We start from the raw sequence: 143060 nt of genomic DNA on the forward strand, positions 1-143060 counted from the left end.
AAGTCAAAGTGTGCGTTTCAAGTTTCTGGTTTAGTTATTGATAGCGTTTCGTAGTAGCTGGTATCATAACAAAAATCTTTTTGTCCAGGTTCTAGGAGCCAACATATGAGGATTGTCTCGACCTGATTGCTCGTGTTCCTGTTGTAGCTGTGTATGTTTATCGGAGGTTAGTGAAGAATATATATTTTTGTAATCTTTTTCATGTTTCTTGTAGCTTCTGAGTTTTCGGTACTGAAAGTGTACTTTTACTTCTATTTTTGTATCTAACTTTCCACTCAATCATTGCAGGATGTACAAGAATGGTGATTCCATCCCCTCAGATACATCTTTGGATTATGGTGCAAACAATTCCTCTACCTGTACATGACTGATGAAAGTTTCAAACAAATTGAGCATGCGAAAATGATTTAAAATCTTGTTATGTGTCCTCATTTTAATAACGTCAAAGTTTGGTCTACCAGTCTCATAGCTTCTAGTAACTAACACCGCCTTAAGAGATTTTTTTTTTCCCTTCTTCTAGTTAATGTTGTAATGTTACGAGTCTACTAAATATCTCTATTGACCTCATCATGATTTGTCTGCAGGTTGTTCTAGGATATGGACACCATCTTCTGCGCAAAACTGATCCAAGGGCAAAAGAGAGTTTGCCTTGAAGCATTTACCTGATGACGCTCTTTTCCCAGCTGGTACTTTCCTTTTTCCTTCTATTCTGCTCTGCTCTCAAAATTTGATCAATGTCCAGTGGCTTACAAATCTTTCCTACTCTGTAGGTGTCAAAGCTTTACGAAGTTGTGCCACCCTGTTCTCACCGAGCTTGGAAAGGTAGTATCTCTATCATTTCTAGTATAACAGGGGGATCGTTTCATGTAATGTATTACGTTGAAAGTATGACAAGGCTTGAGAACTCCTTTGCCGATCATTTCGAAGTTATATACAAATGCTATGATGGCTTGTTTTAGGTGAAGAACCCGTGACCAAGTGTTGATGCTCACAGTGGGGTCTTGCTGGACTACTATGGTCGAACCGAAGTAAGGTAAGAAGCATATATCTCTTTTAAAGTAACATTTCACATGAATATACTACTCACAAATACCTAATGTTGCGCGTTTTGTAGGTACTACACCGTTCTCTTTCGTGTTTGAAGGAGTCGTGGCATCTGCTCTCAGGTATATCTATATATTTTACACAATGAGTAAATTAAGAAGAAAAAAAGAAATCATCAGAAGGCATTGAACGACAAATAATTTAACTGTCCAACTAACAAATAGTATCAAACCGGTTATTCGATCAAAAGCTTTTGCTTTTAACGAATTAGCCAGAAAATTGGAATTCGAATGAAGAGAAACCAAAGTGTATCATTTCATCCCCATTGTCTAATTTGGCTCCTTCACTGTATCCACCTGAAACACACAGAACCTCAGATTTACGCTACAGTGTGCATCAGATTAGATTTATGAATAGAGGAAACAAACCTCATTGAGGTGTTGAGCAGACTTGGAGGTTATATAAGCGATACGTGTGTATCACTTCTAATGTTTTTATGATTAGTGGATTTAAAAAAAAAACCGTCTTTCCGTCCTAAAGAACAAATAAAAAAGAACTAATGCCCTTTCATCAAAGTGTATAGTTCCAACCAGAAAGGCTCTTCACTTGGTTACAATTAGTTCCAACCAGAAAGAGCGAGACAGACAGCGAGTGAGCGAGAGGGTATGATTATAATGGTAATCAAATTGGTCTTTTGTCTTTCCCTTGGCCGCTTTTATAGAGTGAGTCGAGTTTTTGTTCTTTAATGGGTTTGTTTCTTTCTTTTTGGTGAAACAAAACAGGTCTGTGTTCGTGTTCTAACCAGGACGATGATGTATTTGACTCAGTAACTAACAACATTAAACTGATTAGAAGGTATTTATATGTCTTTGTCTTCCCTTGTCCGCTTCCTCCAATTTGGTTGGTTGTTTTACTACATACTCACTAATAACCAAAAGTTAACAACATCAAACTGATTCAGAACCAAAAAAGGTAAGCTTATGGGTTTGAAGAGTGAAGAAAATTCAGAACCAAAAAAGGTAACAACATCAAACTGTATAGGTGTCTTTGACTTAATACGTCTTCCTTACTCCTTCACTTTAATTTGCCAATCTTTCAAGTCAGCAACTTGCTTTTGATCGCAGATTATGGCCTATGAAGAGAGCCAAATGGAGTCACGGCCTGTGAAGAGAGGTAGTCAAGAAGCAGGTACAATTGTGTTTTATTTTCTTCTGTTTATTTTTATCAATAGTGTAACAAGAATCTCAGGTTTATGTTTCGTTTTGCAGGTATGCATAAATTGGATGGGTTTGTTGTTTCTTTCTTTTGGCCTTTGGGTGGTGAAACGAGGAAACAGGTTTGTGTCTGTTCCAAACAGGACGATGAATCATATTTTTTCAAGGACGTACGAAAGCATGAAGGTTTAGCACTGAAAGGAGTATGTTTTCAGGACGGTAATGTGTGGTTTGGTTGAGCTGTCATGATGTGTCTATGGAGATCTAGCACTTTGAGCCCAATTGATCTTTATATATCCTCGTCTTCTTAGCTTCTATCACCTGATGATTTTGTTTGCTATCTCTCTCATAGGTTCTGAGCCAGCCAAGCAATGACCCCTATCTTGAAGGAGATTTCTCCCACGATCCAAGGTTGGTTTGTTTGTTCTCTTGTCCTTCTTTGTTAAGATTTACTTTCCTTAGAGAACTCTTCACTTTCATCACTCTAACCTCTGCTCGGTTGTTACCTTTGGTCGTGTCGTGACTCGTTAATGATGAAGAAGATAATCGTTCTGGCTTGAAACGACAGTGTTCTGAAAATTCTAGGAATTGTGCTTTCGGTGTTAGTTGGCAGCCCATATTCTTCTCCTTCCTTCCCCTTTGTCTGAAATCAAAACGGAACAAAGGAGTCAGGACTGAGCTTTGGTATTGATTAGAAGTACCTCCTCATTCCTTCTTCTTCTAAATCTCCATGATTCTTTTTTTTGTTACTGAGTTGTGGTGTGTGATTTGAAATTTCTTGTCTTCTGATTCTCAGAACTTTGAAGCATTATAATGGCGACGAGAGAGCAAACAAGTCAGAGAAAGGTATGTATCTTTTTTTTTTGTGTATTGGTTCTTCTATCTTATCCTCTCATGCAAAAGGCTGGACAAATTCAGGTATTCATTCCGTTTTCCCTCCCAAATCTGTTGCAATCAGTCCTGAGATTTGGACTGTGCCATTCGGGAGTCTTACAACATTATTTTGCTATGTTATTTAAATTTCCAGTTAGCAGTAATGTCGCTGATCTTCCTAGTGATGTTGGCCTGCATGTTTTAACTTTTAAGCCTAAGACCCTATATTTTGGTGGAGGAGGATGCTTTGATCGGCTGGTGATGGTTTTGATGGATCGTTTTTGTCTTCTCTGCGCTACATCTTCAGGTAGTCTTCTTCCTCTTAACTGATTTTTTTTTAGGGTTTGGTTTCCAAATTGCATAGGTAGCTTTATGTATGTTCATGCTAATTACTTGTTGTTATGTTGTTTCAGGTTTCGGATGATGCTTTTATCGATGAGAGTGATGGCTTTGATGGACACGTTTCTTCTCTGTGCTACTTCTTCAAATGGTTTTGTTCTTCCTCTTAACACGTCTTTAACTTCTTTTTTTTGTTTTGTTTGTTCCTTACGTTTCTTTTTTGGAAGCAAACCATGATCCAATCATCACGTTTCTAATCAATGTTATTGTCTTCAAGCGTTCTCATTGGTTCCTTGCTCTAAACTCATCTCTATTTGCTTCTTTATTGTCACTTTGGTTCGGTGGTTTGTCTTATTTCTAGTTACATAATGTCGTTTTTGTTTTGTTGGTTTAGATTTGTGGACGATGATCCTGCGATTGATCGGTGATGGCTTTGACTGATCGTTGTCACTCTCTTACTCATGTTGCTCTTCTAGAGTTTGGTTTCTAAATTGATCATTCAAGGCTTTTTTATTATGTTCATGCGATTTTTAATTCTGTTAATTTTCAGTTAACAGTAATGTCGCTGATCTTCCTAGTGATGTTGGCCTGCATGTTTTAACTTTTAAGCCTAAGACCCTATATTTTAGTGGAGGAGGATGCTTTGATCGGTTGGTGACTGTTTTGATGGCTTGTATTTGTCCTCTCTGCGGTACATCTTCAGGTAGTCTTCTTCCACTGAACCGATTTTTTCTGTTTCTTTCTATATAAAGTGAAAAGAACATCTCTGTCTCTCTTTGATGCAGATCATGAGGAACTAGGATTACTGTGAGGGAGGTTCAAAGAGAAAAAACAAAGATTGTGAGAGCGTTTAATTTATGAGTTTAACTTTCAGGTTGCCTCGCATCTTTACACCTTTTTACACCTTATGATCTGTTGTTGCTCCATGTTACCTCTTTCACGGTCTCTTCTTTCTCTTTGTTATATCCCAGGCTGAAACCTCTATATACATGTTCATGCTATTTACTTGTTATTATGTTGTTTCAGTTTGTGGATGATACTTTTATCGATGAGAGTGATGGCTTTGATGGACACGCTTCTTCTCTGTGCTACATCTTTAAAGGGTTTTCTTCTTCCTCTTCACACGTCTTTTACTTATATTTTTGTTTTGTTTTGTTCCTTACGTTTCTTTCTTCGTTTTGCAGGTCTTTTGGAAGCAAATCATGATCCAATCATCACGTATTCTATAATCCATGTTATTGTCTTCAAGCGTTCTCATGGGTTCCTTGCTCTAAATCCATCTGTATTTGATTTTGTATTGTCTCTTTCGTTCGGTGTTTTTTTCTAATTACATGTTATTAACTTTTCGTTTTTTTCTTTGGTGATGGCTTTGACTGATCGTTGTCACTATCTTACTCATGTTGCTCTTCTAGGGTTTGGTTTCTAAATTGAGTCATTCAAGGCTTTGTTTATTATGTTCATGCGATTTTTAACTCTTCTTGGCTCTGTAGGGACCTGAGACGAAGTGGAGTTGACAAGTGGGGAACATCACTGTTGATATGGTATGTATTCTAATGATTTTTTTTATCCTCTCTTTTTTGATTATGAAGGCTTTCTGTTATTATATATTCTAGTCCCTTTATATTACAGGGAATACGCTTTAGGGAAATGTCGATTCCTGAATGCCAAAAAACTTTTACCTTCTGCTCAATCTAGAGTAGAGCCCTTACCTGAGTGTCCTCTGTGGCTGCCGTTAACTGCAAAGGTTGGATCATCTTTTTAACATTCTCATACATTTTTTGTTTCCCTTATTATATGATCCTAAGGTATAGTTCTGTCTCTTTTCATACAATTTTTGTTTCCCTTATTATATGATCCTAAGGTATCTTTTTGTTTTCAATATAGGTGCCAAGCAAAGAGCAAGTTCAGGCGCAGTTAAAAGAGTTGGCTCATCGTGCGGGTGTTCCAGGTTAGTAGTTCATTTCTCTGCTCTGTGTTTTTTTTGACCTCTAGTTTCATGAGTCATGACTCATCAAAGCATGGCAAAATATGCCGATGGTAATTATAAACTGAGTGTTCTGATTGTTGCAAATATAACTCTAGTTTACACCTAATTTTACATTGCAGAGAGTTGTAATGGTGGCGATGAGAGAAGAGAGCAGACATAAACCTCAACAGGTGAGTGTTACACTGGGGTTTTGTTACAATGTCCTATTTTTCGGTAAGGGTTTGTTCTCAGAACTTCTCTTCTCCACCTGATGATCTTATTCGCTCTCTCGCTCTCCCTCAGGTTCCGCGCCAGCCAACACTAGCCAAGCAATTTATGGCCAAGACGAAGTGGAATTGATAATGGTGCTGGTTGTTCGTGTTCTCGTAGTGTCACCACGTTGATATATGTATGTCTGATTTAGCCTTATTTATGATGTCAAACTATTTTTCTATGTGAATTCATTATCTTCATAAAATTGGTACCTTGATGTGTGTGTTTTGATTGCATGTCCACAGGCTGACATCCTTATTCGTGGTTATGCTGGTTGGAATTCTAGGTTTGCCTTGAAGGTCTTAGACCAAGTCTTCCCAAAGGTACACTCTGGTAGTCTTCTCTTGATCAATTGATGATGGTTCTATATGATGGATCTTTTTGGTCTGCTCTTGGCTACAGCTTCAGGTAATAGTATTCTTCCTCTTAACCGATTTTTGTTTTTTATTTCTTTCTACATCTTCAGAAAAAACATCTCTGTTACCTCGTTGGTGGTTTCTTCTCTTTTCCTTGGAGGTATGGTCATTTTTTCTTCCCCTTTACTCTTTTTCTCTGTCTGATTTCTTTTCTCTCTCTATGTGAATTTGAATGATGCAAGTAGAAGTTCTGCTTAGACTTTTTTGCCTAAATCCCCTTCAAGTCTACAAGTTGTCTCAACATGGCTGAACTTGGGGCTTCCATCTTTTTGGGTTTATTCGTCTTGACGCCTTTGTCTATCTGTAATTTTCTTCTGATTGTTATGTGTTTATTGGGTATTTTTAAGCTTTGATTTCCTCATTGGTTGCCGCAAGGAATGATCTAATTGGTATGTTTCATTTTTGTTATTATTTCTCTTCTGTGTGTCTTCCAGCTGGATATCTTCATCCATCACTTGATTCTGATCCTTTGCAGTTTATTAGCAGGCAGATGAAAGATGATCATAAGTTCTTTTTTTTTTATATGGGTTTGTACTTCTTTTTTGTCCTTTTCAATATGGATATGTCTACTAATGTAGTTTTTGTATTGAATATATTGGTGTCTTTTAGGATTGTTCTAGTATGAGCTCATCTTATTATGCAGAAAGCTAGACATATTCTTGTTACATAGGTTAACAGTAAGATATGGACAGTGCCATTGGGGAGTCTTCAACATTATTTCGCCTTGTTATATGCTTGTGATTGTGGTTTTTTTTGTTTTAATCCTACGGTCATATGCTTTTGATGGTGGTTTAAATGCTTGTGTTTGGGATGGTGTTTTCTCTTTCTGTGTGAATTCATTATCTTCGTATAAGAATTTGAGTGATGCAAGTAGAACTTCTGTTTGGACTTGTTTGCCTAGATTCCTTTAAATTCTATAGTTTGTCTCAAACTTGGGGCTTCCATCTTTGGTTGATTCAAGTGTAATGAGCTTCTTTTTCCTGGCTTTGATTGATTGGTTGTGTCACACGTTTTTCTCTTTTGCGGGTGTCCTTTTCCCCAAATTCAATTCCTAAGCAGATTGTTTGTTTTCTGTATGAACGATACAGATTGTGGAGGCAATGGGATTTTTATGTTGAGTTGAATCTATCTTCTCGCCTATCATCTTTTTTTTTCCCGAATAACACAACTTCCTGTTATATTAACAATTACCTCTGTAATATTCTGTCTCAGTTGATCTTTGATCTCTCGGTGTTCCATGTTACCTCTTTGCCGGTTTCTTATTTCTCTCTGTTTCCTTATTAGGGTTTGTGAAAATTTTGATTTAGATCTTAAATTTCCTTCAAAACGAGTTTTTTTATTATACTTTGTACTTTGTTAGTAATTTTGTATTGAATGTTTATATGTCTTGTAGGGTCTGCTTAAGGCTAGACCTGTGGTTTAAGATCACCTTTCATTTGAATGTCAGATTACTAACTGGTTTCTTTCCCCTTTATCTCTGGTTGTCTTAGCTCTCGTCATGCTACAGCTCTGTTTAGTGTTTGATCATACTCTCATTTGCTTGTGACGTGGGTTTTTTCTTATGTGAAATACTCCCGTCCTTTATAGGTATATTGAGGATGCATGGGAGGCTAGTTTTGGTCTGTCTCATGACCGCTGTTAACAACTAGTGAGGTTGCTTCTCTATGTTTGTATTTTATCTTACTCTCATATGCTGGATTTTTCATCTTTGGTTGATTTAGGTTTCATGAGCTGCTTTTTCCTGGGGTTTGATTCTAGGTTATTTTTTTTAGTTATAGTTCACTGGTATTTAGGAGAAGTAAGCTTTGTGTTCCTCACTAGTTTCCTCAAGGATTGTTCTCAATTGGTATTGTTTCCTTTTTGTTATTATTTCTCCTCTGTATGTCTTATTGTATTTTCCATGAATCACTCTTTACTCTCATCCTTTGCAGTCTACTCACAGTCAAATGAGAGATGATCATAACTTCCTTTTAAAATGGGTTGGCACTGTATTTTCTGTCTTATTTATGATGGATGTGTCTACTAAAGTAGTTTTTGCATTGATCATTTTAAGTCTGAGATTCTCTGATGCAGAAATCTAGACATGTATTGTTATTCAGATTTTCATTCCTCTTTCCTTTGTGGATCTTCTGCAATCTGTTGATTTATATTGCCTGCATTAAGAGAAGAGAATGAATCTTCTATAGTAGCTGGCCCAATCGGCCAATCCGTTTGTGTCGTCTCTCTACAGCTTTTGTGTGAGATCCTTCTTTAAAAACAAACAGAGGAGGCAGACAGAGAGAATCATATGGGTAGACTCTGAAGAATTTACAAACAGGTTTCAGAACTGAGCAAAGGCAGTGTCAAAATTACAAATCATTAATGTGTTGACCAAAGTTGAACTCCATAATCACTTTTTTTTTTCAACTGGAGTTTATTATTTAACATCAAAAAGTCAGAGTACAGACTAGAGACTAAACCAAGCCGAATAGAAGTTACAACAGCTTCACCAAACAGCAAGTCAAAAGTTACAACAACATAAACAAACAACCTGACAGTAAAAACAAACTTTTAACGAAAGATCTAAGGTAGCAAACTGAATTCAAAACAGGTCACCAAAAAGAGAACCCCATGATCTGTTTCAAATTGCAGGCTCCAAAAAGTCTCGACAGAAGTTGATAAGAGTGTAACTAACACTTTATTAGGAGGCTTATGAAACACTCCTACTGTGCCATCTTGAACTTTTTGTTTCTGTTTCCTATCTGATTCCTTCATGATAGGTTTCAAACTTTTGCGCTTTAGGATTCACCAATCTCAAAGCATCTTGGTACTACTGAATAGAAATCATCTTCATAGCTTGGAGTGATATTAGAACCAACCGAAGTATGTCTCCTTCAAACAGTAGTTTGAGGAATTGGAACGTTTAAATTTAGAGCTTCTGCAACTCTTGAACTAGAGAAGTAAGGAGTGTCTCCGTAATTTCTTCTGAATTAAGGTAAGCTTTTCTCAGAGTCAAAGAGTTCTTTGAGCCAGTAAGGAAACCCTTGAGCAACATAGGATTGGAAACGGTTACCTTGGATAACACTTTGGGCTATAAGAAAAGCTCCTTTATTTGAAACTCTGTTTTCACTCTGAATTTGCCAATCTTGAATACCATCCAAACCATTTTTAATTTCTGCAACAGCAAACTGAAAGGAAGGCCATGCTTGAGGTCTATTGAAAGCCCTTACCATTTGCAAAGCTTCTGAAGCAAATACCACCTTATTAATTTTGTGACTCTTCATGCTTTCTATAGCCCACAAAATGCTCGTTAGGTTAGCTTCCTCTAAAGTTGGAATGCTTGAGAATGATCTTCTGCTATGCATCATTACCATTCCATTCTCATCTCTCAAAACCCAAGAAAACCCACCAACCTTGTTCTTCTTTGACCAACACATACCAATATTGCATTTAAGCCAGGTTAAAGGAGGACTAATCCATTCCTTTACTTGTTTTCCTCTGTCAAAGATTTTTGAACTGTCTATCCTTTTGCCTATAGTTTGAGCTTTAAACCATTCTGAGGCTTCTTCTTCTATCTTCATGACCAGATCCGTTGTAGCAATTCTTTGTCCTTCAAATAGAAAACCATTTCTATTTTTCCACAAAAACCAAAGTATCCAAGGAAATTTCAGTCTAATATTCTTTGAAATTACTTGATTCTTTTCCAAAGAAAACAAGTAATGAATATTAGAGTAAATTGAGTCAGGAGAAAAACCACCATCAGGAGTAGGATAATCTGATAAAGCTCAAACTTGTCTGGCAATAGAGCAGGAGAAAAGAGCATGATTGATCGATTCTTTCTCCAGACCGCAAAACTGACATCTCAAATCCTTACTCAAGCCTCTTGATTCTAGTTTCTCTGCAACTGCTAATGCTCCACTTAAAGCTCTCCATAAAAAGATTTTGATCTTCGGAGAAGTTTGAAGAGACCAAACCTGAGACTTAAGTTCATTTAAAGAAGGCTTCATGTCCACTTCTTGAAAAAGCTCATGGTTGTTTACCTGATTTATAAGCCAATAACCTGATTTAACCGTGTAATCTCCATTCCTATTATGCATCCAACACCAGTAGTCATCTTTAGAAACCACAGGCTTGTTGACCAAAATGAGACGAACATCTTTCGGATAGAAAAGTTCCTTTAATTTGACCATGTTCCAGTCTCTCTTTTGAAAGTCAATCAAGTTGTCCACTTTAAGATCCAAATTGACAAATATATTCTTCATCAAAGGAGCTCGTTGTCGTAGACCTTCATCATAAATCCAGGGATCACACCAAACACTAGTAGACTTTCCATCGCCAATCATTTTACGAAGACCTTTGATAAGCAAATCACGCCCATGAAGAAGACTTCTCCAAACATAAGAAGGATATGAACCCAACTTTGCTGTTAAAATATCAGTTTCTTCAAAGTATCTGCTCTTCATCACTTTAGCAAAGAGACAATCCGGATATTGCAGAATTCTCCAAGATTGCTTTGCCAATAAAGCTTGATTAAAACTCTGAATATCTTTGAAGCCTAATCCTCCTTTTTCCTTTGATAAACACAATTTGTCCCAGCTTAACCAATGAATCTTCTTGTGATGCTCAAGAGAACTCCACCAAAAGTTAGACATTACGCTTGTTAATTTTGTACAAGTTGTTTTTGGCAATTTAAAGCAAGTCATAGCATAAACTGGAAGAGCTAATGCAACTGCTTTCAGAAGAACCTCTTTTCCACCCAAAGAAAGAGTGCGGTCAAACCAACCAGATAATCTAGACTTTAACTTATCAAAGATATAGTCTAGTAGTTGAATTTTGGAACCACTGAAACATTCTGGAAGACCCAAATAAGTACCTGCTCCTCCTTCATTTTGGATTCCAGTCAACTTTTTGATAGAAACTTGAACTTCTTTATTAACTTTTGAACCGAAAGTGATTGAAGACTTATCTAGATTGATCCTCTGACCTGTTGCTTCGCCATAAACATTCAAAATCTGTTGAAGAGTACTTGCCTGAACAACTGAAGCTTTGCAGGTAAAAAGGCTATCATCAGCAAAAAGAAGATGATGAACTGATGGTCCTGAAGGAGAAAACTGAATTCCTTGAATAGTGCCTGCTAATTCTGCTTTGTTTAACATGTGGGATAAACCTTCAGTACAGAGAACGAATAGAAATGGAGATAGTGGATCTCCTTGTCTCAAACCTCTTTCCGGCGATATCATCCCATAAGGCTTATCATTGACTAAGACTGAATAAGTGACAGAGGATACACAAAACATGATCCATTCAATCCATTTACTATGAAAACCCAAAGCAAGAAGCAAACTTCGAAGATAACTCCATTCTAATCTATCAAAGGCTTTAGACATATATTTAATTGCCATGAACTCTTGAGATATAGTTGAGTGAGTTCTAAGAGCATGAACCAATTCATGAGCAATTGATATGTTATCTGAAATCAATCTTTCTGAAACAAAAGCTGACTGAGATGGAGAAACAAGCTGTGGCAAAATAGGTTGCAATCTTGAAGCCAAAATTTTAGAGATGATCTTGTATAGGACTGAACACAGACTGATAGGGCGAAGGTCAGTCATTAAAGTAGGGTTTGTTACCTTCGGGATTAAGCATAGGTGTGTATAATTCCAATCTGATGGAAATGAGCCGTTGGTGAAGAAATTCTTAACCTCTTGTGAGACTTGAACACCAATAACATCCCAATATTTTTGAAAAAAGAGGCCAGTCATCCCATCAGAGCCTGGAGCTTTTGAAGGATTAATTGAAAAAAACAGCTCTTCTAATCTCATCATTAGTGACAGGTTTTATCAGGGAATCATTCATAATCTGAGTAACCTTAGGCTGAAAATCAGCAAAAAACCCATCAAAGCTCCCTGGATGAGTGGATTTGAATAAGTTGATGAAGTAAGAAGTAGCCACCTCTCCTTTAGAAGCTTCTGATTTCTGGGCAACTCCGTTTTGATTTAATAAACTTTCAATTCTTTTCCTTGATCGATTAGCCTTGACTGAAGTGTGGAAATTTTTTGTATTATTGTCCCCTTCATTTAACCAAGTCTCTCGGCTTCTTTGACTCCAGAATGTTTCTTCTTCCTTATAAGCCTTCAATAATTGAAACTTGATTGTGTTAACTTGTTTAAAACAAGGAAGAACTGATGACTGTTCCAACTCTAAAGCTGCTTGGAGATGATTGATCTTGTCCAAAGAATTTAAACTGTTCTCCTTTTTCCATTTACTTAGAGCTTTACGACATCCTCTGATCTTGTCAGAAACTGAAGATGCATTAGATTGATAGACATTTGACCAAGCTCTTGAAATGGCTTCTTTCACCTTAGGTTTATTTAAAAACCTTTTGTCAAACCGAAACACACCTCTGTAAGATTCACTAGATGACAAAAAATTAACCAAAACCGGCCTATGATCCGATCCTCTCTTATCCAAGAAATTCTGATTTGAAACAGGAAACAGACTGAACCATGCTTTATTCCCAAAACATCTATCCAGTTTACTCTGAATCCATAATTGTTGCCTCATTCCTCCCCAAGTAAAACTGTTACCAATAGAAGGCAATTCATCCATTCCACAAGCGCTGATCATATTGGCAAAAGGAAGAAAAGAAGATTCACTTCTTCTTGGACCACCCAGTTTCTCCCCATTATGGAGAATTTCATTAAAATCCCCTATCATACACCAACTATCTTTCCTTTCAACACCAATTCTCATAAGTTTCTCCCAAACCAAAGGTCTAGATTTGTAAAAAGGGTCACCATATACACAAGAGACAAAGAAACTAACTGCCCCAATATGAACATGAAAATCAAGCAAGTTTTTATCCACAAACTTAAAATCTACTACCACGCTGCTTTTCCAAAAGAGAGCTAATCCACCACTTTTACCTATAGGGTTAATAGTGAACACTCTATCATAACCCAACCATTCTTGCAAATCTACCAAAACATTCCTATTATGCATAGTCTCCATTAAAAACAACATGTCAGGGAAGAGGGTTTTCCGAATTTCCCTGAGTCGAGGAATTGTCAAGTCTTGAGGCCGCCCCAATCCTTGACAATTCCAACTCATAAGGCTCATTAAGTATTGGACAGTCCCTCATTTGGGACCGCCTCTGAAATTGAGAGCCTAGGAGATTTAGCTAATATATCTGAAGCCGTAGAACCCTTCCTCTTATTCATCACCCCTTTCCCTTTATCTAAACCTTTATCTACTTTATCTACCCCAGAAAGCTTGTGAGGGGAATTAGTACCTGAAGAAGACTTTCTAGGTTTATATGGCTTTCTTCGTTGATAAGACTTCTGTCTAGTAGACCCCGAAGAACTTGCTTCCAAAAAACCAGTCCCCAAAGCTGAGGAAGCTTCTTTAGAAATCAAACTAACTTCAGCAAAATTGATATCAGCCTCATCTAGCTGCATAAGGGAACTCGGGGATAATCCTACTTGAGAAGCCGATAAAAGTAGTTTGTTATCCTTGATCATCTTCTCATCTTCTTTCTGAGCATCATTAAGCTCTAAAGCCATTATCAAACCTTTTTCGTTAATGGTACCAGTTGGAAGATTTGAGATGAGCCCAGGTCTGAAAACGGGAAGTTGAGCAGAAGGTTTCTGACCCAAAACGCTACAAAAACTTTTGACTTTATCTTCTCTTATCTTACGTTCAGAGTCCGATGATAGCAAAAGAAATTGCCGCAAACCATCAATAACTTCAAGAGATATTCTTTTTTTACCTGTGATTGGATCCACGCCAACTTGATCTTCTGATAAGACACCAAAAAGTGGATCTGAGACTTTGAGAAGAGGTGACGTAGGTATCTTTCCTTGTTCAGATGAGTTATTTATTTTTTCTTCTAAACCTTGTTTTTTCCGAAGGAACAGAGGACAATTATCTTGTTCATGAGTAAGTCTTTGACAAGAGAAGCACCGTTTCTGAACCCTTTCATAATCATAGAGAATAGAGACTACTTCTCCATCAGGTAAGTTTACCACTTTAGAACGACGAAGTGGCTTTGAGACATCAAAATTAACCTTTACCCGAACATAGTCTTTATTTTGAGGCTTTGTAGGATCAAAGTCAACTTCTATAACCTTTCCTGCAAATTCTCCAAGAGACGTTATCGCTTCCAACGTATAATGATTTACAGGAATATTCCTCAGCTGCACCCAAATCTGAATGAATTGAAGATAATCCGGAGGAGGAGTTTCAATCCATCTATCTATTGCTAGAGCCCACTGATTGTAAGTAAACACCCCTTTCTTAAGTACTTCTTCTAGATCATGTTCATATTTAAATATGAACTGAAATCTCTCTTTCGTAAGAGCAACACCTCTAACCCGATCATATATTTGCCACTTCCTTGGCATATTGAAAACTACATCAGACACTTTCTGACAGTCCGGATTCAGGATCCTACCAATCAAACTGTGAGAATTGGCTTGGCATGAACTGAATTGTGGCAGATCCGGAAGATTATACAGTTCATCCTCTTCTTCTAAAGATAGCTCCATGAGAATTTTGTCTATTGAGGAAGACATAGGTAGAAACCCAGAAGAAGCTAACTGAGCACCAAAGCTTGAAGATAGAAAACAGTAAAAAACCAGAAGATTTTCGAAAAGTTCTTGAGAAGGAAGAAGAAACACAAAGTAACTCTCGCGATTTCTCAAAAAACAAAGCAAAGGATAAGATAACGATGGAAATTTTGCAAAAGGGAAAGTGTTTTCCAGTCAAAGCTCTTTATCTGAGAAAGTCAAAGACTCTAAAAGAGAAAGAGAGTTCTGAGCCCAAAAAAGGGAAGCCTTTTGTTGATTTTAATCTAACTCCATAATCACTTAGTTTCCTAATAAATTCAACAAATATATATAAGATTGTATGTGGTCACATGTTGAATTTGTTTGTCGAATCAAATGCCAAGTATCCAGTTAAGTAAACTTTGATTTGAAGGTGCCGTTCTTTTTTTTTTTTGTCTAGAGTGGTATATTATATAAGGGCAATTGACAAAACAGCACAAATTTAAGTTTTTAGTCCAATATTAGCACACATATTTAAAAGTTCCAAAAGTAGCACAAATTTATATATCATTAAAATAAAATATAATTATATTAAGACAAAATCGTGACATTGCTATCTCTCTCACTCTTTCTTCTTCGAGGATTCCAAACCAAGATCCGAAGAGCGATTAACACCGTGAAGGCCATTAGATCTGAAATTAGATTCCAAACCAACCTCAACCTTTGAAACCATTAGATATGAAATTAGTGAAGGCCTGAGGTTTTGTGATGGCGGAGAGAATCGTATTGTGATTTACACGACATCGTTGTGCGGCGGACGATGGAGGCATGTAACACCGTGAGAGCTGCGATTGAGAATTTTGGTGTGGTGGTTGTGAGAGAGATAGGTCGATGGATGGGGATTCAAAGAAGAGCTTCAAAATCTAATGGCCGGAGAAAGAGACAATGGTGGTGATGTTTCAGCGGCAGCAGAGGTGTTGTGGTCGAGGGTTTTTGTGAAAGAGAAATACATTGGTGGAGGAGAGGAAGTGATGAGTTTTGTGGAAGAAAGTTTCTTCCCAGAAAACCAATTGTTGCAGTTTGACATTGTTGTTGGTATAAATTTGGTTTTTAGACTATGAAAGACAATCCTCTTCTAGGTGCTTCTTCTTTGATGTGGATAACTATAATGATCTCATCTTTTCCTATTCCCAGAAAGATTCCAAATTGAAATTATTCAAATTTCTGATGGGTTCTTTTGAACAAATCTACTTTTTTCTAATTCTTTGAGGATGAGTTAAAAGTTTATAAGTGTGTGTGTGTTTTTTTAATACAAGATTGGAGAAGATGTGGGCTTTAGATATATCAATGGTGGTTCATAAACACCATGTGTGGCGTTTGTTTACTTGTGATGTTGTAGTGGTCAAGATGGGGACTTTAGATGTATCAAATGATGTTTTCATATGGTGTTTGTTTTCATTGAGATTTTGGATAATAAAGCTAATTTGGATGGTTTTCACCATAAAACTTATTTTAAAACATACTCAAGAAGGTTTTGTATTCAATATTTGGATTGGTAGCTATACTTTCATCGGTAAGCATATAAAAATGTTCTCAATCAAACATTCAGGAAGAATTACAAGAAATTTAGAAAGGATGTCTTAAATTTAAGGAAGGCTTTCATTAAAAGGAAAAAAACAAAAAAAAAGGAGCATACACGCTACCATATTGAGTTTTGTTGATAGCTCGCATAATCCCTTCTCATGTTCTCGTAACTTGAAAAATCAGCACCCAACATCCATCGTCCAACACTTCTCGGAAATTTAGGAAGGAATCCACGAAATTCAGGAAATATTTCTTGAACTTCAGGATGATCTTCATAAAAAGTTTGGATTTCATGATGAACTTAAGGTTGACCTTCATAAAAAGCTTAGATATTGGGAAACACCCAAATATTCACAAAAATGATATCATTACCCCTCACTGATGGAATATTCTTTCACATATTGAGGTGTGTGTTGACAATTTGTAGGATTGTGTTCCTTGATTCAATTTTATTTTCTATATTTTTATACATGTATGATGCTTGTAAAACATTTTAGGTTGTTTTCGTACTTGTATGATGTTTCTGCATCATATGTTTATGTTAACATTTTATTTTAATTGTGATTGAATTTCAGAAAAGATTATATGAAATTTGGGAAGGATTTTATACAATTCAGGAACACTTGTTTGAATCGGACTAAACAATTTGATTCACCTGGATCAATATGAATACATCGATCTATGTGAATTCAATATCCATCAAATCATGAACAGTGGCCTAATTTCATGAAACATCATGCTAGTTATTACTATTTATCGCTAATGGAATAGTATGTGATACAATAAGACAAAACACATATAAAGAGATTTAAAAACACATTTAAGAAAAAAAATAGGAAGGATTTCATAGGTTTTAGGAAGGCATTCTTGAATTTTAGGAAAGCATTCTTGAATTTTAGGAAGGCCTTCCATAATGACATGAACTCAAGCTTCCACTCAAGAGCCCATTTTTCCATCTTCATCATCAACTCTCTGCTTTGTTCTTAAAATATTTGCCATCATATATATCATCAATCATTTGAGTTTAAAGCTGAAAACCTTATTCAACAGCATGATCAGTTCATGAATTCAATTTTAACAACTCAGGACTTTTAGATTCATACCTACCTTGAATCTGAACTCTAACTGAAGAATCACCCAGAACATGAACAATTATTAGAACACCAAGTTCATTATCACAAGACGTTAACACTAACACCGTAGCCACCATGATTTGCCCTTTTGCAAATGAACTCTCCTTTAAAAACTTTTAACATTTGAGCAACACAACCTTCATCTGTAATAATCATCTTACTTCAATAATTATCACAGCAAGAGAACCAAGCTAATACATCACATTAATTCTATCAACTAATTTCTCTATTTGAATTGAAACAATTAAAGACCAAAAAAGAATGTAAAATTGGATCATTCATAGCTATTAGATGAAGCAAAATCACAACTTCTTCACTATCAAAATCAAACACACTTTGAATCTTTTTCACATCACATCATAAACTTGCTAAGAAGAATTAGAGACGAATAGAACAAACGTTCTAAGCATTTGAAAAAACAGATCTACATGTTAACTGACCTCGCCACACTCTGTTTTAAATGATTCATCTTCATCCATCGCCATATGGATTCGCTCCGTCGTAACCGCCGTACCAGTCTACCAGATCTCTTCAATCGATACACCTCTTCTTCCTCCGCCGTTATCGTAACTGTCTCCGACGAGAAAGTGGTGGAAGATGATGGTGATTCGAACAAGCAAATCGTTCCGGCAGTGTAGGTTGAAGAGGTGGTTACGATGAAGAAGGAGATACTTCGGCCGGTGATGGAATCGACAAAAGCGGTGGAGTACAACGGTGAATCGAACATGGGGCTTCTCTGAAACATTGTTGAAGATGAAGCATACGGTAGAATATAATAATAATTATATAAATAACAATAATTTCAGAAATGCTAGATTAGGAATATTTAAACATGTGTGCTACATTTGGAAGAAAAACTTAAAGTACTGCTATTCTAGGGTATTTCTCATTATATAATATATTACAGCATCATATTTTGAAAATATAATATAATATTTTTTGGGAAAATTAGAAATAAAGAATATTTTTTAAGAAAAATGTCCAAATATACTTTATTTTCACAAGTTTGGCCATACAGGTTTTATAATAATCAAAACCCAGTTTTATCCTCAATTTTATATAAATTTAAATAATAAAAATATAAATTCTTAATTTTTAAAAAATAATAATAATAATTTCCTAAATATCATGACGACTGAGTAGAGATGTCAATTGGGCTCTAAAACCATGGGCTGTCCAGTCCAAATTAATTTGGACTGGTTTTGGTTATTACCAAATTTAAAACGGTCAAATGGGCCTAAAACCAATTTAGTCCAGTGATATATGGTCCAAGCTAGTTTGGACATGGGCCGTCCAATAACCCTAAAAAATTAGGGTTTTTACAATTTGGAGGAAACTTTTTTTTTTCATTTCGCCTCTTTCTCTCTCAGCCTCTCAGGCGATATTCGATTTCGGATCTACTTGAAATCATCTCGATCTACTTCAAATCATTTCGATTTCTCCTCTGCGGCTCTGCTTCTCGTGAATTATGAGATTATGAGATTATGAGGTTATGAGTTTATAAACCTTTAGCTTTATATAATTATGAGTTTATAAACCTCTAACTTTATAATTATGAGTTTATGAGATTATGAATTTATAAACCTTTAGCTTTATAATTATGAGTTTATAAACCTCTAACTTTATAATTATGAGTCGGACTGAGTCATAATTCGACTCGAACCCTAACCCAGAACCCCTTGTGAATCTAAGCTACATGAAGACGGATACGACTAATTCTGCTGCAACTTTCACGATTAACCCTCTGAGCGACGGCAACGACGGCAACGACGATCTAGATGAGACAAAGCTCGCGTTTTCTCCTCCTCTGTCGCGTCCTCGCCGGCCGGAGACGTCTTCTTGAAACTATTTTGACACTTGTGACGATTTTGATAGCTTAAGATTTCTAAGGCTAAGTGAACAAACGGAGATCGATTGTGATGTACCAGTTACAGGATTAGAGAAGTGAGTCAAGGGAATGTAGCAAAATGAGGCTCAAAGACTTTGCAAGACTCGTCGAGTTTTAAAGCAGAGCAGAGGAAACAGAGTTATGATGATGAAGCTGGAAACGGTGAAAGAGAAGATCTATCGGAGTTTATCACACATTCACACATTGAGCTAAAGACTTTGTCTCACCATGAAAGATAAAAAGCATAAGTTCTTCAGAGCTTCTGAATCTGGCAAAAAATTTCAAGAATGCTTGAAGCTAACAAGATCAGAGTCAGATTTGCTTTAATGACAGGTCTGAGGTCTGTTTGCTTTGTGTAAATAGGTGTTGATCTGAAAACTGAAATTGAAGCTTGATTCGTGAGTGCTTATTTTGTTAAACCAGGAAAGGGGAATTCAATTGCGTTTATTGCAGCTTTGAAGCGAGCTTGTTATAGAGGGAAGAGTTCTTCACCAGTTTCTCAAGGTCTAGTTTTTTTTGGGTTTGATTTATCTTCTGTCTTTGTTTTATGAGTTGTAGTGTCTAAATTAAGCCTTTTAATGTAAAGCCATTGAGTCATCAAGTAACTAAAGTCATAGTGTTGAAGAGACCATTGTCTTCAAGATCCTCGACTTCTAGACATCCGTTGATCCAGACGTCAAAAGAAGATCATGATGATGAAAGTGGAAGTGATATCATCGAAGTGATTTTCTTGGCAATTTGTATTATTACATTCCATTATAATAATAATCTTGGAAATTTGTGGTTAATCTACTCTGTACTTCTTGATATAATCATAATCAAAATCAGAAGCAATCAAGTTAAGAACCGCATGACATTAAAAATTTGCCAATTGATCATATATATATATTGATAATTTTTTTTACTTATGCTTACCAGTTTTGTTTAGTGATCCTTTATTTCTAATTTTCCCTGATTAATATTTAGTTTCCTTTTTTAAAGATTCACTTCCTATATTTAGTGAATTCTAAAATTTTCAGAGTATACATTCTATATTTTTGTAGTATATATCTACTAATTTTCTTAGAGATAGAGTAAAATGAATAAAACATATTCTAACAATTTTAGAGCATAGAGTAAATCGTAGAAAGAGTATACTAAAATGTTTAGAACATAGAGTAAATCGTAGAATATAATTTCTGAATTTTGTAGAATTCTGAATTTCGGGCCTCTAAACTATTTAGAACATAAACTATTCCTGAATTTAGTATAACATGTACAAAATGTTAGAACACATCATCTTAAATTTTCAGAATAGCAGAAAACGTTTTCTAAATTTTTTATATCAAATTTTATCCATAAAAAAAACAACTTATACATTATTTTTTTGTAAAAAATTATATTACCTCTATTATTGTATATCTACTTATTCTCCTATATTTCACATTTTAAAACTTGTTAAATTTGGGGTTTTCAAATTCTATGGGTATTTTATGTAAAAATGACCATTTTCAAAAAAGGTCCAGATGAACAATTTTTTTTAGTGATCCTTTATTTCCAATTTTCCCATATTTTTTATAAAGATGAGCTCTAGGAGAAAATTATTATTATTTTTTAAAAATTATACATTAATATACCAACTCATATATATATATATATATATATATATACTAGAAAGTTACCCACGCGATGCGTGGGTTATAAAAATCAAATATATGTATGTAAAATAAAATTTTATTAAATTATATATGAAATGTACATGATATTATTTATATATGCATTGAAAAGAATTTTACATACATTTATAAGTTTATAATTATGAAGTGTAAAGGACAATTTTCACATATTGCATAAAAATAAGTTTTGGTTTTAAATTTAGCAAATTATTTTTAAAATTCTAAAAATACTAAAATAGCATCATGCTTTTGATCTTATACTCTAAATACTAAACCATATCTTATCAAAATTATACTCTAAATGTAAAATATAAAATTCAAACCAAAAAAAATATAGATAACCACTGGAAATGGTGTAAGCATTTTTGGCATAATGACGGATGGAGTAAGGGTTACAGGAAAAAGACATGAGGTTAATCTACTTGTTAATTTAAACAATGTGTATATGCATTGATAATTCAAAAATACCAATGTGATATAAAAGTAGTTTTGCTTTTGTACAGGTTAATCTACTTGTTAGTTTATACCACTTTTAACGATTGACATATGTCTATGATGAAAGTATTGAGGTTACAATATGTGTATATATATATATATTAAATATTTACAATAATCTCTGTAATATGTAATGTTTTTCCGTGTAATGCGAAAGGATGTTGTAAAGTTTGGGAAGTGATTCAAAAGAGGCATAAAGAAGTACCTGATCTTTTGACCATGTGTATATGCATTGTAAAATTAGGCTCAATCTTTTTATTAATATGCAAAGTAAAATATTTTTTTTTTGTAGTGGCGATAAAGAACTTTTAAAAATGAAAAACAAAGCAAATTTACAAAACATAAACTTAGAAATATATTGTAGTTGAAGATCAGAGGACTTAAGAGGAGAAATCTAAGGGACTTACAACTACAATATTATGAGTGAATGTTCAAAGCCAAAGAGATTATGCTTTAGGAGTCAAGCACTAGGCTCATCTTCATCACTTAAGACTTCCAACTACAGTTTGAAGTTAAAAAAAAAAACATATTACAAAACAATGCAAAACTTTAAATCATGACTATCATAAAAAATAATCATTTGAAAGAGGTTAATAAATATTGACAAGACTCTGATACTAAATTTTTTTTTGACATGGCTTTGTAAACGATTTCTTCAAATAGTCATAGAGTAATTAATATATACTGCAAGACATCATATTTTTTTTAAAAAACTTCATAAGAAAAAATAAAAATAAAAATACCATGGGAAATGATGGGAAAAGAAAGAAATACAATGAGTAATCGTTTAGTTCATTATTAGTCATGTGAGCATTAGATCTTATATAATACACTAAACATTGTTTGAAGTTTGAAAGGAATTCCATTGACACATTATTCTAAGTAATCACATTTATGGTAATAAAAACAGTTATGAAGTATATTAATTGTAATTAATTTGGTCATATGCGTTATTGCAACATGAACAGTTTGAACAAAAGAAAACGTCCACCCATAATGTCATAAAGGTAACTGATTGAGAGAAGTAAATGTAATCTAAAGAAACTGAACAAATAAAATATCCCAAATTTTTAAAAATGTGTGTAGACAATTTAGTTTTAGATTAGCAATGATGTGTCTTTTTATTTCATTAAAATTGAAAAAATGACACATATTAAAAAAATATAGAGTGGTGCTATATTACAATTTCTCACAACTCTACATTATTATAGTTTAATATATAGTAAATATTGACATGTGAAACCAATAAAAATAGTTAAGTAACAAAGTTACGGTTGTGATAAAAAATAAGTGAAAATTTATAAATAGTAAAAACAAAATAGAATAAATATATTTTTGTAAAATATATTACTTTTTCTTTAACAAAAGCAAACTATAGAGATTTTACTATGAAATAATAATAAATTAAAAACACAAAATAATTAAAGATTTGGTAGACGAAGAGTGAAGTATGAAATAATAATAAATTAAAAACACAAAATAATTAAAGATTTGGTAGACGAAGAGTGAAGAAATTTAAAATAACATTACTGAGGAATTTACAAATCTTATAAATTAATTAGACGAAATATATTCTTGTAAAACGATTTTTTTTTACCAAAGTAAACTATATAGATTCTTGCTATCAAATAATATTAAAGAATACAAACCAAAAACAATTAAAGATTGGTAGTGGATCGAAGATAAAAGAAATGAATATTTTTCTAAATAAATAAATTTAAAAAATCAAACTTTAAATTAATGTAAAGTACACGTGTCGCAAAAATAGAACGCATGCAAAGTTAAAAAAAACTTTGTCATATTATATAAGATATATATATATATATATATATATATATATATATATTTATGATCAATCGATATTAGGACCATAATTTTTACATAGAGAATGAAAAAAAATTATCATCTTATCTTATGAAATTTTGTTAGTTTTTACATCTGTCCATGCCGAAACGAGAAAATCACGATTCTGTAATTTTCGATACCCAAACACAGAACTCATGATTCTGTAACTTGCTATATATTTATGCTTAAAATCACGAATAGATTTAAAATTGGCACCAAATTTGGAGATTTTCTCTTCTTATGTATAGGTCTCGCATACGTCAATAACTCACGAGAATGGAGCTGCCTACTTTATTGTGTTTTCCGTTTGTAAATCTTTCTCTCAACATGTACACATTGTATTTAATAAGATCACTCACGCCATGTTAAATGCAAGCTTTAGATAGTCATTTTACGTACTCTTGCTCTCATAAGGTAAGTATAGTTTATGGATCACTAAAAACTTTCAAACAGAAATGGGTGTCTTTACTAGGTTTGGTGGCTCGATCAATCAAAACGTTCAACAGCCTCTTAAGGTCAGTTTCATTTTCATCAATCAGATAACGACCCGAAAGTTTTTGGTCAAATCATCAAATATAAAGTGTTTTTTGGTTACTTACACATATATGTGAGATCATAACTAGCTAGGCTTGTTGTTGTATAGGCCGAGTCTAAGATACCTCGTGAGAATGTTAATTCTAGTTCAGTTTCAGAAGAAGATTCTAATATTCAGGAACCTTGGTACTGGGATCCTGATGTGGACCCTAAGTTGAAGGTAATTAACAGCAAATCAGCAAACAATATAAATAACATTCACATGTTAGATCGATGCCACTGTATGTTACCGATCACTTTACAACTCTTGTTATTTTAGGCCGAGTACAAGAAACATTCACATGTTAGATCGATGCCACTGTATGTTACCGATCCTAAATATTATGACTTAGCTGAGCTGAAGAGGCAAGTAACACTCTGGATTCCAAATAATAACAAGCATCCATGGTATGATGCTCCTGCTACGGTGAAGGTAATAGCAAATCAGCAAATACTAGAGAGGAATTGCTAGAATTAAGAAGAATATATAAATGCTAAATTAACACTTGGTTATATATATATATATATTATGTTTGAAGGTAAAAATAAAAAAGGGAGTTTGCCATTTGAAAATAGAATTCACATTGGGATGGCCTCCTCACGGAGTCTATGAGATGCTTACTAATCCAAGAAATATGAATTTCTTCAGTTTATTCGACAGGGAGTTTCGCCAACGTCTGGTTTGTTTTATCTTCATATCGTTGTATTGTATGATTCAAATTTAGTGAATTAGTTACTGTCAGTAATTAAAAGTGTTATCATTTTAATTCATACAAAAGGACAACGAATCAACAAAGGTTTTGAAGAAGGATGGACCGAGGCAGATCACGGATGTGAAAAAAACTTTGAGATGGAAGGTCCTTGGGTGCACTATAGCTATCCCGATACATCTAGTCATCGATGAAAACCATCAAAATCTTACTGTAAGAAGCTTCTCCGAATCCCCTCACATGAACACAACTGTTTTTGTGTGTTTAGGTGATTTAATGTGTTGATCTCTTGCTTAGGCAAAATATAAGAAGAAGAATATGTCGTGCATGAAAGTGTTTGAGGGTAGCTGGAAAATAAAGCCACTATACGCAGATCAGGAACGCTTATGCAAGTCTAGGTCGCGGATTAATGATGAAGAGTACAAAAAATGTAGTGGCGGAAAAGGAAGGATTGGATCAAAGGTGACAATGGAGCAGATCTTTCAGCCTTGTACTCTTCTTAATGTGCCACCGGTTTCTTGGTTCATACGTAAGATCACCATCAGAACAATCAAGAATTTGCTCGAAGATCTTAGACAATATATTATCAACATCCACAAAAGCAGGGCCGGTCCTATATTCAAATATACATGATAATTTTTGCAACTACTGGAACTCTGGAAGTGGTGCAGCTTAGTAATGTAGTAGGCAAGCGAAGAATAATTTAATCGGGATTCAAAATTGTTAATGTTGATTATGTATTTTTTGACCAGACCAATGATTTACCTTCTATTTTATTTTTCCTTGGGTCAAATAACTTTTTAGAGTTAAAAATCATTATATACCATATTAACAAAACTACAGAGGGAAACAAATTTGACTATGATTAGAACGTGTACACAAACATAAAAATAATTTGTGACTATATATGAACGTTTTATGTTATAAATAGATCATTTCATTCTCAATTAATCTACATCAAACATATCTTACATTGTTGACAAAAAAAAAAAAACTATATCTGAGAAATATACAATATTGGTTTGTTAAAAATGGGTTCCTCCAAATTGATTGTTACATGCATTTTTGTTGCTACGCTGGTTATTGCATGTGACTTTCTCTCAGGTACATGTTATTTCAAATATATATATTTAACTATAACATCTACAATTTCGTATCTTTCTTCAAGAAAACAAGATTTTTTCTTTTTTTTTCTTTTCATGATTGATAGTTGAAATGGGAATTAGGGTGCAAGCTCTACCTCCGACTTGTGGACCAGATTGTACTGGTGGATTCTTGAAAAAAGACTGCATTAAATATTGTGTAGGTTTGTCTTATAAAAATGGTACTTGCATTTTATTCCATGGACTTCCTTCACAAAATCGTTGTTGTTGTTTTTAAATTAAAAAATATAATTGTTCATACTCTTTGATCCAATATGTTTACGTTTTGATATAATAAAAAGTTTTATTTCAATGGGAATACCATACATATATATACATGCAATTTCATTATTGTTAATAGTATTTTTTATAATAATTAATACTAATTAATTCATATATATATATAATGAAATGAATATATATTATTTATCTCACGATTTTATATAATAAATATGTTCTATTTTAAACTATACGAGTGAACATTTGTAGTTAGCTAATTAGTTTATGCTTTTTAGTTTTGAAGTTATATATACTTTATACAAATTCATCTTACTAGTAGTCTAGTATAAAGAAAACGCACATTGTTGAATAAGTTTATTTCAGAAGATGATTAAATTGGAAATAATTTTGGGCATCGACCTATATATATATATAAAGTCGAGACAATGTGGTAATTGACAAGAATGGGTTGTCTTGTCTTCTAGAGAACTCTTTGATGTTGTAGTCAGTATTAGTATTTTGCTGCCCAAGAAAAAAAAAAAAATCAAAGTTATTACCAAATGTCGATAGTTCAAGTGGTAAAGATTTTTTAGTACAGTTTAGAGGTCGCCGGTTCGAGAGATGCCGCTCAAGAAGGAACCATATATACGCTGCCGCCGGTTATCGTAGTCTATATTTACGAATATGAAAGAGGTTTAACTACATGTCTAAATTTACGAATATGAAAACGCTATATTTTATGAGTTAACACAAAGCCAAACACTTGATATTGTGTGACAAGATACATTCAATGTATTAGGAAGACAGTCCACGTTTGAAATTTTTGCATTACGATCCAACTCTTTCTTGGTCAACAAAAACTAGAATATCAAATATACCCCTCTTGTTTAAAACAAATACACCTATATATGTCTATACAAGACAAAATAAAGAGAGATAAGAGGAACCAAACCACATATAATTAGAATGTGCAACTAGTTAAAGTCAATGTGTATTATTTCATCACACATGAAGAGACGTGCAACGCGTTCCGTTGACTGACTTAGCCCTCTTTTATTAACACCAAAGTCAACCCTATTATCTCTATTAACTCTAAGTTGTGTTTCTCACAAGTAACAATCTCATTTTTAAGACCAAGAAGAAGAAAAAAAACACACACACACACACATAAAGAAAATGGGAAAGCCGACGACGTCTCAAAACAATAGCTTTATAAACCACTTCAGCCACCCACACCGACTTCAGTTATCCCCGGCGACGGCATCACCACCGTGCTCAGCTTGCAAACTCGCCGGAGGTAACGGCATGGTTTACTCATGTAGGCCATGCAACTTCTCTCTACATGAGTCGTGCAGCAAGATGAAGCAGGTCATAACACATCCCTCTCACCCGTCTCATACACTTAGCCTTCTTGTTGCTCCTGTCTACGATGGTGGATACTTCAATTGTGATGGCTGTGGCGTCCATGGGACTGGTTTTAGCTACCAATGCTCTCTCTGCGACTTCGACATCCATTCTCTTTGTGCTTACAAGCCGCTCTCAATCATCCACAATTCTCATCCGCAACATAACCTTAAACTCACGTTTCACCCTCCCTATGGAGCCAATAAAGGTTTCTCATGTGATATCTGCCTTAAGATCGGGAAGGACCAGTGGCTCTATCGATGCATACCCTGTGAATTCGACGCTCATATCGGTTGCATCGCTGCTCCTAATCCTCACCTCCTTCAACATAGCGCTTCTTCACCTATTCCTCATACTCATCAAACCGGACATCCTCAGCATCAAAACTCGCTTCCTATGTCTAATCAAGGCAGTAACAGACCCAGACCCATGCCCATGACAAGGCCTATAGCTCAAAACGTTGCTGTCAATGGACCAAGAAGACATAACAACAACTTGGTTTATAATGCTCAGGTTGGACCTATTGGACCAAATGAACTTATTGGTCAGGTAAGACAGAGTTTTGGGCAAGGGTCAACGGATGGGAGTGGCTACGATGGTAGTGTAGGGAACGAAGAGTTTAACGTTGAGGTTGATGTTAGTGTCGATGTTGAATATGAAGGTGGTCTGTATGTTGAAGAGGCTAATGACGAGGGAGAAAACGTTGATGAGGCTAATGATGAGGGAGAAGACGTTGATGGTAATGGGCTTGAGGTTGTGGCTTATAGCGATGGTTTAAGTGTTGCTCGTAGTGAGAGTGATTTTGGAGGTAGTAGCGATGCTCGTAGCCAATGTAATGATTTATCCGATGCTGATCTCTATCCACTATCTTTGGATAACTCACAAGGACCAAGATCAGTTCGTATGAACCGAGGCCAAGGTGGTGGGAGGAAGAAAAATACAAACCTGAATGGTTCTGACACTCGGTCTAAGAATATGGCTCTTAATGGACCTCGTGGTGGTCTTCAAGGTTCCAAAAGTCCTATGCAAAACCTTAGAGGACCTCAAACAAGAAGGGTGCAAAATGTTCGTAACAACACAATAAGAGCTCGTGGTGGGGCTGTGAGCGTACGAGTTAATAGACCTCGTGAAACATCTGCATTTACAGCACCTCGGGGATTTAATGGGAATAGTGTTGGACCCTCTAATGCAATTGATAATGGTGGCAACAATGATAACTACAGCAAAGGTGATGGCACTGATGATGTTTATGCTGGTGAAGATAATGTTGGCTACGATGAGAGTTATGGTGAAAACTATGGTGATGGAGATGGTGATTGTGACTTTGAAGTTGGAGGTGACTTCGTAGATGATGGTTGTGATCAAGATTATGATGAGACTTATGGTGAAAACGATTTCGAAAGCTATAGCGACATCACAGGAGGAAGTAGGTCTATGTATGATGAGAGTGAATCTTATGGGACTATGGATGATTCACAATATAGTAATTTAAATGAAGAGCCCAATAGCCAGTATTTACCCATGGTTGGGGCGGTTGGTGGACCAGGATTGAATAACCAGAACCAATACGGTCAAAATGGTAGGCAGAGAAATGGACGAGGTGGTACTACAAATATGAACAGACATGGAAACGTGAACCAAGGTGCAAACAGGATTCAGCCTAGAACTAGGGGTCGACCAGTCCAATATAGGGCCAATGCAAGACCTTATAGGGCAAATGGAAGACCTAATGGTCCGAATGGAGGCCCCATTGGACCTACTGGAGTTGGCAATCCAATGTTGGTGAATACAATGGTGCAAGGTTTGTGTCAAGGCTTTGCTATGAACATGCTCATTGGTGGTGGTGGTGATGTTAACGGTGGAGCGAGTGACGGTGGTGGATCATCGATCTTAGGAGGCTTGTTTGGTGGCGAAACGGAATCACAATACTAACAGAGATGAACATGGTATTGGATACTACTAATAAACAAATGTTCTTGTTTATATTATCTGTTTTGTGAATTCATATTATTTTCAAGTTTATTTTTTTCATCTTTAATTTTCTCAATGATAATTTTGTAATCTTTTAAAATGTAAGAAAGTATTAAAAATTAAATAACTTTGGGGGTAAAAATATACTAGATCAAGATGATAATAAAGATCAAGTATAAGAGCATCTCCAACCTATTTCTCCATTTTTTTCCTTTAAAATACTTTTATTTTGGAGATGAGTTTTTCTCCAACCCTATTCCATTTGGAGTTAAAAATGAAGATTTCCAAAATTTAGTGTAAAATAGAAATGAAGATCTCCAAATATAGAGAAAAAATAGAGATCTCTATTTTAGAATAAAAATGGAGATCTCTATTTTAGAATAAAAATGGAGATATGTTGGAACAAAATTGACTACAAACTTCATTATGAAGATGGAAATGGAGATGGGTTGCAGATGGTCTAAGCCTTTTATTTTTCCTTATCCAATTTGATAAATCGATTACAATGAACAAAACATTTATATAAATAGAGGATAAAATCAAAGATTTACTATGTGTTATTGGGCTAATATGTTTCTTGTTTAACAGTCTCTTTGTAGGCTATTGTTATAAGACAATATGTAGAAGATATGTAAATCTACCATAATCATATGAATGGTTTGTAAATATTTTATAGGATCTCATTAATTAGGAAAGTAAGTTAAATGACATTCCTATATATATGCTTGTATATTGTAACACTATTCTCATGAAAGTAAATATTAATTCATAAACAATAAGGTGTTCTTCTCTCGTCAACCTTCAACAATCGTCACGTCAGTAAAACTATTTTCAGGAAAATCTACATTGTAAAGTGAGCATAACCACGCATACTTTTGAAACAACCCGACCCTTTTTTTTTCTTTTTAATAATTAAATACAATATATAATTAAGTACCCCATACTACTTAATTAAACAAACCATCCCACACACAGTAGCCAACCAATAATAAACCAACATCCAATTACATGCACAGCGGAAACATATCAATAATACAAAACCAATACAATAACATTTCTATCCATTCTATCCAGCAACCTAACATATCTCTATCCAAGGTTCCATCCTAAACAATATAACAAAGACCAACAACACACAAACGAGACCCTAGTTCATCCTCCTCCTCATCGCCATGATTCCACGTCACATACCTGCACACCACAACAACAATTGAGATGCGTAAGTATTATCATAAATACTTAGTGAGGCCGTCCTCCCATCTACTGGGTTATACACACAAGCATATGAGACCCTCAAGTTTAAGCAAAACAAACAACACACAACAATACATCAAACCAGGAAACAAGTCTCGACTGAGACCAGTGTCGACCGATGCCTCACGGTGTCGATCGATGCTACAAACAATGGTGTCGACCGATGCTAAACAGTGTCGACCGATGCCACTGCAAATGGTGTCGACCGATGCTTCCTAGTGTCGATCGATGCCTCCTCTGCGGACACGATCTGCGCGAAACCGAACATCGAACTCTCCTTCCCAATCATCTCGCATCCGTCTCAAACTCACCCAATTACCTCAGAAAATCACTGGGAATCACAAAAGCAACGAACCCAAGCAACAAAACAACACAAACAGCAAAGAAAACACACAAACAAGAGAGATCTCATGCTTAGATCAACCATGGTCAAGCACTCACCTCAAGAACAGGAAGATTGAAATGAGAAACGTGGAAAACAACACCCCCAGAAGCTCCCCCTTCGTGTCCAGCAACAGCTAACACTTCTACTGCCTCAGATCTCTCCAAAATCTCCAAGAACAAGCCCAGAAAAACTCAAGAACGTTTCTCTCTCTTTTCTCTCTTTCTTTCACTAAGCGGCGACCAAATAACTTCCCAAAAACCCTTAAACTCGTCCTTAGACGCTTATAACACGATTTAGGGATTTAATTGAACCAAACCGAACCAATTCAGCAATTAATCAAACCGACCGAACCCTGAAATTAGTGGTGTCGATCGATGCCACTAGGGTGTCGATCGACACTCCTTTCAAAATCACAAAATCCGGTTCGCGGATGTTACAATTCTCCCCCACCAATATGGATTCGTCCTCGAATCCCGCAAAACCGTCCAACTGTCAAGGACCTCCGTGCCACCGTCAACACGGCCCGCACGTCCCCGACCGGACTAAATACCGTCAGCCAAGGTTTCCCGTGCACTGTCGCAACAGCCCGCACACCTCCGACTGAACCACGAGGTCTCCCTCTAGTCAATATACTCACATCAAAGACACTATTTGCTCACAACTCAGTGCTTCCCCTGTCCGTGGTCGCAACCAACGAATCATGCCGGCTCGCTATCAGGCCAACCGCCTTAAGCTACGGCATCCAGGAAGTCACTCACACACACACTCCCCCCGCTTTCAGGTCGCAACCTTCGAGTCATACCGGCTCACTGCCAGGCCACAGCCTACAGCTACGGTATCCAGGGAGTCTCACATGCCCACTCCCCCCGCTCTCAGGTCGCAACCCTCGAGACATACCGGCTCACTGCCGAGCCACGGCTCACAGCTACGGTATCCAGGGAGTCTCAAAATCCCGCTCTAAGGTCGTCACCCTAAAGCGCGCTCACGGATCGTCATCCGAAGCAAACATACCACTCCCACTCTCTGGCCACAAAGTCCATTGAGCTATCGGTATCACATGAGTTGGGCCCACACAATCCTGAGCAAATAAGTCCGATGTCAACGAGTATCTCCCGACTAGATCTACCTCAACACTTTCCATTTCTGGAAACTTCTATTTTTAGAAACTTTCCATTTATAGCAACCTTCTATTTATGGAAACTTTCCATTTGTAGCTACCTTCTATTTATGGAAACTTTCCATTTATAGACTCCCGTGCTATTTCCTTTCCAGTGATTTTTCACAAATCCCAAAACCAAAGAACTCCAACTTTTATTAGAACCTCAAATGCAATAATCGTTTACAACTCCAAATGAAAATACATAATGAAAGAAAGAATACATAAGCTAAAACTAAGCGCCGGAATGGACACCCGGTCCTCCCTTCGGCTGCGCCGCAACCTCCATCATCTGCCTCCTCTTAGGACAGAAAGGCCTGATATGCCCTTCCTCCCCGCAATGATAACACACTCGACGGTACTCCTGCGAATCACCTCCCCTGGCCCCGCTTGCCGACACGTGATCCATGCTCCCGCTCCCATAACCTCTCTGGCCACCTTGGTTCGCCACTGTCGTCTCTTCCCGCTTCCTTTTACGCCTTTGCTCCAACTGCCTATCCTTGTTTGGAATGCTCTGCTCCAATGTCTCCTCTGAACGAACCGCTGGACTGACCACCACTAACTGTGACCTCAAGTCATCCTCTATCCCAGCTGCAACCTCAACCAGCTCCGCCCTCGTGGCATAGCTCCTCACTCTGCACCGAGTCCTCAGATCATCTCGCAAAGCCAGCAAGAACCTCCGCACCTGAGCCGACTCAGGCTCCCAAGCCCGGCCTGCATACCCCACAAGCCGACTGAACTCTGCATCCAGTTCCCGCACTGTACGGTCCCCCTGAGTCAAACCCAAGAACCGTGCCTCCATACGATCAAGAGCCTCCTGAGGAAAATACTTGGAGTTAAACTCCCCCACAAAATCTCCCCAAGACATACCCCGCTGCACCCTCCGTGCTGTCACCGACCTCCACCACACACGAGCATCTCCTGACAAGTAAAACACTGCCAGATCCACCCTGTACCGGTCGGGACACCTAAGCGAAAGGAAAATATCCTCCATCCGCTCTCTCCACTCATCCGCTACACTCGGATCGGTACTTCCTGAGAAATACCCGGCTCCCACATGCCGCAGCTGCTCCATCATCCGCACATACTGAGCATCCACTACCTCGGCCCCCGGCTGCACACCTGCCTGCAAACCCACCACAGGCTGCACCGCTGGACCCTGCCCACCACCCACTGGCAGCACTACTGGACCCTGCCCACCAACCACTGGCGGCACTACTGGATCCTGCCCACCAACCACTGGCGGCACAACTGGACCCTGCCCACCAACCACTGGCGGCACTACTGGATCCTGCCCACCAACCACTGGCGGCACACATGCTGGAAGTCGCTGCAAAACCTGAGCTAGCAAGTCCATCAAGACATCCTCCCTGCCTGGAGCACCTCCCGCTGCAACCCCCACACCCGGGGCAAAACCATGACCGACACCGGGCCCATCCGCCCTGCCGTCACCCAAACCAGCCTGGTCTCCAGACACACTAGGATGAACCTGTGACTCCGCCACCTCCTCACTGGCCATGCTCTGGGCTACACTCACACTGGCCTTAGGAACCTGACCTCGTCCCCGACCACGACCACGACCACGACCACGCCCACGACCACGACCGCGACCAACAGCACCCTCTCTAGCCATCTGCACTACCCAGAACAGAAGGCTAAGCACACAATTCAAAAACCGCACATAGAGTACACATCTTACCGTGGAATCTCATTGAAGGCTCGAAGAGGATGATACTAGGACTCCATACCGCAAACAAATTGACTAACTACTCATAATCAATTCCATCACACAACATCATGCATCAAGCAAAAAGGAAAATAATTCACCCAATTAAATTCCTAACCGCTCTAACCATCCATTTAACCATCCTAGAACCGTAAAGGCTCTGATACCAAAATGAAACAACCCGACCCATTTTTTTTCTTTTTAATAATTAAATACAATATATAATTAAGTATCCCATACTACTTAATTAAACAAACCATCCCACACACAGTAGCCAACCAATAATAAACCAACATCCAATTACATGCACAGCGGAAACATATCAATAATACAAAACCAATACAATAACATTTCTATCCATTCTATCCAGCAACCTAACATATCTCTATCCAAGGTTCCATCCTAAACAATATAACAAAGACCAACAACACACAAACGAGACCCTAGTTCATCCTCCTCCTCATCGCCATGATTCCACGTCACATACCTGCACACCACAACAACAATTGAGATGCGTAAGTATTATCATAAATACTTAGTGAGGCCGTCCTCCCATCTACTGGGTTATACACACAAACATATGAGACCCTCAAGTTTAAGCAAAACAAACAACACACAACAATACATCAAACCAGGAAACAAGTCTCGACTGAGACCAGTGTCGACCGATGCCTCACGGTGTCGATCGATGCTACAAACAATGGTGTCGACCGATGCTAAACAGTGTCGATCGATGCCACTCCAAATGGTGTCGACCGATGCTTCCTAGTGTCGATCGATGCCTCCTCTGCGGACACGATCTGCGCGAAACCGAACATCGAACTCTCCTTCCCAATCATCTCGCATCCGTCTCAAACTCACCCAATTACCTCAGAAAATCACTGGGAATCACAAAAGCAACGAACCCAAGCAACAAAACAACACAAACAACAAAGAAAACACACAAACAAGAGAGATCTCATGCTTAGATCAACCATGGTCAAGCACTCACCTCAAGAACAGGAAGATTGAAATGAGAAACGTGGAAAACAACACCCCCAGAAGCTCCCCCTTCGTGTCCAGCAACATCTAACACTTCTACTGCCTCAGATCTCTCCAAAATCTCCAAGAACAAGCCCAAAAAAACTCAAGAACGTTTCTCTCTCTTTTCTCTCTTTCTTTCACTAAGCGGCGACCAAATAACTTCCCAAAAACCCTTAAACTCGTCCTTAGACGCTTATAACACGATTTAGAGATTTAATTGAACCAAACCGAACCAATTCGGTAATTAATCAAACCGGCCGAACCCAGAAATTAGTGGTGTCGATCGATGCCACTAGGGTGTCGATCGACACTCCTTTCAAAATCACAAAATCCGGTTCGCGGATGTTACAACTTTCCCTTAACTAACTAAAATAAGTACAATATGAATATGAAGTTTTGAAAATATATTTGATCTTTTCGATTTTTGATGTCATACTTGTCTACATATACTGCACCAACCTAGCATATCTAGAACTTATCATACTTCTGATATATACTTTGATTTTTACTTATCCAATTTGTTAAATCGATTACAATGATCAAAACGTTCATATAAATTGAGATATAAAATCAAAGATTTACTATATGTGTCATTGCGCTAAAGCAAATTCGAAAGATTGGTTATTCTGATAAATGCGAGAATGCAATAATAGAATATCCCACTAGTCACCATTTCATTCAGAGTTAAAAATATAATACGATCAATTTGATAAAATGTTTTTCCCAAAAGAACTTAATCTACTACTTGGAAATAGAATCTTCTTTACATATCTTGTATACACAACTATAGCAGAAGTATTTTATTTTACATACAAAACAACGAATCAAGAAATAAACACAAAGTCTCTACCACCAAAAAAAAAAGAAACAAACACGAAGTCTAAAAAATGTGGAAAGTAATAGAAATTTGAAAAGTAGAGTAGTCGTCTCTTGCTTTCTCCACCGTCTTCAAAACGAGAGATCTCCCACAGGGCCACAATTCCAAGTTTTGTTCATCCTAAACATGACTACAGTTCTAAACTCGAAGATTCACACAAATTTTGAGTTCTATGTTGCCGATTTACTCGTGAAAAATCCCAAACGCGTAATGCACAAAAGGTGTTCGATTGAATTCCCCAATGCTCAACACTTGGGTCTCTGTTTTTTTTTTTTCTTTTTTTGTCACGTGGCTCTCACGTGATACGTTGTACCTTGCTGTTATATTCGTTGATGTTCCCGCCTCGACGACTCTGTACGTTAACACATTCAGAGAGAGAGAGAGAGAGAGAGAGAGCAAGAAAGCCGCAAGAATCTTGAGAAACCGTTGCTACCATGAAGCTTACTACTTTTCTGAAAGATGCCGAGAGAGTAAAACTCTGGAAAGATGCAAAAGAGCTCTTCGCTAATGGAGATTGCATCAAGGCCTTTGAGATCATCGAAGATATGATCGCAGTTCACAAGGAAGACAAGAACTCGTGGTTTCTTCATCTCGAACAAGGTAATATGTTCATTGATCTAGCGGAAACGATAAAGAACCCGTACGTAGATTTCGTGTACATGTTCGGTTCTGTAGGGTGTTTTTCGGAAAACGTGTTGTTATCACGACCTTGTGCACATGGACTCTACTATTTGGGTGAAGAGCTTGGGTCAGTATCGTATTACAAGAAATGTGTCAAGGTAGCAAAACAGTGTCTATCTGTTGCGTACCCGGACGACTCTGAATCGTCTGATGCTCAAGAGACTTTGCAAGGGCTAAAGGAAGATGTGAAGAAAGACATGGAGAGTTTAGTCAACGATGCAGAGTCAAATATCGCTGATTCAAAGACTGAGAGACTGGTGGGTTCACTAGAAGAAAACTGTGAGTCAGAAGTTTTGGAGTCAAAGAAAAGTGCAGAGCTGGTTAAGAATGAGTTTGAAGGATTGAGGTTGTTTTGGTTAGGTTTGGATGTTAAGGTCAAGAGGGACTTTATGAAAGTGAGCATTGCAAAGCTTATTAGTTTTGTGGAGGGAGTCCATTCCAGAAAGGGACGAGATGCTTTAAAGAAAATTCTTGAATCTGCCAAGGAAGACAGGAAATGGACATTCTGGATGTGCAGAAGTAAATGTTCGAAGAAGTTTTCTACTGCTGAAGAATGTAAGAAACATCTTGAAAAAGAACATGCTGCAGATTTTACACCTTCAGAGGAAATGGATATGGTCAAGAGGATAGGCAAAGAATGGGCTCGTAAGATATCGTTTGGAAGTTGGGAACCTGTGGATACAGTAGCTGCCGTTGAAATGATCAAAAATCAGTTTGGGGAGGTGAAATCGTTTTCATATAAGAATGGATGGTCCAATGAATGGCCTTTAGCTACGGATGAAATGCGCAGTAAGTTACTTAAGGAAATCAAATTTTTCCTTGTGATGTTTTGTGACCTTAAAATTCTCTCATGTAGCATTCGAGACTGGATGAAGCTTTATCCGGTTAGGCATCTTGGAAAACTTAACGTTTCCGAACAGATTCTTGTTGATTCTCACCTGGTGGAAACACCTCAGAGTATTTGTTTTCTGGAATGTCATGAACTCAGTCAAATCCTAAACTTTCTAAAACGCATCAAATGTGAACGGGATGATGGTACAAATATAGTTTGCAGAGCAGTGGACCGTATCTTGGATTCTACTCGAGCTAAAGAAAGTATCGACTTTGACCCGGAGTTTTCACTTCTGCTTTTAGACAGAAGGTTGCTGAAAAGTAGTAATAATGATCCACATGATGATGAAGGGACAATCAATGTTTTCGATCCCAATGTTCACTACGGCAAAGCACATGCTCAGGGAGATGATATCGTATCATGGTTAACTGACTACAATTCAGTAGAGAAGACCTTTCCCAAACCTATCAGGGAACATAATCTTTATATTTGGGTGGCTGTTCTGAGAGCTATTCAGTTCACATGTAGAAATTTGGAAACCAAATATGCAAAGAAACTGAAAGTCTTAGATTATAGTAAAGCTCTTCTTGTCGCCGAAAATTTGTGTAAGGGAGAAAATGAAAGGAGAAGAAATCTTCAGGAAGAAGAGTGGAACAGCTATGCATCTCTTCTATGCAATAGATGCGAAGAGCGTGTCCCCAGAAATTCCCTCGCCACAAATTTTTTTTTGTGTGCGGTGCAAGATGTTCTCCAAGGAGCTTCGGATCTGACACTTGATCTCCCTGATTTTGAAGGTTGCATGAATATTATACGTGAGCATAAAAATCTCAGCGATGATATAGTGGTGAAGTCCTTAAGAATTTTGAAATCAGTGGTCACCTTCAAGGTTCATTCATGGTTTTTTAATTTTTCATTAGCAACATAATGACATGAATTGCTATCTTAAAGTATCTACATGACTTACAGGTTCTCCTAATCGATTCAAGGATTCTGCTGGTTGATAATTCAAGGATTAGTTTGCTGAACGACCTCACCAGACTTTCGATTGTTGACAACCGCACTTACATCGTTCAACTGTTGAAACCGTTCTTACTGGTTAGTTTGAAGCTTCGGCTATATACAGAGAGATTTCGTATTCCGCTTTATTTGGCCTTTGAATTGTTTCTTATATGTCATTATGTCTTTTCTCGTCTAGAATGAAATTGTGAATATGGAATCCAAAGCCAAGTCAGATGCTGCAGAAGCAGAACTTTTACTCGAAGAGGAGAAGTCACGGTCAAAGAAGATGAAAAAGAATAGCAAAAAGGTCTTTGAGTTTATAATTTCTCAATTTGCTTTTCTGAATTTTTGGTTATTCGTTTGTAAGAATGAATGGTCTTCATGGTGCAACAGAGAACTTCAACGAGCATGTCTTGTCCCCTTTATAAGACTGTTAAGGAGTAAGTACCTCAAGAGTCTTTTTTGCATGTTATAAATTGTTTTCGGATTTTCTCTGAGGAAAACGTGTTCTTACATGTCTAGTAAGCCTTCTGTCAACCTTGAACCGGAGAGTACATCTCCATCACTAACAGTGAACGAAGATTCTATGGAACCAGGTAATACACTTGCAAGTGAAGGGTGTCGATTGGAAATTTCATCCAACACTGTCGATCAAGAGCAAGGTACTAGAGTTGACCAAATTGAGTAATTTGCATAAGTCTTAATTCTTATTTGAGTTAAACGTGTAAATGATACCAACCGATGAACTATTTGAGTTATATGCATAATTTTTATTTGTTTCATTCACCATCTTCAAGGTATTCGAAACTTGCCTGGAGAAGATTCACAGTCGAAACATTTGGAATCAGCACTTGGAGAAGCTGCAGCCAGATACAATTCAGCTCTTGACATGACGCTGAAGGTGAAGCAGTTACCAACCAAAACAAGATTTAATACCTAGACTCTCATCTTCTGATTTAATCTACTGCATACCTCTGTACTTTGTTACTGTCTTCGAAAAATTCACAAAAGCATGTGGTACTGCAGGCCCTCTTGAACATTAAGATTCTCAAAGAAGATTTGATGCAAGCATTTCAAGACCACCTGGAAGACCAAGATCCTTCTGCGCTACAAAATTTCTTTACTGCTTTTGTGTCAGAGGAGATAAAAAATGAAGGAGTCTACAGTTACCTCTTGAGTGACTTACTTGCTTCCCTAGAAGAAGCTATTTCCATGGTTCGTGTGGAGAAAAGGAGGTTTATTATTATTTTGTTGGTATGCTTAATTGTTATAATAATTTTTTTTCTATTTTGTTCTATATTCAGTCAAGTGGTGCTTCTGAGGTTCTTGTAGCCATCCTTGAGTTTTGGCATTGCTGGAAAAATGCTGAAATCGAAAGCTTGGTAACTCGCCTTTTTACATTGGAGGAAAATGAAAGAATGAGTTGTAGAAGCTGCAGAAAGAAACCAAATTATCCAGAGCAAAGTTCTTACGGCATTGTTATTGCTGCAGATTCAACCAGAGACTTGAATGTATGTTTCATTTACTGCCCTCTTTTTTTTTTTTTACTGAGATTGGTACTTCCCCTTATAGGACTGTTTTTTTGTGCTTACATATATGCAGTGTGCTCTTGGGAATATAAAGTTTGTGGATATCCTAAAGGTGATTCGCATGGAATATAAAATGTTATGTGACACTACAACAGGAGGATGCGGAATAACAAACTTTGTTCATCACATTATAAGTAAATGCCCACCTATCTTCACAATCGGTAAGTTTGGAGCGCCATATGATTGTGATCTTATGTACTTATTTCATCATATATTTATGCCTACTTATGATAAAGCAAAGTTGGTGTTTTATGGTTTTGCAACATTAGTGTTAGAATGGAAGAAGAGTGAAACTGGAAAAGAAATATCTGAAACAACAAAGGCTTTGGATTGGGAGATAGATATGAGCAGGATGTACGAAGGCTTAGAACCAAAAACTAAATATCGGCTTGTGTCAATGGTAGTACATCTAAAACTCGATCACAAATGTTTTTGCTATTATTACTCTGTATCTCTCTCTTACAGTCTCACAATATGAGATGTGATGCAGGTTTGTTGTGGTGAAGAAGAAGAATACTTTTGCATAGCTTATGAAAAGAACCGTTGGGTCAATCTCAGACGTGATGCTTTAGCAGGAGAGGTAAGACGAAACAGTTTCCCCCTTGTCTTCCTTGAGTTGACTATATAGTGAATTTAGATTGGCCATAATATTATTGATATATGTGTTTTGATGCCATAGGATGTTGGCAACTGGAAGAGTGTGGTTAGATTCTGTGGAGAAAGAAAGGTTCGGCCAGAAATTCTGTTTTACGAAGTTGTCCGATCAACGGGTCTAACAAGTGTTTCAAAATGAAACCTCATCATCGATGTATAAAAATAGCTACATGATTCAACTCAAAAGAAGTTTTTCAATAATATGATTTGTCTGCATGTACAGAACTCATATGTTTAATTTGACTCTTGAATCTGATGAGGTTATAACAGAGTATTGTTAGATTTATTATAAACATTAGATAAATCTTAAAAAATGGATGGCACCAAAATATAAGAAGGAAGCGAAAACATTATTTCAAAGAAAGAAAAAAAAAGTTTACATTTGTGGATTTAAACTAACTATACTTGGAACATAACCAAAGAGAAACCAATTATAAGGATTTGATTGGTCTAATGTATAATAATAAAATTTTCTGCAATCATTCTCCCCAACAATGTATATAATCTTCTGCTTGTGATCCTTGCTTCTGCCACAAGACACTATCACTTTCTTCTCTTCATCAATGAAGAAGCTCATTTTTAGAAGACTAAGATCGAAGTGAGAGTATAGATCAAATTCAAAGGATTTGCTCCAAGAAAGCGCAGTTTCAGTATCATCATCAATCGTATTACTCACCCATATCTCCATCTGTCTCGTATCAAGGTTCAGATGTAACACCGATAGTTGATCTTCTCTAACAACTGATAGAGCTACGGTATTGGAATCAGACATCCGAAGCGGTAAAATAAATGGAAAAGACAAGATTACAAATCTTTCCGTTGCGAAATCAAAACTCAATATTTCGAAGTCTTCCAAAAAACAAGAAAGCCAATAGGTGTTTCCCTTCAAAGACACGCCTCTTCCAATAACGCGTTGTTTACCTTTGAGAGGGATGTTAGGAAGAACCCTCCATGAGTTACATTTAGCACAAAGATTTCCAAAAGGCTTCGACCATCAGCTGGGAACCTCAAGATTTTGTAGCCTTCGTATGAATGTTGATTGTTGTTGTTGTCGTAACCTAGAGCATATCTATCGGACATATCGTAAACACTTCTTGGTTTGAAAGGCTGAATAATGCTCTATGTTGTATTGATCATACGATTGTACAAGTATTTATACACAATTGAGGATCCTATAATCTAGTAAAGATAAACACAAATCATATATTTGACATAATCCCCAAAATATTTAGTCCTATCCTAATACTCCCCCTCAAGATGGTGCGTGTAAGTCTTTAACGCCCATCTTGCCAAGTAGATAACGGAACGTACGATGCGGTAACGCCTTAGTTAGAATGTCAGCCAACTGGTCTTTAGTCCGAACATGAGGTGTAACAAGTGTACCATCCATGACCGCATCCCGAACGAAATGACAATCCACCTCGATGTGCTTTGTACGTTCGTGAAAAACCGGATTCGCGGCAATGTGAATCGCAGCCTCACTATCACAATGCATATACATCGGAGCCGTCTGTGCAATGCCAATGGTTTGAAGTAATTCTCGGATCCACTTCAACTCACTAAGAGTCATGGCCATTGCCCTATACTCTGCCTCTGCTGACGAACGTGAAACAACCTTCTGCTTCTTTGTCTTCCATGAGACAATCGTGTTTCCAAGCTTGACAATGTAGCCGGTAAGAGACCTACGGGTCAAAGGACACTTTGCATAATCTGAATCACAAAAAGCAGTAATCCGAAGATCACTCTGAGACCGTAACAAAATCCCTTGACCAGGCGCCCCTTTCAGATAGCGAACCAAACGTAGAGCCGCCACCCAATGCCTCTGTCGTGGAGCTTTCAAGAACTGTGCTAAGATATGAACAGCATAACTGATCTCAGGTCGAGTAACAGCCAAATAAACCAGGCGTCCAACCAAACGACGATATCGTGATGGCGTGGTGAAGAAAGGACCAGCATCTCTAGCCAAATTATGATTTTCTTCCATAGGTGTAGGTTCTGGGGCAGCACCAAGAAGACCACACTCCTCAATAATGTCAAGCGAATACTTTCTCTGGGACAAGTAGATTCCTTCCTTGCCACGGGAAACTTCAATGCCAAGAAAATAGCGTAAAACACCCAAATCCTTCATCTTAAAACACCTACTCAAGTAAGACTTGAAAGTAGAAATAAGCAGAGGGTTATCACCTCCGACAACCAAATCGTCAACATACACTAAGACAAACAGTGTAGTGCCAGCACGCAGAAGTGTGAACAGAGAATAGTCTTTGTGATTCTGTTTAAAACCAAAATCAAGTAAAGCTTTAGACAGCTTGGAGACCCAACATCGCGGCGATTGACGAAGACCGTATATAGATTTCTTGAGCCGACACACACTGTTAGGATTCGCATGAGACACTCCTGGTGGCAGGGTCATGTAGACCTCTTCGTCCAAATCGCCATGTAAGAAGGCATTTTGGACGTCCATTTGATATAACTCCCAGTTCTTTGTAGCTGCAACCTCAAGAACAATGCGAACTGTTGTCATCTTAACCACCGGAGCAAAGGTTTCTTTGTAATCCACTCCTTCCTTTTGTCGATTGCCGAGAGCCACAAGCCTAGCTTTGTACCGCTCGATTGTGCCATCAGACTTAAACTTGATCTTAAACACCCACTTGCATCCAATGACTTGTTTATCTGGAGGACGATCAGTGACATCCCAAGTGTCTGCATCTTCTAGAGCACCAACCTCAGTTTTAACAGCTCCACGCCATACCTCATGTTTAACAGCCTCCTGAAATGACTTAGGCTCGAGAGTTGCAGTAATAGATGCACCAAAAGCCCGAAGCAATGGAGATAAACGATGACAAGAAAAATAATCAGTCAAAGGATACAGACAAGTACCTGAAGAAGACTCTGATGGAGATGGTGTCGAAGAAGGAAACATGACGTGAGGGTTATCATTAACTACTTGAGCCGCATATGTGATGTATGGTTCTAACAAAACGGATCTCTTCTTTATTTTTTTCCCAACACCAAGAGATTCGGCATTATCAACAACCGGAACAGAGTCACTCGGAGAGTCAACCACCGTGGGAGAAGAAATATGCTCAACCGCGACAGAAACAGGTTGTGCTCCCCCTGAAACTTGACTATCTCCCCCTGAAGCAGGAGAATGAATAGAATCATAAACTGCCGGATGTTGTGAGGATGATTGATCAGGCAGCACATCATGACGAACAACAATAGGAGCAACAACATAAGGATAAACATCCTCATGGAAAACAACATCGCGGGAAACAAACAGCTTCTCTGTTTGCAAATCACACACAAGCCAACCCTTCTTGCCCATCGGATAGCCCAGAAAAACACACTTGGTACTACAAGGATCAAACTTATCCTTTGACCTATCAATCTTGCGAGCATAACAGAGTGTGCCAAAAACACGAAGATTATGATAGTCCGGGGGCGAGCCGTATAAGAGTTCATATGGTGTCTTATTGTCGAGGAGAAGAGATGGTGTACGGTTAATCAAGTAAGTGGCTGTCAAGATACTCTCTCCCCAAAAATTCTTTGGTAAATTGCCTTGAAACAAAAGAGCACGAGCCACATTGAGTATGTGGCGATGCTTGCGTTCCACACGCCCATTTTGTTGAGGTGTTTCCACACAGGACGTTTGATGAATAATGCCTTTATCAGCAAAGAACTTGCGCAAGCATAAAAACTCGCCACCATTGTCACTTCGAACAATCTTAACTTGTTTGTTGAATTGTCGTTCAGTAAACATGCAAAATGTTTTCAAGGCATCCGATGCTTCTTTCTTTTCCAAGAGTAAGATTGCCCAAACCGCTCTTGAACAATCATCAACAATCGTAAGAAAATAACGTGCTCCACACGTTGATGGTTCCCGATATGGTCCCCATATATCGCAATGAATTAAAGAGAAATAGTCAACTGCTTTATTGATGCTTGAAGAAAACACATCTCGAGTTTGTTTAGCTCGTAGACAAACACCACAAGATTGTTCAAAAAACCCTACACTACTAGAAAAACCTCCAATAGATCCTAAAATAGAAAGCACTCTAGATGACGGATGTCCCATACGATGATGCCATAAGTCCCGAGTCTGCAACTTTCCCATATGCCCAACATGAACCGCAACAGCACCCTCGTAATGATAAACCCCGTCACGCTCCTTCCCCGCTCCAGTCAAAGTCTTCGAATCGAGGTCCTGTATCACACAAAACTGTTTAGTGAAGAGTACAAAACTAGCAACATCACGAAGCAATTGAGCAACTGAAATAAGTGTGATTGATAAACACGGGGCAAAGAAAACGTTGGACAAAACAAGTCAACCACCAAGATTCAAACTGCCATGTTTTGTTGCCCAGGTGATCTGTCCATTAGGCAAAGCAATGGGACAAGGAGCAATAGTAGTAACCGCAGGGAGTAAGTGTAAATCCCCAGTCATATGATGAGAAGCACCCGAATCAATGATTATATCATGGCGTCTTTCTTTCCCAAAAAGAAGAAGTTTTTCTGTCTTACCTGATGACTTTGCATTAGCAGAGGAACCCTGTTTCTTTACAAACTGTTCCAAAGTAGCCCATTGATCTGTTGTGAAATTTGGTATGCCTGAGGAGTCCACCGATGAAGCGGAATCACCAAGTTGAGTATGAGAAGCACGAAAACCAGAACCACGACCTCCACGACCACGACCTTGGTTCGAAAATCCTCCTCTACCACGACCAAAACCTCCACGACCACCATTGGTTTTATCTTTTTCCCACCATTCAGGAAAACCAATCAGTTGAAAACAATTACTTGCATCATGTCCTGGTTTGCCACAATGTGAACAAACCGTCGATGGCTTAGCAAAACGAGAAGCAGACGCCTGAGCAGAGGAAACAGAAGTGTTCTGTTGTGAGGCAGCCGTCGTTGTTGTGGCAGAAAAACCGACGACGGGAGTCCGATCATCAGTTGTACGCATGGCATTGATGTGTCTTTCTTCTTGAATAACCTGAGAATAAACAGTCTCAAGGTTCAACTCTGTTTGTCGACTCAACAAATTTGATCTTGTCGTTCCAAACCGAGAGTTGTCGAGTCCCATGAGAAACTGATGCACCCGTATCTTCTCTCGCATCTTCTCATACTTCAGCATCGAATCACAGTTTGCAGTTTTGCAACAACATGTGAAACCATGCTCAAAATTTGCCAGATCATCCCACATGATCCGCAGTTTGCTAAAATAAACTTCCACCTCATCACCGTTCTGTTTGCACGCAGCAATGTCAGAATGAAGCTGATGAATTCTCGTGTCGTCACTGACAGAGAATCGTCTTTGTAGGCTTGCCCACATCGTGTTGGCGTTATCAACCAACGAGATAGATTGTCGCAACTTTGGTTCAACGCTACTATAGATCCATCCAATGATCATAGCGTTAACCATGTCCCACTTTTCTTCCTCATCTGGATTATTCGTCGGTCGCGGAAGGGTTCCATTAACAAAACCTAGTTTCCGCTTGGTACGAAGAGAATTCAACATCAACTTCGACCAACGTTCGTAATTGGCTCCATTCAATAAGATTGGAGTCTGCACCTGTCCTGTACTGTCCGCTGGATGAAGAAAGGACGGAGACATGAGAACAGCAGAGACGGTTTTGGGATCAGTCGTAGGACCAGAAGAAGCAGATTCGACTTCACTCATAGTTTGAGAAAAAAAAAAACAAGAGTTACAAAGAAATTTTAAAGGTCCAGATCTTGCTCTGATACCATGAAAGGCTGAATAATGCTCTATGTTGTATTGATCATACGATTGTACAAGTATTTATACACAATTGAGGATCCTATAATCTAGTAAAGATAAACACAAATCATATATTTGACATAATCCCCAAAATATTTAGTCCTATCCTAATATGGTTTGATCCATCTGGCTTGACCAGTTCATGGATTCACAACCACGAGCTTAGTCATATTGGACTCTTTCGTGGAACATAACAATAGGCCGTTGCACTGAACAACTTGAGTTATTTCGACTTCCTTTGATGACTAGTTTGGGTTTCTGCTAAGTTTAGTTGGACCAACCGCTACCGCAATGTTGTTGATATTGACGCTCAGCGAATAAACCCTAGAACAACTGAACAAGAGAATCGAATACGGCGGCTTTGCTGCTTTATCTGAGTGCTTCTTGATGAATTCTGGATCTTTGAATAAAGCGTTCCATCGTTTGCATGTAAATTGTAGTCCTCTCAGATATGACGGGGGAACTCTAGAGAGTATCTCCTCTTCCAAATCCCATGGAAGATTGAACCTCACCATTGTTTCTCTCGCTGATCTGTAAGAGAAATAAATTAAAACTTAGGGTTATAAGCTCACGTTTTGCCTCTTCTTATTATATAAGTTAACTGTCTTCCTTTTCCTCTTAGGATTTTCTATTTATATAACTTAAAAAAAAAAAAAAAAAACTGTGATAGAAACCCTCAAAGATATAGCTAATTAAGATCAATAAACGAATTAAAAAATTTATGAATGTTTCATTAAAAAAAGAACAAAAAAGTTCTTGAAAATGTTAAATTGGGAGTGTATTGAAAATATAGATTCCGTTTTGGAAACGTTACAATTTTTGCTATTCCAAAATTTGAAGCATTTTAAAGTTAATAATTTGCAATCATATGAATATTTTTAGTATCTTCTTGATATAAAGAATTTCAATAGTTCCTTATAGGTTTCTTCACTTCTACCAGTTTGACTTAAATTACTAGTATAAGTTAGGAGATTCTAATCTATTTTGTATAGGCAAGGTTGTTTTTGATTGAAGTTGGAACTAATAAAGTTGAGAATAAAAATAATGGTCTAAATCTTTAAACTATATTAGTAAACATGGATATCCAACCCAAATCGGCTGGAAGGATCCATATGTACTATTTATTATATTAGTCCCAAATTTTGTCAAGTCTCTATGTGGGACAATTCTAATACACTTCCCTCACGTTCAAGATCGATATCTGAAGTTAGTGGGACTGGACATCCACGAATATACCGCATAATCGAGACATTGGGTCTTAACTTTGGGCTCTGATACCATATTAGTAAACATATATATCCAATCCAAAACTGTAACATTCATGTTTCCGGAACAAAATTTGGGATATGTTGAATAAACCAAAAGAATGAATTTTAATTATTTTTTAGTTTAATTAAGTTATGGTTTAATCTAATTAAATTTTGGTTCAATATAACTAAACCGAAAGCCCTTTTTGTTAATAAGGAGAAAAAGAGAAAAAGAGAAGAAATGCTCATTCACGTGCTCATTCACGTGCTCATTCACGTGTGAGAAGGAGAGAAGGGTGAGCAAATTTGGTTTTGGTGTTTAAAGCAAAAGAAGCAGAATCGTTAGGGTTTGGGAGGAAACAGTTTCGACATATCAAATCATTGTCAAAAGTAACGAAATTTGGTACAGTTATACCCAAGTCTTTCATAGTCATTATCCTTTTTATAGAAGTGGATTTGGATTTAAACTCCATGAGTTATTGGCAGTTTCGTGGGATACGTTTTCTCAGACGCGAGTTGAGACCATCTGGGATTGTAACTGAGATCGTGGTCTCTTATGGTTTCCGATCGGCACGAGATTTTGGGAAATGCTTTGTGACGTCTAAGGCTAGCGTTTCACCGGAGGGATTTGATAGTTAACGGTTGGTTTCTATTTTAGGGTTTCATCTTTGACACTGTTCTTTTCTGATATTTCTGTCCATTTTGTTTCAAGGTTGCTTTTGGTTGTGTGACTTGTTGTAGAACGTTTCTGGAACTGTTTCAGATGCAAGTAGAGTCTCTCCTGGTTGTATTTGTTGTTAGAATCAGCTTGATAAGGTGAATGCGGGACCATGAGCTTATTTAAGCGATTGGGTTGTATGACTTGTTTTGTTTGTTGATGTGTAGGTGTGGTAAATGTATTATTGGGTGTTCTATTTAATGAATGGTTTGTTATGTCTTATTTGTGGTTGTACACTTGATTTGTTTGTGTGTATAGCTCGTAGATGGGAGAATCGCCTCAATGGTTATTTCTGGTAATACTCATACATCTCATTGTGTTTGTGGTGCAGGTAATGCATGTGTAGCATGAAATCATGGTGATGAGGAGGAGAATGATATATGGTCTCGGTTGTATTATTGGTTAAATTACTTATGTTGGAACCTGGTTTAAAAGCATGCTAGGTTGCTGGTTTATATTAGTTATGATTGGTGTTGTATTTTAATGTATTGGAGTTGGTTTAGTATGTCTTCAGCTGTGTATGTTGGGTTATTGTTGCTTTATTGGTTGGGTTGTAATTAAATATTATGAGATATTTAATTATATTATTATTATTTTTTTTAAATGGGTCGGATTGTTTCAAAAACCAATTGGCCATGAGTGTAGAGATCCATGTACTATTTATATTAGTTCCAAATTTTGCCAAGTCTCCATGTGGGACAATTCTAATAAATTATGTATTGAATTTGTGTTAGTAGTAAAATTATAATGTCATAATATGGTTTTATACTTTTATGTTTAGTGTTTTTTTCTATATATATATAAATATATATACACTAGCATGGTATGCGGATGCCTCGAGCTTAAAACTGGTTGGAATGTGATCCGAAAACATCACTTTGGAGGCACTGTACATGGCCACCAATATATGTCTCACTTTAAAGAAACTAGGTGCTTCCCCACGCAACGCGTGGGTTGCGGTGTAGTTGACACTTTCTTGTTTTTTTGGTCTATTTCTTTTTCTCTTTTGTATTATTTCGTTTTAATTAGGCATATATGAGCTTCGCAGTCACTTGTATTAATACACTATATGTTTATATCATTTCGTTTAGATGTGTACAATTGTTGCGTTTATTTTTTATGAATCATGAGGATGTTGTTTCTTGCTTTTGAAGATCCAATCTTATCATTGACTGATATTGTTCCCAATACATTTATTGTATTTTAGATTTCTGATTAACTGCTTATGTAAACCCTTCATACGTTGATGTTGCAATAATAAGTTATTTTTTAAAAGTAATTATTTTCCGTGTAAGTGATTATGTTTGTATGTCCATGTTTTGGTCTAATATCAATAAGATCGTTTATGTTTTTTCTTTAGTTGGCTTTGAAACCAATTTTGAGTTAAGCAAATAATGGGTCGAATTATGGTGTTAATAAGTAATATAGATTCTTATGTATATATATTGTATATATGTGACTATAAGTTTAGCTAACTAAAAAATTCTTTGATATTTAAATATAATATTGAACATATATATATATATATATATTATTTGTGGGAGGAATGTGTGGAATTATTGGATAGAAGTTATTTTTGACCTCTTATGCCTTTAAAGTGATTAATGCATAATTTATTTTATTTTCAGTTATAATTTTATTTTAATGTGTGAGTTAAATGTTTTGGGTTTATTGGGTCTTAAATATTGTTTAAAGAAATTAGAAAGCAAAAAAAAAAAAAAATAGAAAACATTAAATAAAAATCAACCAATAAGGAGAGACCAAAACCTTACTTTTATATATATGATATATTGCTTTAAACTTTGAAATGAGAAATATATTATAAACAATAATTTTACGTGAGAAATATATTAATTTAGCCAACCAAAATATGAATATAAGTTTAGCCAACCAAAATAATTAAAAAATATTAAAATTTAACCAAAAATAATTTCTCTTGAAAGATAATAAGTTAGTAGGAGGAATGAATTAATGTACAATTATTGGATAGGAGTTACATTTGAGTTAAATGGAGTTACATGTCTTTAATTATAAATAAATATTTTAATTTTTTTATAACATAAAATAAAAGTAATACCAAGTGGCTGAATCAAAATTCACATGATTTGGTTGTTTGTTGATATAAACTCAACACTTACACATAATAATTTAAAATAAAAATATTACTTTTTAAGTGACAAACTAAATTAGTTTTCTTATAAAGTTATATGAATTCTTCAATCTCAATAATTTTAAAAATCCCAAGGATAACTTATATTTTTTTTGGTTTTTATTCATCAATTTAATTTTATAGTGCTAGATTTCATACTAATGGTTTCATCTTTAGAGAATTTAGTGAAATGATATTTTTAAAATGATATTTTATTTTTATATTTAAATTCCAGTTGAATATGATTTGTTTTTTGGATCATTTTTTATTTTGATTAAAGACACAAAAAACTAATTGTTTAATTATGTTCTTTTTGTTTTCAAAAACCTCAAATCATAAAAAATATATATATATATATATATATATATATATATTATATTGATCTCTGCAGATTTATCAATTGGATCACAAAACAAAATAGTCTTTATAAATGGATAAATGGATAATTATATTGATCTTTAAATATTATATTGATCTTTATAAATTATTAAAAATGATACATGAATATGTGAGATAACCAAAGACATAATAAATAATTACATATGGATCATTTCAACTTTATGATCTTATTGTGTGGTGAATATTGTAAGGAAGTATGAAAATAATGACTTATAAGTGTTAATATAAAATAGAAAATGGTGATAAACATTTTAAAAGATTAAAATAAATATATAAGATATACATATCATACAAACTCTAAAACTAAGCTTTTACAATGATATTTGATTTGATTTTTTATAACCCATACAACAACAATAACAAAAAAAATACAAAACAAAACAAAACAAAACAAAACAAAAAAGAGATTTGAGAGTAGTGGAAGAAGATGAGAGAATGAAAGAGTGATAGACTAAGAGAATAAGATAATGAGTATTTATAGGAAGAGAAATGATGAAAAATTACATTTAGAAAAATGAGAGTTACAATTCTAATTTATTGTTTTGTTTTAATACAATTGATTAATTCAACTTAGTGGAGAAATAAAGTTAATGCATAATTTATAGGGGAACAATACTTGGGTTCACCCCTAGGGGTGAACCTCTCCACTCACCCCCTTATAAAATAAGAAAATAAAATCTGTATATATTATTATAAAATTAAAAATCTTAAACCGCTCTTTAATAAACCCAAACAGACATATATAAAATCTAAACCCTAACCATCTCATTTGTGAACCAAACCGATATATAATTTCGTTCTACTTGTAAAATCTAAACTCTAACCATCTCATTTGTGAATCCAAACCGACATATAATTTCGTTTGAATTGTGAAATCTAAACCCTAACATCTCATTTGTGAACCCAAACCGACATATAATTTTGTTCTACTTTTAAAATCTAAACCCTAACTATCTCATTTGTGAACCCAAACTGACATATAAGTTCGTTTGAATTGTGAAATCTAAACCCTAGCATCTCATTTGTGAACCCAAACCGACATATAATTTTGTTCTACTTGTAAAATCTAAACCATAACCATCTCATTTGTGAACCCAAACCGACATATAATTTCGTTATAATTGTAAAATCTAAACCCTAACCAGCTCATTTGTAAATCCAAACCGACATATAATTACATTTGAATTGTAAAATCTAAACTCTAACCACTTCATTTGTAAACCCAAACCGATAAATAATTTTATTCTAATTTTAAAAATCTAAACCAAACCAATATTTATCTTTCCTTAATTAAAAGTATGCAGAATTTGTTTCCTTATTTAGTTTGCTTTTTAATTTAGTTTTGATTTATTTTTTAAATAAAATATTAGATGGAAGATTCTGATTGGCTGAGAGAAAAGGGGGTCAATGGAGAAGTTCACCCCTAGGGGTGAACCTAAGTATTTTACTTTATAGGGAGAAGCTATAAAGATTTCAGTTTTATATTATGTGAGTTAAATGTGAAATTAATTGTTTTTAAATTTGTGTTTTAATATAAATTTTTTTTTTGTTAAAATTGCATTGCCAAGTGGACCAATAAGGAGAGACTGAAACTCTATAAATTATTAAAAATGATACATGAATATGTGAGATAACCAGAGACATAATAGATAATTACATATGGATCATTTCAACTTTATGATCTTATTGTGTGGTGAATATTGTAAGGAAGTATGAAAATAATGACTTATAAGATGTTAATATAAAATAGAAAATGGAGATAAACATTTTAAAAGATTAAAATAAATATATAAGATATACATATCATACAAACTCTAAAACTAAGCTTTTACAATGATATTTGATTTGATTTTTTATAACCCATACAACAACAATAACAAAAAAAAAACAAAACAAAACAAAACAAAAAAGAGATTTGAGAGTAGTGGAAGAAGATGAGAGAATGAAAGAGTGATAGACTAAGAGAATAAGATAATGAGTATTTATAGGAAGAGAAATGATGAAAAATTATATTTAGAAAAATGAGAGTTACAATTCTAATTTATTGTTTTGTTTTAATACAATTGATTAATTCAACTTAGTGGAGAAATAAAGTTAATGCATAATTTATAGGGAGAAGCTATAAAGATTTCAGTTTTATATTATATGAGTTAAATGTGAAAATTAATTGTTTTTAAATTTGTGTTTTAATATAAGTTTTTTTTGTTAAAATTGCATTGCCAAGTGGACCAATAAGGAGAGACTAAAACTCTACTTTTATATATATGATATTGCTTTAAACTTTGAAATGAGAAATATATTATAAACAATAATTTTACATGAGAAATATATTAATTTAGCCAACCAAAATATGAATATAAGTTTAGCCAACCAAAATAAATAAAAAATATTAAAATTTAACCAAAAGTAATTTCTCTTGAAAGATAATAAGTTAGTAGGAGGAATGAATTAATGTACAATTATTGGATAGGAGTTACATTTGAGTTAAATGGAGTTACATGTCTTTAATTATAAATAAATATTTTAATTTTTTATAACCTAAAATAAAAGGAATACCAAGTGGTTGAATCAAAATTCACATGATTTGGTTGTTTGTTGATATAAACTCAACACTTACACATAATATTTCAAAATCAAAAATATTACTTTTTAAGTGACAAACTAAATTAGTTTTCTTATAAAATTATATGAATTCTTCAATCTTAATAATTTTTAAAATCCCAAGGATAACTTATATTTTTTTTTGGTTTTTACTCATCAATTTAATTTATAGTGCTAGATTTCATACTAATGGTTTCATCTTTAGAGAATTTAGTGAAATGATATTTTTAAAATTATATTTTATTTTTATATTTAAGTTCTAGTTGAATATGTTTTGTTTTTTGGATCATTTTTAATTTTGATTAAAGACACAAAAAAACCAATTGTTTAATTATGTTCTTTTTGTTTTCAAAAACCTCAAATCATAAAAAAAAAAATATATATTATATTGATCTCTGCAGATTTAACAATTGGATCACAAAACAAAATAGTCTTTATAAATGGATAAATGGATAATTATATTGATCTTTAAATATTATATTGATCTTTATAAATTATTTAAAATGATACATGAATGTGTGAGATAACCAGAGACATAATAGATAATTACATATGGATCATTTCAACTTTATGATCTTATTGTGTGGTGAATATTGATGTATGAAAATAATGACTTATAAGATGTTAATATAAAATAGAAAATGGAGATAAACATTTTAAAAGATTAAAATAAATATATAAGATATACATATCATACAAACTCTAAAACTAAGCTTTTACAATGATATTTGATTTGATTTTTTATAACCCATACAACAACAATAACAAAAAAAAAATACAAAACAAAACAAAACAAAACAAAAAGAGATTTGAGAGTAGTGGAAGAAGATGAGAGAATGAAAGAGTGATAGACTAAGAGAATAAGATAATGAGTATTTATAGGAAGAGAAATGATGAAAAATTACATTTAGAAAAATGAGAGTTACAATTCTAATTTATTGTTTTGTTTTAATACAATTGATTAATACAACTTAGTGGAGAAATAAAGTTAATGCATAATTTATAGGGAGAAGCTATAAAGATTTTAGTTTTATATTATGTTAGTTAAATGTGAACATTAATTGTTTTAAATTTGTGTTTTAATATAATTTTTTTTTTGTTAAAATTGCATTGCTAAGTAGACCAATAAGGAGAGACTGAAACTCTACTTTTATATATATGATTTACCTTGGTAGAACTTCTCAGGGTCAGCTTGGTTTTTGTTGGGACTTGGGACATACAACATTTTCCTTATAAGCTTGTGAATGAGAGTGAAATATCTTTCCAACTAATAGAATGGAGCCACACAGCAAACAAAATGCTAAAATATATTTCTAGTAGTTCACCTCAACCATCAGAAGCATTTCACAAAGGGTGCCACTCCCTTTGCGTAAAATCTCATCAGGGACCATCGGGATGATAGTTGCCAGAGAGAAAATGAACGGATGATATGTTATGTATAGGTAGTGTATTCTTCGACACAAATATTTTGTTTAATGCTCAATTCTATACTTTAACTAAGAAATTTCGAAATGACTATAGTAATATAAACTTTTTTCTTTTTTTGGTAGAAGAGTGGAGACATAGCCTCCCACAATTTATATAGTAATACAGTCTTCTACAATTTATTGAGAAAAAATAATGAACTTACACTCAACCATTTTGCTGGCACGCATGCCCTCTAATATCCTTTAAAATAACCAAGTTCATCGATTCCAGTCTAGAATGAAACATATGAAAACATATCGGTAACAAAAACACATAGTTTGTCGACCTATCTGCTAGATGATAACCCTATACACATAAAAAATATGAATAATTCAGTCCTTTGATAATAAGCTATATCACAAACTACTAGGAAGGACAACGGATGAGACTCACTAATTGATACTAAGATTTTTGTATCTTCTAGTAAGTCTCAATTAACTTTATACAGTTGTAGTACAGAAGGTGTCAATCCAAATGAGATGTTGCTAGCAATCAATATGCAATCAAAGTATCACAAGTCAAAGCCAGTTCAGAGAGAGGTTTTATGTCTAACAATCCTAGAGTGATCAGAATGCAAAACAGAAATGAACTACAGAACTAGAAACAAAAATGTATGACAAGAGGTAAACGTGAGTAAAAACGAAATCGAGTCTAAACAAGAACTAAATAGCAAGATGAAAAACGGTCTCAGGAATGCAATATCAATCAAAAGATAGAAGTCCTAAGGATGTGAGTAATTGATGTCGGTGGAGTATCCTAGTCTACAGAGTGTTTAACATGCCACAAGCAAACTATCCCTAAACAATGAACATCACGACTTAGCTAATCCAATCTTTTGACAGAAACTACTCAGACTCAACCTCTTCCAAACCTAGCTCTCGCTAGAGAAACATGATCAAGCATGGCATGACAAACAAGTTCATTCACGTCAACAAACATCCTAGACAACTAATCTCTTAGGCTAGGAACGTAAGTCTCTGGCACTAGTTGGTCAGACATTTCATCAAACACCTTCTGGGCGTGGAAATGTCTAAGACCTAGTTCCAATTGATCAGAGAGAAACTAGTATTTATAACTCTAGTCCAGAAGGGAGTCATACAAATAAAAGCTTAAACACCCTACATCCTCAGATCCTCCACCTAATCTATCCCATCCTCAAGAACTCTAACACTACTTGGATCTAGAAACCATCATCAACGATACAAACTCATAAACCATTGAATCAAGCATCATTAGATAGATAAAAATGGGATGAACAACTCTGTAGAAGAAATTAAATGCAAAAACTGAATAATCTCAAAGATGTCGGATTACAAAATCTGAGAACGTTTTTGGTGGCTAGGTAAAACCTTAAGAAAAGAACAAACACAAGTTAAAAGATGTCATGGGCAAAGACTTAACAAAATGTATATATAGTCACACATGAAAAGCCCTAAAACATAAAACGACAAGGTTGGGAATCTCCTGAAGCGTGTGAGACGGAGCGTCTTCTTTCCTGACATGTGCGATCGAGTCGGTGCGTCGCGAGCGTGATGCGTCGGCGGTGGTTCAGCTGCGATGGATCGAGTGAGTATGGCTCGAGTGATGTGAGTAGGAGTGGCTCGAGCGGTGTGAGTGAGAGTGGCTCGAGCGTGGTCGGCTCGAAGGAGGTGCGGGGTGGTTGGCTCGAGCTGGGTGTATACGCATCCACTAAAACGATGATAACTCTTGAACCACACCTCCGATTGGCTTGAAATAAACGGCATTGGAAAGATGACTCAATTCTCTACAACTTTGATGAAGACGTAAAAAGCTTAATCCCTCGACTGGGTGCTCGATTGGTGGCTCGAGTGGTAGCTCGAGTGGTGGCTCGAGTGGTGATTCGAGCGTGGATGTTGGAGCGTGGTTCGAGCGTTGATGACATCCATTCCGGGTATGATGGATCGAGTGGGATGCTGGTGCTTCTTCCTGGGAGCGCGTCTAAGTTGCATGTCGGTCGAGTCACATGACGTCCATTTCAGGCATGCTTGGTCGAGCCGCATGTCTCAACCTCCATTCAGTTCCAACAGTCTGTACATCTCCTAAACACCTGAAATAACTCCAATATGCAAGATGTATGCAAGACCAATGCAAAGACTACCTAGATATGCATATTATGCAAAAGAGACTAAAAACAATACAAAACAATAAGTTAAGAGAACAAAATGAATAACAAATACATGATGAAATAGTGAAAAATATACACATATCACTAATTTATGTCTTGAAAAAACCAACCACTATCTCTGAGTCAACTTCTAACTCTATGCGTCTAACTCATTACTCGTCTCTCCATTTCTTTGACTATTTCACATTTCTTTTCTTGGTTGAACTAAATTATAAACCAAATTTAATTTTTTTTTTCTTCATAGAAAATACAATACACAAATCAGGCAATAGGCATTCATTTGGTCCCTACCTGTATTGAAATCGAAACACCTAGCAAACGATTTGGATTTTTGTCTTTAACTTGTCATCATCTAATATATATAACACGTTGTAACAAACGTTTTGGATTTTTGTCTTTAATTTGTATGTCTACATAACTACAAAGAGAGTTGGTTAAAAAAATTTTGGCTTTAATTTGTATATATACATAACTACAAAGAGTTGGTTAAAGAACTTAAAAGAAATAAAAAACATGTGATAACAAACTACACTCTTATCTGTCCCTCTTCAATCTACCCATACGCTTCTCGATTCTTCCACTGACTTTTTTGATAAAATTTCTGGTTTTATAATTTTAACTTTTCATTAATTACAAGATGCTTAGAGCGGCATCAACATTCCAGGTTGAACAATTCCGGTCAATCAGAGCATGGACTAGCATTTAGAGAATTTATAAATGCATTTAACCCATCACTCACCTTAGAGGTTTATCTTTTTAAAAACATACTTACCCAAGAGTTTATGCCATCCAAGTACAAACTAGTTCTTCTTTGATAAAGCATCCCACAAGATATGAGAAAAACGATTCATCGCCTCATATACTTGGACGGCATGCCATTGACAGCAAATTCTAAGAGCTAGCACGAACATTCACCATCCAAATCTTATAAACTAAATTATAAGAACGTACATAATAAATTTACGGTTAGCACGGACAAAATTAATATAACCAGCAAAATTAACAGGAGTCGTGAATTGTGAAAAGAACACTAAGCAGCCAAATTCAATTATTAAGAAACACAAAATTTTAAGAGTTTTTTCTTTTTGTCCCTATTAACCAAAAAAGGAAAAAAAAAAAAAAAAAAAGATGAATGTAGTTCCCGGTATTAAGGAAAGAGTATCATCATATTACCTATGATTACTCAAATCTCATATATTACTCTAATATACATTAATTATATTATTCTATGTAATCCCTTTAATTATGTCCTTTGATTATGGTTTGTGATTATATATAAGTTATATCATTCCATTTATAATACAACAACAATAATAATATAATACTATTCTCTCTAATATATGGTATCAGAGCCACAATGATCTAACGATCGGCTCCGTTCCTGTTTCTAAGCTATGTGCTTCTTTTGTTTATTTTTGTTTTAAGCCAAGTGCTTCCACATTCAAGTTCATTATGAACCTCTGAATTTAAGCCATAGAGCTTCTCTCATTCAAGTCTACCATGTTAGACCTCTGAATCTTAGCCAAGTATTTTTCTTTATAATTTTTATTCTCAAGCCAAAAGTGCTTCTATCATTCAAGCTTATCATAAGCCTCTGAATCAAGATGAATTTCTTTTGAAATAAACAAAAAAAAAAAGCAGACTCTAACCATATATTACTCAACACCTCCACATCACACAACTCACCACCGTATCGGGTCTTTAGCAAATCTTGCTCAACAACAACAACTCATCTTCTCAATTCATAAGCCGATCCCCTTCTCAACACTTGGACTTGTCAATCTCAAGCCGTTATTTTCGCATCGCTTCATCACCCCTGGAGATTGAAGGGGCGTATTAAAGAAAGAGTATCATCATATTACCTATGATTACTCAAATCCCATATATTACTCTAATATACATTAATTATATTATTCTATGTAATCCCTTTAATTATGTCCTTTGATTATGGTTTGTGATTATATATAAGTTGTATCATTCCATTTATAATACAAAAACAATAATAATATAATACTATTCTCTCTATTTACACCCGGAAGTGAAGGGTAGCAATTGAGATAAGGGTGGTCCACGCAGCATGTACAGAGTGTGTGTAGAGCATGTGATATGAAGGTATCAAACAACTTTTGTGGTTGCAAATTGCAGACCAACTAGTATTTAAGCTAGCCTTGTTTCATCTCAATTTCATAAATACAAGCTTATAACTCTCCACATACATTTTGCAATCAAACAACTAATCAATCAAAAGATGGAAGGCAAAACTTTGATTCTATGTGTGCTCCTAATGAGTCTGTTCATGGCACAAATTCAAGTTGACGCAAAGAGCTGCTGTCCATCCACCACAGCTAGAAATATTTATAACACTTGCCGCTTAGCGGGAAGTTCCAGGCCATTCTGTGCAAGTCTCAGTGGCTGCAAAAACATTGGTGGGACGAAATGTCCTCCCGGATATACTCATGACATTCTCGAAAACACAGGTAAATTGATCAATATAGTAATTTATTGCGTACATTATATGTAACATGACGGATCAAGATTTCATTTTCTGTATTAAATTTTGTCTTAAGGTGATGCTGCCAGTGAATACTGCAAAGTTGGGTGTGTGTCATCTGTGTGCGGTGCTTTAACCACTATTCAGAACTCTGGTAAAGCAAACTTCTCATACTCATATATATCATTATTATCAATTTTTTTAAATAATTCATAAGATAATACATTATATCCATTCATATTATGTCTCGATAATTATATAGATGCAAGTGAAGTCGTGAATGGAGCGGTTGAAAATTGTGCCAACGCATGTTCTACAGTCTGCACCAAGAACTCGATGAATGCAGTTGAAACTGCCTAGACAACTTTATCCATCTATGAAGATACCAAGCAGATCTGGAGGTGAAGTGTGGTCATCTTTCACAATGTTGTTTTTCATGTTTTCAATAATTGTCGTGTATGTGACAAAAATGTTAAGACTCTCATGCTCATTTGTGTATTTGCGTAGAAGGTTGTCGATCTATAGATTGTATATACCTTCTACTTCCTATCTTTTAAATAATGAAAAATGTGTTTGTATTAGTCTTCTACTCTTGACCATTTTCATTTGATTTGTTTCTTTTTTGGTATTAGCAGTATCCCACAGTTATATAAAAACCTTCCTTTCGAAAGGAATGACCTTACAAGGAGCTCATATCATGAAAACATATGCCACTTTACTAAAAATGTATGTTACGTTTGCCATCGACTTAAACTAATAATACTTAATAGAAATCTTAAAACAATAAGAAATTAAATTTCAAATAATGAAATAGTTGAAAGTACAGGCGATCTACAACTAAAATTAGAATTATCTAAAGAATATATGGCCAAGTCAGTACAAAACAAACAAAATTGTGTCAAAGAACATTGATTTGTTAGTTATCAAAGAAGAGACAAATATATATATATATATATATATATATATATAGAGTTCATAAGACATAAACATTTAGATATATATAACTAGAAAGTAGCCCACGCGATGCGTGGATTATGTATGCATTATTAATTTGCGATGTGTGGGTTATGTATGCATTATTAATTTGAAATAAAAGATGAAGTTTCTATTCAACTCTATATGAAATGTACATGTAATTGTTACTATATATATTGAAAATTAATTTTTATAATATTATGGTTTAACTACAATATTTTTATAGATATTTGTTATATGATGCTTCATAAAAGAATCATTTTGATAGAGAAAAAAAGTTAAAGTACACACAGTATTATTGAAAATATTTAAACAATATGTTACTATAATAATATGACCATTGTTTTAGTTACCGCAAAATCAATTTAATTTAGCATTTCCGTTAAGTAATTAAGATAAATTATATTTATTTACACTTTTTTTTTGGAAAAACTGATAAGTAGTCTAAAAATAAAATTGTAAGACCTTATTATATAATTACTTTGATAGATAATCTAATGTTGTTCTATATATTAATTTTATTTTTATAATCTAAAAGTAATACTTAACAACAAATAATTTTAAAAGAAATACCTCCTCTTGTAATCCATTTTAAATAATATCCTTATATATATACAAAGTAACTAAATTTTAAACCCTAAACTCCAAATACTAAACATACTAAACATTATCATACTAAACATTATCTCTCAATCACTCTTGAATTAACTTGCCTCAACTTTTTATGTTTTGTGAATGATTTCATAAATAAAACATTTAACTTTTATAGATTTTATACTATGGAGTATTGATGTACCATTTTTTCTATTGCTTGCTTTTCTTACAATTCACTTTACCTCTGTATAATAAACTTTTATTTTGCTCGGTCCAAACGTTTGAAGTCCCTTTGATATGCCTCCATCTTCATGGATAGTGATTCTCCACAATCTGGCCAATATTGTAATATGAATCAAAATCCCTTTCATCCAACAAAATGAAAATGTTGCCACAAATCATATTCCAGCCTTCTTTCCATTTATCATTGGATTTTTTTTTCAACATATAATCGACAAGGCCTGATTCATACCCAGTCCCTACTAAGAGAGATAACACGACTTAGTGGAATCGAGCTCCTGTGGGATCGGTCGCAGAGGTGGTACTGTAAGCACTTGACTAAAAACACTTCCCATCATTTAAAATTTTTAAAATTATATGGGACTGTATTAAATGGTTATATTAGACAATACTCTCTCTGTTCCAGATTTTAATCCATATTTTAGGATTTTCAAACATATTAAAAAAACATATTAAAAACCGAATTTACTTGCATTATTTTTTGTGATTAATGAATTTCAACCAATAATATTCAGTTTTTTTTTTTTGAAGTTTACAATTTGTCATTAATTACTTATTAAAAATATCTAGAAAACCTAAAAATTGTTTTTTTTGTGCAACATTTGTTTTTCTCTAGAAAATGGATTAATAAGGAATGGATGGAGTAGATTTTAGTGAGAAAAATATATTGTGACTATTATAATATACATATTATTTGATGGCTTTAAAACATAATAAAATTTGTGGTCTAAGGTTGTTTAGTCTGCTTGTCCTCCGGAACTGGTCTGGCTCCTTTTTCGATAAGATGTTAAAACAAACACATAAACCTAAAATAAAGACGTTTAACTAATTCTCAGGAAAGTTAAAATAATGTCTACATATATAAAAACCAAGAGTAAATTTTTTATTAAAAAGTAAATAAAGGAATTTAGATTAAAATTTAGTTAATCATTTTTTTTAAGATATCCATTGATTCCATTCCATGGCTTCTATATAATATAGTTTTGCTAGTTTCACTAAGCTATAAATCTACAAAAATAAAAATAATAAATAACATGTGAAATTGTAATTTGACCGTTAACAAATTTGGTTAAGAAAATGGGAAACAAAATTATTTTACAAAATGTACCTTGTCAATGCATCTATGTAACTATTCTACCAATAATAAAATGCATTTACGTAACTATAAAAGTTGGAAAAGACTTGGCCATGTTTTTCACTCTTCTTTTCATCTGTGAAACACAAAACACATGAACTATATCTTGATTATGGAGAGAAAGAGTAAATATATTTTGGTTAATTATAAGGACCCATTGCTAGACATCAAACCTTTGTTTGGATCATGAAGGGTACCATCATAATCAAGAAACATGACGATCTGTTTTCCTTTTGCAGCGTTGATGATATATGTTATAATAGGTCTAGAATTTGAGAGTAAATTTGAGTCCAAGTATTTAAGTAAATGTTTGATAGATGTTACTCTTAGATTCAAAATATTTTATTAACAGTTACAAATTTGGGAATTAGGGTATTTCATAACAGTTATATTTTCCTAACTTTACATAACACGGCGACATTTGGCAGCGTATATTTTTGACACATGTCCTCACTTCTCAATTATTAATTTATTTTTCTCAAAACTACATACATTATTTTTCATATTCACTATATTTAAATGATATTTTTGTACTAAAAAATATATTGACATTTATATATGTAATGTCCTTTTAGTCATTATATATAGATATCATTTATCAATATCTTATATGATTACCATAACATTAAAATTTTGCAAATAAAAAAGAATTAAATATTAATATTATAATTTTGGACAAAATAAATTTCCAATTATTAATGATTTAATATTAATATCATAATTTCAGAAAAATATAATGTGATGGTTATTAAACTCTTTACTAATTTCAAGCTATAATAATATTATAATATTCTTTGAGGAAAAAAAAATAATATTATAATATTATAATAATTATTTGTTGAAAAAAAAATTATAATATTTGCTTCACTTTTTTGTGCCAAAAGATCAAATCAATTTATCCTAATATAATTTAAAGATATAAAACAACATGATATTTTATTTTTCTTTAATAGTAATCATTAATACAATTTATCGCATATGAATTCTTTAAAATGTAACTCCAATGATATTTGAAAAAATATTAAAACAAATCTTTCATCATATGAATACACTTTAATGTATTAACTGTAATACAATTTGTGTTTTAATATTTGTTAATATTTTATTAACAGTTACTCTCTTTAATGCATGGTAAAAGCAATTTGTAACCCACTACATGATATTAAATATTAAATTTTAATATATTTTCCATATAAGAAATAATCAAACTTAATGATTTAATTAATACTATTTTAAATATGTCACTTACAATTTTCTAATAAAATAAATAGATAGAAAATCAAGAAAGTCAACATATATGAAAATCTTCTTATAAATATATATATATATATATATATATATATATATATTATGATTTGAACATGAGAACAATTCTGAAATGCTCTTGACAAGATCGATTTTATGTTGATATGTTTATTGATATGAAAGAAGAAGCTATTGTTGTGTAATTTATCATAATTTAATAGGATTTTAGTGGAAGTATGGAACTGACTAACTTTATTGTCTACTCAATGAAAGAAAATATTATATGATTTTAAAACGTGTGAAAATTAAGGTTTATAAAATTACATTAAGGCTTAATCATAATCATATATTTAAACAATTTCATTTCTCATCCAATATATGATTTTTATTATGATATTTTCTTTTATTATAAAATAGTGTGTGTTTTTTTACTTAAAGGATGAAGGAAAAATTAAATAAAATGTAAGAAAAATGCTTAAAGTAGATGTATCAAATATCAGTTATTTATTAGTAAATGTTATAGAATATTACATTTTTTATCATATACATAATGTGAGATTTTATTATAAAATAATCTGATTTTGTTTGACAAAAGAATTTAAGATATAAAAGTGGATTTAAAAATATATGTCAATTGTACCAACATTAGGAAGAGAACTATGACTATTTGGAATTGAAAATGATATAAATTTGTTAAACAATAAAATGGAAATAAAGGATGACATGTGACGGTAAAAGTGTGTGTTTTTTTACTTTAAGGATGAAGGACAAATTAAATAAAATGTAAGAAAAATGTTTAAAGTAGATGTATCAAATATCAGTTATTTATTAGTAAATGTTATAGAATATTACATTTTTTTCATATCATACATAATATGAGATTTTATTATAAAATAATCTGATTTTGTTTGACAAAAGAATTTAAGATATAAAAGTGGATTTAAAAATATATATCAATTGTACCAACATTAGGAAGAGAACTATGACTATATGGAATTGAAAATGATATAAATTTATTAAATAATAAAATGGAAATAAAGGATGACATGTGTTGGTAAAAGAGAATGCCAAATGTCGCAATGTGAGTAAAAGTTAGAAAAAACCTTCTCTTATTATATAATTGAAAATGATATAAATTTGTTAAACAATAAAATGGAAATAAAGGATGACATGTGTCGGTAAAAGTGTGTGTTTTTTTACTTTAAGGATGAAGGACAAATTAAATAAAATGTAAGAAAAATGTTTAAAGTAGATGTATCAAATATCAGTTATTTATTAGTAAATGTTATAGAATATTACATTTTTTTCATATCATACATAATATGAGATTTTATTATAAAATAATCTGATTTTGTTTGACAAAAGAATTTAAGATATAAAAGTGGATTTAAAAATATATATTAATTGTACCAACATTAGGAAGAGAACTATGACTATATGGAATTGAAAATGATATAAATTTGTTAAATAATAAAATGGAAATAGAGGATGACATGTGTCGGTAAAAGAGAATGTCAAATGTCGCAATGTGAGTAAAAGTTAGAAAAAACCTTCTCTTATTATATAAGATTGTTTCTAAAAGATAAAATTATTAGAACAAAAATTTTGTGATAAAAAATATACAAATAACATATAGTGAAAAGACACAACTTTACAATAAATAGACGCAACTATGTAACGAGACATAATCAAATAATTTCTTTTCAAAATATATAGAAAAAACAATTAGAAAAAGTATGATGAAAAGTCGAACTATATTTGATATTTATTCAAACTGCTATTATTATATAGATTGGTTTCCAACACGTACATGTTTCCAATTTTATTTTCTAAAAAATCATTCTCGTTTTTTCATTGTTTTTGCAAGAATGCAATAGCCTAATATTTCAAATTTCACTATTTGATAAAATATTGTTTTATAAAAAAACTTAACTTATTTGAATTTTACCAAAAAATTTAAAATAATAAAAGAAAATCCTATAATATAACTCAATTCTAAAAAAAAAAAAAAATTGTCTTAGTTAACTTTAAAAATAGGATCTAAAAACTAAAAAGTGAAACTAATTTAAAGCACACTCGATACTTCGTCACAATCTTCACTTTTTTCTACACTTGACTCGTCGAGTCTCTTTGTATCGCCTCTTACTGCAAAATCTTTCAAATTCAGAAATTTTGTTCATCCCAAAAACATGAAGACCATTCTACATTTAGCTCTTAACCCACATTCAAAGATTCACACAACTTTTGGGTTCTCTTTCGCACATAACGTGTTCGACAAAATTCCCCAAAATTCAAAATTGTTTTTTGTTTTTTTTTTGTTTCTTTCTTCCCAAGCGTTGTCACGTGTCTCTCACGTGGCTCTCACGTGATAAGCTGTTATATTCGTTAATATTCCCGCTTCAACTCTGTTTCTTCTCGCAACACACATCTCTCTGAAGCAGAGAGAGAGAGAGAGAGAAAACAAGAAAACGCAAGAACCTTGAGGATCGTTCGTAGCTATGGAGCCTACTACTACTTTTCTGAGAGATGCTGAGAGCGTAGCACTCCACGCAAAGGCTAAAGATCTCTTCGCTCGTGGAGATCACATCAAGGCTTTGGAGATAATCCAAGATATGATTCAGGTCCACAAGGAAGACATGAACATATGGTTTACGTGGTTTATCTGTTACTAACGCAAATGATGTCAGTGACAGATAAAGTCAGTGATGTATTACAAGAAATGTAAGTGATGTATGGATACTACAATTTGGATACTACAATTTGGCACGACATATATAGAGTCAGTGATGTATTACAAGAAATGTGTGAAGATAGGAAAACGTGGTTTATCTGTTACTAACGCAAATGAAGACTCGGCTTCTTTTGTTGCTCAATTGAGTTTGCAACAGAAATTACATCAGAAGAAAACGAAGAAAGACCTGGAGAATATCATCAAAGATGCTGAGTTCAAGATCTCTGTTTCCAAGACTAGAGGACTGAAGGGTTTATTGGAAGAAGAAAGTGAGTCAGAAGATTTGGTGTCAAAGAATAGTCCAGAGCCGCTTAAGAACAAGTATAAGAGATTGAGGTCGTTTTGGTTAGGTTTGGATGTTAAGGTCAAAAGGGATTTTATGAAAGTAAACATTGAAAAGCTTACAAGTTTTGTGGAGGGAGTACATGGGCAAAAAGGACGAGATGCTTTAAAGAAAATTCTTGATTCAGCGAGGGAAGACAGAAAATGGATATTCTGGATGTGCCGAACTAAATGTTCGAAGAAGTTTTATAGTGCTGAAGAATGTAAGAAACATCTTGAACAAGAACATGCTGCAGATTTTAAACCTTCAAAGGAAATGGATATGGTCAAGAGGATAGGCAAAGACTGGGTGCGTAAGATATCAGTTGGAAGTTGGGAACCAGTGGATACAGTAGCTGCAGTTGAAATGATCAAAAATCGGCTCGCAGATGTGAAAGCGTTTTCATATAATATTGGATGGTCCAATGAATGGCCTTTAGCTGTGGATGAAGAGCGGACTAAGTTACTCAAGGAAATCAAATTTTTTCTCGTGATGTTTTGTGACCTTAAAATTCCCCCTTGTAGTGTTCGAGACAGTGTGATGCAATGTCCTTTGAAGTGTCTTGCAAAACTTGAAGTTTCCAAACAGAGTCTTGTCGATTCTCACCTAGTGGAAACACCTCAGAGTATATGTTTTCTGGACTGTCATGAACTCAGTCAAATTCTGAACTTTCTAAAACGCATCAAATGTGAAAGGGAGGATGGTATAGATCTAGTTTCCAGAGCAGTGGACAGTATCTTGGGTTCTACTCGAGTAACAGAAAAGATCGACTTTGACCCTCAGTTTTCATTTCTGCTTCTGGATAAAAGACTTCTGAAAAGCAATAATGCTCCATTCGATGATGAAGGGACAATCAATCTTTTTGATCCCAGTGTTCACTACGCCAAGGCACATGCTCAGGGAGATGATATCATATCATGTTTAACTGACTACAATCCACTAGATTTGACTTTTCCCAAACCTATCTGGGAACATAATCTTGATATCTGGGTGGCTGTTCTAAGAGCTGTTCAGTTCACATGTAGGACTCTGGCAACCAAATATGCAAAGAAAATGCAGGTCTTCCATTAATATGTAGCTCTTACTGTCATCGAAGACTTGTGTATGAGTGAGGATGAAAGGAGAAGGAATATTCAGGAAGATCAGTGGAACAGCTATGCATCTCTTCTATGCGATAGACGCGAAGAGAGAGCACCTGGAAATTCCCTCACTGCAAAATTATTTGTGTGTGCAGTACGAGATGTTCTCGAAGGCGCATTGGATCTGACATTTGATTTCCCCGATTTTGAAGAATGCTTGAATCTTATACGTGAGCATAAAAGTCTCAGAGATGATGTAGTGTTGAATTCCATAGGCTCTCTGAAAGCAGTGGCCAATACCAAGGTTCTTTCATGATTTTCAAATTCATTAACAACTTATTGGCATGAGTTGCCCATCTTAAAGTATCTACATGACCTACAGGTTATGCTAATCAATTCAAAGATATTGCTGGTTGATAATTCAAGGATTAGTTTGCTGGAAAACCTCACCAGGCTTTCAGTTTTTGACAACCGCACTTATATCCTTGAACTGCTGAAAAATTTCTTGCTGGTTGGTTTGAAACTAAAGCTATATACAGAGAGATTTCAGTTTCCGTCTTATTTGGCCTTTGAACTGTTTCTAATATGTTATTATATATCTTCTCATCTAGTATGAAATTACGATAATGGAATCCAAAGCCAAGTTAGATGCAGCAGATGCAGCACAAGCAGATCTTTTACTCGAGGAAGATAAGAAGTCACAGTCAAAGAAGAAGACAAATAAAAGCAAAAAGGTCTTGGAGGTTCTAAATTCTCAATTTTCTTTTTTGAAATTTTGGTTAATCTGTTGTAAGAATGAATGGCCCCTCATATATGAAACTATGTTTCTAACATGTTATTATGTATCCTCTCATCTAGAATGAAATTATGAATATGGAATCCAAAGCCAAGTTAGATGCAGCAGATGCAGATCTTTTACTCAAGGAGGAGAAGAAGTCACAGTCAAAGAAGAAGAAAACTAAAAACAAAAAGGTCTTTGGAGGTTCTATATTCTCAAATTTCTTTCCTGAAATTTTGGTCAATCTGTTGTAAGAATGAATGGCTTCATGACGCAGGAGAGAACTTCAACGAACATATCGAGTCCTCTCTATAAGACTGGTGAACAGTAAGTACCTCAAGAGTTTTTTTTCGTATGTTAATAAATTGCTTTCAGGTTTTCTCTGAGCAAAACGTGTTCTTACATGTCTAGTAAACCTTCTGTCAACCTTGAACCGGATAGCACGTCTCCGCCATTGCAAACGGTGGTAGAAGATTCTGTGGAACCAGATTATATCCTTGCAAGTAATAGGCGTCAATCGGAAATTTCATCCCACACTATTAATCAAGAGGATGGTAAAGTTGGCTCTGTCTGTAAAAGAGCTTCTCAGTTGACGAATAATGTGAGTTATATGCATAATTCTTATTTCTTTCTTTTGCCATCTTCAAGTTATGCAAAATATACTTCGAGAAGATTCACAGTCGGAACATATAGAGTCAGCTCTTGGAGAAGCTGCAAGCAGATACAATTCAGCTCTTGACATGACACTGAAGGTAAAACACTATTGAATACCTAAGGTCCTAAACTCTCGTCTTCTGAATCAAATCATTCTCTTCGAGAAGTTCACAAAAAATGTGGTATTGCAGGCACTCTTGAACATTAAAATGCCCAAAGAAGATTTGATGCACAACAAGCAACCATTTCAAGACCACCTGGAAGAACACGCTCCTCCTGCACTACAACATTTCTTTACTGCTTTTGTGTCAGGCGAGATAAATAATGAGGGAGTCTACAGTTGCCTCTTGAGTGACTTACTTGCTTCCCTAGAAGAAGTTATTTCCATGGTTCGTTCGAAGAAGATAACCTTCTAAGCTTGGTAATATTATTATTTGTCTGTCAGCTTAATTGTTATTTTAAAGGAATTCTATGTTTCTATACCCTTTCAGTCGAGTGATGCTGCTGAGGTTCTTGTAGCCATCCTTGAGTTTTGGCATTGCTGGAAGAATACTGAAAGAGAAAGCTTAGTAACTCGCCTTTTTACGTTGGAAGAAAATGAAAGAATGAGTTGTAGAAAATGCAGAAAGAAACCAAATTATCCAGAGCAAAGTTCTTATGGCATTGTTATGGCTGCAGATTCGATCAGAGACTTGAAGGTATGTTTCATTTGTTTCCCTCTTTATGTTTCCTACAGAAACTAATACTACCCCTTAATTACAAGGTTGTTCTGTGCGTATATATATGCAGTGTGCTCTTGGGAATATAGAGTTTGTGGATATCTGTAAGGTGATCCACATGGAATATAAGATGTTATGTGACATTAAAACAGGAGGCTGTAGAATAGAAAACTTTGTACATCACATTATAAGTAAATGCCCACCTATCTTGACAATCGGTAAGTTTTGACCACCATGATTGTGATCTTATGTACTCATTTCATATATTAAGCTCATGATAAAGCAATGTTGGTGGTATGTGGCTTTGCAACATTAGTGTTAGAATGGGAGAAGAGTGAAACTAAAGAAATATCTGAAACAACAAAGGCTTTGGACTGGGAGATAGATATCAGCAGGATGTACGAAGGATTAGAACCAAACACTAACTACCGGCTTGTATCATTGGTAAAACATATGAAACAGTGTCATAGATGTTTTAGCCATTGTTCTTTTCTATTAATTTTTTTGTTACAGTTCTCAGAATATGGTATGTGATGGTGATGCAGGTTGGTTGTGGTGAAGAAGAAGAAGAATACATTTGCTTAGCTTATGTAAAGAACCGGTGGCTCAATCTCAGACATGGTGCTTTCAATGGAGAGGTAAGACGAAGATTTGATTTTGTCTTTCCATATTGTGAATGTAGAGATTGACCAAACATGATTGATGTATTTGTTGTAATGCCACAGAATGTTGGTAACTGGAAGAGTGTGGTCAAATTCTGTGGAGAAAGAAAGGTTCGACCAGAGATTCTGTTTTATGAAGCGGCCGTCAGATCGATGGCCTATTAACAAGTGACGGAATTGTATCAATATGGAGAAACCCAACATGATGTATAAAACAGACATGTTCCAATTCAAATGAAGTTTTGTTCTCTGTTCTATAATATGATTTGTCTTGTGAACTATATTTTGTTCATATACACAAAGTCCTTATCATGTACATTAACATGAGATCCTTAAGAGTATATCTTGCTCCTAAGCATGAAACTGAACCCTCTGTCACACTTGCATGACCAACGAATTTGTATCAAATCATCTGTAACACCTAAAAATTTGCACAATGTGTTGTTTCCTCTCAGTCAATTTGATTGAGATATCTGATTTTTGGCTAAGAAAGTTAGAAAGTTTCATCTCTTTATTATTAGGAGGAGAGAGAGTATAATATATACAGATGCAAATGAACGATTAGAAAACACCGACAACGTTCTATTTATCGTGAAAAGCAGATGGTGCATGGGAGTTCACAATTTTCTAGCATCCTCAACGTGTGTCCAGCTATGGGACAGGAACGCAGTTCCAAGGGTTCGGCATAAATTCAAGACTCGATAACTTGATCTCAAAGACAAGCTCGGTGGAAGTCACCTCTTACATATGCTCTGTTACAATTTGATATAGAGGAATAGTGAGACGACCGTTCTGTTTGGACGTGATGTGACAAAATACCTTCCTTAATTATTCCTCTGCCAACAGCCTCACTGTTGTCAGTTGTCACCCTCATTAACCAGAGAAATGCAAGTCTTAAACCTCAAAGGTGTAGGCAGAAGCGTCTAAAACAAAGTCACTGTTAGAGAACTCCACTAGCTCGGTAAGTAACGAATCCATCCACTTCACTACCTAAAAAAAATCCAAGAGTCAACAAATTTTCCATAGGGGGTATTAGGGTTGTTTTATACATGAGAATACTCTCAGACTTGTTTAGAAAGAAAAAGGCAAAGCATTTATAAGGAGTCGCGCGTTGAACAAATAGAAAAGATAGTCTCCTTGGTATGGTGATCCATTATTTCCGATAATAATAAAGAGATTCCACGTCGAGCTTTGAGCACTCTTTCGATCTCTGAAATCTATGACTATGAGACTTTGGCATTCCCACACCCACTAGAGGAGGAGGAGGAGGAGGAGGAGGAGGAGGAGGAGGAGGAGGAGGAGGAGGAGGAGGAGGAGAACTAGTTGAATTTTCTTTGACCTTTTTGTTTCTTCTTTTGACACATTTCACCAATTCCCGGAAATAAATGACATCTCCCACAGTATAAGAGGGGTACTCCATCAAACATGCGCATCCAATGACATTCAAGTCGTCTAGATTAGTGGCATCCTTAATCGAGCAAATGAGCTCCATCAAACTTGAGCATCCAGTGAGATCCAATCTCCGAAGCTCTCTCAAAAATCTAATAGAGTAAGGGAGCGTCGTCAGGCTTGAGCATCCAGCGAGATTCAATTCTTGGAGATTAGTGGCATCCTCAATAGAGGATGTCAGCTCCACAAGACTTGTGTTGGAGTAAGCTTGGTGCTCAAGCAAGCCTAAGAGATTAGAATTGGAAGTTTAGGAAGTTGTGTGAAATAAGGAATTGTCTTCCTAGAGAGATTAGGAAAGAGTGATTGTAAGGTTCCTTATAAATAGAGATGTCGGGTTGTGACTTCCTATTATTCAAGATTTGAGAGTTTGTGAGCTTTAGGTTTTTGAGGTATTTTTCCTAAAGAAATAAAGAAGAGATATTTTGAGATTGTGTTAATTCTTCTTCTTGAATCCTAGATTTGGTATCAGAGCCACATCTCGATCCTAGGGAGCAATGTCCGAAGGTACTATAGTTGCAGCTACGGCGAAAGAAGGAGCAGGATCTACATCTATTCAATGTCCTATGCTTAACCCTACCAACTACACCGTTTGGGCGTTAAGAATGAAGATTGCTTTAAAGGTTCACAAGGTTTGGGAGGCGATAGAACCTGACACAGCAGCAGCCGACGATGACAAGAATAACATGGCTATGGCTTTACTGTTTCAGTCCATACCCGAAGCCCTGGTTCTGCAAATTGGTGATTTGAATACGGCGAAGAAGATATGGGACTCCATTAAATCGAGACATGTTGGGGAAGAACGTGTTAAAGAAGCACGTCTACAAACACTCATGGCAGATTTTGAGAGACTTAAGATGCAAGATACAGAGAAGATTGATGAGTTTGCAGGAAAGATGTCCGAAATAGCATCAAAGTCAGCCTCTCTTGGTGTAGTAATTGAAGAAGCTAAGATGGTTAAGAAATTTCTTAACTGTCTTCCTCCCAAGAAATTCATTCACATAGTGGCATCTCTAGAGCAGGTGTTGGACCTTAACACCACTACGTTTGGTGACATCATTGGACGTCTTAAGGCTTACGAAGAGAGAATCAGTGAAGTTGGTGATATGCAAGAGGATCAATCTAAACTCATGTACGCAAAGATGGAGACGCAGAACTACAATCGTGAGTATACAAGTGACTTTCGAAACAGAGGACGAGGAGGTCGATTCTACAGAGGGAGAGGCAGAGGACGAAACAATGGACAACGAGATGCGTCTCGCACCACGTGTTTTAGATGTGACAAACAAGGTCACTTTGCCTTCGATTGTCCTGATCGTCTACTGAAATTACAAGAAGTTCAAGTTCTGGATGTCACAAATACACAAGATGCAGATGAACTCATGATGCATGAGGTGGTCTTTCTAAATGAAAAACGGTGTGTCCCTAGTAAGTTTGAAACCAACACAGGAGAGAACAACATCTGGTATCTTGACAATGGTGCTAGTAATCACATGACAGGTGATAGAAGATATTTTAAGAAATTAGATGAGTCTGTTACAGGGAAGGTAAGATTTGGTGATGATTCTCGAGTTGATATAAAAGGCAAAGGATCTATTTCACTCGTTGATATGAATGGGGAGTTAAGAGTAATGTCAGATGTGTACTATATTCCGGATTTGAAGAGTAACATAATCAGTTTGGGACAAGCAACGGAATCAGGCTGTGATATCAGGCTAAGGGGTGGATACTTGACAATGCGCGATGCTCAAGGTAAACTACTTGCAAAGGCTCCAAGGTCTAAAAACAGGCTCTACAAGATTTGCATGGACTTTCACAACAACGCCTATCTGAATCTATCATCCATTAGCGAATCAAGTCGATGGCATGCTCGTTTTGGACATATTAATTTCGAAGCTATTAAGTCTATGAAGCAGAGAGATCTCGTTCAAGGACTTCCACAAGTAGTGTTTGAAAAAGAAATCTGCAGTTCGTGTCTTCTGGGGAAGCAAACGAGACAGACATTCCCACAGGCAACCACGTATAGAGCCTCATCGGTCCTTGAATTGATCCACGGAGACCTTTGCGGACCGATAACACCAAGTACAGCTGCTGGAAATCGTTTTATCTTTGTTCTTATTGACGATCACTCGCGATATATGTGGATCACTCTGTTGAAAGATAAGAGTTCTGCTTTCGAGAAGTTCAAGATCTTCAAGAACCAAGTTGAACAAGAATCCGGAACTCGAATCAAAACCTTTAGAACTGATAGAGGTGGTGAATTCGTCTCACAAGAATTCAACGAGTACTGTGCGAACACCGGAATCCAGAGACACCTTACTGCTCCTTACACACCACAACAGAACGGTGTTGTGGAACGAAGGAACAGAACGTTGATGGAGATGACTAGAAGCATCTTAAAGCATATGAAGGTTCCAAATTACCTTTGGGGAGAAGCAGTGAGACATTCCACATACTTGCTCAACAGGGTTGCAACAAGGGCGTTAACGGATAAAACACCTTATGAAGTCTACAAGAAACAGAAACCGCGTATCAATCATTTAAGAATCTTCGGTTGCATTAGCTATGCAAAGATTGATCAACATCTTCTTAAGAAACTCGATGATCGATCTAGGATGCTAGTTCATTTGGGGATAGAACCAGGTTCTAAAGCTTATAGACTGTATGATCCACAAACAAGGAAGATTGTTGTAAGTAGAGATGTGATTTTTGATGAGAGCAAGGGTTGGAATTGGAAGAAAAATGCAGAGCAAGATGGAGACGGAAGCTTTAACATTACCCTTGGAGACTTTGGAAATCATGGTATCTCGGCTGGTGAAGCAACAACTCATGATAATCACGAATCTGGTGGTGACAATTATGGTGATAACGAAGGGGACAGAGACGGAACAGAGAACAATGATCACACACCAGAAGACGAGACTGCAGAACACGAAGTGGAAGATGATATCGCAGATAATAATCCACCCGCTTTGAGAAGAAGTCAGAGACAGAGTAACACCCCTAAGTATCTTGGAGACTATGTTTTACTTGCTGAAGAAGAAGGAGAGACACTTCTCTTGTGTTTAAACAATGAGCCGAAGAGTTTTAGTGAGGCCAGAGTTTCGCAGAAATGGATAGATGCATGCAATGAAGAGGTTAATTCAATTGAAAAACTGCACACTTGGGATTTAGTTGATCTACCTATTGGGATAAAACCAATTGGACTCAAATGGGGTTTTAAGCTGAAGAGGAATTCAGATGGTAGCATCAACAAGTACAAGGCACGACTTGTTGCTAAGGGCTATGTGCAGCAATATGGAATTGATTTTGAGGAAGTGTTTGCTCCTGTCGCACGTATCGAAACCATAAGACTTCTCATAAACATTGCAGCGGCAAATGGTTGGGAAATTCATCATTTAGATGTTAAGACGGCGTTCTTTCACGGAGAACTCAAGGAGACAGTTTATGTTACACAACCTGAAGGATTTGAGAAAATCGGGTGTGAAGATAAGGTTTACAAGTTGAATAAAGCTTTGTATGGGTTACGACAAGCTCCAAGGACATGGAACAACAAGCTAAATCAAATCCTTGAGGAACTGCACTTCAAAAAATGTTCCAAGGAACCGACTGTGTATCGAAAAACAGAGGGAGAACAAATCTTGGTTATTGCTGTTTACGTAGATGATTTATTTGTCACTGGTACAGACAAGTCAATCATTTACAAATTTAAGGAGGAGATGGCTACTAAATTTGAGATGAGTGACCTTGGATTGCTAACTTACTATCTTGGGATAGAAGTAATTCAGCATGAGAATGGTATTGTGTTAAGTCAAAAGAGATATGCTCAGAAGATTTTGGAGGAAACAAGAATGGTGGATTGTAATTCTGAGCTGATACCAATGGAGGTTGGTCTTATGTTGTCAAAAGCAGAGCATGAGAAGGAAATAGACGCTACAGCCTTCAGGAAAAAGATTGGGTGCCTACGGTATTTAATTCATACGAGACCAGACTTGTCATACTGTGTGGGCGTCTTGAGCAGATATATGCACAGTCCTAGAGTGTCACATGGAGCTGCGATGAAACAATGTTTGAGGTACCTTAAAGGAACAACATCACTCGGTTTAACCTTTGGGAGAAACTCGAAGATACCAAGGTTAGTCGGTTACAGTGATAGTAGCCTTAGTATTGATCCGGATGACGGTCGTAGCACAACCGGTCATATTTTCTACTTAGGAGATGGTCCCATCTCGTGGTGTTCACAGAAACAAGACGTAGTGGCTCTATCTTCGTGTGAAGCAGAGTTTATGGCCGGGACTGAAGCGACTAAACAAGCTATTTGGTTGCGTGATTTGCTCAGTGAGGTTACTGGTGTTGAAGCTAAGAAAGCTATCATTAGGATTGATAATAAATCTGCAATAGCTCTCACAAAAAATCCAGTGTTCCACGGCCGAAGTAAACACATTCAGAGGCGCTTTCACTTTATAAGAGAATGTGTGGAGAAAGAAGAGGTTGTGGTTGAGCATGTTCCAGGAATCATACAAAAGGCAGACATACTTACTAAAGCATTGGGTAATATGAGGTTTAAAGAGATGAGAGAGCTCATGGGAGTTCAAGACTTGGAGAAAATGCATTACAAGCTTAAGGAGGAGAATGTTGGAGTAAGCTTGGTGCTCAAGCAAGCCTAAGAGATTAGAATTGGAAGTTTAGGAAGTTGTGTGAAATAAGGAATTGTCTTCCTAGAGAGATTAGGAAAGAGTGATTGTAAGGTTCCTTATAAATAGAGATGTTGGGTTGTGACTTCCTATTATTCAAGATTTGAGAGTTTGTGAGCTTTAGGTTTTTGAGGTATTTTTCCTAAAGAAATAAAGAAGATATATTTTGAGATTGTGTTAATTCTTCTTCTTGAATCCTAGACTTGAGCAGTTGCTGAGATTTAGTTTCTTGAGATTAGTAACATTACCAATAGAGGAAGAGAATCCCACCGAAGATGTTTGATTTTGCTCATGAAGATAAGTGACATCAACTACAGAGGAGGAGAGTCCCACCGAAGATAAGTATCTATAAAGATATGGGTTTCTCTCTATGAAATTAGGCTTTCGCTCATGGAGATTAGTGGCTGCATTAACTATAGAAGGGAGCCTCCTTAGACTTGAGCATCCACTGAGATCCAAATCTTGGAAATTCTTAGCATTCCACATCAAAGGGTCCTGGTAAGAACTAGAGAAATTGTCGAGATTAAATGTGTTGAGACTAGTGATATTCCAAATACAAGAAGGGAGTTGCACCAGACTTGAGCATTCAACAAGAAATATCTTGAGATTAGGGATACTTTCGATAGAGTTTGGGATAGTCAGCAAGCTTGTGCAATGTTCGATATTCAAAATCAAGAGGTTCATTGCGTTTCCAATTGAAGATGGTAGCTCTATCAACCTTGAGCAGTGACTGATATCTAAACTCAAGAGATTAGTGGCCGTTGAGAGATCAGGAAGCTTCTTCAGGTTTTTGGAATAACTCAAATCCACCCACTTGAGATTTTGTAGAGGCTGTCCAGACATGTAAAGACAACATACACGTCAATTATTATGTGCTTTACTAATTATTATTAGTAAACAAATAAAAATATACTGAAACAAAAGAAACATACTTATATGCCATCTAAATTTTAATTAAGTTTAAAATTAAAGACAAAAGAGTTTTATAATCATTTTTCTTAAGATTCAAAAGTTGTATTTTAAAATAAAATAAAAAGCTAATTATACGAAGGAAATAATATTTACTCACTTGAACTCCTTCCCACAGCTTCTTAAGCATGCTGTAACGCATGTTTAGCTCGACAAGGAACGATGTATTGATGCCAGAAGGCAAACATGTCATAGGAAAATATTCCCAATGTAGTAATCGAAGCTTCGGAGATAGATATTTCAGACTTTGTTGAGAGTGCAATCTACAACCATTATAACCTTCAACTTTTCCATGGAATCTTAAGAATTGGAGATTCCAAATTCTTTCGAAGCATCTTTCGCTAATATCAAAATCACCGTTGATTTCAGATAAGTCGAGATCCATACCTACTGTACTTTTACTACCCTGGAAATAATAAATAATAGTGAAGGTTAGTTATCATTTGAATGTAGTTTGGAGGGAACAAGGCAATGAATGAGTAATGTGAAAACTTACCGATTCCTTAGTGAGTACTTCACATATCTCTCTAGCATCAACCAAAAATTTGCGTTGTCCAGGTTCTTGAACAAATTGGTTACGAACAATTTCTCTACCTAGTTGTACTAACAGACTAGGCATCTTTATAAATCCACATTCCCGAGATATGAGAGACTTTTCAGCTAATATTTTAAGCCCTTGACTCAAGTCCAAGAACGTATCCGCAAGATAATCTTCAAGTGTCTGAATACTTTTATGGCTGAAAAAGCAAGCTATATAAAGAAATAAATCTTTATCTTCATCGCATAAGGCGTCGTAACTGAATCTTAAAACACTTTGAATATCTTGGTGAAGCCTAGTTCTTAACCTTGGTAGTGCATCGATCCACTCTTGCTTGGACATTCCTCGGAAATAAGAGCCCATTACACTTAATCCCAAGGGGAGTTTCCCGGAAAGTTTTGTAACTTCCCATGCAAGCTCCTCGAAACCATCTCTAATGGACTTTTGCCCAAAAGCATTCAAGCAGAAGATTTGCAGCGCCTCTTCATCAATAGGATAATCCACCTTGTAAATATTATTGATACCATGTGCCTTTAAGAGGTTGTGGTCTTGTGTTGTTATGATAATCCGACTTCCATTACCAAACCATTTAGGTTCTTTCGCCATAGCATCTAACTGTACTAACCGATCAACATCATCAAGAACGACAAGCACTTTCTTATCTTTCAACCTTTCCCGTGCCACACCTAAGTGACGTATCTTCAAATCCTTTTGATTTAAGGTTTGAGATAAAAGTTGTTCTTGTAATTGCAACATGAGTGCAAAGTTGTCGCGGTTCTGTACTGTATAGACTCCTTTTATACTCACCATAAATGCAGTATGAGTGAAGTTACTACAAAGTGTTTCATATAAGGCTCTAACGATGGTCGTCTTACCAATACCCGCAGGACCCAAAACCCCTACCATTCTCACTTCATCACATTCTAGGCATAACAAAGACATCATCTTTTCCATGTGAGCTTCAATCCCAACTAAGTCTTCAAAGCAGTTTGATGGGATAGAATTATTTAGTGCATTTGAAACGTTTGTCGCAATTTGTTCGATCATGTCCGCTTCATTACACCTAACAAGCAACAGATTAATGTAAAACCATTTAAGAAAAAAAGAGACATATATATACAGATGTATGTGTCAATTATATATTATACTAGTAGTCACTCCGTGCTACGCACGGATTTAGTTTAAGTTGTTTTTATATATTATACTAGTAGTCACTCCGTGCTACGCACGGATTTAGTTTAAGTTGTTTTTGGATATTTTTTTGTAATTTTTTTTTATCATCAACATTTTTTTTTTTTACTTCAAAACATCATATCTTATTAAGCCGGTTCAATTAGGATAGCCTCGTGAGCTAACCATTCCGGAACCTGCGGATTTACATAGGAAAAGAAAGATCCTCGTGCTCGACCCGCTTTTGCAAGATGGACGACACAGACATTGTTCAATCTAGGTATACATCCAATACAAAACATAGAAAACCTTTTTTGATAAGACTGAAAAGAATCTAATTTCGAAGCTAACACTGGCAAGTCTTTTGACTCATCTATGACACTTAAAATCTCTTGACAATCTGTCTCAAAATGAACTATATAATATCCCAGAGAGAGAGCACTTTCCATGGCCCAGCATAAAGAAATTTTCATTGAAAACTTAAAATGACAACTATATTAAAACAGAGGGAGTATTTCATTATTATAGGAGTCACATAAACATTATGAGAGTTATAGATATGAAATCATTACATATTAATATATTTTCTTATATATGTAATATTTCTATAAATACTATTATTAATCATTCATTGTATTAATATGAATATTATGAAAGTTACGAAAATGAGAGTTAATTAGTACAACATATGAGATTGATGAGACATAATCGAAAAGTTAACAAAAAATGTCTCAGGTGTATAAAAATGCATTATTTTGAATTAATAACTAAAATTGTCTACTTTTTAAAATATATATTCAAAAATTATATATTATAAATATAGATCTTTGAACGGGCATCTTAGCTAATCAAATCATAAATTTAAATATATATTCACTTCTCTCTTTATACAGAAATATGTACAGTTATCTCTTTATCAAAAAAATATATTCAATTCTCATTTAGTTATTTAGATATTATATATTAAAATATACTTTAGTTTAGTTTGAATGGATTGAAAATAAAATAAATAATGTAATATCAAGATCATGTGAATTATTTATATTAATGCCTGGAAATAAAATAGCCAATTATTACTCGACATTATCCTATACAACCCAAATATATATATTATAATCTTATATCCTTAAACAATTTAATCATCAAATTATTTGTTAAGCGAAAATTTTATTATGTAAATTCAATTTAATAAATTTGTTACACTAAAAATTAAAAGAAACAAAATGATACTTGTGAAAGAAGAGAACATCAAATGACAATCTTTTGAAGCTTTCCAAAAGAAAACTTTATTTTATTATTAGATGATATAATATAGTAAGATTTCTATCAACTCTTACTCTAAGAATCTGGCGTCCAACATCATTATATATTAAAATTCTTTAAAATCAAATACACATGACATTATTTATTTATTTTATAAATATTTTTAAATAATTGCATAAATCAGCAAAAAATGAACAATAGAAAAAATAATTTACATTTTTGGAAAAAATATTCAAGACTTAGTAAGACAATATGTCTTCTAAAGTTAAGAACTTTCCAAAAACGGATGATCCGAAGAACGATACTATTGTTACTGGTGTTTTGTTGTTCGCTGGAGATTGAATCGAGGATATAATAGAAAGTAAATGTTTTTGTTTTCACAATAGTCTGAAAGAGGATGTGTTTGTATGGTAATAGGTTGTTTTTAGAAAACTAAACTTTATAAAATGTTTGAGCCTTTAAGAAGGAGAAGGGATTGAAATCCAATATTAATGACCATAAATTCGCAAGTGTTTCAAAATAATAAGTTAAAAATGAGAAGTAATATAAACAAAAATGAAAATTGAGGAAAATAGTAGGTATAAGGCAATGCATAAAATGATGGTATTATTTCAAATCAAAACATAACTGATTATGTTCATAATTAATTCTGAAATTCCTATTATGAAAAACTTCTTAATTTTATGTAATTCAAAAATAACATAACGTTTGAAATAATAAGTGCGAATCGAACAAAATAATTATAGAATTAGATCAAAACTATCTCATAATCTTACATAATTTTCTAGAAAGTAAGCTCAAAATTTTAATTTTATATAAACAATGTTTAAAAAATTTAAACTAATTTACTTAAATAATACCTACCCACCATCTTACTTAAATTTGATTATGTTTGTGCCTGTAAAAATTATATAAGATTCAAACACAGAAATTAAACCCAAGAATTCAAACCTATAAATTTAATTAAATGTTAGTATATAGTTCCAAGATGAAACCAACCACAGACTGATATAAGGGTGGTTTTAGATTCTTAGAGCAAGGCCAACGCACATCTCAATACGAGTGTCTCTTAATAAAAAATAATAATTAAAAATTAAAAAGTTGAGCAAAAAGATAGACACGAGGTCTCGGAGCAGACCCAGCCAGACACTCTTCTAACCCTCTCTAGCTTAGGTGTCATGTTCTGATTGATTTGATTTAAAAACACAAATAACTAATAAAATTAAATAATACAATTGTATTAAAATATTATTAAAATAAATTTGAGATCCCACTTTTAAAGGATCACCCGATGGGTTTGCTCTTAGGGGTTGCATATGTTTCTGATTAAAGAAGAAATAAAATACATATGGTTTTTTTGTTTTGTTTTATGGGCATGTAGTTAATTAGGTCTAAACTATAGTTAATTAAGTCCAAACAAAAAAATAGAGGTGTCAGAAATATAGGAAGCTAAGTGTCATCCCCTTAGCAAAAGTTGAGAAAAACCTTCTGATATTATATAAGATTAGTAAATAATTAGTCATTTAACCGGTTGCAATAATCTAACTATCTAGAAGGAAAACAAAAAAAGTCAAAGTGGAGATCAAAAAGGCTAACCAGTTGCTTGAATGGTAACCAGCAATTATTGCCACTTCGGCTAAAGCATGTCTCCATCTCCTAATGTTCTCTTTTGTTTTACCCTTGCAAGTTTTTCTGAAGACTTGTCCAAAATTTCCGGTTTGCTTCTTTACATCAGTTGGATGCACTTTATAGAAAATGGTCATCACCGTTTGACCCAACTCTTTGCTACAATTCATAATCTCCACCAATTCATTAAGGCACCATGTCGAAGAAGCGTAATTTTCCGAGAGCAAGACGATCAGGATTCTTGATCCTCTAATAGCTTTTTCGAGTTCTGGACGGATCGATTTGCTTCTCTCAATATCATTATCATTGAATATGTCGATTCCCTTTGCTTTGAACTCCTTGATAACGTGACTGAGAAAGTCTTTGCGAACATCTGCTCCGTGGAAGCTCGGGAAGACATCGTGTACCCAACTACGAGACGAAGGATCAAGAGCCATGTCATGAATATGATCTTTAAGTCTTTTTAGAAACCAATCTGCATAATGAAATTAGAGAAGGAGATAGCAATGTCAATGTGAGACGCCTAACAACGTTGTGGGGGTGAAGTCAACCAAAGAAAAAGTCTTTTAGACAACAACAATAAAACTCTATTACTAAATTAGAGAGTGGTTGATCCATCAATTAAGTACTTTTTCGGTTTTATTTTATAGGATGTTTTAAACATTTTATTTTGTTTCATAATAATACAAACATTTATAAATCGCTTTACGCTAATCTAGACTTGGTCAATAAGGTATTTAATGGAAGTCCAACATAAAAATGGTTAAGCAATGAGGAATTCACCTCTATTATTTTGTTTTGTTTTTGTAACACTAAATAACATTATTGAAAACCGAAATATTTTAACAAACCAATACTAATCAGAATACACAAAACCAAAATATCATACAAACCAAAACTAATATGAAAACACAAAACCGGTATCAGAGAAATGGAAGAAACACAACTAAAGGAAACCTAATCAAATTTTCATATTTTCCTGTTTTCACTTGGTGGTACTAAGTACTAAGACTATCCTCATTGGTGGTAATAACCCCTAATCTAACATATATTTTTTTAAGGATTCTAAACTTCAAAAGAAAAGGCTAATCTAAAAATAATACAACATTCAATTTGAAATTGGAAGATATTTATTTATAATGAAAATTTAAATTAATGAACGAAAACAAAATTCATACTTTACCACATATTACATTTACATATACTAGATTTTTTTTATTTTTCTTTACTTTGAATACTGTTAATTAATCTTATTATATAAAGTTGGGTTTTGAAAGTTAGCCATTAACAAGATTTTGACATGCGTTAAATTATCAATTTCAGATATTGACATGTGTAAAAGTTAATATTTAATAGAAGAACTATGATTACAATAAAAATAAATTATTTTGTTTTAAAAAATATTAATAATGTAAAAAGATAATTATCAAAAATTACAGATTTTATATAAAAAAATACAAAAGTTTTTAAATAATAATAAGGAGATTATATATATATATATATATATATATATATATTTCATAAAATTCGAAATTACAATATTATTTATTTATTTTAATTTTAAATTATTAATTATACAAAAAAGATTAAGGATAATATACAGTTAATTATTAATTCTAAAATTTTGTAAATACTCACTTTTATATAAACATATATCGTCTCATAATTAAATAATTTACTCAAAAACACTGCTTTCAACTTTATTTAATTAGAAATTGTTTTGAATGTGAAAGTAATTTTTTCTTATTCTTTTAAACAAAAATTTGCTCCTACTTTCTCTTTTTTCAGTTGTGAATCGGTAAGATTAATATGTTAACCCAAGAAAAATATTAATAAATGCATCTTCTTTTCCTAATACTATATTTTAAAATTTATTGTAGTATTTTTAGATTTTTTTATTTAGTTTATATTTTCATCTTTGAATTATTTAAGATTCATATATTTGTTGTAAGATTCATAGATTTATTTTGTTTTGATTTCTCAACCTTGATTGGTTGGTCATAAACCTTTTTTTTTGCAAACATAATTGTTACCATTATTCATTCAATCCCAAAGGGAGATAACGAGTAGAAGCTCCTCAACCTAATGGATGGATAAAATAGGCTAATCAAACACAAACTTATAACAAACATAGATAGATAGATTGGAAAAAACATAAATCGTTGTTGATAGATTCATATGAGCTCAAAGACTGTGACATCCTGATTTGCGGAAAAGGTATAAAAGAATTGATTTGGCCACATATTTCACCAAAATGCACTTATTTTTTTGGTCAAGGATCCTGAGAGAATTTTATGATTGGTGACCTTCCTGGAAGTGATTATCGGAACTGTGCGAGTGAGGACAAAACACAGGAAAAGGTCATTTGTAGATTTGTAGGGTCGGTAAACAAGTTTTTAAAGCCTCTTAGACGTAACAAACCGGCCATCAAATATGGGTGGGTCCATGGGCCGAGAAAGATATAGGGCCCACTTAGGAAGGTGGGCCTATGGACTGAGAGTGGACACGGGCTCACTAAGCAAGGTGGCGGTTGAGGCGTTACAGAGACAGAGCTACATCATGGTGTGTCAAAGACACTTCCACAAATATATTGGGAAATTTAACATTAGTTACTATCAAAAGATTTTGTGACGTTAAATTTTTTTTTTTTTCATTAGTTGTCGGAGCAAGCCATTTTGAGATAGCAAAAAAACGTGAACATTTTCTCTCTACAGAGGAGGAGGGCAGAGCCAAGGTTCTTTTTATAGTGGAGAAGGTTGCAAACAAGGTTATCTTCCCTAGGGAAGAAGGTGGAGGAGGTTGGACGCTATGTTATCTCTCCAAAGGAGGAAGGTGGAGCCAAGGTTTTCTCTATGGTGGAGGAGGTTAGACGCAAGGTTCTCTCTATAAGGCGGAGCTGAGGTTTTCTCTATAGTGGTCATAAATTATTGTGATAATACATAACTGATTAGTATATTATGTAATATATTTTTTATTCAAAATATTTTTGGAGCCAACAATTTTTGTAATTAAAAAACTATGTAGAACTGAAAGTAAAATAGTTGGCTTAATGTTTTCATATATAGGTGGTGATAAAGAATATATTAGTAACATAGAATATATTTAGGTTTTTAAAAGTACACTTTTAATAGTACACATACATAAAATATTTGTAAATGGATATAAATCCGTGTATTATAACAAAAATAAAATTTATAAATAACTTACAACAAATTTTAATATATTTTTGTTAAATTTAATTTAATTTATAAAACTTTAAATCAGGTCCTCATCTAGTTTATTATAAACCAAAAAAAAAAAAAAATCCTGAAAATCAAACCGAAACAGACCATGAATTAAACACTATTAACAATGTCTAACCAACAAAATATCATTTTCATAATTTTATTTGATACTCAACAAAGAGTTGTTTGTTGAACCGCAAATGAATAATTCGAAAACACAAAAAATTTTGTTCGTTATCTTGAAAAGCAAATGCAATTCGCAACGACAATACGGAGACCTCAATCTCTGGAAATATTCAAACCCAATCATCGTATTTATTGCTTTAGCGCTTCTTCATCATCCTCTCGTTTACATAGTGCACGCAATGTGTTCGACAAAAGTCCTGACCGAGATCGGGAGAGTTATACGAGTTTGCTTTTTGGGTTTTCTCGCGACGGGCGAACTCAGGAAGCAACTAAACTCTTTTTGAATATTCATCGTTTGGGAATGGAGATGGACTGCTCAACCTTTTCCTCTGTTATAAAAGTTTCTGCTACTCTGTGTGATGAGCTTTTTGGTAGACAGTTGCATTGTCAGTGTGTAAAGTTTGGGTTTTTAGATGATGTGAGCGTGGGAACATCGCTGGTTGATACATATATGAAAGGAAGTAACTTTAAAGATGGAAGGAATGTTTTTTATGAAATGAAAGAGAGAAATGTTGTTACTTGGACTACATTGATAAGTGGGTATGCTCGGAACTCGATGAGTGAGGAAGTTTTGACATTGTTTATGAGAATGCAAGGCGAAGGAACTCAGCCGAACTCGTTTACTTACGCAGCTGCTCTTGGAGTTTTGGCTGAGGAAGGAGTGGGTGGGAGGGGAACTCAGGTACACACAGTTGTTGTAAAGAATGGTTTAGATAAAACGATTCCGGTGTCTAATTCTCTGATTAATCTGTATCTCAAGTGTGGGAATGTTAGAAAAGCTAGAGTTTTGTTTGATAAAACAGAAGTTAAGAGTGTGGTTACTTGGAATAGTATGATTTCAGGATATGCATCAAATGGGCTTGATTTAGAAGCGTTGGGAATGTTTTACTCTATGAGGCTTAATCATGTGCGGTTATCTGAATCTAGCTTTGCTTCCATTGTTAAGCTGTGTGCTAACTTAAAAGAACTGAAATTCACAGAGCAGCTCCATTGCAGTGTTGTAAAATACGGGTTTGTGTTTGATCAAAATATAAGGACGGCTCTAATGGTGGCTTATAGTAAATGTATGGCGATGGTTGATGCTCTTAGGCTGTTCAAAGAGACAGGATCCCTCGGGAATGTTGTTTCATGGACAGCGATGATTAGTGGTTTCTTGCAGAATGATGGGAAAGAGGAAGCTGTGGATTTATTTTCGGAAATGAAGAGGAAAGGTGTTAGGCCGAACGAATTCACTTATTCTGTCATTCTCACAGCTCTTCCTGTAATTTCTCCATCAGAGGTCCACGCACAAGTTGTAAAGACTAACTACGAGAGGTCTTCAACCGTTGGAACCGCTCTTTTAGATGCTTATGTGAAGTTAGGTAAAGTAGATGAGGCTGCAAAAGTTTTTAGTGGTATTGATGATAAAGACATTGTGGCTTGGTCAGCGATGCTTGCAGGATATGCTCAGACCGGAGAGACGGAGGCAGCTATTAAGATGTTTAGTAAGCTCACAAAGGGAGGGGTGAAACCGAATGAGTTTACATTCTCTAGCATCCTTAACGTGTGTGCGGCTACTACCGCGTCTATGGGACAGGGAAAGCAGTTCCACGGGTTTGCTATAAAATCAAGACTCGATAGCTCTCTGTGTGTTAGTAGTGCTCTTTTAACCATGTATGCAAAGAAAGGCAACATTGAGAGTGCGGAAGAAGTTTTTAAGAGGCAGAGAGAGAGAGATCTAGTATCATGGAATTCGATGATCTCTGGGTATGCACAACACGGGCAAGCTATGAAGGCTCTCGAAGTTTTCAAGGAAATGAAGAAGAGAAAGGTGAAAATGGATAGCGTGACATTCGTCGGAGTATTTACCGCTTGTACACATGCGGGGTTAGTAGAAGAAGGCGAAAAGTATTACGATATAATGGTGAGAGACTGCAAGATTGCACCTACAAAAGAGCATAATAGTTGTATGGTGGATTTATATAGCCGAGCCGGGCAACTCGAAAAGGCTATGAAGGTTATAGACAACATGCCAAACCCGGCTAGTTCCACCATTTGGAGAACGATTCTAGCTGCATGCCGTGTGCACAAGAAAACAGAGCTTGGGAGATTAGCTGCAGAGAAGATCATTGCAATGAAACCAGAGGATTCAGCTGCATATGTGCTGTTGTCTAATATGTATGCAGAGGCAGGAGACTGGCAAGAGAGAGCCAAAGTAAGGAAGCTCATGAACGAGAGAAACGTGAAGAAAGAACCTGGTTACAGTTGGATTGAGGTCAAGAACAAGACTCACGCATTCTTGGCGGGTGATCGGTCTCATCCTCGTAAAGATCAGATCTATATGAAGCTAGAAGATTTAAGTACACGGCTGAAGGATTTAGGGTATGAGCCGGATAAAAGTTATGTGCTTCAAGACATTGATGATGAGCACAAAGAAGCTGTTCTTGCTCAGCATAGTGAGAGATTAGCTATTGCTTTTGGGTTAATAGCTACGCCAAAGGGAAGCCCTCTTTTGATCATTAAGAACCTTAGGGTTTGTGGAGATTGTCATGCAGTCATCAAATTGATTGCAAAGATTGAAAAAAGAGAGATTGTAGTTAGAGATTCAAACCGGTTTCATCACTTTGGCAGTGATGGAGTTTGCTCATGTGGGGACTTTTGGTGAAATAATAAAAAGAAAACATTGTTCATAACATTTTTTACACGTTTCGAGAAATAAAGCAAATTCAATGTTTTTGGGATGAAATCAAACATGGGTTTGAGATTTGTTTTGCTTCTCAGTACATACATAAGCAGAAAGTCAAAGAGGCTAATATGATTATGAGAGGTATTTGATGGAACTTCAAATCTATTAACCCTCTTCTCCAAACTCCTGCGTGAATTTCTCATGGACTTCAAGGTCAGACTTGCTCACTGTTGGCCTTTGTCTTGCAAGTACCTTCTCGAAATCTGTTCGGGTGATAGGTGGTGGAATAATCTGTCACATAAAATACACAAATCCGTTTTTAGTTTACAGCATCGAAGACTTATGACTACAAAAACTATGTATCTCAGTATCATACGACCACAATAACTTTTTGGAATGAATATTTTTAAGACCGATAGCATAGCATAGCATTATTTATGCTTCAAATTTTATGTGTCTTCCAGCAGATACTCAAATGATTTAAAACTAAGAGAAGTTTGAAACACAAAACCTCAAATGATACATTTAAAGCTTTTTATGTGTACCTTTTCTGCGAGCCCTTTTGCTGCTAGATCTTGCATTGTAGTCTGGATGGCATCGGGGTGCCTAGGCCCACATGGCATCCATGTACCATCAGGAGACTTGAAAAAGAACATGGCGTCTTGCGTTTTACGAACAGGCTCAAACAGAACATCTTTTACCTGCAAGAATCAAAAAGATTCTCAATACAAAGGCTTATCTATCGATAACAACATTCAGGACAATAAGAAATAACTCAAGGACAAGTCACATACACAAACAGACACATCTGAACCAGAAAACCCTTCTGTCTTTTGGCCTAAATATTCGAAATCAGGTTCAGTTAAATTATGAGGCGTGTCTCCCAAATGGACCTGCATTTACAAAACATATCTCATTAGTAAACTGTTTGGGTCTCCCTTGAATGGTTTTTACTTAAGGAACTCGAAGCAAATGACTATACTTTGAACATGTGCTGCCGAGCCTTGGCCTCTGGGAGAGGAATATAAATACGCTTGTCAAAACGTCGTCGGATAGCCTGAAATCAACAAGGCGTTACCAAGATATCATTTAACTGGCAACGAAAATATGGAACCAATCTGCTTTTATGACTTTTTTCACCTGATCAAGAGCATAGGGTGTATTGGTTGCTGCAAGCACAAGTACTTTCTCATCATTGTGTCCAACACCCTAGAATAAAAAGAGATAAATAATGAAAAGAAATGTTCCTGCTAAGATTGAATGACAGAAAGTTCAGTTCAGATAAGCTTTGCACCTGCATCTGCACTAGAAGCTCCGTTTTGATACGTCTTGAAGCTTCACTCTCATTTCCTTCTCCACGAGTACCACACAAAGAATCTATCTCATCAACAAAAATAATCGATGGAGCACTTTCGCGGGCCATCTCGAAAAGGTTCGATACCAGCTTCTCACTTTCACCCATCCACTTTGAGACCAGGTCTGATGAAGACACGCTGATGGTTGGGAAGTAAAAAGGAAACAACTATTCTTAAGCTATAACATGTTTCCAAGTATAAACACTGTAAACACAAGATAAGATAGAAAAACAACCAACATGAAGCACCTAGCTAGACATAATTCACAACCCAAGACCCTAGAACATGATGCTAGCTAAAGAAGTTTTCATCTTTTTGATCAAGCATCTCGTGCAATCACCATTAAACAAGAATTCGTGGCAACCTTAAACCCAAGCATCTACATGTTTGCCTAATTAATACCACATTCGTCGGTTTTCTAATATGCCATATAGATTCAACCAGAGACTATACGCTATTAAATCTGGCTGTATATTGCTTGTTTATAACATGCACAGATAGCAGAATCTAGTAAATCGATTGCAAGTTGCAACATATAGTAGACTCTGGATATAAGTTCCAGAGAAAATCAAACCTTTCTGACAATTATCTGAACCGATTTCCTTAATACTACTATCTAAATTTGAAGAAAACACTTAGGAATCAAACGCAAACAACATCAAAGAACCTCGAAACAACCTTGAGGGTTAATTCAAGACCACCGCCTCCTCAAACTAATCCTAAAATACTCCAAACACGCCTACATCCCTAACCAAATATTCAAATCCAGGAGCTATAATCAAAGAGCTAAGACACTGCAATAAACTCATGGAGCTTGAAACACATTTAGACATATGTTACCTGAAAAAGGTAGAGTCTGCTTCAGTAGCAACAGCCTTAGCCAAATACGATTTTCCTGTTCCTGGTGGTCCATATAACAGGAAAGCTCTCCATGGCCGCCTCTTTCCTAAATAAGTAAACAAACCAAGTTTAATCAATAATACACAGATAAAGCTCACAAATTTATAAGAATCTTCAATAAATCGCTCGCTCAAACTACCTGTGAAGAATTGTGGGAACTTAACAGGCAAAATCACAGCTTCCTGCAAAGCTTGTTTAGCACTTTCAAGCCCAGCAACATCTGACCACTTAATGTTAGGCTTCTCCCTAACAATCGCAGAGTTCAACCCAGCTCGAAGCTTCGATTGCTCAGGATCTTCACCATCTTTACCACCGCCTTCTCCGTCCTTCGGCTTAGTCTTCGGCCTCGTCGCAACCGCCGCGTCGCCGTTAGATCCCGGACCCGATCCACCTTCATCGAGAACAGCACGGATCTCCTCTGCACGGCGGAGATACTCGGTAAATTTCTGGGTAATAGCTTCTCTGATCTTAGGGTTCTTCTCATACTTGAGATGAGTTTTGAAGTACTCAAGCGCGTTCATGTATAAAGGGAACGCCTTGTTGTAATTCCCAGCATTGTCTTCGTGAACCGCTTGCTTCACGTACTCGATCGCTTGTTCCTTGAAATTGCTGTACATAACTTAGGGTTTTACCAGAAAAAAAAAAAATTTCGAAAAATTGTGTACTCCTGATTAATTGAATCGGTGATGATGATCAAGGATCGAGAAGGAGCCTTGAAATCGTAATAAGGAGATTCCGAATTTGGAGAATGAGAGAGGGGAAAAGGGATGGAGAGGAGAGAAGAAGAAGGAATGGATTAAGCAAATCGATGAAGAAAAGCCAGATTTGTTGACGACGAAGACGAAAAGGTCTTGCAAACAGCGGAGCGTAGGTTTGTAAAAGAATGAAACGTTGAAGCGTTTTTGGAAGTTGTGAAGATTTGGCTCACCGTTTTGATGAATGATAAAGAAAACACTTGCCGTTTTTTTCTAAATTGTACATTTGTTATTTCTATCAACCAATAAGAACAAAAATTGTAAATTTTCTTTTTTAAAACTAATTTGTTCTCTTTAATTGTCCCAAAAATCTGATTATTTAGTTCACACAACTCACAAATAAAATTTATCAAACTAGGCTACGTCATGGGTATTTTTCGTTAATTTTCAAACTAAGCAAGTTTTTAATGATTCAGTTTCTAACACTAAAATTTTTAGCTTATATAGTATAGATGCACGGTCCCAAATGTAGATTTCCAGTTGGAAAATAAAGGATACAAAAATTTGGATAGATAATATCTTATACCAAATGTAACACCAAAAATTGGAACATCGCTTAATACCCATATTAGAAATTGGAACATCGCTTAAAAACAATTATGCAGTTGACTCAATGTATATTCATTTCCCAGCGTCCATGAATATGGAACCTTAACTGGATGGTATAACAACACTTCTACATTATTTTGTGATTATTTTTCAATAACAATATGTTTAGCTAAAGAGTTGTTCTAGAAAGATAATCTCTAAAGACTTCTACAAACATTATAACACTTTTAGATTAAAAGATAATTGTTACACTTTCTTTTTCTTATCGTGATGTTCATGATCGAGAGCAAACCCATTTGATAGGTTTTGTGGATATATTGATTTTCTTAGGGGATTTTTGTCTTTGAATAACTAGTAACATTTTTTGTGATAAATATTATAAATCCATAAGACATATAGCAAAAAAAATTATTATAAATTCCATTGTATGTAATAATATTTTATTTACAAATATTTATATCATCTTGTTGGGTTCATAAAACATGTCAAATAAAAATATTTATGTATGTATTTGTCACCGATTATAGCAATTCTATCATCCAGGTTTATGTCTACTCTTTCTTCAAAGTCATTGTATTTTGCATTATAGGTTGAAGATGTCATTGCCAATACAGTTTCTGGTTTGTAAAACTGAAATCTGGTACTAGAAAATAATACTGGTGTGTTTACATTTGTGTAGTTTAGAAGCACATTATTGTTTATTAGGTTTACATCTTATTCAAATTGACAAAACAAGTGACCGTTTGATTTATTTGACTGGGTGTATAGTTCAAGTTAGGTAATAATACATATCTGAGTTTTGTATACCCTATCTTCAGTTGTTCTCCAAATGTATATTAGTATTTTTCCCTGTTTTAAAATCGCTAGGCGCTAGTCGGATGATTGGGGTGAGTCTAATTAACGAGAAAATCGAAGATTAATCGGGGACTAGTTTTAGATTTATTTTATTAAATTAATAATAAAATAAAAAATATATAGTACTAAATATATGTATAATTCTATTTATGTTAAAAGAAAAAACATCAAATAAAATATAAAACTATAGTATTGTCTTTAAAATTATGGTAAACACATTAAAACATAATTTTAAAATAAAATTTTACAATTTTTAATTAAAAGTTTGTACATTAGTTATTATAAAATATCACAAACTCTTAATTTAAATGTTTAAATAACAAAAAAGAAATATTGATTTATATTTGGCTTCAAAAATAATTTGTGTACAAAAATTAAACTGGAAGTAATCGGAGTAGACGGGTTATAATCAAATTAGACAGATATAATTAAATAATTGATGCTAAGCATAAATTAGTCATTAATTGAGACATAAAAGGTGTATCTGGTAATATTACGGGGCATAATCAGTGCTAGACGGAGATTTTTAAAATAAGAATATTTTTATGATTTTTCATTTTATGATATATATCTCACTTATAAGGTCATAAGACTAATAACAGGATCAAAAGAACGCTACATATACCAAGAACAAAATGAAAATGAATTTATATAATTTGGTTACTATGGGTGGATATTTCATTTTTGATTTTTCACACTTTAATTAGTTTGTTCCCGTACTTGGTGTAGGTCTAATTCTAGTGAGTTATAAAGAGATCGCACAAGTAATTAAAACATTGATATATCAAATATACTAATAGAATCAAGGAAATTAATCATTTTATATCATTTTGAGTAAAAATAGAATGGATACAACTTACCTAAAATTAAAATATATATATATATATATATATATCTTTTTGTAGTTTTTTTTCCTTTTTTATTGCTTATTCATCTTGACATTCAAGTGTGGTAATTTTTTTTAAAAGAGAAATCAATTTTCAACATAAAAAAAATGTATGGAGTTGGTATCTTGAAAAAAAAAGACGTTTTCTAAAGTTTTTTTTCCTTAGGGTTTTAGTTTTTTTTTTGTTGTATTTAAAGATTAGTAAAATAATGATAATAAATTTATTTTTTAATTTACGGTAAATTTGTTGAAAAAAATTAACAAAATCTTTCAAAATCTAAAATTTTTTATTTTTTAGGGAAACTACATTTATCATAATTTCTTTCTTTTTTAATTATTAACTAAAATGGCTAATAGAATGATATTTGAAAAATCAAAAACCATTTAAAATCTGCATCAATTCAATTTAAAATTGATTTATAGTATATGCGGTTCTGCGCCTAAACCAAACCTCAACCGCCAAATCGGTAGACGCAACGCACGAGCATAGGGCCTACGTGGCAGCGTTTAGGGAGGGGACTTTCGTCAACTCAACACCCTCATATGAAAAAAGGTCAACGCTTTTCTCACTTCCGCCTCGACTCCTCTCTGTATCGATACTGTAACTGGACCTTTGAACGAAGAAGACAATGGGGAAACGAGAGAAAAAACCCAACCGACGTCGCCACAAAGGTGAATTTTCTAATACCAATTCGGAAGAAGATTTCTACGATCAACACCCGCCGGTTGCTGCCTCCGTCGACGACGAAGAAGATGAAGAAGAAGAAAACTCTGAGGAAGAAGGAAACGAATCATCTGATTTGCCTTCAAAGTTCCTTCTTTACCAACAATCCGTACAGGTAATTTTGCAACTCTCTGTGTTTTTGCCCTTTTAGGTTCCATTGAGTGGTTCTTGCATCTCTTACAGAGAAAGAAGTACTAAGCTTTTCAAGACATTGTGTTCTGTTTTTTTTTTTTTTTTGGTGTAGTCACCAAAAGGAGACATAAGCTACTTGCAGAAGTTCTTTTTGATGTATATTGGTGGAAGGCAGCCACTCCATTTCCAAGAAGATTTCTGTGGCACTGCTCTTTTAAGGTGAATTCAAATGTGTCACTGAGTTATATTGTTTAAAGTAGCAAAAGAAATGTTTTAGATGCTTAATGATTTGATTGTTTGATTTTAGTGCGGAGTGGCTAAAGACTGACACAAGACGGACTGCTATAGGGCTAGATTTTGACCTTGAGGCGTTAGAATGGTGTATGGATAACAACATTAGTAAACTTGGTGCTGATGTGTATTCAAGGATGTCGCTTTTACATGGGAATGTTTTGAGTCCTCTTGAGGCTAAGCAAGTGAGATCTAAATCTCATGAGCTGATACAAAATATTAGTTTGGATGATGGTGATAATGAAGATTTGGTTGATACTAGTGTTGCTGAGTCCTTAGAGAAAGATGAACCTGATTCGTTTCCGAAGAGGGATATTGTGTGTGCTTTCAATTTTAGTTGTTGTTGTCTCCACAAACGCTCGGAGTTGGTTACTTACTTCAAGAATGCACGTGAAGCTTTGTCTAAGAAAGGTGGTATTTTCGTGATGGATTTATATGGAGGTGCTTCTGCTGAGGGACAGTTGAAGCTTCAACGGAAGTTCCCAAATTTCACTGTAATTTTTCATTCTTATACTTACATTTGGTGAAAAGGAGTGTCAGAGCCATAAAGATGAAACTTACTAGGAATGATAATACTAACGATTTTCTATATGATTTGGTAGTATACGTGGGAGCAAGCTGAGTTTGACATTTTAAGTCGCAAGACAAGGATCAGTCTGCACTATCACCTTCAAAAGCAGAACAGGAAGATTCGCCATGCTTTTTCATATAGCTGGAGACTGTAAGTGTCTTGTAATCTGCTTCTGTATCCATTCTATTCCCAAAAGTGGGACAGTCATTACCAACAATCTCTCACTAGCCTTAAGAAAATCTCACTGTAACAAACAAAGAGGCATATTTATATACTTAGGGGTATTGCTTAGAATTTTAGATAACTTGATAAGCGTAGGATGATGTTTCATCTGTCATTAGAGGTTCCTGCATCCCCTGGCTTTTGTCGGTTGGGTGAGGTAGATGTTCTGTAGTGCAGTCACTATGGATCAAAACTCACACAACCATGTGCTCGAATGTAGCTGATATCTAAATTCTCATGTTAGTGAGTTTATTATTGCGTTGGTGGATTAAGTAGCAGCGATATCTAATGTTATATTCATGGCAAGACTTTCTTATCGTCTGTGAAATTAGTTGTAATTGTATTACTAAACTTTTGGATGCATGATTCACATTAAGTTCCTGGGTCTTCTGTTCATGTGTGTGTAGGTGGTCATTGCCGGAGATAAAGGACTGTATGGAGGAAGCTGGGTTTAGAGCAGTCCATTTTTGGCTTAGAGAAATGCCAGACGCTTCTGAAATGCGTAGAACAGATGGGTTTGGTGCTGGCCGTGATATCAAGTATGAGGAAGTCAAGAACTTTCAACAGTGTGATGCTTGGAATGCTTACATTGTTGCAGTCAACCTGTAGTTTTGTAAACCAATCCGGTATGGTTGAGTCTTTCAATGTTTTGAACCATGCCCTAAAGGGTCAGTTATTTTATCTAAGCTATAATAAAACATTAGGATCCTCTGTCGATTTTACATCTGGCCTTTATGTCTGACATTGAGAAGTTAAGACAAAAATCTCCGATCCCTAGATTTTTACATGTGATCGTTGTTGAAGCAGTCAGAATAATGCTCAACGGTTCCCCTGATTCCATGATTTTAAACCTTCACTACCTAGTGTTCTCTATATAATCTTTAGGTAGTGTTATTTTTTTGACAATCTTTTAGGTAGTGTTCTCGAATACGATCGGATAAGTCATGAGCTCTCGATAACACTCTAGCAAAGACATCCAGGTATAATATCATATCCATAATAATATAAACCTCAAGACTTGTAAGGCTTAGTTTATGATTGAGGTAGCCGTTGAAGATGAGGATCAGAGAGGCTTAGATAAGGTCAGATAGACACCGTGCGACTTGTGAATAAACCGTGAGACAGTCTCGTACAAAATTGTGAACACAACTCTAATACAAGAGTCAAAGAAAAACAACTTATTGGCAACAACAACAACAACAAAAAAGGATCACGGAAAATGATGATACCAATTAATGAGACTATATAGGTAAGGCATGTAACCTTTGGATTTGATGATGTGTGCGATCTAGTTTGATCGAGACTTAAATCAATGGTCCTAAGGTTATCTTGGTGTGTCCAAATCGGGAAATTAAACCATTGGAGATTAATTTATGATATTTATATGGAAAGAGCCGTTGACCTTTAACTCTGTGTGAGAAAAGAGGAGGCTTAACCGTTGACTTGATTGGTTCATGGTTATCATATGATGAGCAGTTGTTGATGTTGACTGGTTCAGAAAAATTAATGCAATTTTTTGTCTGATTAAACAAAGAATATCCCACGTCTTAAATGTTGGACCGGTTAGCTAGATAAGGTAACTTTGAGAGCCGGTGAGTTAACCCATGACTATTCGTGTGGGTCGGGTGCTGTAATTGGTCTAGCTTGATCATCAACCAAATGTTAAACATGCAGGCATGCAGCATCAAAGAGATTGCATCCAACAAATTAAATATTACTTTTGAATTGCTTCCAAGGAAAGAAATTTGGACTTTTGATTGGTCGATTGATCAAATGAACAAACACTCCCTTTACTCTAAAATTTGATATGAATCACATTCATCGTATTAGACATAACACTATGCATTGAATCGAATAACCGAACATCGAGGCATTCTCCACTGTTTGTAAACTTTTACATTATTTTGTGATTGTGTGATAATAATATATGTTGTAACACTCCTACATGATCTATATATACATTTTTCAAGTACAATTATGAAATAAATCCTGAACTTGCCACTTATTTACAAGACTGCCATTGAGTTAATTTTAAAAAATAAAAATTGGATTTGGTTTAAAAATTATATATTATTAACAGATCAGGGTCCAAGCCCTTTACATTTATACATCTTGCAATTAAGACATCAAACCAATATTTTTGGGCCCGAACGAACCCAATTTTTTTTTCTTTTTCTCCATTGAATTGTTTTTAGAAGCTAATATATTACTAATATTAAAATTTTCAAACAATACTAATAAGAATCAATTGATGTGTTACATAATAAGAATCAATTAATCGACTTGCACAACTCTAAATACTAAAATCTTACATAATATAGGAATAAAACAACAAATAATACAAATTCAAATTATATTATAGTCATATATTTTAAATTTATAATATATTATGTAATACTATTATCTTTTCTTTACATTGTAAATGAAATAGAAAAATTAAAAAATAGTTTATTTGTTGACTAAATAAAATTTAATGAACATTAAGGATATATATAATAAACCACACCATATAGTAAATAGAAATTATACACTACATAATTATAGTTAATTCAACAAATACAAAAAATATTATTTACATATATATATATATGTAATATAATCAATAAAAAAAAATTTAGTTTTTAAACGACAATATATCCCCGCGGTGTACCACGGATGAATATCTAGTTTTGTGATTATTTTTCAATAACAAGATGTGTAGGCCTGTAGCAGGGCCGGTTCATTCAACGGAATGACCGGGTGTGACTACAAAAAAGATCTTGTTTTTTACCAAAATGTAGACAAATGAAAGTAAAATATGTCACAAAATAAAAAAAATTGAAGTAAAGTACATTGGTTTTATATTTCATTGGGCTTATTCATTTGTTTATTAAGTTTGGGCCTCAAAATTAAACTTCAAAAAATAAATTTAGGGTTCTTTTAGATATAGATTCAGCATAATTAAATATATATATATTAAAAATATCATAAAATTTTGGCCTTAATTTGATGGTCCCTGTGCAAATGCACTTGTTGCACATGTGTCTCGCCGGCCATGCCCTATAGTTAAAGAGTTCTTCTAGAAAAATAATCTCTAAAGACTTCTACAAACATTATAACACTTTTAGATTAGAAAATAATAAAGGTTACACTTTCTCTTTCTTATCATGGTGTTCATGATCAAGACCAAACCATTTCATAGGTTTTGTGGATATATTGATTTTCTTAGTGGATTTTTGTCTTTGAATAACTAGTAATATTTTTTGTGCAATATAATTTTTAAAACAATTTCCATAAGACATATAGCCAAAAATTATTATAAATTCCATTGTATGTAATAAATATTATTTACAAACACTCATGTCATCTTGTTGGGTCCATAAAATATGTCAAATAAAATTTGAAAACTCATAAGACTTTGATATTTGACCAAAAAAAAATCTAAAGTTCCAAATATATTGTATTATACGGTGAATAATTAGGTTCTAGATATTTTTAATTTTAATTTTAATTAGGATTTTAATTTGAGATGTTAATTTCAGTGTATGTCATTTTTTTGAGACTGTGGCGTTAGAACTCATCTCTGAGTTTGTAAAAGTCATTCCACGGGTTCTCCTTGCTGATATACTTCCTCATTTGCAAAAGGGTCTTGAGGCCAAAAGCAGGCCTGGAAGCACATACTCTATCCTCTCAATCACAAAAATTCTCTTGAAGGCAAAACATGGAACCTTTCATGTCAATCCATCGCTTCTTTTAAACAACACCTTGGAGTTTCTCTACTTCACTCGAATTGCTAACAAGAGTGAGTTTACCATCTACCTATTTGGAGCTCTAGGTGCTTTGGTTACTGAGTTGTGCAAACAACACAACCCTTCAATGTTGCTGTTTCTGGAATCACGAATCTTTCCCGTAATCCAAGAGCTCCTCAACGATTGTCTGACTTATGAGACTCTACTTCCATTTCTATGTGGTTTGGTGACACAACTCATTAAAGTACAGAGATCAACTCTATCGATCAACGTTGGTTCGATTGGTGCAAGTTCTGTTCCTCAACAATCCTCAAGAGTTTAGGTGGAGCCACTACAAAAAAATGGATGTATTACATCAATTAAATTGTATCGAAAAACTAAATAAAACTAATTTAAATTACTTATTAATAATTGATACAAAATATCTAATTTAACATCATTAATGATAATTGATATTAATATTAATTTATTTGACATCAATTCATCATAATTGATGCAAATTTATATTTGTTTGTATCACTTTCAAAATACTGATACAAATATATATATATATATATATATATATATATATATTTCCATCACTTAAATAATTGATGTATTTATTAATTTTTACTAACATCACTTCAAAAATTTACATCAATAAAAGTGATGCTAATAAAATTCATATAAATTATGCCAAAATTAATTATACCATTTAGTTTCGATTGTTAAAACTGATGTATTTTTACCTTAATTTGCCTCGTTTAAAACATTTGAGACTAATAAAACCAATTTTATTTTAATAAAAAAACTTAAAATATTATTAAAATATTAAAATAAATTATGTTTGCGTCAATTTTTAAGTAAACGATAGAATATATCCAATAAACTGAGTGCTAATAAATTTTTATTGTGCGAGACACTTATAGCAAACATAATTGTTATTTACTAGTTTCCTTTAGTTAACCGAAATTTATGGCAAGTAAATATATTTTTGATCAATATCTAGCAGTTACAATATCTTCTAATTCAGATTCAAATCTTTTTGATCAATATATAGCATTTACAATATCTCCTAAGTGATAAAAACTACACGAGAATCAAAGCTTAAAACAAAATTTTCCTCATCTTCTAATTTCTATGTCATATAATGTGACATCAAACTTCTCCGTGAGTCCAGCACTCCATCTTTCCGGTGAAGATGTTGAACCTCTCCGCTAAAGAACATAGCTGTCGGCATCTCAAAGATTTGTTTTTCTAATGTGTTCCATGTGATGATGATGTAGAGTTCTTGTACTGGTGCTTTACGGAGGAGACATGTTCTTCTAGCAAAGATTGGGAGAAAATCCAACCAGAGCATCTTTCTTTCATGGTAGTCGCCGGTGCAGCACAGGTTAAATCTGTTTCCTCGAGGCGGATGGCTGTTTTGGTGAAGGAGAGTGATTAGGGATGGTGGCTTTGTTGAGAGGCGTAGTTTCTTGACCGTGGAGCAGTGGTTGTTATGGCTGGGCTTGAGATTCTGGCCGGAGTTAAGATTCTGACCGGAGTTAAGATTCTGCCCGCTTGAGTTGCCGTAATCTCTTTTATTATCCTCTCTAATTTTTTTTATTAAGTAATTTTGTTGTTTTGGTCAACTATTGTAATTTAATTAATATTCTTCTAATTGTAATTTGTACCACAATTTCTTCAGTTATTTTAATTTGGAAGAAAAATATTCTATTTTATTTTTAATTATTAATGTAAATAACTCGATTATCAAAATTAATTATAAAAATTGAAATTAATTTTAACATCAATTAAACCGGCATTAATTTTAAATAATTGATAGAAATATTTAACATAATTTATTGTAACCGGTGCAAACTTTAGATCATTTTTTGTAACTGATGTATATTAACATCATTTTAGAAAATCGATGTAAATACTTTGTATATTAACATCAGTTTCAAATAAACCGATGTAAATTATTTGCATCAACAAAATGTAAATCATTTGTTAAAGTGATATAAATTATTTTTACATCATTTAAAACTGATATAAATATATAAAATAAATGATGTTAAATAGTTATTTTTTTTTATAGTGAGCATGATATTTAGGATGCTTACTGGCCTTGTTTCATCGCCAAAAGCAGTTGGATATGGAATCAATGGGCTCAAGCTTCTTGTTGGGACAGGGACTCTTAGTTACAATGACACAAGTCCTTTCATGTCTGAAATGTGGGCAGCAGTTAACTCTCTGGTTGAGACTCAGAAGATCCTCTTGTTGTCACTCTTTGTTGTGAAACATGGAGTTGGCCCGCTCATCACAGATCTGAACGCCATGAGAGGCACAAACTTCAAATCCGTATTGGTGAATTGGATTCCAGATTTGAAACTTATCAAGGGAGAATATGATGTGAAGCTCGCTGTGGTTGCTGGGACAAGAGTGATTTGTGATCCTCGTGCATTTGAACATGAGTCGTCCCATGAAAGATGGGGTTCGTTTGTGGAAAACATCTTGGTCCTTCTCATCAAGAAGCAGAAGAAAGGAGATTCAGAGGATCTTATTCTAGAGGTTGAGGATCCCAAGCTTTTTTTGGTAACCTCCTTATCTAAACTGACAGAGGATCATCCAGGGAAATACCTTGACATGTTTGCTAAACATGTTAATCAAGGATTAGTGGCTGAGTTACAGAAATGGTGCGATGCTTACAATGTCAATGTGGAATTGCCTCCAGTGTAATTTAATTTCCTTTGAGATGTAAAAAACATATACTACATACAATTATCTCACAAATCACACAACTTAAGAAAGTAGTTGATGAATAAGATCTTGAATATGTCATAAAGGAAGTTAGAAAATTCATTTGGAACTATATTTTGGAAGATGTAGGTTATAAAGTTATCATAACGATTGGTAAAACCTATCATACTCAAAAACTTCATCTTGAACAAACATGAGGATTTTGCCTTTGAAAAATCAGTCATAGTGAATTTTTGAAAAAGAACATTAGCAGGAAATGAAAAAACACAAAGATACAAAAAAAATTCCAAAAAACATTGATTAGTAATTACCGGTTCAACACGAGAAATTAATCCATCATAGAACGGCAAGCCAAAGCTTTCTGAACAAAGGAATTGATAAAGGTATGTAAAATCAAAATAATGGGAGAATTATGATTAGTAAAAATAACAAAAAGGGTGACAACAAAAGAAAATAAAAGATATGCATTTACATGAATATCTCGAGACATGTTCTTCTTTCTTAGGAAGTCATGTAATGTTCTGAAACTCATTCAGATCATTCAGATCATTCAGATCATCTGAATGGAAAATACAAATCTTAGTATAAAAAAAGAATTACAAAAAAAAAACTCTTTTAAATGCTAAATAAAATCAAAAAGTCGAATATGGTTGCATACAGATGAACGAGTTGACAATATATGAGTTGAACAAATAGGGTTGTTCAACCCAAAATAGTAGATGAGAGAGTTCAACTAAATTCCTTTATAATTTTTTCATTTTTTCAATTTTTTTGGTTGAATGGGTTGAATAATTTTGCTAACCTCTTCAACTTAAATGGTGAAAATTGGCTAAATAGTTGTTTCAACTTCTTCAATTGTGCAACTATTTTCACCCAAAGTGCATCAACAAACTATAGAGTCTGGTTGATTTGTGTACTAAAGAACAAATAAAAATGGTAATGTCACATATAAAAAATGAAGATGTTGAATCAAAATATATCAATCAATAAGTGAACAAATGGGTTATAAAGAGATCTCACAAGTAAAAAAGACATTGATATATCAAGTAGACTAACAGTGTCAAGGAAATTAATCATTTTATTAGAATAGAACCCGTACTAGAGCACGTGTTGATATATTAATTTGTTTTTATGTTTATTTTAATTTTAAATTATTATAACATATATGTTTTGTTTTATTGGTTTTAAAAGTATTTATTATTGTTTTTTTTTTTGGAAAAAAATAATAATATTATTTATACTTAATTTGTCATATTTGGAAGGTAAGTTCTTTTTCGACATCTAAAAGTTTTGTTACATCATATCATATGCAGAATCTGGCTTATAGAAATTTCATCTATTTTGTAAGATCTATATTGTTAATTTTTTATCATATGAGTGTACTAACGATTTTTTATATGATTTGGTAGTATGCGTGGGAGCAAGCTGAGTTTGACAATTTAAGTCGCAAGACAAGGATCAGTCTGCACTACCACCTTCAAAAGCAGAACAGGAAGATACGCCATGCTTTTTCATATAGCTGGAGACTGTAAGTGTCTTGTAATCTGCTTCTGTATCCATTCTATTCCCAAAAGTGGGACAGTCATTACCAACAATCTCTTACTAGAAAATCTCACTGTAACCAACAAGAAAACATATTTATATACTTAGTCGTATTGCTTTGCATTTTAGATAACTTGATTAGCATAGGATGATGATTCATCTGCCACCCGTGGCTTTTGGTTACTTTTGTCGGTTGGGTGAGGTATGTTGGATATGGGCTTTGCCCCTAACATTTACAGAAGCCCAAACAGAAGATATTAGGAGGTTTTGGGCCTGAAGTCTTGGATCTGGCACATCAGATCGCAGGGGTAAAATCGTCATTTTACGAAGAGACAGAAGAAACCCTAGGTCAAGGTCCCACTATAAATACCTGATGTCATTGTCAAGTCAGATGATCCACTTTTTGGGCAATTAGAGAGAGAAGAACTATTATTTTCGTATTAACTGCGCTAAGCTCTTTAATTGTCATTTTCTGTAAACCCTTCTTGAATTCTACGTTAAATAAAAGAACATGATCCGATTTATTCCCACTAAGATTCGTATTATATTAATATCGTCGATTTCGTACATCAACAAGGTAGATATTCTGTAGTGCAGTCACTATGGATGAAAACTCAAACAAGCATGTGCTCGAATGTAGCTGATATCTAAATTCTCATGTTTGTGAGTTTATTATTGCGTTGGTGGATTAAATAGCAGCGATATCTAATGTTATATTCATGGCAAGACAATATCTCTGCTTTCCTTATCGTCTATGAATTGGTTGGTACTTGCAATACTGAAATTTATTTCTGACATGGACTGGTTTATTCAATAATCAGTAAGAAGTTGAGATTAAAATTTTTTACATGTGATCGTTGTTGAAGCAGTCAGAATAATTCTCTATGATTCCCATGATTCCAAGATTCTAATTATTCATTTGTATTTTACTACTTAGTGTACTCTATATTATCTTTTGGTAGTGTTCTCGAACACGATTGAATAAGTCATATGAGGATCCGAGGGGCCTATATGCTAACTTGCCAGAAATCCGAATGAATGATGAGTTAAGGTCAGATAGACACCAGTCACACCACGTGACTTGTGGATAAACCATAAGACAGTCGTATACAAAATTGTGAACATAACCCTAACCCTAATACAAGAGTCAAAGAGAAGCAAGTCTTAAGAAAAATTTATTAAAAATCGAAAGGTGGTGTCTAGAACAAATCATGGCTTTGAACAATGGTAAACAACTTATTTACAACAAAAAAGGATCAAGGAAAAATGGAAAATGATGATACCAATTAATGAGACTATAGGTAAGGCATGTAACTTTGGGATTTGATGATTTGTGCGATCTAGTTTGATCGAGACTTATCAATGGTCCTAAGGTGATATTGGTGTGACCAAATCGGGACATTAAGCCATTGGAGATTATGATATTTATAAAAAAAGAGCCGTTGACCTTTAACTCTGTGTGAGAAAGAGGAGGAGGAGGCTTAATCGTTGACTTGATTGGTTCATTGTTATCATACGATGAGTGGTTGATCTTGACTGGTTTAGAAAAACAATGCAATTTTTGGCTTTGTGAACCAAACAATATCCCTTGTCTTAAATATTGAACCGGTTAGCAAGATAAGGTAAATTTAAGAGCCGGTTATCTCTAACCCATGACTATTGTGTGGGTTGGTCTAGCTTGATTGTGGACCGAAGTGACATCAACCAAATGCTAAATTGCTTCCATCAAAAGATGACTTTTAAATTGCTTCCAAGGAAATAAATTTGGAATTTTGATTGGGTTGTTTAATCAAATGAACAAACACTCCTTTTTTTTTCTAAAATTCCAAAATTAATCACATTCATCGTATTACACAACGTCATAACAATCCATTGAATCGAATAACTGAACGTCAAGGCCTACTCCAATTCATATCTTTTTTAGGATTATTATCCCTTATAAAAGAAACCCTTTGATCGGTCCAACTGAACTATCTTGGTAGATTCCAAAATGACATTTTAAATTTCGTGGAAGTTGTAACATAAATTTATTATATACACTGCTGCTAAAATACCAAGAATATTATAGGAGCTTCTGGAATCTTCATCGCCACGAAGCCCCAAAAGCCAATTTCACTATTTTGATTTTCCACAAAATTTTCTCCCATTTCCAAAACTTTTTTTTTTTTTAATAATCGATTGCTTCGTCGTTAGTTTTTTCCCATCTCCTCTCCTCATTTTCATCTCTTTTTTATTCCTTTCTGCTTTTAAAAAATACATACACAAAGAGAGAGTCTCCATCGGATCCGTCTTCTTCTCCTCCAAACCGATCTAATCATCATCTTCTTGTTTCTTCCAGGTATCCTTGATTTTTTTCTTTTTCGAATTATATGATTTTGATTAGATTCATTAGACCATAGATCTATTCAAATTCTGATCATCGATTGATCCGTTGATTTTTTTTGTAGAAATCTCGCCGTTGATTGTTGTTATGGCGGAGGAACACAGACTACAAGAGCCAAAACTATGCGCTAACAATTGTGGTTTCTTCGGAAGCACCGCTACGCAAAACCTTTGCTCCAAATGTTTTCGAGATCTACAGCATCAACAACAAAACTCCTCCACCGCTAAACACGCTCTTAATCAATCCCTAGCCGCCGCCGCCGCTTCCGCCGTTTCTTCTCCCGACGGTGGTGCTGCTGCGTCGTCCTCTGTATCGCCACCGCTACCTCCAGCTGATTCGAAAGAAGTTGTCAAAACGAATTTGGGGAAACGAGCGGCGGCTGAGAAGGAGGAGGAGGAAGGGCCGCCGCAAGATCCGAAGCGTTGTTTGACTTGTAGGCGGCGAGTTGGAATAACGGGGTTTCGTTGTAGGTGTGGTTTTGTTTTCTGCGGGACGCATAGGTACGCGGAGCAGCATGAATGCTCCTTTGATTTCAAGCGGATGGGGAAAGATAAGATCGCTAAGGCGAATCCGATTGTGAAAGCTGATAAGCTCGAGAAGATTTGAGATGTTGTTGTTGTTGTTGTTGTTGTTATTGCTTGGTTTGTGAGTTTGGATGAATGAAACACATACACATGAATGAACCAGAGAGAGCAAGAAACATGCTAATGTAAATTTTAATCTTTATCATTTTAAGCTTATTTGATTTCTTCAGTTTGGTCTCAGATTTGCTTTGTCCAAGTGTTCGTTTAGCATTATTGATTTGATTGTTCTGTTTGATGATCATGTAGAATGTGAAACGTGTAGAATTGGGTTTGGTTCGTCATGGGTTTGGCTACTCTTGTCTTGTCTGCCAAGTTTATGGTCGGCTGCAGCAAAATATTGGGGGTGACTTTGTGTTCTTTTTTTCCCAACCCTCACAGAGAGGTTTGGAACTAAATCGAGATATGAGATGATGGAACTTGTGGTTCTAACTCACGTTGACGCACTATTTTGATATAGCATCTTACAAAATAATGATCAGTTAAAATATACAGATTGGGATGAAATGATGTGGTACTGGTCTTATGTTTCGATTCAGTCCAACCTTGTTTGTTACTTATAACAATTCCTCTGTACCCTATTCTTAATGTAAAATGCATCCTGAAAATAACTGAGGAGACCTTACAAAATAATAAAGAAAAATTTGTACTATGTTAGGTTACGAGCTTAAAGATTTAAGTATTTCTTGAACCCTTTACAAACCAAGATTTTAAGTCGTTTGATTTGAAAACAGAGAAACCGCTAGTGTCAAAATAGAAACCAAGAAATTAAGATAGAAAAGTTATTCAAACAGAAAACATATACTGTATAACCAGAGTAAATAAATAAATAAAAATTAACATATTGTTTTTAGGGCATTAATCACAAAGTTTGACGTGGTTCTTCTTCTTCCAAGTCTTCTTCATCATGCAACTCGAACCCTCATAAGCCTAAAATTGCCCGAATCATCAATTTATTCATCGGCAAGTTAGAGACATTATTTATGGCGGAACCACCAAAGCATAGGGTTTTAATGGTTTTTGATTTCTTCTTTCCAAATTTTGGTGGTGTCGAGAATCACAACTTATCTCTCTCAATACTTGTTAATGCTCGGTCATGTAGATAAATCAAATTCTCAAAAACCTTTTATGCTACTTAATTAGATATGATGTTACTGAAAATTAAAATACAAGTTTGAGCATTTATCATCGGTAGCTATAATCAAGTAATGTAGCGTAATGTGACAGAGCTTGGGCCAAATTTGTTCTTTTCTTGGGTACTGTTCCTTTTTAAAAAAATCTAAACTCCAAAGGACTATAATATCCAAAGAAAATCGAAAGGTATTTTCAATCGAATTCACAAAAAAAAAAAAAAAACAAATTGTTTAACGTTTGAATCTCCAATTTACATGCTAAAAACATTAAACTGGAACATATTTGTATATTGAAATAGGAGAAAATCGCTTAGGTACGGGTTATGTATAGGCGGAATACAGTGCAAGATGCATCAATTGGTGCAAACTGCACCAGGAATTTGTATTTCCTCACTTTGATATTGTACTTGTAGTTACCCATAAAGACAAAACCACCGGTCACCTAAATCACTTTGTTTGCTTCATCTCTAGACCATAATTTCATAATATTGCTCATATGATAGCAGAATAGGTTTCTTTAAATCTGATTTCTATTACTTACAGAAGAATGTTATTGCAACTGCACAAAACCCCAAAAGATAGCTAAACTGAAGATTTCAACAAGCCTGGTAAGAATTTTTGTATTATTTTTCGAAATTTACCATTACACCTATATAGTAAGAAACATCCATCATTATGAATATATATAGATCATGAGATTATAAGCCAAGTTTATTCAGATCACAAACAGTTCATAATAAATACGATAGAGAAAGCTGTTTCCCGTAACTAAAATATAGAATGCCCTGGAACAACACACATTGTCCAGCCAGAATTAGTTACGGCAGTGGTGGAAGTCATTTAACGGCGTCTAGCGGCGGTCTCACGCTGGCAGTTGAAGAAAACAGCCGCGACGGGGAGGCCGAGATCGTTCTCATGTGCAAACTCCCGAGTGTTGAACTGGTCTCTGTACGATGGCACAGACACCACACTTCCTCTACGGTTCTGCTTGAACAACAAATACACAAAGCGGTGGATACCTATGTTTGGCCTAGGCATCTCGTACCCGATCATCTCTTTTCCTGTTTTGTATTCTTATATTAAAATCTTTGCAACATATATAAAATATACATATATGAAATTTATTGTAGTATGTTATTTATATGTATAGGACGTACCAAATGACACATCAGTTGTCCCAGGGATATCGGTAACAATCCTGAAATTGATCATTGCAAGAAAATGTTATGTTTCTGTGTAAAATATCATGTCTCTTACTATTATTATTATTATTATTATTTTCCTTCTTTTGTAAATTTTTCTCTAATCGAAAATTGAAAAGAACAATTTTACCAGTGCAAGTGCTCTCTCAGATAAGGATCACTAGGTCCAGGAACATCAGGATCAGTCATGACCTGTTTGAAATATTCGATATATGTGAATACACGTGACTCATCCGATATACATAGATTAACATATATAACACGTATGTATCTGACACAAACTAGTTCGTTCTGCAAATCTTTTTGTATATAATATTAACTGCTTATGAAGATAATATAAATAATTAAAATCTCATATTTGTATGTACAGAAAGATTCAAATATTCATGAGATAAAGAGCGACAAGCGAAGAAAAAGTTATAAAACGGAAATTAAGAATCGCCTAGCTAAGCTATTTTCACCTTACCATAACTTCAAATTTTAGTTATTATATTTATGCATATGGTATATATATGATATAAATCATATACAATGAAAGCAATGCGTACCAAAGTGAAGAATGATCTCATGTCACCCCCATGAACTTCAACCTTAGGTTTGTTTGTAACAGCAGAAGGGAAAAGTTCATGGCCATTGTAGACTTGCTTGTCAGAGTTATAGGTCACTGTCATTTTCACTGCCTGCAAACAATTGTCCACAACGTCTCCGATCACTCTCCCAACCATAAGCGGGTCTGAGCTAATCCTGGCCATCTCGATTGCTTGGTTAAGAGTTTAGAAGAAGAAATAAAGAATTAATAGTATGGAAAAAAATTTAAGGAAATAGTGTTCTGAGTTTGATGAGACTGTGTGTGTGTTGGTGTGGGGAGAGACAAGCTTGGGCTTGCTTTAGGTCTGCTTTGGGGGATATGTTTGTGTTGATTTGATGAAGCATAAAGTGAGATGAGGATGTATTTATAGGATTTTAGAGAGGAAACTAAATGGCTGTAATGCATTTGATTTGATGTATAGATCCAAGGAATATATTTCTTTTTTTGTTAATATAGATGCTTCACACAGAAAAAAAAAAAAAAAAAAAAACAAGAAGACATTTTTTAATCTACGTTAAATCATCATACACCAAAAATAAAATAAAATTTACTTCTAGAGTAAGATATTTCTGAGCATTTAACTATATTTGCATTGGCCAAAATAAATTATTTTTTGCATAGCTAGGTTGATATATAAGTTACGTTATATATTTTTTTTTCGTACGTAATGATTCGTCAATATAAAGAAGAACTATATATATATTAGGTGGTAAGGAGTATGCTCAGTAAAAGTACCATCACTGAAGTCGTCATTGTGAATCTGATATTATTTTTGTTATATCTGTTCAAGGAAAACTCTTTCTGAAATGAAATATAAAATATTTCTGCCAAGTGGATAGATTAAATATGTATGTTGAAATAAGTACCTTTTATAATAAAATTTATGTTAGAATGAGAGAAGATTAAAAGAAGAGAAATGTAATACGGCAATGTTCTTCTCTAGCCATTATTTAAACAGAACGAATGCATTAACTTGGTGGCATCGGGAATTTAGCTTTTCCTTTTTTTATCTGAATTTTTAATTCTAGTACGTTAAGACTTATATGTTCTTTTTTTTTTTCTTTTGTTTCTTGACGTTATAATATACATTTACATTATTTAAAAAATGCATCGCCATACGCCGTAGAAGTAGGAGTATCTCTCTAGAGGAAAATAAAGATTGTTTCGTGTTTTCTAATTTCAATAGGTGTCCTTCGGGAAGATTAGTTGTATTTTTCCGACGGATTCCCCATGAATAGGCTATATCCATCAAATTATCAGTAAATTCAAAATCATATAATGACGAATCTATATATTTTAATATTTTCGATAACGGTTACAAACTAACTCTTATTCATCGAAAAATATTGAGGGCTCTCGATCCGTTGAAAAAAAACATTGGAAATGACTGTGTTTTCTTGTAGTGAATTTCTACTACTAGCCAAAGGATGATGAAAACTTAAATATTTCATGTTAAAACCAAACCACTATACAAAAATATATGTATATATATATATATGCATTGCTATAATGAAAACATGCCCATGTAACTATGGATCACATTATATTTAACAAAAAAAAATGAATGCAATGGATCACCAACGTATAAATAGCAATTCATCGATTTCTTTTCGATGACTATAACTTGATGATAATATTTTTATATATCAAAGAGGATAATATATATTCTCATTTTCATAATTTCTTTAACAAAAAAAAAAAACTATTTCCATCATTTTAAGTTGTTGTGCATACTGTATATGGTAATTATATCTTTAGATGGACCAAGAGTACTTGATTTTTTTGGGTAAAGGACAAAGAGTACTTGATTGCATGAAAATGGTGAAGATGATATAAACATATATTGTATTTTTTACTTGACCGGTTTAACATAGTTCATTAGTACTATTCATCTGATATACTATTCCGATTAATTTTTTTTTGAATGAGATACACAAGTAATTCCGATTAACTACATAAGTAATTGTGTTATATACTTTAATTCTCTATGGAAATGGAACTTTCTTTTGTGTAAGGAAATTAGGAAATCATTATGTGTCGATTGATTGGTTTCTATGAGTTGCGGAAATGTCATATTTAGTTGTGGTAGATCTCGAAATGTTTTTCCTTTCTTATCATTTTTACCTTGTTATTTAACTATTCTATGTAGTTAACAAAAAATAAACACCAGTATTCAGCTTTACATAAGTCTCTTCGTAAGGAATTTGATATGAATTTTAAAGTATCCTTCTTTAGCACTACTGAGCGAATTTGTTCGTTTATTGTTTTTACTTTTTTTTAAACAAAGTCGAACCTATGAGTGGATGAGAAGTGGCAGATTTACCAATATGGTCCTTAAAATTCCTTAATTCTTTTTTGGACTGTATATATAGATGCATGCAATTTATTCAATTAACTTAGTCTTCAAAGAAATGTTCAAAAGAACAAAAATATGAGAACCTTTTTTTTATTCCAAGTGTCAGTGTCGACCATGAATCACAGCTTTGGCTGCTTAGTGTGTTTCTACTTTTTTCTACCCCTTAATTTAAATACTTTAACGAATAAAGAAAAAAAAACAGAAACTTCAAGTGTCATTATTCTGGTTGTAAAACTGAACGTCGCTTTTTCAATAGGAGTAATATGTTTCTAAAAAAGTATTGATATTGGAGTTTGAGGAAAAGAAATATATTCTCTGTTAGGTGTGTGGATGTATTGCAAAGAATATATCCCAAAACAACTAATGTCATTCTTTAAACTTACCATTTTTGGAAATTTTAATGTTGGCGACCCACAACCCCAATGCCTTTCCCACACATACAAAGGCTGACAAATTGTGAAAGGTCACTTCAACTTGGAAAAAAAAGATTCACTTCTTCTGTCACACCTCTTTATATATAATTTCTTTCCTTTTCCATAAAAAAAACTATGAAGTAGAAAAACAAGATCTGGGTTTCCTCTTATAGAAACCCTGGTTCCAATCTAACTGTCCTCAGATTACACGTTTCAAGTGTACTTTGCATGTGATCGTGATTATATTTTTAATATATTTTTTTCTTTACTTTAGCATATGCACCCACAACAATCTGTGAAACACTAACATAATATTTAAAAGCATAATATGTCAATATGTCATACACTGTCTTATTCGCATGCCTGTGAGCAAACATCGCTTCCCAGGTATATAGTGAAATCCAATTGAAAGCTCGTCAATAACATCGCTTAGAGCCATTAATTCGTAACTTAAGCTAACTATAGTTTAAGTACTTTTAAAAAATTACAATTTTTATTATTTCGTTTTTCAGTGTTTTGTATAAAAGACACATGCATGATTCATTAACAGTACGCTTTCACACATTAGTATAAATAACGCTTTAAGGCATTACTGACACGATTTCGCACCAACGTGATTTGTCGAGAGGATCACCGTCAACAAAAACCGAAATTTCTACAAATATTATATATGCACTTGTGGATATATAGGCCTTGAATGGAAGCCTCTTATTTGCGTAATTGATAAACAGATTTTGAAAAACACACTTCGTTTACCATTCAGTATTTTTATTATAAATTTGTGGTTTTGCAAAATAGAAAAAAATAGTGATGAGTGCGTTTTTGGGAAGACAGATAAGCTATGAACAGCTTTTTTGTTGTCGCCAACTTTTCAGTTTTCATTAATAATCTTTAAAATGTTTACATGGTGAATAGGAGCCCAATTACAAAACAAAAAACCCAATTAATCCAACTAACATAAACACAGAATAAAAGGAATGGATAAATAAAGGACACGTGTATAACACGTGTTTACATACAGGTTGAAGGGGAATTGACTATTGACTCCACTTTCACCACTTTTCCACCGACGCCGAAACTCCAACCACATCCATTTTTTCCGGCGAGTAAAAACACTTTGTCCACGATATGGATTTGTCAGATTTCAGCTTCTAACTCTGAAATTCATCATAATCTTTTTTGCAGATTTCTCTGAGTATGAAGAAACAAAGAGACTAGACTCTTCAGATTTGTTAAACTCTAGAAGTCTCGAGAAGGTGAGATGTCAGATCAGTCGCAAAACACGCTCTCCTAATCCGTTCTTCACCAGCCACTGAATTCCTTTCTTCGCAATTCACAAACCCTAGGAGAAACCGTCATCCATAGCCGATCTAATGGTCCCAATAAGGTATGAGGATTTACACCGCTCATGAATGGAAGTCAAACAATCCGCCGATCCAGAAGCTTTGTCCACTACTCGGCTTTGACCTCCTTAAACACAAAAAGATCTATCAGGTTCTGCAAAAAGAAGAGAAAACAAAAGAAACAGCCACTAAGGCTATAATAAACTCGCACTTAGGCGAGATATATAACCGGACTTAACCGGAAATAAAAAACTAACGATGAGTTTCGCCGGAAAATAAGAAATGAAAGCTTTCTCTCTCCGAAAGATTTAAGAGAGAGAAGAGAGAGAAAGCTTTTCCCCATATATGCTATGAACGGCTTTTAAAAGCCAAAACAAGTTTTATCTAGCGGTCGGAAATATTACGCAGTTGGTTATATATACTTTTAATTTTTAATTTTTGTTACTGTTAAAATATTATATATCTATTAATTTTCTTTCACTAATATATACTTCTATGATAGATATATAAGTTCTATTTAGTATTAGTATCTCTTTTCTACTCTCTTTCCTTTCATATCATTGTTATATATATTAAAATAATATTATATTTTAATAATTAGAGATATTAGGTTTTATACAGTTATGTTTACTTATGTTAGATATATTTTGTATAAAAAATCTATTTACAAAATCTATGAAAATATATTACAATTATACCTTATATTAAATCTATATATAAAAAATTATTAATACAAAATAAATTAAAATATATAATTATACTATTTATTAATAAATAATATGAAATCCGCACTGCAAATAGTTTTCACCAATCAAAAGTTATTTTGTACCACTTATTTTGCATTAACCGCACTTGTCCCGCAAATATATTTTCCCATACGTACCGCAGTGGAACCGTACCACACTAGCAAATTCTTTGTCTCGCACTACTAAATTTGTGGTTACCATTTGGACCCATATTGTTCATCTTTTTATTACTTACTGTTCTTGTATACGATATACATATATGTTCCATTCGACATGATATGATGACTAATCATCCATTGAAAAATGGTTAGAAGATGTAAATTTAACCCTTTTGAAGAGTTGGTGAATGCATATATTCACTACAAGAAAACATCGGTTTTACGATGGACGTATATATAGTGAATCCCTCGCAAATCGACAAAAGCGAGAGATTTGCAAAAAACGTCCGTTCCTCGCAAATCGGTCAACGTTGCAAATCCCTCGCAACTTTTGCGAAAAAAAATTTTCTCTCGCAAACTAATCACATATTGCGAGGAACTATTTGTATAGCAATTTCCTAGCAATTTTGGTATCTAGTAAATCCCTCGCAAATTTGCGATGCTTTTGCAATTAATTTTTCCGTCGCAAATAATAATAACGGTATAAAAAAATTAAAATTTTTATTTTGGTAATCTTAATTAGAATTAAACATTTACTTTTCATTTGCGATGCTTTTGCAATTATCTTGGTGAATGCATATATTATTTATGAACGCAATTAATAAATTTCACTATATATAAATCAATTAAAATATCTCCTCTCTAATTCAGTGATTACCCACTGAATTTAAACTAACTAAGAAAATGTTAAATGAGTAGGTTTAAGCGAGAATTCAAATTATATTATTAGCACTGGGCATCATGCTGTGTTTTTTACAAGACACAGAATGAGATTTAAAAAAAAAACAAACAAATCAGATAATATAGGTGGACCGTTTTCTAACAAAGAAACTTTTATATATTAGTAAGATCATTTTGTTTTACTGGCAAATGTAAGTAGATCATATATGCAGTTATATATTCATAGAAGACAATGAATTATAGAGGGCGTCGTTAGAAAATGACCCTCGTTAGAAAATGCACAATTAGGGTTACTTGCATTTTTCTTGGTGCGTACTTCTGGACACAACAATAACTGAATCATAGACTACATTTCGTCTTGAATTTCTCTTAAGTTCAGCCAGTGGTGCATGTATCTATAGGAGTATCGCTTTGTAGTGGAATTTGTGATGCTCAAAAACTGTATTGTGGACTTTAAGAGTGCTGTTGTAGTTGCTCGTACGGTCGTCCCTAAAATACTCACATCCTCATGATATTTTGGTCTATGCATGCAAATATATACCATCAAAATAATCACTAATTAAAACAATCACTTCCTTACAAGATTTTGGTCTATGCATGCAAATACCATCAACGATCGTGGGTTGCAACCCTCCGACCGTCCAACGTATGTCCCAATCAACTTTGTTTGAGACCACCCACTCATTTTGTATGTAATGTTGTAAAGAGACTCCGTTTGAGACTTTTGTGTACATGTACATTTCCAAGTCTCTTTAGTACTCTTACGTACAAGTTATTGTTTGTTAAATCATAGAAACAGCTTCTTAAAAAAATCCTAACTATCTGTTGGGCTAAAATGAGCCCACATTTCTTTCTCGAAGCCTACGTGAAACAACATAACATACGTCGTTTTACAAAATCGATTGCTACCAATTAGTTCCTCCAAGGTATGACGTACTGTACACAGCGATAATCAGTGGCGGACCCAGGAATTTTTTTTTTACCCAGGTCATAATTAGAAAAAAAGACTGATAGTGTAGTATAGAAGGTTCAAACATTGGTTTGGGGAGGTCAACAAAGCGAAGAATGACCAACTATGCTGCTGAAACTTCACAACTTTAGATGCAAAAAAATGTTATTTCAAAGTTTTATCCGGTCAGTTGACCTTCCTAAGCTCTATGTGGGTCCGCCACTGACGATAATATATACGTCGCTGGATCTCCGCTGGAGAACCGACGAAACTCCAACTTAGCCAACTTGGATTGAAACATTAGTTGGTTTATTTGGTTGGTTGATGATGCCTTCATATATGTCGTCTCTCTCCATATGCATTAGATCTTTCTTAAGAGCTATTACATATTTTCATCAACTTGTTAATTAATGCCTCATAGTATTTACTTAAGTTTATTACTAATGCTTAACTGCATCTTGGCTAGCTTCAATTGTAAAATATTGAAGCCTTGATTCCAAATTCTCGATTCTGAATTTATCATTTGCCAAATCTTGATAACACAACGTAGGTTGGATCAACATAGATTTTTTTTCTTTTTCTTTTTTTTTTTGTTTAAACTCCACGATACAATAAAAAAATTTAGTTCCTTTATTCCTCTTTCAAACATACTTTATAATAAATTATGGTTCCGATTGATAACGACTGTTACTTGTGGTTGTAGATGTTTTGACCGTAGAGATTTTTGTTGTAGAAACTTAAACTGTAAAAATTTTAACTTTTTTTTGGTCAACAAAACACTAATTAGAAGCTAACTCCAAGATTGGTAGTCCAAACTGGAAGAAAAGTGTTTACAAAATAAATTGTTGAAATTAAAGGTCTAGAAGACCGAGCAAGACAATCCGCCTTTAAATTTGACGAGCGTGGAATCTTGAACAAGGAGAAGTGAGGGAAGGTGTATCGAAGCGTATTGAAGTCGTCGAGAAGATTAGAAAAAGCGGGCCAATCGTCAGGAGCTTGAATTATCGCTACTAGTTTTGTGCACAATCCGTCTCAAATGCCTGATAGGCAACTCCGTTTGCAAGGAGACACTCCATGGCCCAAAGCAGAGCTTCCAACTCTGCATGGAGCGGGGAAGGACTTCGCCGAAGAAATCTAGCACCCAACAATAAAGTCTATACATCACCATTACAACACCACCACTCCAAACCTGAGTTGGGATCAAATACTTTCCAAGAACCGTTTATTTGACAACAAGGACCCTGACCCTAGGGGCAACCAGGGAACCAAAGGATCAGGTAGCCCTGGGCAAAAAACACTGTATCCAAAAACCCGAACCGGAACCGACCCGAAATAACCAATTCGGTTCGGGTTTGGTTATTGCCAAAATAACCGATGGATAATTATTTTCTATATCCGTGAGTATCGGGTCGGTTCAGGTTATTACCGAGAACCAAATGGGTACCCGAGAACCCGAAACTACCTATCCTTACCCCGGCTTCCCGAACCTTCACCTGTGATGAATCATCACTTTGACAGCCCGTAGTTGCTTTGAATTTTTGTCTTTCTCGATCTCGATTCAGCCTTGTTCCCATACGCCTACGTACATCTTTGTCATCTCTTATATACCAATGTATCTCTGTCTACCCTAATATAGAAAACTAGAATCCCTAAATAATCTCTCTTCATCACCGCCGTCTGCATTGTCGAGAAACCAATATTCAGAGGTATGTTTTCGATCTGTTTATGATCCTTCTCATCTTTGTTTCATTTCTCTCTTTCTATAGCCCACTTAATCGATTATTTGTTTAACTATTGTTATCACTTATCACTTCTTCGTGTTTTGTAATCTTAAATTTAGATTTGTAAGCTTTGCCTTTGCTGTTCAAGGTTGAAAAAAAAAAGATTTGTAAGCTCTAGCCTCTAGGTTAATGTCTCTGATGTTCAATGTTCTGGTCTGGTTTGTGTTACTCTTATGTTCTGGTCTGGTTTGTGTTAATCTCAAAAGTTGGATTTGTAAGCTTTGCCTTCTCTGTTTAAGCTAAGGTTGAAAAAAATAAGATTTGTACGCTTTAGTCTAGGTTACTACTTATTGTCTGACAGACTGTTTGTGATGTATGGTTTGTAAGATTTAGGTTTTGCCGTTGGGAGTTTTTAATCTGATTTTTACTATTTCGTTGGTGTAAATTGTAATATTCAATGTTTTGGTCTTGTTTGTAAGTTGTCCTGTTCAATGGCTAAAATATTTTTTCTTAATGCTGCAGATGGCATCTTCTGATCATCCTCCACCAAATGATCAGTTTCTATTGGGTGATGAAGATGATGGTGAAAGAGACAATGATGTTGATTCACCTAGTTCTTGTCCTGGAGCTAACAACAAGAGGAAACATGGTGAAGGAGGTATTGAGGATGGTTCCAACACAAGGAAGAAAACAGTGACATCATGGGTCTGGGAACGTTTCACTAAACAGAAGGGTAATAATGACTTATGAAATTTTCATTATTGTGGGAAACAACTGAAATGTCCAAGCAAGCCCGATACCTCCAATTTATCTAAGCATCTACTAACTGCATGCAAGGCATACAAGGTATTGCAAGCTGCTCATACAGAAAAGAGTCAGAATGTGTTTAGTCCCGATGGTGTTAATTGTGATCTTAGATTGAGTAAAGTGTCTGAATCTGTGTTTCGGGAAGCTTCTAATGAGTTGTTGGTTTTAGCTGAGCTGCCATTATCTTTCATAGAGTGCTTAGCTTGGAGACACTTTTGTGCCAAAGTTCAGTTGTATAAGCTGCACTCTCGTAGAACAGGAACAAGAGATGTTGTGGAGATGTTTGTTAAGAGGGAAGCAGCTATGAAGAAGGTTCTTGGGGAGTCCGGGGAGGGGGAAAAGATGAGGCTAGTACAACCTTGGACGACGCGCAAGTCAACTATGCCACCACCGCGCCATGGATGCAAAGAGAGCGAGTGAACTAGCTGTGCTTACACACAAGGCTACCCTTCTCCGAAAGCTACGCGGGACCACCTACCACTAGTCTTCGGGTTTTTCCTAACCGAGAATAAAGTTTTTGGAGGTTGGATTGCCTTCTCCTCGGTACTCTCTCTTTAGTAAGGAGGTAACGTTTCACAGTTTAATGAATCTTCCACTTATTTGATGGGATGGTGAGGCTCCATTTAAGAGGGAACACTGTAACAACAACCAGATCGGGCCATTTATCTTTAGATTTTGAAGACGGGCATTGCGTTCGGTTCGAAAGGTATGGTTTTCAGTATGTCTCTAGATAGGGCGCCCCACTAGTCCGGCTAGAGGCTCCTGGATGGGGAACGACCCCTTTGATGGGTGTTGCAATGGCTCTATTTGCAGTAAACAGAGGTTTTCATTGAAAATCGATATTTGGGTGGCTCCATATACTGAAAATAGTTATATAGTCATTACTGCTCATTATATTGATGTTTGGTGGAAGTTAAAGAAGCTGATCATTGGTTTCAAGAATTTTCCGGATCATAAAAGTTTAACAATCTCCAAGGTTCTTATGGATTGTATGGAAGAGTGGGACATCAAGAAAGTATTTTGCATCCCAGTAGACAATACCACTGCTAACAGTTCAGCAATAAGGAGATTCAAGGAAGCATTTACACAGCTTAATGGGAATGATGCATTTATTCTTAAAGGTGATTATTTGCATCTAAGGTGTGCCACTCATATATTGAACTTGATTGTTAAGGAAGGTCTGCAAGAGGTAGATGACAGTGTGTCTGCCATCAGAAATGAAATTAATTTTCTGAGAGCTACAATGGACAGATTGAAAACATTTGATCTTCAAGTGGAAACAACAAAAGTTAAACGTGGAAGCCTACCTTTAGATGTAAAGACCATATGGAACTCCACTTACCTCATGTTAGAACAAGCTTTGAGGTTTAGGGTGGCATTTGAAAAGATGGAGGCTGAAGACAAAGTCTATAATGACTACTTTGAGGAAAAAGTGGATGGGACAAAAAGGGTTGGACCAGCTGTCAAGAAGGATTTCGATGCAGTTGAGATGTTGGTTCAGTTTCTTGTCATCTTTTACAAGTCTACACTATTACTATCAGCTTCAACTTCTGTGTGCTCCCACAAGATATAAAATGAGATAGTTACCATCCTAAAAATTATTACTGCGCTAACTACAAGTACAGGTCCTAATGCAAATTTAAGATGGAAAGCATTGGTTATGTTAGAGAAACTAGAGAAGTATTGGGATCCATTTGGAGAGAAGGTTGAAATGAATAAGTTGTTGATAGTAGCAAGTATATTCGACCCAAGAAAGAAGATGAAGTTTTCTCAGCTTTGTTTTGACACGCTTTATGGTAACAAATAGTGTTGAGGCTACTCATCTTCATGATTCAGTCTTGCAAATCCGTAAGGATATGTTTGCAGAGTATAGTGTTCTAGTGAATAGAAGTGGCAGTGGTGAATCAGAGACATCTACTCAGTTCCAAATAGCAACTTCTCAGCCTCAAGAGTAAGTTGGAAGTGATTATTGTGAGAGAACCGTTGGTTATGAAAGCATGGAAAGTATCTAAAAAGAGGTTGTGAAAGAGCTAGGAATTCAAGATGCATCAAATGAACTGGATTTGTATTTGAAAGAAACTGTGGAGAATCCAAACCTTCTAAATGGTGCTGAGTATGATGTGTTATCTTGGTGGAGGATCAATAGCCCAAAGTTCCCGGTTCTATCACTTATGGCTAGAGATATACTTGCAATGCAAGTGTCTTCAGTAGCATCAGAATCTGCATTTAGCACTAGTGAGAGAATATTAAACCCACAAAGAAGCTGCTTAACCCACTACATGATTGAAGTCTTGATGTGCACAGAGCAATTGATGAAATGTGAAATTCATGTCAATGAAAAGGGAGTGATAACAATCCAACAAATGCTTGCGGATGTGGTGTTGCAAGATGATCTCATGAGAGGTAATATCTTCTCTTAAACTCTTTTAACTCAAATGTGCTCTATACTTTCTATTTCTGAAAATTGATCTTTTGTTTTGTTATGTAGAGTTTGATCCTGAGTTCAACTTGCAAGGACTGTAGAGTGAGTTCCAATTTCAAATCAAATTTTAATTTTGATGTCTCTTTGATGAAACACTTTTGATGTCTTACTACTGATTACTGAACTAATTATCTTTTGTTTTGTTATGTAGAGTTTGATATCCTAAAATGAATTCAACTCGCAAGCAGCCAAGCCAAGGACGGTTTCAAGTAGCATTCAAGTTTCAAGTTTTAAGTTTTAAGTTTGATCTTTGTCTCTTTATTGTGAGAAGTCTGAGCTTTAACCTTTGATAGTTTGATGTCTGAACTTTGGTGTTTGATGACTGAATTTTGTTTGTATCACTCTTGTTGTCTAAACTCTGAACTTTGGTGTTTGATGACTGAATTTTGTTTGTATCACTCTTGTTGTTTGAACTCTGAACTTTGGTGTTTGATGTCTGAACTCTTGTTGTTAGGAAATAAGTTTGAATTTTGAAGTTTTAAACTTTGATGTCTCAGGCTTTTGTTTTCATTTTCGGGTATTTTGCTACATTTGGGTACAAATGGGTCCATTATACCCGAACCAAAGTTTGAATATTCAAGTTTCGGTTCTGGTTTGGTTCCAAAAAGTATAGAACCGAACCGATCCGAAACCGATAGGAACCGAACCAATATCCAAACCGAATCTTATCAGTTCTTAAATGGATAAAAACTTTGTGTAACCAAAAGAACCATATCCGACCCGAGTACCCGAATGCCCAGGACTAGGATCAGGGCTACTTGAGGGAACCACTGTTTGAGACTGTGTATCCTTCCATAATAATTTTTTACTTACAGCCTGATTAATCACCTCATCAGGCGCGAGCTGCGTGCCTTGAAAAACCATTTTATTCATATCCTTCTACATCTACCATAAAATACAAAGTAACTGGTGAAAAGAAATACGATTAACAAGGTAATTGTAAAAATTTTAACTTTTAAAATACGATTGGTAACAAAAACTATAGTAACTGTGACTGTTATTTTTATTTTAAATTTTTTAATAGATATAAATTGTGCTAAGAATATATTTATGTGACAATGTATTGAATTTTATTAAAAATAAAAGTTTACAAAAAAATGAATCAATAAATATTTTCAACAAATAAATTTAAAGATATGGTTTGGTTTTTGGATCGAGGAACCATAGTTAATAGTAATTGATTAGGGTTTATAATGGTTGTTGATACAAAACTAATTATGAAAATGGATCTCAAAATAATATAAATAAAAATATATTATTAATGAATCAAAATATATTTGTGATAAATACACATATTGAAAAATAAGGTTTCAATCATCATGAAAAAAGAAAAAAAAAAGAGAAAAGACAAACTAAAGTTTTATTTTTATTTATTTTCTACTGCCCAAAAAGTTTCAGATTTGTGACTTTAAACAATGTATAAAAGTGAGCAGTTTGACTTTGAAAGCTTTTAGAAAAGATAAAGTTCTAAAAGCATGATTGGTAAATTTTTTTGCTTCCAAGACTTTATATTAAACTAGATAAGGCCTGCGTTATTAACGGGTAACATTTTTAAAAGATTATTGAGAACAATTAAGTAGTAATATACATGTTTTTAGATTTTATCTTGTAACATTTTAATATTGAATATAAATCTCTCATATTTCATTTTAATACTCTCTCAGTTCCATTATATAAGAGTTTTAAGGTTTTTTTGCTCTATTTTATAATATTTTCTCAAATTTTTATGTAAAGTTATTAATATAACAATTTATGACTATTTGAACTATGCAGTATATTTTTGCGAAAATGATCTATTTTCCCATAAAAAATATCACATCAAGCTAGATATAGCTCAATCTTTGATCACGTGCTAGTTTTCCTTGAGAAAGTAGTTCTCCATCTATCTCTCCCTTCCCCACATATTTGGGTTTAATCGGTTTATGAACTAAAACCGATAGAAAACTACTAAAACCGATACCAAACCAGTTATATCAATTTATTGATTTTTTTAATAATAGAAAAAAGACCCAAGTCCAAGTGCGTTTCTTTCTTCGTCTTCTTCATTCTTCTCCTTCCTTCTAATTCCAGATTCTGTTTATTTGGAAAATAAAAATTATTAGTTCATGTCTCTCTTGAACTGTTATGATGAGTTTCATATTTATTTTGAATTTGCATCTTTAAAAATTAATTCATGTCTCTCTTTAATGATTGCTAAGAAAGAGAAGATCAAGGTGAATTTTTGCGGAGATTTTAGAGATCATAAAACAACAATCTAATTAGCCAAACCCAACATCTCAATTATTAAATTTGTTTTATTGAACTCTTTCTATATTCATTCGATTACTTATCTCAAAATAAATATGAAAAATACAAAACCCAGAAAAAAAAATCAACACAAACCACAATGACATATTCAACAATGAATTCTCGATTTGGGTTTAATCAAAGCTGATGAAGCTCTGATTGTGAAGCAGATCAAAGCGTAGAGGTAGAATAAGACGAAGAGATGAACCACTGCAAAATAGATCTATAGCCAGTTAGCCACCAATCACCATCACCGGTCACCATCATCGGAGAAAGCCAACATAAGGAAATCATCATGTTCTTTTTTTTTTCTTTTAATTTGTTTTAATTAATTGAATTCGGTTTAGATTAGGTTAGATTTGGTTTATTATTTTATTTAGTTGGTTCAGTAAATAGTGAACCAAGCAAAACTGATGTTTGTAGGTAATTAAGTGAAAACTATGTTCCAAAAGAGATATAGATCTTGAACTATGGAGTCGGAGAGATAGAGATTGAGAAATATTTTCTCAGAGTTATATAGAGTGCGGTAATAGATTGAGCTCTATCTGGCTTGACATGATACTTCTCGTGGAGAAATAGATCGTTTTCAGTATATTTTCTTCTTGGTTGAAGTTTAATAAATGACATAATATTTATTATTTATTAATATTTGTGTTTTTATCCAAAAATTCTTATAGGACATGGAGTGCCATATAAATATCTATACTATCCTAATAAACCATATTTTAAAATATGCAATAAAAAACCATTATTTGTATCATAATGTGAGCATCATAAAAAATATGTATATTGGTTAGTATTTTAAATTTAATAATAAAAATAATCAGTAAAAAATCAGTTAACATCCACAAAAATTTTGGAAATCCAAAAATATCCTAAATATTATTCTTCTATATGTCATAATTTCATAAGTAATACTTTTGTAAATTTTCATCAATTAACCAAAAATTCATTCCTACAAACTCATTTTTTCTATTTTTTCTAGGTTTCTCATATTACTACATGCATTCAAATCTTTAAAATAAAACATGTAAAACTATACTAATACACACCATATATTGAAATTTTTTCTTTTTAATTTCATTATTCTTTCAAGGTTTTGTGTGCTTACTTACAATAAAAATTTATATTACAACGATAAATACAATTTATATCCGACTAAATTATGTTAAATAACTTATGTTATTCTTTTTAACTTTGTTATTCATTATTCATTGATTAATATACATGCTTAATTAATTTTGTTTTTGCTTCCACATGTCAAATTTTATTGAGAACACACATCTTATTATATAAAGTTGGATTTTGAAAGTTAGCCATTAACAAGATTTTGACATGTGTCAAGTTATTAATCTCAGATTTTGACATGTGTAAAATTTAATATTTAATAGGAGGAATTTGATTACAACAAAAATAAAATATTTTGTTTAAAAAAATATTAATAATGTGAAAAGATAATTATCAAAAATTACAGAATTTATAAAAAAAAATACAAAGTTTTTTAAAAATAATTATAAGGAGATAATATATATATATATCTATATTTCATAAAATTCGAAATATTATGTACATATTTTTAATTTAACGTTATTAATTCTACAAAAAATATAAGAAAGGGATTAAGGAAAATATACAATTAATTATTAATTCTAAATTTTGTAAATACTAACTTCTATTTAAACATAAATCGTATATGTGAATAGTCTTATTCAAAAACACTACTTTCAACTTTGTTTAATTAGGAAATTTTTTCATTGGATAAATTTTCTTATTTTTTTAAACCAAAATTTTCTCCTACTTTCTCCGTTTTCAGTTGGTAATAGGTAAGATTAATATGTTGACCCACAAAAAGATTAATATATGTGTCTTCTTTTCCTAATACTGTATTTATAAATTTATTGTAGTTTTTTTAGATTGTTTTATTTATATTTATATCTTTGAATAAACTGAGACATGAACCATTCATCTTACATGATTGGTATTCTCTCTTTATTCGGATAAACCAAATTGAAGAGATTAGCTTTTGTCTCATTAACATCGTTGATGAGAATGAGAGATATAGGGATTCGATGACATCTTACCTTTGCTTTATTCCTTTAAAAATCTTTTCAACTTTATTCCGGTGGCATCAAAGACATACATGGGTAAGAGGACTACATCTTCCAAAGGATTTCAAAGGAATCTTGGTGACTATGTACAGACAGTGGTGTTCTGATTGGCAAATATGGCATGCTCTATCAACCTTCAGAAGACAGATTCCAGATTCATTTCAAGCAACAATTCAGTTTTTCCTATCAACTAAAGTTATGCCAAGAGCATTTTGGAGTCTCAGCTATATGCTGTTAGCCAATAAAAAGTATGTGAAAGGGGGACATAACAGATCATATCTGTTAGCCTATAAGTCTAAAGATAGCATGGTTACTCTCCACTCTTTCATCGAAATTGTAATAATTTCCTATATTTGCGTAAACGGTTGTTTTGAATCGATTCTGTATTTTGTAAACATTTTTTGATATCAATATATGTTGATTTGCCGAAAAAAAAATTTATATCTTTGAATTATTTGGGATTCATATATTCCTATGCTTATAATTTTCTATCGTTTCTTTAATTATGTCAAATTAATTTTCTTCTAATTTCTCAACTTTGATTGGTTGGTCATAAACCCTTATTTTTTTTTGCAAACATAATATTTACCATTATTCATTCAATCCTAAAGGGAGAAAACGAGTAGAAGCTCATCAACCTAATGGATGGATAAAATAGGTTAATCAAACACAAGCTTACAACAAACATAGATAGATAGATTGGAAAAAAAGAGAGATAACGAGTATAAGCTTATCAACCTAATGGATGGATAAAATAGGCTAATCAAACACAAGCTTACAACAAACATAGATAGATTGGACTGAGAGTGGACATGGGCTCACAAAGCTAGGTGGCGGTTGAGGTGTTACAGAGACAGTGGCTACATAATAGTGTGTCAAAGACACCTTCATGAATATATTAAGAAATTTAACATTAGTTACTATCAAAAGATTTTGTGATGTTAGAAAAAGGTTTTTACTTTCATTGGTTGTCGGAGCAAGCCATTTTGAGATAACAAAAAGACGTGAACTTTTTTTCTCCACACAAGAGGAGGGAAGAGCCGAGGTTCTCTCTATGGTGGAGAATGTTGGACACAAGTTTATCTCTCCAAGAGAGGAAGGTGGAGGAGGTTGGACGCATGGTTATCTCCCCAAGGGTGGAAAGGAGAGCCAAGGTTCTCTCCATGGTGGAGGAGGTTGGACGCAAGGTTCTCTCTATAAGGGATGAGGGCGGAGCCGAGGTTTTCTCCATGGTGGTCATACATTATTGTGATGATACATCATTGATTATCATTGATTAGTATATTATGTAATATACTTTTTATTCAAAATATTTTTTGAGCCAACAATTTTAGTAATTAAAAAACTATGCAGAAGTGAAAGTAAAATAGTTGGCTTAAGGTGTTCGTATAGACATTTTCTAGGTGGTGATAAAGAATATATTTGTAACATAGAGTATATTTAGGTGTAAAAATATATACTTTTAATAGTAACATACATAAAAGATTTGTAAATGGATATAAATAAATGTATTATAACAAAAATAAAATTTATAAATAATATACAAAAAAATTTAATATATTTTTGTTAAATTTAATTTAATTTATAAAAATTCAAACCCGCACATCGGGCGGGTCCTCATCTAGTATAATATAATTAGCATACAATGGAAAATATATAGATTTTGTTAGTTTTCCTTTTTTTATTTAGAAAAGTAAAAATTTTAAAATATAAACATGTAAAATCTTGTAAATATAATTAGCTGTCCTACTACGTTTATTTTTTAAAAAATGAAATATTTGACACATGTCAACATCTAATTAATTTATTTGACATGTGTCACGATCTTGTTAATTAGTAACTTTGACATCAAGCTTTATATAATAAAATTTAAAGCTTCTTAAGCCTTTTTAATTTTTTTTTTTATCTTTTCAAATTATATTATCTAGACACATGTCAAATTCTAATAAATTAGTGTTTAAATGTCAAAATCTTATGAAGTCTTATCGCATAATTTATCACTCTTGGATATTATTCCAAATTCGTTTTGGTCATTATTCCAAATTTCTTTGTTTAATTATAAATGTTGTCTCATCTTTGTTAAATTTTTTGCTATTTTAGTATAATACTAGATAATAACCCGCGCTGGTAGTGCGGGAATTTTTTTTTATTTTGTTAGTTGTTAATATTATGTTTATGTTGTATCATTCATTTACATGTTATATAATATAGTACTATATGGTGAATTTTGATTCATATTAAACTACTAATAGGTAGGCCTGGAAACTACTACCGATACCCGTATTGGACCTGTTTTTCGGTTTGTATCCGTCCCGAAAAAGGTACCCGCAGCTTTAGGGTCGAGTGAAGGGTATATTCATGATCGAGTATCGGATATTAATTTAATTTTGAGCGTCTCGTTACCCATCTCATTACCAGTTTTATTACCCGACTCATAAATACACGTTAATATTTTGTAGAATAATGTTACCAGCGTGAGGAAATATTTATGTAAATTTGGATTTGTTTGTTACAAAATAATAGTAAAAAATTTATTAATTCTATACATTTTATAAAATCATATATTTAATTTATTTAAGGTCATACTCTGATTTCGACCCGTAGTTGGTACTACTATTTTGGGTTGGTGCAATATCAAATTCGTTAATTATACATTCGGTAAAGCCAAAAAAAATCAAACAAAATATGTATTGATCCGTGATTTGGTATTACAAATTGATGTGATCGTGTTTAGAGATCTTAATATACCAAATTTACAAATTGGTATAACATGTTGTATATTAATTTTATAGGTGAAAATTACAATTAGGTTATGTATATTATCAATATTATACACTTAGTATTGTTTATATAGTAAATATTGTGTATAACCAATTAAGTTTTAGCCAATTAAATAGTTTGTTATTATTTCCTAAGATTTATGAAAAAATAAATAGAGTTTTCTTATTTTGTAAACAAATCTAAACTTTTTTTTTGTTAGTTATTAGAATAATTAAAATACAATAGCATTTTCGTAGTATGTCACATCAGAACTGGTTAAATTTTTAACAACATAGATTAAATAAGTATATAGATATATTTTAAAAATATAAACAATGTTGTATCCTAAATTTAATATATATTTGTTATTATTAAATGATTTAGATATGTAAGTATTTAATTTTAGTTTTATAAATAAATATAAGTTTTATAATTTTCTAAATAGTTTGTTATTGTTTCCTAAGATTTCTAAAACAATAAATAGAATTTGCTTAATTATTTTATTACATGATTTTGAAATAATTTTATTATTATTTTATTAAATAATTTCAAAATTATTTTATTAATGATTTCTTGTAATGTAATAAATTAATAATTACTATTTTTTGGATAATCATTTTTAAGTTACAACAAATTAATATTAAGATTCTGTTATTATATTTTATATTAAAATATAGTGACATTTTGTGTAATATTTTACATAGAGTAGGGTTATTTGTTTAAAGAGTTGCTTAAATAAGTAAATAGATAAATTTATCAGAAATAATCTTCGCATAGATTTTTGCGTGGAGAATTTAATCATTTTTTTTTCTTTTTTTTCATTTTTTTTCATTTTTTTTCTTTTTTTTTCTTTTTTCTTCTTTTTTTTCTTTTTTTTTTCTTTTTTTCTTTTTTTCTTTTTTTTTTCTTTTTTTTTCTTTTTTTTGTCTATTTTTTTTTCTTTTTTTTGTCTTTTTTTTTTCTTTTTTTTCTTTTTTTTTTTTTTTTCTTTTTTCAAATTTAATCATATTTTACTTTGCTTTATATACAAAAGTATCTGGATAAAATTTGTACTCCCTTTTTTTTAACTATAAACACGTGCCAAACGATTGAATAATATATGATCATGATTAGTTATCATTTACACGGTGTAATTATGACATGATGATCCAATGCATCTAATATTTATTAATGAGCACATGAAAAATCATTAAATAGAGATGATCATCTTCTCCCAAACACCAACTATATAAAGATATCACTATAGAGATCGTTTTAATTTATCAGTAAAACGTTGGTGCTTCTCTCCTTTAACAACAAGTAGTTGTATTATCCTAAAAATTAATTCAGAAAATAGTTTAACAAGGGCCAAAATCTCAAACATCGAACAAAATCTAACAAATAAAAACGGTTTATATCGCGAAGAAAAAAATCATTATTCTAATTAACGAACTGCGCAAGTAAAGATTTTTAAAAATATGGGTTGTTTGTGTGCAAAGCCAAAACGTGAACCTTCAACGCGTGACGGAAGCATGTTCCGATATGATCAGAGTAGCTATTCTCAGAACTTTGATGATGGAAGAACTGAAAATAATGTGGAAGTTCCCGGGCCTCAGGTACCTCCTCAATCGCAGAATCTCCGAGAGAGGTAAAAAGTGTAAATAAAGTTTCTTTGAGAAATTTATGATATTGTATTAGTATAACATAATCAACTATGCGTATATTAAAACCAGAATAAAAGAAAAAAAAAAACCCATGCGTATATTATTAATAAGATTATATAGATTAATAAAGTGGAAAAAGTTGTAATTATATTGGCAGTAAAATAAAAAAAATTGTTGTTGCTTTTAACAACAACCTAATTATAAACCCGAAACGCGAAAGATTTTTCCTTTATAAGTCTCACAACAAGTGTATTCCTCGTCCTTTTTCTCCTATATGATCACGTTTTGTCATATTTCAGAAAGAAGGATCTTTTGTCCATTGACAATAAGTTCATCCTTTCGTTTCATAATATTAACTTATAAATAATGTTTTCTAATTTGGATTTTATGGTTACTTTGCCAAAGATTAGTTCAACTTGCAATGGACTAATTCCTTCAAAAAAAAATTAACGGATTTAAACAAAAAACCCATATTTGTGGGGTTTGAATATAACACAGGTAAAGTAAAAAAAACCTTGGATTTTTTTTTTTGCTTTTAACCATTGGACATTCTACAACGAGTTTCACACTAAAAATAAGTGTTCAATGTTTATCCTTTTTCTCTAGGAAATCCAACACAATTTTAGTCGAGAATAAACTTATAGAAAGAATTGGAGACTTATGGGATGGATGCATCAATGCATGCTTATAAAAAACTTTTTTCAATGAGTTTTTTAAATATAGTTAAGCTTTGCTATTCGGTGATATCCGGTAATGGTTGGTATTATCGACTCTTTTAACGACTTTTTATGTTAATACTTTATTTTTTCTAGTGTTTTCCTTTGAATGTTGTAGATCAAAATTATTCATCTTCTATTTTTTTGTGTTCCTACATATATATATTTTATATATAATCCTTTATACTATAAATCACAAGTCACCTAGCCAATTAAATCTTGCCATATCAGATTTTAGGTTTTTCTAATTTAAAAAATAAAACATTTATCGCACAACTAAAAACAATTGTCGAGCAAAAGAAAGTAAGCAAAAAAAATTCCTGATTTTTCTCCCACTAATATCTCCACGTTCAAGGTGATTTTACAACTGATTCCACTTTTATTTAAATCATAATTCAGTTTATTTTATTTCTAACCTTCTCTTTTCCATCGTTTTTTGTTGACTCTAAACTACATCTCCTGTGTAATTCTCTCATCTCCATTCTTTTTTTTTCCTGATTCCTCATCTAAACTACAATTACCAATATGAGACAGGTAAATGTTTAAACTTTTCTTCATATTCATATAATTTCTCTTCAACTTATATTAATTATGATTTTTATATATTAAGTTGGAAGATCCTAATTGTTGGTGAGGAGGGGAATTGAGATACGAAAACAAATACTTTTGTTTTTAAAGAGATATTCCAGAAAATTATATAATGATAACTCATATACTGGTACTACATTCACCTCTACGATTTTTATTATTCATGTCAATATTATAACAACATTCATTGCACCTACAGATATACTAATTTGATGATTGTTATTTTTTCACATTTATCTTTTTTTTTGGACAAACACTTGCTTTCATTTATGCAAACAAAACCAAGTACAAGGATCTAAGGGATCCAAAGTTGAAAACATTACAATGCAAAGCATTCCCCAATGCTAAAAGAAAAAAGATAAGGTTCATCGATTTTGAAACCAAAAGAGCTGTGAGACAAAAGCTTGGTAGCATATTGGCACATGTGAGATCTTGGTTAATCGAGACATCATCCTAGAGAGAATCGAAGGACGACAGATTGGTCATAGTCACAAGACATTCTGACGTTGATAAAGGAATCAATGTTTTGGTTCTTGCCGGAGCAGGATGAACTACATGAACTAGCATGTCAACAAAGATTCGGAAGACTATGGTGATATAGTCGGTTGAGGATTGCTTTAGAACCCAAAGCGTAGGGTGTAGATCTCTTCGAGAAGTCGCATAACGATCTTTCAAGCACACGATCCATGTGATGGATATAGGAGCAGCTATAGTCAGGATTCGCAAAAGATACATGTAGACCCATAAAGAAGCAGGAGGATCCTCTCTCACATGGATCTAACTATCATTTTTACTTTTTTAGGATGTTTTCTGTTAAGGGGAGTGCTATAGGGCCAATTCAAGATCAACAACAAGTGTACGTTCATGGTTATCCTTTATCATATTTTTTTTTTCTTTTTTTAATGTTAATACAATTCTGTCATGTTTAAATTTTCACGATCAAATTGAATTTTCTATTTTTAAATGTTTAATGTTTATATATTTGCTAATTTGTTCGCATATACAAAGTATTGATCATCTACTATGAACATGAAACAAAGGTGTATTATTTTTAGGTTGCGTAATTTTGAGACCATCTCATAATTGAAATAATATATTACTTTCTCACAAATTAATAAGGAGTTATATATTATTATTATATAATCATAAATAATAATTCCGTGCATACGCACGGGACAAATACTAGTATAATATATTTTAAAGATGAAATATTTTTGAAAATTATTTTGAGATGAAGGATATTTTAAAAACTGACTTTGTAAAAAATGCATTTTTGAAATTTCTTTTTTAACAACAATACACAAAATACATCTATATTAACATTTGATAATATACCCTTTTAGTTATACTTAATTACATAGAAAGTCCTTAGAAAAAAATATTTCTGAATTTTATCTAATTTTCGTAAATCTCTCTACCAAACTCAAACATAAATATATGATTCTTCTTCTATTTTTATTTGATCTTATATTTAATTATTTTGAATTATTATATAATACATATACTTAATAAAATTTATGATTTTTTCTGCATATGATGTGATTCAAAAAAATTTAAACAGACATATATTAATCAATCGATGAATAAAAAAATTTGTATACCGCGCCCCACATCCCTTGGAAAATAGGGCAATGATATAGAGTCATGCTATAAAAAGAACCAAAATGTTTCCAAATACGAATTAGTAGGGAGATTGATTTATGAGACAAACAAATTTATAAATTTTATCTGGTGTACTCCAGTTCTTTATTTTAAAGAATGAAAACATTTAAAAAGTTAAAATATTATTAAGTCGGGGCTACACTATTTTATTATTTTGTTAACACTATCAATACTAGAGTATTATATACATATCTAATTAAGTTTATTAAATTAATATTATATAAAAAAACAAATTTTTCTTGCGGTAAGCCTCAGGTTAAATCATAAAATTAACAACCAAAATATAATTATACAATCTTAAACACTAAACAAAATAAACAAAATTAACAAATAAAAACAACTTTAAATTAATTTAGTCACAAATAACATGTATTGCGAATTAAGATCTAGTGAATACTAGACCTTATTTTATACTAGATAAGGGCCCGCACGATGTGCGGGTTTAAAAATTGATTGAAAAAATAAATCCTAAATCTAAAACAATTTTTCAAAAATATATAAAGAATTTTTTTTTCTAAAGTAAATATATAAATAATTTAAGTTAGAGAATATTTGTATTTACCTTCATACATTTATTTATATTTCTATATTTTTAGTATATTATCATAATTTAAAGCTAAATTCTATCCCACTAAAACTTTTGTCAAATATTCATCATTACAAATATTATTATTGTCAAATTTAAAAAACGTTTCACAACTTATTCACATAATATTTTACATGCAGCAAATTCATCAAAGCAACATCTAATAAGTAACCACATACAATTTTACTCTATGTTTTACCATTGAAAATATGTTCTTACACCCAAAATTATTTTATTGTTAAAGTATACTCTTTATCACCATCTATAAAATGTCTTCTAAACAAATTAAACAAATTTTATGTTGCTTTACTTTCATTTTGGCATAATTATAGTTCTTATAATTACTAAAATTGTTTTGTAACATAATTTCTTTAACCATGAAGTTTTTTTTTACTCCAAATATATTGGATGAACAACTGGTGAAAACTATCTACTCAATTACAATGATTTTATGACTAATCCAATAAAAATTGAGAAATTGAAAGAAATATAATATAATATAATAAAATAAAAATTTGAAAATTATAATCATGATGGTATATATAAGTCTTAGATAATTCAGATATACAAAATAGAAACTTTATATACAATCCAAAACATGACATATGTCATAATCACGTTAAGGATCAACGACCTATTTACTTTTCAGAAGTATCTAATTGTACCAAAACAACTTAAAGTTATGACCTCGTCTCAAATATTCTCGAATCATAAATTCTCAACTTATTTTTACCCGAATCAAAAGTAGGGCGACATTATCCTGGAGAGGGGGATAATTTATTAATTATTCTCAACTTATTCTTTTGATATAATTTATTAATAATAATATACATGCTTAGTGAATTACTTTTTTGTTTATACATGTCAAACTCTTATTGAGAAAACACGTATAACATAAGTAGCCTACAATAGAAAATATATTAGTTTTGTTAATTTTCCTTTTTGATTTAGAATTTTTTATAGATAAACATGTAAATTTTATTTAGATTTAATGTTATTTTTCAATTAGCTGTTTTGAAAAATAATAATTTTGGACACGTGTCAACATTTCATCAGTATACTTGACATGTGGCTAATTTGAAAATCCAACTTTATATAATAAGATTTTTAATATAATAAAAAGATCGGTTCTCCATGATCTTCGTTTTCTTTGCATGTGCCTTCACAAATCTTCTTGCAGTACCCAATGTCCGTAATTGGCTAACCATAGAGACATAATTTTTTTTTTGTGTGCAAACAAAGACATAAAATTTAATGTGCTAGGTTATATAGTATAATTATACGACCAAATATGGATGACATATAGTATATTTATTTTACCAGGTAGTGGTTAAGAATCTTTGTAACAGTGAAACTTTGATATAGATGACACATAGTATATTTATTTTAGTTGTTTGTTTTTAATATAATAAGATTACAATTATAATATGTTTTGTTTTACCAAGCTTGAAAACTGTGATTTTTTATCGTTAAAATTGACATATGTCACGATCTGATGAGTTACTAACTTTGATCTCTAATCGTTAAAATTGACACATGTCACGATCTGGTGAGTTACTAACTTTGATCTCTAATCGTTAAAATTGACACATGTCATAATCTGGTGAATATTTAACTTTGATCCCTGATCGTTAAAATTAACATGTGTCACGATCTGGTGAGTTACTAACTTTTTAAAATTGAAATGTGTCATGATCTGATGAGTTACTAACTTTGATCTCTGATCGTTAAAATTGACATGTGTCATGATCTTGTGAGTTTTTAACTTTGATATCTGATCGTTAAAATTAACCCGTGTCACGATCTGGTGAGCTACTAACTTTGAGAACCAAGGTTTATATAATAAGATTATTGTAAACAATCTTTTTTAATGGTTTTAATATTAAAAAATCATAATATCTTGAAAAATTCTTTTTATATCATAATCATAGCATTTTAATTAATATATAATATTTACTTTTAAATGAATATACACCCAACCTAGATTAGGGTTTCCCCCTTTCTTCACCTTAGAGATTAGTCTCTCTCCGACATCATCACTTCTCTCGTTTCGTCTTATTGCTAGCTTTTTGAATTTCCAGGATCAGAGACTCGTGAACTGAGAATAAAACTCAAAGATGAGGTACTTCAAAAAGCTTTCTTTTACACGCTTCTCTACCAATATTCATATAGATCTCTATTGCTATAGTTTTAGTGTTCGCTAATTTTGCTAATATTGTTGGCTTAGAGAGTTTGTACGTAGTTGTCTTCTTGCTCTATGGATCATATGTCGTATTTCTGTAAATCTGAGTTCCAATGGGTTTGGTCGTTGGTACATACAATCTGAGGAGAAGGATACCATTTCTCAATTGTATGTATGATCATATCTCATGTACCAGGCGTAAATCTGAGGAGAAGGAACTCAATATGAATAATATTTATATAGAGATCTCTATTGTTATAGTTTTATTGTTTGTTTATATATTACCATGCTAAGATTGATATGTTTAGAGAGTTGTTGTTGCTTAATCACATGGTTCAGCTTAAAGCTCTTGTTTATTTGCTTGATCTAATTTGGTGAAATGGATTTGTTGGTTATATAGTAGTAAGCTTCAAACTGAGGCTTGTAGAGAAGCCACTGCAGCTACTAGGGACAAATCTGAGGAGAAGAAACATAACTCTAAGGGGACAGTGAAGCTTCAAAGTGAGGCTGTTAGAGAAGCCATTACAACTATCATGAAAGAGAAGAAACATAAGGAGAAGCTTCAGACTGAGGCTCTTATTAGAGAAGCCATTAGAACTATCGAGGAGAAGAAAGATAAGCGTTTAAGTGGATCTGTTAAGCTCCCACACGTTCCTGCCCGAAAATGAATATCCGCCTATGCTTGAAACATGTCGAAGGAGGTGATTAACATTTCTTTGTTTTTGTTTGTCCGTTTGTTGGAATGATTCTTTAATGTTGTTGTTACTTGGGTTTATACCATGGCTTGATACAAGTTTCTGTGTCTGATGGATCTTTTTAAAAAAAATTCATGACTATCACTAATTAGCTTTATATTATATTATTATCGAATAACTTTATTTCAAACTTATCGGCCATCAAATGTTTTCAAAGTGTCATTGTTTCATCCAAATTTTCTCATGCATAAAGATTGATCAAATCAAAAACTCATATAAGGGCATCTTTATTGGGGAACACTTTTGAGTGTTCTTAGAATAAAAATATTATAAAAATAATGTAAGATCATTAGTTTAGATATTTTGTTAAGAAGTTTATTATTGGGAGAACATGTTTAAGATCATAAGATTTAATAATATAATAATTTTAAACATATTACAATTATAAAAACTTTAAAAAATAACATTTAAATTGCAAACTTAAAAACCTTTTACTAAAATTCAAAATACAATACTAAATTTTTATGAAACAAAAAAACATTTAAAAAAAAAAAACCAAACAAACAAACATATTACTTAATTAATTAAAGCACACAAATATTTTATTTAATTAATACATAGTTTAATGTCCAAATTTATTCCATATATTCTCCTTTGCAAAAAAAAATCAACCAATAACGGACTGCCACGTCGAGTTAGAACTCTGCAAAAATCTGTTCTTATTGAAGACCAAAAAAAAAGTTCTAAACAAACTATTTAATATTTTTCTAATTTAATTGGGTTTAGAACAGCCTTGGTGTTCCCCCAATAAGGATGGCCTAAGAGATTCAAATAATGAGCTAAATTAATGTTTTTTATTTAATAAAAAAATTTAGGAACTTTTATTGGATTGATGATTTGTGATTTTGAAATAATTTTTTTTTTTTTTTCAACCAAACATTTAAATAAATTAAAAGGTGACTCCAAAGTTGGTTGCCCAACTTGGAGGAGAAGAGTTTACAAAAGAAATTTCAGAAACTAAAGATCTAGAAGAGCGGGCCAGGCAGTCTGCGCGCGCGTTTAACGTCCTCGGAATCTGGGACAGGGTAAAGGATGAGAATGATGCTCTGAGAGAGATAAACTCTTCTAGCAAGGAGGAGAAGGCTGGCTAATCGTCGGGTGCCTGAACCATCGCCACCAATTCGGAACTATCAGACTCAAAATTGAAACAATCTATCCCCAGCATCTTAAGAGACTCCATAGCCCATAACAAAGCTTGTAACTCCGAGTGAAGAGGAGAGGGGCTACGACGCAAACTGCGAGCCCCCATAAGTAGCGTCCTATCATCATTGTTACCATACCACCAACCCAAACCTTCCAGCGGATCTGAACCTTTCCAGGAGCCGTCGACCTGACAGCGAGGCAAAGAACTTCTTTCCTCCACAACCTTGGGAACCAAGTAATTTTCAGAAACATATTTTGCCTCCTCCCAAAGAAGTTTATCGTTTGTTGCCTGAATCATAATATCATTTGGCTCTGCCTCAATCCCTTGGAAGACCTTCTTATTCCTATCTTTCCAAATTGTCTACAAAATCCAAGGCAATAAATAACCAATACCCGGTCCCCCCAGATGTGTAAAAGTGTTGGAATAAAGAAAAGCTAAATTTGAATACACAGATCCAAAAGGAAAACCAGTCAAAGACACCTGGACCGGAGCTAACTCCCAGACCAAACGCAAACGTGCACACTCAAAAAGGGCGTGATTGATAGTCTCTACTGCCGAGCCACACCGTTGACACGTAACATCACACCGAATTCCCCTATGAGCAATCCGCTCCTTCACAGGAAGAGACCCCGACGCCACCTGCCAGAAATAAAAAATTTTATCTTTGAATTTGAATCTTTCTGTTTTTCACTTAGTATTTATAAATCATAGAACCAATAACACATATTAATAACACATAATTTTGTTTGAATTTTCAAGTTCATTAAAATCATATATCCAATTAGTAATAATCACAGGCAACCCGGCCCAACTGTGTAACAAAGGCCCATCATGAAACGAAATCAATCCAACTAGGTTTTTAGTCTTCCTTTCATTTGTTCATCTTCCTTGGTATAAAATCTTCAGCCGCCTCTGAAACATAATTAGGGTTTCCGCTTCCTTCACCATTCACAGGTTCGTCTCTCTCCACACATCGTCACTTCTCTTTTCGTCTCTTTCGTTCGTTGTAATTTCATGACCTTTCACTATTACGTTTTCGATTTCTGCTGGCTTTATCTGAATACTAAGTCATTTCAAGAGTCTTAGCTCTAAATTGAACATTTTCTTATTTTTGTTTCTCTCTAATTGATCTCTTATTGTTTTGCTTTATCGTTTCCAGGAACTGAGATTCGTGAACTGAGAAGTAACTCAAGATGAGGTACTTTAAAAAATCTTTCCTTTGCGCCTTTTATTGCTATAGGTTTAGTGTAGGCTGATTTTGCTAAGATTGATGGCTTAGAGAGTAGTTTGCTCAATGGATCATAGATTTTGATGTTGCTTGTTTAATTGAACGTTAAAGTACATTACTTTAATCTAATTTGGTGAAATGGTTTTGTTTGTGATATAGTAAGCTTCAGAGTGAGGCTGTTAGAGAAGCCATTACTACTATCAAGGGCAAATCTGATGAGAAGAAGCGTAACTTTGTGGAGACAGTGGAGCTTCAGATTGGTTTGAAGAACTACGACCCACAAAAGGACAAGCGTTTCAGTGGATCTGTTAAGCTCCCTCACATTCCTCGTCCCAAAATGAAGATCTGTATGCTTGGAGATGCTCAGCATGTTGAAGAGGTGATTTCAAATCTCTCTGCTTATTTTTGTGTATCGTATTTGATTGTTATGATTCTGCAAGTGTTGTGTCGGAGATTGAGGCAAGAGTTATGTTGTTTGTTTATGATAGGCTGAGAAAATGGGACTTGACTACATGGATGTTGAGGCTTTGAAGAAGCTCAACAAGAACAAGAAGCTTGTTAAGAAGCTTGCCAAGAAGTACCATGCTTTCTTGGCTTCTGAGTCTGTCATTAAGCAGATTCCTCGTCTTCTTGGTCCTGGTCTGAACAAGGCAGGCAAGTTTCTTCTATAACTCGATTGAGCAGTTAGTTACTTTGAGTCTAATTGGTCCTGATAATGGTCTCATTTTCAAGCTCTTTTGTCTGAACTTTCTTCTTTTTTTTTTGGTCTTGATTGATGAACAGGTAAGTTCCCAACTCTAGTGAGTCACCAAGAGTCTTTGGAAGGTAAGGTGAACGAGACCAAAGCGACTGTGAAGTTCCAGTTGAAGAAAGTTCTATGTATGGGTGTTGCTGTTGGTAACCTTTCCATGGAAGAGAAGCAGCTTTTCCAGAATGTGCAAATGAGCGTCAACTTCCTTGTCTCTCTCTTGAAGAAGAACTGGCAAAACGTTAGTCTAAATCATATGATGGTGTCTAATTGCTATGATTGTGTATAATCTCTATCTAAATCTTTGTCTAATCTGCTCATTGATTTGAATCTGTTGCAGGTAAGGTGTTTGTACTTGAAGAGCACCATGGGACCACCACAAAGAATCTTTTGAGCTCTCTCTCTTCTCTACTCCTTCCATCTCAGAATTTTTGCATTGTGTTTTTGTTTCAGAGATCTGTGCCTTCTTTGGATATGGTTTGGATTGAAATTAGCAGTTGTTTTTGGTTGACAATATATTATGCAGTATTCTGTTCAACTATCATTTTCCCTCTTAAAATATGCTTTTTATTAGTTTGAAAAAAGTTTCCTTAGAGCAAACCCATTGCACAACCTCAAATTAGTGTCTCTAACTTTTAATAATATTAAAAATAATATTAATTTAAGTTTTGATCTTCATCCCCTTGATTTTATTTTTTCTTCTCCCATTAGACATCCCTAAATATGGGTGTTTTATATAATTTTTATTAAAAATGTTTTGTAAGTAGAGAAGCAGAGGAAAGTGGACAAGAAGAAAGAGGAGAATAAGAAGAATATGAAGAACTGAAGCAAATTACATTAAAACTGTCTGAACTGAGCAACAGTTATCATCTACCATTAGATTTAATTTTAATTTTACCTTGCCATTGTTTAACTTTCCAGACATAATCTTATGGCCAAAAACAGAATGGACTCCCAACCTTAATCAGAGACATCCCAAAGAGTTGTGCAATGGGACTGCTCTTACATAAGTCACAAATTTATGAGATATCTAGGTAATTATCTAGATATATCTAGATACCTAGGTAATTTCCTTACATCATATAGTTGGATGTATCAACTTTTCATTCTTGTTCTTTGATACCTTCTGTAAAACTCTCTCTCAAGAACGCAGATAATGGACTGCAAGCAAAAGCCTTTATATTTTGGTTTTTGCTTGAATTGTTCAGTATTGTACAGTCTGTACTGAAGTTTTCTTTCGATTGCGTGATTCCTTTGGTTTAGTCTCCAAGATCAAGGGTGTGTTCTGCGTTGTCGAATCGAAAGCTTATTTCTCTTTAATTATCTTCAACAAAAGATAATATCGTCTCTATAGTTACTGTGTCATCTTTATTGAAGAGGCAAGGATCAACATTATAAAACAATGCTTAGATGATAGCTCAGGGCTTGCAAAATGTTAATTTTGTTCAAATGATCTTAACCCAAAACAATATCTCCTTTCTCGCAAGTTGAATGGGTTTTACTGATTTTTTTTGGTAGACAATTTCGAAATCTCCTCATTTAAAATGATGCTACTAGCTAGGCAAGGTCGTGAGCGATGGAACCACCTCCAATTATCAACGTTCAACTAGGTCCACTCTCTAATATGTATTTGCTTCTCTTCGTTATATTTTCGATATTTTGAACAGACTATATAATATAATCGTTGACAAAAGAACAGACAATATAATCAACTTACGCAAGCACAACTATTTCTTTGCGCATTTTGCTCGTTTCAGCTAAGTTGCATGGACCTTATTCTTATTGTTTTTTATACTATTACCGAGTTTACCGTGTGAAACACTAGAATAGTATCCTTGGTGGAGTTGGAGCTGATCCCGAAGACCCGAAGCCGAACCTGAATGATCCCGCTCCTGATACAACAAAAACTAAAGCTATCATAAAACCTTAACAAGACAGAGTCAAAGACAACGAACCATGTTTGATGCATCCTTAGAACCATAAAGAAGTATGCAGGGAGACAATGAGGAGGGAAATAACAAAGCTAACCAATATAATCAAACTTCGTCATTTGACAAACTTCTTCTTATGTAATAACACGACCAAGGCATATATTACAATGGAGACAACGTAAGATTTAGTATATTCTATGTTTAGATGTTAACCTGAGACGAGTAAACAAGGGATTGGTATCAAAATCAAAATAGTATCTATCTATACACTAAACTCTATTACAATCAATAACACATGAATTTACCTTCAAATCTTCATCATTTGACAATTAAAGTATACAAGTACAACATACAAAAGTCCTGGTGAAGTTCATGAGTTATCAGTTAAAGCTCAGCACATAATAATGAAAGAAAAACAGAGGTCTTCAATTGTTTATGAGTGCCAAAATCTCCACTAACAATTTTTTGACAAAACAATTATTTTTCTTTTAGTGTCGGTTAGTCACACATATAATTGTTTTCTACCGTGCAGAGCACGATCCTAAAACTAGTTTTTTTGTAACACAAAATACGGTTATTATATTGATGTGGGTTTGTGATCCCAATTACAAATAGAGTTTTAGATGAATAATCAAGTCTTTTTATGCATTTAAAGGTGGTAAAACATTTTGATATTTTCTATTAAAACAAAAAAAAAAGTTTTGATTTCGTGATTTAGTTGAATAATCACATGTATGGTTCAATAACTAGTCGGTTTTTTTGTTACTAGACAATAAGAGAAACGAGAAGATTGGACACCAAATAATTCAAGTCTCGTCGGTTTGTGTCGACATATAATAGTTTAATAGAGAAACAAATTAAGTAACATGATTAGAAAACTAAAGAAATAAAACACCACTCTAGGGTAGGTCCTAAGCGTTGCATACGTCCAATGGTGTGAGTCAAGGGACGCCCGTTGTAAGATTGTGAAAATTGCCAAGTTCCCCCAGTTTGACCTTTGGTCTCACTCATCCATCAACAAAAAGCCATTACGCAACGCAAGTGTTCTTTATACTACTTTTAGTTTTCACAAAATTTATATTACATAGTGATATAACTAGAAAATTTGTAAGTTGTTAGTAAGTTTTCAAAATGCCACTTGTTATTATTATAACAAACAAACATTGTACCCAAATCTCAAAATAGTATGTTCCATTTTGTTATAAACCTCTATTTTAAAAATAGTTTAATCAACCAATTAAAGACTTTCATACTTAAAATATGTATTATTAATTTAATATGTTTTCGCGGTAAATATTATTTAATTTGGAACCTAAAAAACATAATGGACCAAATATCTGTAATTTTATAGTATTAAGAAAAAAATATAAATGCAAGAAAATTAGGGTCCAAGTTCCTTAGAGTATTGTCATATATTTTATTAATAGTTACAGGTTTTTTTGGTTATTTTCCCTATTTTAAAGTATTTTCAAAGTACACATCTAAATATTAAATATCAAACATGTTCATATATCAAGTAAAGTTATTATTTTCCGCTTAATTACGTATAAAAAAATCTTATAATACAGTTTATTTCTCTTTCACG

General features: G+C 33.9%; 16 protein-coding genes, 1 long non-coding RNA gene and 1 pseudogene across 70 annotated transcripts in view; 13 read left to right on the plus strand and 5 right to left on the minus strand.

The window, feature by feature from the left end:
• LOC147944012 (citrate synthase, mitochondrial-like) overlaps positions 1-8152 on the plus strand; it is a 25098-nt gene extending 16946 nt beyond the window's left edge. For 8 of the 50 annotated variants that reach the window (XM_087450307.1, XM_087450310.1, XM_087450306.1 and 5 more), the window contains 26 exons: positions 89-166; positions 289-338; positions 585-686; positions 771-822; positions 960-1033; positions 1115-1166; positions 1621-1721; positions 1827-1899; positions 2006-2063; positions 2169-2232; positions 2402-2477; positions 2611-2669; positions 2801-2955; positions 3055-3438; positions 3545-4173; positions 4256-4344; positions 4497-4573; positions 4655-4730; positions 4961-5011; positions 5100-5214; positions 5355-5418; positions 5577-5627; positions 5740-5845; positions 5955-6032; positions 6176-6225; positions 7713-8152. In XM_087450307.1, coding sequence (XP_087306433.1) covers positions 4328-4344; positions 4497-4573; positions 4655-4730; positions 4961-5011; positions 5100-5214; positions 5355-5418; positions 5577-5617 — 441 coding nt within the window. In that variant the 5' untranslated portion in view covers positions 89-166; positions 289-338; positions 585-686; ... (11 more) ...; positions 3545-4173; positions 4256-4327 and the 3' untranslated portion in view covers positions 5618-5627; positions 5740-5845; positions 5955-6032; positions 6176-6225; positions 7713-8152. Of the gene's footprint in view, positions 11-88; positions 167-288; positions 339-584; positions 687-770; positions 823-959; positions 1034-1114; positions 1722-1826; positions 1900-1982; positions 2064-2168; positions 2233-2380; positions 2478-2610; positions 2670-2797; positions 2956-3054; positions 3439-3544; positions 4174-4255; positions 4345-4496; positions 4574-4654; positions 4731-4960; positions 5012-5099; positions 5215-5354; positions 5419-5576; positions 5628-5739; positions 5846-5954; positions 6033-6175; positions 6226-7712 lie in introns of those variants that run through there. The other 42 variants (XM_087450322.1, XM_087450321.1, XM_087450315.1 and 39 more) reach the window with 40 other exon arrangements.
• Positions 8153-8518: 366 nt separating this feature from the next.
• LOC147944013 (uncharacterized) lies at positions 8519-14967 on the minus strand. Its single transcript, XM_087450305.1, has one exon. It carries the CDS (start codon positions 14675-14677, stop codon positions 13223-13225), a length of 1455 nt encoding a protein of 484 aa, XP_087306431.1. The 5' UTR covers positions 14678-14967; the 3' UTR covers positions 8519-13222.
• A 4261-nt stretch (positions 14968-19228) lies between these two features.
• On the plus strand, positions 19229-19856 carry LOC147944014 (uncharacterized). The gene is made up of 2 exons (XR_015598028.1): positions 19229-19588; positions 19679-19856. It is a non-coding gene; the product is annotated as an uncharacterized LOC147944014 (long non-coding RNA).
• Positions 19857-23608: 3752 nt separating this feature from the next.
• LOC147944015 (uncharacterized) lies at positions 23609-25329 on the plus strand. The gene is made up of 6 exons (XM_087452778.1): positions 23609-23765; positions 23894-24004; positions 24104-24256; positions 24363-24503; positions 24603-24746; positions 24831-25329. The coding sequence occupies exons 1-6, from the start codon at positions 23706-23708 to the stop codon at positions 25164-25166; spliced, it is 945 nt and encodes a 314-aa protein (XP_087308904.1). The 5' UTR covers positions 23609-23705; the 3' UTR covers positions 25167-25329.
• Positions 25330-27014: 1685 nt separating this feature from the next.
• Positions 27015-29411, plus strand: LOC104786964 (uncharacterized). Its single transcript, XM_019245940.2, has one exon. The coding sequence runs from the start codon at positions 27071-27073 to the stop codon at positions 29228-29230; it is 2160 nt and encodes a 719-aa protein (XP_019101485.2). The 5' UTR covers positions 27015-27070; the 3' UTR covers positions 29231-29411.
• A 6250-nt stretch (positions 29412-35661) lies between these two features.
• Positions 35662-40674, plus strand: LOC104786966 (uncharacterized; annotated as a pseudogene). The gene is made up of 11 exons (XR_015557131.1): positions 35662-38089; positions 38170-38298; positions 38399-38509; positions 38596-38642; positions 38725-38864; positions 39000-39103; positions 39229-39417; positions 39507-39713; positions 39805-39952; positions 40061-40371; positions 40471-40674. The product of XR_015557131.1 is annotated as an uncharacterized LOC104786966 (transcript).
• An 18468-nt stretch (positions 40675-59142) lies between these two features.
• On the plus strand, positions 59143-60026 carry LOC104786967 (putative thionin-2.4). Its single transcript, XM_010512450.3, has 3 exons — positions 59143-59431; positions 59522-59599; positions 59708-60026. Exons 1-3 carry the CDS (start codon positions 59203-59205, stop codon positions 59803-59805), a joined length of 405 nt encoding a protein of 134 aa, XP_010510752.1. The 5' UTR covers positions 59143-59202; the 3' UTR covers positions 59806-60026.
• Positions 60027-66420: 6394 nt separating this feature from the next.
• LOC147944016 (uncharacterized) lies at positions 66421-67758 on the plus strand. The gene has a single exon (XM_087512427.1). It carries the CDS (start codon positions 66421-66423, stop codon positions 67756-67758), a length of 1338 nt encoding a protein of 445 aa, XP_087368553.1.
• Positions 66814-70854, plus strand: LOC147944017 (uncharacterized). Of its 2 annotated transcripts, none has more exons than XM_087450359.1 (13): positions 66814-68070; positions 68149-68277; positions 68378-68500; positions 68625-68738; positions 68822-68871; positions 68956-69098; positions 69193-69296; positions 69390-69587; positions 69690-69896; positions 69988-70135; positions 70234-70361; positions 70463-70555; positions 70643-70854. In XM_087450359.1, exons 1-13 carry the CDS (start codon positions 67792-67794, stop codon positions 70742-70744), a joined length of 1818 nt encoding a protein of 605 aa, XP_087306485.1. In that variant the 5' UTR covers positions 66814-67791; the 3' UTR covers positions 70745-70854. The 2 variants fall into 2 exon arrangements, with proteins under 2 accessions (XP_087306485.1, XP_087306484.1); XM_087450358.1 differs by having other exon boundaries at positions 67670-68070; positions 69663-69896; positions 70643-70834.
• Positions 70855-74804: 3950 nt separating this feature from the next.
• LOC147944018 (disease resistance protein TAO1-like) lies at positions 74805-82979 on the minus strand. Its single transcript, XM_087450360.1, has 4 exons — positions 82256-82979; positions 78185-79289; positions 77789-78094; positions 74805-77550 (listed from the first exon to the last, which is right to left on the minus strand). The coding sequence occupies exons 1-4, from the start codon at positions 82720-82722 to the stop codon at positions 76897-76899; spliced, it is 2532 nt and encodes an 843-aa protein (XP_087306486.1). The 5' UTR covers positions 82723-82979; the 3' UTR covers positions 74805-76896.
• Positions 82980-85662: 2683 nt separating this feature from the next.
• On the plus strand, positions 85663-88420 carry LOC109133104 (pentatricopeptide repeat-containing protein At2g27610). The gene has a single exon (XM_019245941.2). It carries the CDS (start codon positions 85760-85762, stop codon positions 88337-88339), a length of 2580 nt encoding a protein of 859 aa, XP_019101486.2. The 5' UTR covers positions 85663-85759; the 3' UTR covers positions 88340-88420.
• On the minus strand, positions 88331-91528 carry LOC104786969 (protein SUPPRESSOR OF K(+) TRANSPORT GROWTH DEFECT 1). The gene is made up of 8 exons (XM_010512454.3): positions 90755-91528; positions 90556-90661; positions 89655-89853; positions 89501-89569; positions 89343-89417; positions 89155-89253; positions 88906-89061; positions 88331-88651 (listed from the first exon to the last, which is right to left on the minus strand). The coding sequence occupies exons 1-8, from the start codon at positions 91230-91232 to the stop codon at positions 88526-88528; spliced, it is 1308 nt and encodes a 435-aa protein (XP_010510756.1). The 5' UTR covers positions 91233-91528; the 3' UTR covers positions 88331-88525.
• A 2665-nt stretch (positions 91529-94193) lies between these two features.
• Positions 94194-96387, plus strand: LOC104786972 (uncharacterized). Its single transcript, XM_010512456.3, has 5 exons — positions 94194-94499; positions 94629-94735; positions 94824-95301; positions 95410-95528; positions 96008-96387. Exons 1-5 carry the CDS (start codon positions 94290-94292, stop codon positions 96207-96209), a joined length of 1116 nt encoding a protein of 371 aa, XP_010510758.1. The 5' UTR covers positions 94194-94289; the 3' UTR covers positions 96210-96387.
• A 9131-nt stretch (positions 96388-105518) lies between these two features.
• Positions 105519-106842, plus strand: LOC104786973 (zinc finger A20 and AN1 domain-containing stress-associated protein 3). 2 transcript variants are annotated; one of them, XR_002038129.2, is made up of 3 exons: positions 105519-105932; positions 106042-106686; positions 106808-106842. XR_002038129.2 is itself a non-coding variant. In XM_010512457.3 (2 exons), exon 2 carries the CDS (start codon positions 106065-106067, stop codon positions 106581-106583), a length of 519 nt encoding a protein of 172 aa, XP_010510759.1. In that variant the 5' UTR covers positions 105519-105932; positions 106042-106064; the 3' UTR covers positions 106584-106730. The 2 variants fall into 2 exon arrangements, 1 of the variants encoding a protein (XP_010510759.1); XM_010512457.3 differs by lacking the exon at positions 106808-106842 and having other exon boundaries at positions 106042-106730.
• Positions 106843-108293: 1451 nt separating this feature from the next.
• On the minus strand, positions 108294-109966 carry LOC104786974 (protein CENTRORADIALIS-like). Its single transcript, XM_010512459.3, has 4 exons — positions 109442-109966; positions 109024-109085; positions 108849-108889; positions 108294-108752 (listed from the first exon to the last, which is right to left on the minus strand). Exons 1-4 carry the CDS (start codon positions 109643-109645, stop codon positions 108532-108534), a joined length of 528 nt encoding a protein of 175 aa, XP_010510761.1. The 5' UTR covers positions 109646-109966; the 3' UTR covers positions 108294-108531.
• Positions 109967-135475: 25509 nt separating this feature from the next.
• LOC147944019 (large ribosomal subunit protein uL1y-like) lies at positions 135476-136490 on the plus strand. Its single transcript, XM_087450365.1, has 2 exons — positions 135476-135609; positions 136070-136490. The coding sequence occupies exons 1-2, from the start codon at positions 135605-135607 to the stop codon at positions 136335-136337; spliced, it is 273 nt and encodes a 90-aa protein (XP_087306491.1). The 5' UTR covers positions 135476-135604; the 3' UTR covers positions 136338-136490.
• Positions 136491-137338: 848 nt separating this feature from the next.
• On the plus strand, positions 137339-140209 carry LOC147944020 (large ribosomal subunit protein uL1y). 2 transcript variants are annotated; one of them, XM_087450361.1, is made up of 6 exons: positions 137339-138522; positions 138728-138766; positions 138956-139175; positions 139285-139450; positions 139580-139785; positions 139885-140209. In XM_087450361.1, exons 2-6 carry the CDS (start codon positions 138762-138764, stop codon positions 139936-139938), a joined length of 651 nt encoding a protein of 216 aa, XP_087306487.1. In that variant the 5' UTR covers positions 137339-138522; positions 138728-138761; the 3' UTR covers positions 139939-140209. The 2 variants fall into 2 exon arrangements, with proteins under 2 accessions (XP_087306487.1, XP_087306488.1); XM_087450362.1 differs by having other exon boundaries at positions 138472-138574.
• Positions 137512-138398, minus strand: LOC147944021 (uncharacterized). Its single transcript, XM_087512428.1, has 3 exons — positions 138381-138398; positions 138049-138207; positions 137512-137928 (listed from the first exon to the last, which is right to left on the minus strand). The coding sequence occupies exons 1-3, from the start codon at positions 138396-138398 to the stop codon at positions 137512-137514; spliced, it is 594 nt and encodes a 197-aa protein (XP_087368554.1).
• Positions 140210-143060: the final 2851 nt, after the last annotated feature.

Source organism: Camelina sativa, chromosome 5, assembly GCF_030686135.1.
Source record: "Camelina sativa cultivar CO46 ecotype springtype chromosome 5, ASM3068613v1".
NCBI classification, from domain to species: Eukaryota; Viridiplantae; Streptophyta; class Magnoliopsida; order Brassicales; family Brassicaceae; genus Camelina; species Camelina sativa.

Bases quoted from the DNA above. Each gene is read 5' to 3' on its own strand.
- LOC147944013 (XM_087450305.1), bottom strand. From the start codon at position 14,677: ATGTCTTCCTCAATAGACAAAATTCTCATGGAGCTATCTTTAGAAGAA.
- LOC147944015 (XM_087452778.1), top strand. From the start codon at position 23,706: ATGGGTGTCTTTACTAGGTTTGGTGGCTCGATCAATCAAAACGTTCAA. The intron at 24,005-24,103 runs GTAATTAACAGC...TTGTTATTTTAG, and splicing joins ATGTGGACCCTAAGTTGAAG to GCCGAGTACAAGAAACATTC. The intron at 24,257-24,362 runs GTAATAGCAAAT...TTATGTTTGAAG, and splicing joins ATGCTCCTGCTACGGTGAAG to GTAAAAATAAAAAAGGGAGT.
- LOC104786964 (XM_019245940.2), top strand. From the start codon at position 27,071: ATGGGAAAGCCGACGACGTCTCAAAACAATAGCTTTATAAACCACTTC.
- LOC104786967 (XM_010512450.3), top strand. From the start codon at position 59,203: ATGGAAGGCAAAACTTTGATTCTATGTGTGCTCCTAATGAGTCTGTTC. The intron at 59,432-59,521 runs GTAAATTGATCA...TTTTGTCTTAAG, and splicing joins TGACATTCTCGAAAACACAG to GTGATGCTGCCAGTGAATAC. The intron at 59,600-59,707 runs GTAAAGCAAACT...ATAATTATATAG, and splicing joins AACCACTATTCAGAACTCTG to ATGCAAGTGAAGTCGTGAAT.
- LOC147944016 (XM_087512427.1), top strand. From the start codon at position 66,421: ATGTATTACAAGAAATGTGTGAAGATAGGAAAACGTGGTTTATCTGTT.
- LOC147944017 (XM_087450358.1), top strand. From the start codon at position 67,792: ATGAGTGAGGATGAAAGGAGAAGGAATATTCAGGAAGATCAGTGGAAC. The intron at 68,739-68,821 runs GTCTTTGGAGGT...TTCATGACGCAG, and splicing joins AGAAAACTAAAAACAAAAAG to GAGAGAACTTCAACGAACAT. The intron at 68,872-68,955 runs GTAAGTACCTCA...TTACATGTCTAG, and splicing joins CTCTATAAGACTGGTGAACA to TAAACCTTCTGTCAACCTTG.
- LOC147944018 (XM_087450360.1), bottom strand. From the start codon at position 82,722: ATGGCTCTTGATCCTTCGTCTCGTAGTTGGGTACACGATGTCTTCCCG. The intron at 79,290-82,255 runs GTTAGCCTTTTT...GTTGCTTGTTAG, and splicing joins GGTTACCATTCAAGCAACTG to GTGTAATGAAGCGGACATGA. The intron at 78,095-78,184 runs GTAAGTTTTCAC...TATTATTTCCAG, and splicing joins AAGTACTCACTAAGGAATCG to GGTAGTAAAAGTACAGTAGG.
- LOC109133104 (XM_019245941.2), top strand. From the start codon at position 85,760: ATGCAATTCGCAACGACAATACGGAGACCTCAATCTCTGGAAATATTC.
- LOC104786969 (XM_010512454.3), bottom strand. From the start codon at position 91,232: ATGTACAGCAATTTCAAGGAACAAGCGATCGAGTACGTGAAGCAAGCG. The intron at 90,662-90,754 runs GTAGTTTGAGCG...TTACTTATTTAG, and splicing joins GTTCCCACAATTCTTCACAG to GAAAGAGGCGGCCATGGAGA. The intron at 89,254-89,342 runs GTATAGTCATTT...TTGTAAATGCAG, and splicing joins CTCGGCAGCACATGTTCAAA to GTCCATTTGGGAGACACGCC.
- LOC104786972 (XM_010512456.3), top strand. From the start codon at position 94,290: ATGGGGAAACGAGAGAAAAAACCCAACCGACGTCGCCACAAAGGTGAA. The intron at 94,500-94,628 runs GTAATTTTGCAA...TTTTTGGTGTAG, and splicing joins TTTACCAACAATCCGTACAG to TCACCAAAAGGAGACATAAG. The intron at 95,529-96,007 runs GTAAGTGTCTTG...ATGTGTGTGTAG, and splicing joins TTTTCATATAGCTGGAGACT to GTGGTCATTGCCGGAGATAA.
- LOC104786973 (XM_010512457.3), top strand. From the start codon at position 106,065: ATGGCGGAGGAACACAGACTACAAGAGCCAAAACTATGCGCTAACAAT.
- LOC104786974 (XM_010512459.3), bottom strand. From the start codon at position 109,645: ATGGCCAGGATTAGCTCAGACCCGCTTATGGTTGGGAGAGTGATCGGA. The intron at 109,086-109,441 runs GTACGCATTGCT...TATTTCAAACAG, and splicing joins TGAGATCATTCTTCACTTTG to GTCATGACTGATCCTGATGT. The intron at 108,753-108,848 runs GTACGTCCTATA...AATACAAAACAG, and splicing joins GACAACTGATGTGTCATTTG to GAAAAGAGATGATCGGGTAC.
- LOC147944021 (XM_087512428.1), bottom strand. The intron at 137,929-138,048 runs GTGTCTTTGACT...TGGATTTTGTAG, and splicing joins GGGAGTTAGCTCCGGTCCAG to ACAATTTGGAAAGATAGGAA.
- LOC147944020 (XM_087450361.1), top strand. The intron at 139,451-139,579 runs GCAAGTTTCTTC...ATTGATGAACAG, and splicing joins TCCTGGTCTGAACAAGGCAG to GTAAGTTCCCAACTCTAGTG. The intron at 139,786-139,884 runs GTTAGTCTAAAT...AATCTGTTGCAG, and splicing joins TGAAGAAGAACTGGCAAAAC to GTAAGGTGTTTGTACTTGAA.